General features: G+C 40.0%; 1 protein-coding gene across 1 annotated transcript; it reads left to right on the top strand.

Annotated features, from left to right (window-relative positions):
* Positions 1–20,246: 20,246 nt before the first annotated feature.
* pde1a (phosphodiesterase 1A, calmodulin-dependent) lies at positions 20,247–60,387 on the top strand (the record flags this gene model as incomplete). The annotated part of the gene is made up of 16 exons (XM_079254306.1): positions 20,247–20,764; positions 36,063–36,089; positions 44,639–44,752; positions 44,842–45,024; positions 47,467–47,533; positions 49,078–49,194; positions 50,330–50,470; positions 51,916–52,016; positions 52,200–52,325; positions 52,719–52,820; positions 55,460–55,580; positions 56,838–56,919; positions 57,217–57,337; positions 58,255–58,439; positions 60,092–60,265; positions 60,347–60,387. The coding sequence occupies 16 exons, from the start codon at positions 20,247–20,249 to the stop codon at positions 60,385–60,387; spliced, it is 2,220 nt and encodes a 739-aa protein (XP_079110432.1).
* Between the last annotated feature and the right edge of the window lie 67,658 nt (positions 60,388–128,045).

A 128,045-nucleotide genomic window follows, 5' to 3' on the forward strand; every position in this document is an offset into this window, starting at 1 on the left:
AGGGCTTTATAAATAAAGTTGAGTTCAGATCAAAAGGTGTCCAGCTCTGGTCCTCGAGGGCCAAAATCCTGCAGGTCTTCCGTGCATCTCTGCTCAAACACACCTGATTCAGATTCATGAGTCATTATGCAGAACTTCATGGGTTTGTTGGAGACATTTAGTTTGAGTCTGTGTTGAAGGAGGAATTCAGTAAAAACCTGCAGGACTTTTACAGCCTGTTTTATATGCGTCCCTTCTGCAACACACCTGAATCAAATAACTGAAATCCCTCATCAGCATGTCATCCAGCGCTGCAGAGGCCTGGTAACGAGCCGCTCATTTGATCCAGGTGTGTTGGAAGGGTTGCATTTCAAAGTTACAGAGCATCTTGAGGACTTTGGCAGCTCTAAATTCTAGTTATTGACATGTTTACTGTTTGTGTTCTTTCTTCGCTTTAACTCAAATAACTGCAAGATTGAGTTTTTATTCAGACTTTCTGTTTATTTATACCTCTGACATCTCAACCTTTGTCTTTTATAAACAATCGCACAAAAAGTTTCAGCATGTTTATTATTTTCAAATCTCTGTGATAAATAAAATGCAGTTTTTATTGACATTTGATCACGTCTCACCTTTTTCCAAATGTGGTTTCACCCCCAAACAGTAAAGAAGTGATTTTAATATCTACACAGTCCAGCCCTTATATTGACTCCTGCTGTAGCAGGTTTATATCTCCCAAAACACACAATGCACTGGAGCTATATGAAACTGGAGCATACATACTGCCATTTCTATTGTAATGAAAACAATACAAGAATTTTCAACAGATGACTTGAATACTTTAAAGGAGTGCTATTCTGGTATTTGGAGTTTTCTGAGCTTTCTACAGTGTTACAGTGTTGAATCCTCATCAGACATGTGAACGGCACTGTTTTTTATCACCTAAACGCATGTTTGAGTTTGAGTTCCAGCACTCTCTCCGTTCGGTTTCCATGGCGACGAAAAACGCGTCATTTTAGAGAGTTTTTTCTACTTGGAAATCCTTGTGACGTCCCGGGGGATAAGGTTCGGTTAACAAGGGCATGTACAAATACATCAGGCGGGTGGAAAACGTGGGATAAAGTTATTTCCAACGATGGCTGGTGAGTTTACCAAAGAGAGACGTCCTGCTGCATTCGTTGCTGTGGGTTGCTGTTTTCCACTTCGTTTTCAGGCTCTGATTCAGGTTCCAACATGTAGAGATGTATGCTATGTGTTGACATTGTATTTTAGTTTTTTTTTATTGAGTTCATATTCGCCTAATCCTTCTGTTTATGAGATGTTACAATGACGGCGAAAGCAGGTGCGGTGCGCGCTCCCGATGTAGTGCAGTGGTGGGAGGCGGGGCTTAATGCGGAAGAGTCTCAATCCACTCGTTTTGCCCGCAGGCTGATCTGACAGCCTACGGAGAGGGTCGGTCTGAAGTAAATAAAGCAATTTTTGACAAGAACTCGATCAATCCCAGCCCTTCTGGTCTCAGAAATAAAAATAAATTAGCCTGAAATGCACAGAATAGTTCCACTTTAAGTTATACTGCACTGCTGCCATTTTGTCAACAGTTAACCTGCTCAGATTTTTCCTGGGAATGTTACAGGTATGTTTGTTGTCTGTATTTAGGTAGTATTCTCATCATAATTACTATTATCTACCAGCTTTTACTATGTGTGCAGGTACCATTAAATGGATGAAATTTGATTATCCTTTGTTGCAGGACTTGTAATGCGACTATTGCACATGTAAACTGCAATGACGGTGCTCCAGCAATATATTGCGCAGCTCTAGCACACACACACACACACACACACACACACACACACACACACACACACACACACACACACACACACACACACAGTAACCCTTGTGTTTAAAGGGTAAGAGACCTCCACCCTGCTGAAAGGCAGAGTGGTGGCGAGCCGGAGAGCTGCTCCTGAGCAGCATGTGGATAAAAGCAGGAAGAAAATGTCTCTCCATTGCATAAAAAAACGGACCTCTGTCTGTTCAGAGTGTCCTTCCTCCACCTCGTCTTCGTCCTCGTGTGGTTTGTGCTGACGATGGGCTCCTTCTGCTCGGGTCTGGACAGGAAGGTGGTGATGGTGACGGTGACCCCACGTGAGGACTCTTCGATTCAGCCTGTGACAGGTCAGATAATCCTGTTCTGCCTCCCCTTTTCAACCGTCACACATCTCCCTTATCTGTCAAACTTTCCTTTATCATTTGATTAAAATCTCCCAAAGCCTCTTAATTCTGTTTGTGCGCATGGTTTCCAGCCATCAGATAATTTTAGATGTGGACATCCTGAGTGCAACAACAAATCTGCACTGATGCAAAAGTCTTGCTGTCCTTGTGAGTTCAGGAAATGTTTGAAACTGAAAAAAATGTGATAAGTGTTGTAATTTATTCATTCATTCATTCATTTTCCAAACCGCTTTGTTCAATTATGGGTCGCGGGGGAGCTGGCGTCTATCCCAGCAATCTGTCCAGGTTGTCCCCCTGGACAGGTCGCCAGTCCATCACAGAGCTGCTGTAATTTAAATGTGTAAATTCATAACTGTGGATTATTTGGAGTAACTGTATTACACAATATGAGTGCTTATAAACATAAAAAAGCAGCACTAAACTATGAGAACATGTGCATTTATTATAAACATTTTAAGTTTGACTCCTATAGAAGCCACCCTATAATGCAGATCCTCTGTTTTTCTCTGTTATTGTAATATAAACTTATTAAAAAGTTTTAATGGACAAAACAGGCAAAAAAAATGGCATTAATCCAAATGTTCCGTAGCTTTCGCTGACGTGTTTGGATCTAAAACGAATCAACATGTCGCTCAGCTCTGCTCATCTTGTTCTACTTGTTGCCTGAAAAGCCTTTTGACAAACAAAGACCTGAATATATTACTCAGACACACACATGCACACACTTCAGTCCAGTCGCCCACATGATCATCTTAATTATCTCTTCAGTTTTGTTGGCGTTTGTGAAGAAACAAATGACGTTCGATCATCTGACCAATCAGATGGCAGCTGTTGTCATGAGGTTTTGTTTACAAGTATTTGGACAACATGGACATGCTCTAATGAACATGGAGGGAATATAAAGCAACAGGTCCTGGGTACAGATCTGGAAGAGGTCCTCATTGTTACACATTTATCTCGTCAGTGGTTTATAAAGCTCAGACTTAATTCTGTTTTAAAGAAGCGCCTCTTTCTGGGTGGATAGGTTTGGACTTTCATTTAGGTAGTTTTGGTTAAGGAAGGAGTGTTCACAGTGGTTTTAAATCCAACTTTTCCTCCCTTTCCGTCCAGTGGGTGACCCTTTGCAGCCAATGAAAACTGTAAGCCGACTGCAGATTCCAGTCGGGAACAGGTACAGCATCGGCAGACGTCTCGGTCCCACCAATCACTGTACTGTGAAAAACATCAAGCCCTGGTAAGAGCTTTAGTATTAGTTATGTATTTTCATGATATAATGAATTTTCAGGGAAGACTTGGGGTGGTAAGCTGAGGCTGACGGAAACGATCTGGCAATACAATGTAACCAGCAGATCAGCCTTTTACTTGTTCCAGAGTTCAAGTCCTGTGGTGGTGACCTCTGATATCGACCGTATTGGTTATGTCATGTTTGTAGCAGGTATACACACAGATGTAGCAGGATGTTGAGGTGTAAGCTTGTGTACACAGCAATTATGTCCCAGTCTGAGCCTCTGTTGTATGGTTACATTGTACATACTAGGAAACTGGGGCAGTACGGTGGAATGGTGGTAAGCTGGGGCGCCCAAAGTTGGTCCTCGTGGGCCTATGTCCTGTAAGTTTTCAATGTATCCCTGCTCCGACACACCTGGCTTCCATTAAATGGATCCAACAGCCAATGAAGATCTGGACTATGACTGATAAGTTTGAGCCAGGTGTGTTGGAAAACCTGCAGGATTGTTGGCCTCGAGGACTGGAGCTGGGCACCCCTGGTGGTAAGATACAAGGGTGTTGCATCCAGCCCCAACTTGAGCCTTTCTGTGCAGAGGTTCATGTCCAGATGCCTTAGACAGTCCTGAATCTACCCTGTGATGAAGCATCTACTGTACTTTCCTTGATTGGAGTAGCTTGTATTCAACCAAATGATCTTTAGGCTTAAAAAGTGGTTAAACTAAAATGGCTCATCTGCCAGAAGAATGCAAAACATTGTCAGAGTCTTTTAAAAGTGAAGTTCATACAGTAAATTCCTTCCTGGTGTTGTAGATGAGCTTCTACATTGAGCAGATGAAAACATGGAAAAGTTATTTGTGTGTAAAGGAGTGGAAATAATTGGGATTAAACCCCTTTGTGATAAATCCTGCATTGTTTCTGCTCCTGGAAGAATTAAATTGAGTGTATTTATAGTGTTGTTGCTTGGTGTGAACAAACCACTTGACTGCTTTTCTCTGCTGTGGCCCAGATTCTTCCTCGGAGCTCCGTCTATTTTGTATTTCCAGGACATCCGAGGGAAAGATGCTAAAGCCTTAGCTCAGGTTACAATTAGTTTACCTTGTTTATTGTCTGCTTTTTGCTAAGCAACCATGATCCAGACGAGTTGAACAAGAAAGCAGTTTCAACTGTTTTAGCCATAACATCCAACAAAGAGATCATGCTTTCACTCATTTCCTGTTTGCAAGTCATTATTACTAATATCTTTTCATAAAATCAAGTCTGTTCCATTTATTGTGCCTGCAAAGTGCCCTAAGGTGACATTGTGAAGTGATGCCATGCAAATAAACCTGAATTGCATTGAACTGAATAAAGCTGAATATTGCCCACTGGGAATGAGTGACTGGAAAAAAAAATACCAATAACAGTAATATCAATAATAATACTTCTTGCCCCTTGCAGGAAAATCACAATTGTGAAGTTTGCATTAATATCTTGATTGCTAGGGCAATTTGGAATATCAATAAAACTCAAACATTAATATTTGAAAGAACTGCTTTGAAATAAGAAATAATACAGGTGACTACAGTGAACAAAAATAAGATAAAATATATATTTTTTAAATTTATAAAATTATTCACATTTATTAAGTCATTAAAAATACAAGAAAAAATGTAAAAGTAATATGATAAAAACATGAAATAACGTAAAATAAAACTGCAACTAACCAGTAAAATATAAAAACGAAATCATCACTAATATCATCATCATCATCATTATCCTCATGTTATCTGATAGGTTACTGTGATCATGTGACACAGAAGGAACACAGTGTTGTTGGGTTTCACATGCATTTTAATGACCTAAAAGCTGTTAGAAGTAAAAGAAATGGCTTGTTTGGCTTGTCGACAGAGTGGTATCTCAATCCAATACTGACTGGCAGATATTGAAGTATCGACTACAGGGTATCGATACACCCATCCCTATTGCCCAGCCCTAAAATGAACCATTACCTGTAACTGGATAAAACCGCTGACAACATGCCAGGAAGTCTTAAAATGTTGATGATTTTAATGGTACCATCAGTTAAATTAACTGATTATGAGGGAGGATGTTAAAAGGGCCGGTGACGGATTAAAATCACTGATCTGTGAAGAAATAGTGAAATCCTCCTGCCTTCCCATTACACATGATGATGATTCCCATCAGTTCTGTTAGGTCCTCTGTATTGCAGTTCCCGGAAGCTGGAGCTGAACTTTAAATCCCTAAGTTAGTAGATTTTTCCGATATGAAGCAGCAGTTTCTCATCTGGAAAGGATTCAGTTGGACGATCGCATCAGGAGCTGGCGACATGGGCGAGACTGTTGTTGAGCTGTTGCTGAGGGTTGTGAAAATGTGCGCTCTGACAGGATATTTTTATTGGGGAATTCTTGGTTTTTGTCGGCTATTCCGAAGCCTGGCTAAACGACAAATGGAGGAGCTCCAGAACAGGTTTGTTGTCATGGCTACAGCATCTTGTTGACTTGAAATGCATGACAAAGATTATTCTATTTTCCCATATTTATTCATTATAACTGAAGAATCTTCACTGAAATGTTTTATTAAGCAAAAAGATGGAGCTCCAAAGTGCAAAGAACACCACGGCTTAACTGTGATTTCCTCCTTGTTAAGATTCAGTGTGAAGTTTCTTGGAATTTTACTCCAAGTTTTATATATGTCTTACAGATAAACAATGTCTGGGCTTCTTACTCTGGATGTTTTATAGCAAAATCACAGAAGAATTGGACATAATTGGGTTTGGGGCAAAAGACTGCTAGGATCCTAATTGTTCAAACACACCTTGTTAAACTACAGAATTTAATCCCTTTTGTGATTGGCTATCCATCTTCACTTGTTTCTTTACTAAAACCCTAACTTCCACATATCCTGTCAGGTTTGCTCTCTTTTGTGACTGTTTTTGGTAAAGATATTGTCATGGTTTATGGAGAAGTGGGGACCTAAATGCAGGAGGCAAATGGAATAGGAGAAATAATGATTTATTCCAAACAGAACTAACAAGAACACTGGACAGAGGAATCATGACAACGATGAGAACTGAGGAGTATAAATACACTGAGGGACTAATAAGGAACAGGTGAAGTAAATGAGGAAATAAAATCAGGTGAGCAGATGAACGTGAAGCAAAAACAGGAAAAATAAACAAGGGAGCTAAAACAGGAAAATCTACTAAATAAAACATGAAAAAAGAACCATCACGACAGATGTGCTTAATTTGGATTAATAACTGATCTGTATCTGAAATGATCATCAACGTGAATCCCAGGATGAAGGTTTTCAGCAATCTGCACTCAATGAGCAGGGTTATACACATTTACCCAGACATGGCAATAGTACCCAGATTTCTCACTTGAGTAGAAGTAAAATAATAACTAATAAGTAAAAGTGAAAAGTACAGGCTGCGAAATGTACTTATAAGTGATTTTAAAAGTAAAAAGCATTTCGATTGCGTGATTGACAGCCTGCTAAGCTATTAAAATCCTACATGAAATAGTTTACATATAGTTTATGTTCAAAACCAAGCGGCAACCTCCAGTGGATAAAAGTGAAGCCTATGCAGAAGTGCAAAAACTGCAGTTCCCCCTTTATCCACTAGGGCCTCTAAAACAGCAAATCCCAATAGACTCCCATGTTAAAAAGACCAACTTTACAGCAGAAATAAACATGTTTACACCCTGGTACAAAAAACCATTTTAGGTTTAATATGGTCAAGTTTACCTTCATGTCAACTATAGGGGGAGTGACCAATAACTAGCCTATATAACTTGTAACCAATTACATCTCAAAATTTGTTATAATTAGGGGTGTATCCTTTTGATTGACAGGTACCTGAAATCCTGCTGCAAGAAGGTAGAAAATAGCACAACTGTGGTTGGTTAATAGCGTGATTTAGCTTCAGCATGTTAGCTCCCGTTAGCTCCGAGTTTGCTCAGTTAGCTCTTAGCTACAGGCAAGTTTGATCAACATCATGGAGGCTCCCTCCATCTTTTATATATAGTCTGTGTTCAAAGCCCAAAACTGTTCATGGAAATAGGTGTTGCGGCGCCAAAAAAAAAAAAAAGGACCTAATCCTTTCTGGGAAAATGTAAGGAGTGGAAGGGACCGATATTTAAGTTGAAAATGTAATGGAATAAAAGTAAAAAGTTATAAGAGAAATAAATACTCATAAATACAGAGTACCGGAGAAATCTACTTAAGTACAGTAACGAGGTATTTGTACTTTGTTACTTGCCATCTCTGCTCTTATCTCATAATGGTTTCCATGCTGTGGGCTGATATGGATCACTCTCAGCCTGTTTGTGGTCAACGTCCACTAAAACCTGTGCAGCTTCATCACTTGGATTGCCTTTGGGAAAAGGATCAAACCAGACATAATGAAGCAAATTCAGGTCTCTGAAAGCAGTTTAATGAATAAACCTTGTTTGAATGGTTGTCGCAGCTGGGGCAGTCAAGAAAGAAATCCACCCAGCATGTTATGTGAATATGGGTTTTAACCAGGTGAAGAGTTCCAGTTCAAGAGTTTATCTGATAATGGTCACTTTGACGCTACAAGACTTCCACCAGCTTGACCGATTCCATCAGTGTGATGGGTCCCAGCAACTTCTTCGATTCCAGTTTGGGCACAGATTTCCCATCATGACCACCAGAAACCAGCGCTGCACTCCCAAATAAGCTTGGTATGGATTAACCTAAACAGGTAGTGCTGTTTCTGAAAGAAACTGTTTATCTGTGTGTGGTCCAAAAACAGGGCTGCATAAATAGCCAAACTGGGACATTATTTCATGAAATGGTTCTTGATTTGTGCCTCTTTCAGTCTGCCATAATGGTGCAAATCGTGTAAAAGCGTTCTTAACCTTGACTGTGAACCTTTCTGTGTAAATTTTCTCCGGCTAAATTCCTCTTTCAGTCCAAAAACACATTGGGAATGTTGGGGTAATTGATTATTCCAAAATGACTGAAGGGATCAGAGTATTCAGTATATTAGTATTAAATATTATTTTATTTGGACAAGAATAAAAAGGCGAAAAGCTTGTGGCTTATCTAAAGCCTCCACCAAAATACAATTTTAAGCATGTAGAATACAAAACAATAATATAAGAGACAGTAATGAGAATGGAATGCTGTTATGGCAAACTCTTAATTAAGTGAAATCATAAAAAAGACTTTCCACTGATGAACACTGAAAAACATTTCCAAACCGTAAATCAGATGGAAAATCCACCTCGGAAGAGGATGTAGGTCGTTACACTGCTGCGTATTGTGTATTTGCTTTAAAATAAATATTTTTCCTTCAGTAGACAAAATCTTAGAAATCAAAATGCATTAGAAAAATATTAATTTAATGAACTGTCAGTCTTGAGTTTCTGAATTCAAAGTGGAAATGAAACAGTCAAGCAAACTAACATTTTTTACTCGACTCAGTCATCATCTCATCAATAATAATATTTCAAACATGAAAAATATTAACATATACAAGAAAACCGTAGTTTAGTTTTATCATTTGTAGCAAGAGCGCCGCCATCTTGCAGTACCGTAAACGGTGACGTCACGGGGTTGGTTGGTTTCGCGGCCCTGATGAGAGTCCCATTGTGCGCATCAAATTAAGAGAGACAACAGAGTAAACAACGAAGACTTGTGAACCAAAAGAGAAGAGGAGGCAGAAGGGGGGGCACTACTGCATTGCTTCCGGGTGTAAAAATTGCTTTTCCGGAGTTCGGGCTGAGTGCAAAACAGTTCATTTTCACAAACTTCCGCTAAAAAGAAGAACAGTGCTTCTGCGCTGGTTGGCAGCACTGAAGATGAAGAACCCTCCGATAGTCCCGAGTCTTGTTTGTAATTGTTCAACAAGCTAATCTAAATTGAACAAAAAGGGTATTTTAATCTTTAAACTTTATTGTAATTACAAAAGTACAGTTTTTATTCACTAAAAATGTTTTGACAGCAAGAAACAACTTCACACAAAAGACGAGCTCCTAATGTTATTGTTAGCTAACGCCAATGTTTATCTAGTCATTAGCTTGCAGCGTTAGCCGGGAGCAAAATAAATCTGACGTTTTATTAGCTAATTGCAAATGGAAATATTGTTTGCATCTTTTCCATCATATTACTGTTTCACTGCACCGTTTATTTTATTTGAGATTAAACCACCAGTGATTACTAACATTAGCTAGCTTTTCTAACAGTTACCTGCTGTTAACCGGACGCTCCAGTGTCTCCGCTCGGACATCCTTTAGGGACAGCATGGCCACCTCCAAAATGTCCACCTCCCGGCACAGTAGATCAAACATGCGGACTTCAGTTATGCATGATTTACCGCGCAAAACATGGTCTAAGATAGCCTCTTGGCAGCAGATCGACTCCACTATTGTGGGCATCGCAGAACAGCAGCCACACCTACACAGGTAGTAGTGCCGACCCGCTCCACCCCATAGAGAAGCACCGGCTCCTCATCTTCCTCCTCCCTCCTCATCACTGCTCGACTCACCCGGTGTATCGGCTCGAAAGCGTAGGCAATGGGATTATTATATTCACACAGTCTTTCAGTTTTGTCCTCCATTGCACCACTCTTATTAATCGTGTTACTGTCTTAGATAGAATGGATTCATTCAGCTCGCAGCCAAAGAACCAACCAACCCCGTGACGTCACTGTTACGGTACTGCAAGATGGTGGCGTTCTTGCTACAAAAGACAAAACTAAACTACGGTTTTCTTGTATATGTTAATATTTGTCTTGTTTGAAATATTATTATCAATGACAATATGACTGGGTCTAGTAAATAATGTTAGTTTGCATGACTGTTTCATTTCCACTTTAAGGGGAGGAAAACCCCCTGCCTTGGATGTACCACCGGCAGATCACAGAAGTGGCCGATATAAACAAGTCCTATCAATGGCTGGAGTGAGCTGGACTGAAGGACAGCACAGAGGCACTAATCATGGCAGCACAGGAGCAGGCCCTGAGCACCAGAGCGATTGAGCCCCACATCTACTATCCCAGGCAGGATCCCAGGTGCAGACTATGCAAAGGAGCCCCTGAAACAGTCCAGCACCTCACAGCAGGATGCAAGATACTGGCCGGCAAAGAATACATGGAGCGCCATAACCAAGTAGCCGGCATTGTGTACAGGAACATTGGTGCAGAATATGGACTGGAGACCCCCAAGTCCCAGTGGGAAACTCCCCCCAAAGGTGGTGGAGAATGAGAGGGCTAAGATCCTCTGGGACTTTCAGATCCAGACAGATAAAATGGTGGTGGCCAACCAACCGGACATAGTGATCATGGATAAGCAGCAGAGGAAAGTGATTGATATGTCCATCCCCAATGATGGAAATATCAGGAAAAAGGAGCATGAGAAACCGGAGTCGTACCAAGGCCTCAAGGAAGAACTGGAGAAGGTTGGAGGGTGAAAGCAACAGTGGTACTCATAGTGATCGGAGCACTGGGGGCCGTGTCCCCCACACTGGAGAAGTGGCTCCAACAGATACCTGGTGAAACATCTGACATCTTCATTCAGAAAAGCGCAGTCCTAGAAACAGCTAAGATACAACGTAGGACTCTCAAGCTCCCAGGACTCTGGTAGACGACGCGAGTTTGAGAGATGAACAGCCACCCGCCCTATATACATACATATGTATATGTGTGTGTGTGTGAACAACCAGTCAGAAGTTGGACTCTTTCCCCTTATATTCAATGGAAAAGTGTCTTTAAAATTTCAACTAGTACTGTATGTGTGTATAAACTGGACTCCTTTGATTTTTTATGGTTGTGGTCACTGACCTATCTGCAGCAGGTACATGAACCTCGGCTCAAACCAGATATCTTAGCCTCTGAGCAATCTGTATTGCTGAATTTTAAACTTATATTTCTATTCTATTCTATTCTATTCTATTCTATTCTTTTGCTATTCTATTCTATTCTATTGTCATTCAGCAGACGCTTTTATCCAAAGCAACTTACATCTGTAGCTTCAGTCCAAAAGTTTCATTCATGCCCTTCTAATCCATTTAAAGAGGAAGCAGTTCATAAATTAATTCATTCCTCATCTGCTTCATCTTGACCCAAACGAGTGACAGGGTGCATTCTACACAGTTGTTACCTTCATCTGCGGACGAAACAAACAGCACATTTGCTCTGCATGTTTAAAACTGATCAATGGAAAGGTTAAGCTGTCCTCGCTAAAAACCCCCTGCAGGTTGGATCAGAATTTAATGTTATTGCTGTGAGGTTGCGCTCCAAATAATAATGGCATCATTTCATTTTCAAAATTATAATGTAGTCTTCAGGAATTAGTTTTTAATCCACATTAAAGGGCCTTCTTTTGTTGCACAAACACTCAGGGGTTATTGTTCTTTGCTGCATTAGATTCGGTGCAGTAAATGAGTTGCCGCTTCCACTTTGTTGGAGGTGAAGAATGTACAATAGACACAACAGAAAACTACAATTAAATCATATATATGAATCCATTTTCAGAGACTTTTTGATATGTCCATTTGCATTCTTTATTATTTAAATATTAGTGAAGAACATAAATTGTGTCTATGAGCGATCTTCTTCAGGAGATCCTCTAGAATAGTCCTGCAGAATTAGACTACAAAAAGCACAATTAGCTCTAATAACTGACAATGAATGTTTTTCCCCTGTTGCACATCATGATGGATCAGTGGAAAATCTCGGTTGGATGAAGGATGCATATCCTGAAGAGTTCTATGTGAGAGATATATGATGCTGCAAGGAAACTTGATGCAACCTGGACAGATCATATATTACATCCCGCATATTCTGAATGCTACACATTCCATTCACTTACAAAATGCACACCTGAAACCTTTGGTGGATGATGAAAAGTCCTCCTTAATGGCACTTTCAGCTCTTTATATGATGGATTTTAATACTACAAGTCTTAGCTAAATGAGGAAAGTTTTGGCCATTTCCTTTTTGGAGACTCACAATGACCTATTAACCATGTTTGTCTTTGAGTTTGTGCATCTGTCCCCACTAATGCTTGCTGATGCTACTTCCCCTCCTCCCTATACTCTTCCTTTAGACTTGGGGTTAAAGGTAATTCACAGACAGGGGTTGTTTATCACAGAATGCCTTCAAATGTAAAGCAGCCATCTGAGGGGCAAAATGCTGCACTGGGGCAGGATGAAGATGCAGTGGTTAGCATTGTGGCCTCACAGTATGAGCACTGGTTCCAGACTCTAGGGGAGGCTCAAACGGTGGCCTTTCTGTGTGGAATTTACTTGTTCTCCCTTTGAATTTGTGGGTTCTCTCCGGGTACTCAAGCTTCCTCCCACCGTCTAAAGCAGGGGTAGGGCAACTCTGGTCCTCGAGTGCCACAGTCCTGCAAATGTTGGGAGTTTCTCTGCAGTAACACACCTGGCACACATCAGAACTAATTAGTAGACTTGTGCAGAGCTTGACATCAAACTGTGTACAAGTCTGCTAATTAGCCATTGATTTGAATCAGGTGTGTTGCACCAGGGAAACTCCTAACATTTGCAGGACTGTGGCACTCGATGACTGGAGTTGCTTACACCTTATCTGAAGACATGCATGTTGGGTTGATTGGTTACTCCAAATTGTCCCTAGGGAGAGGAGTGTGAGCGTGAGTGTTTGTTTGTCTCTGTGTGGCCGTGCGGTGGACTGGCGAGCTGTCCAGGGTGTACCCTGCCTTATGCCCAAAGACTGCTGGGATAGGCCCTAGCTTCCCTGTGACTTTTTATTGGACTAAGCGATAAGGACAATGAATGAATGAATGAATGAATGAATGAATGAGTGAGTGAGTGAGTGTGAGTGTGAATGGTTGTGAGTTTCTCTGTGTTGGTCTTGAGATGGACTGGCAACCTATCCAGGGTGTACCCTCCAGCTTCTGTTACCTTGAATTGGACTGGATGGATGGTATGCTGCACCATAACATCTAACACATACACATGTAGCAAGGTTGCTGGCAAACCAGAGTGTGATTGACAGTAAAGTTTCACCAATCCCACCTGTAACAAGTTTTGCTCCTTGTTAGATCCATCTTCTGTAGCATCAGATCATCTCATGCTTACCTTCCACTTTAGTTATTTGGTAGTGAGAACAAATGCAATATCTGCAACTTGTATTTGGCAGTTTTCTTGTTTTTTTTTTTTTGAAAATCTGGACTTTTTAGTTAGTGTGATGGTGTCTTAAACATGAAAACAACTCAAAGAGGCAGCAGTTTTCTTTATCAGATATCAAACATTCAGGTACCTGTAAGAATGAATCTGTAACCCAGGAAACAAAGTGATTGTGATTGGTGTTGGCTATGAATGTTCCAGCCATGGTAAACATCATATCAAATCAAATCAAATTTATTTGTATAGCATCTTTCGTACATGAAGTAAAGTGCTTTAGATATATTAAAACAAGGAATACACATGGAAACACATAAGTTCACACATCTGTTATATGTGATTGTCACCCTTGTGTGTGTCCATTTTCATGGCTCTTATTGCCCACTGAGGGAAGGTCTGTCCATGGTGCTGATACTACATGTGAATAAAGGTTGATTGGCATTGTCTAATTAGAGCCAGAACAGCCATCCTGCAGCAGCTAACAAGCAATAATAAAAAACCGAATAAAGAGCCAGAAATTCACCCTCAAAAGCACAAAAGCATAATCTGTGATAACGTTCCCTGCCGGCAATCCAGAAGCTATTTTTATGTATTCAGTTTTGTAACATGGACTTTTACCACTAAAGCTAACAAACCCCTTTCCGATGTCAAAGCAAAAACCAACAGGAAAAAGAAGCAAGCAGCACCTATCTTTGTTGTACGTTTTGAGCACTGCCCTCATGTGGAAGTGAGAAGATAAACAGTCAATTGCAAATTTGCAAGAGCTTTAGAAGCACTCTGCAGAGGTGTGTCCATTTCAAAGGGCATCTGCAGGTGATCCAGGTACCTTTTATTTTGAAATTGTTGCAGGGTCAATCTCATCACTCCTCGCTCATTTACCAACTTTCTGGTGTAGATGATCAATCTTCCAGGTCATGGTGATCCTAACGGTGTGTTCAGACCAAACGTGTTTTGAGCGTCAAAAACGCTAAAAGCTCGACGCTGGTCACAAACTGTCACTTTTGTGTCCAACGTCCAAAACGCTCTTGATGCTCCTGCCTCGTTTGTCTGGAGCGAGCGGCAAATGCGGCGAAAAATAGAGGGGGAAAGGCGGAGCTTTTCTTCCGGTCAGTTTGAATGATGGCGGTGCAGTAGAGAGAGCGGCATGGCTTTATTTAATAAATAAAGCTAGAGAACGTTGTCGTAGGGCAGTGATAGTTAGTGTTAATGCAACAAGAGCCGCACTCAGCAGAGAGCCGCCACCCCCCCCCCCCCACAAAAAAAAGCATTGCCACGCTACGTATCCTGCTACGTTGCCAAATCAATAACATTCAGCTTTTTAGCAAGGAATGGTTATCCTAAATATTGCACGGAGTAACGACATTCTTATGCAGCAGTATAGTGGTGAAAATACAAAGATGCCTCCAGAATGTCGGTGTTTCTTTTTATATATATATATATATATATATATATATATATATATATATATATATATATATATATATATATATATATATATATATATATATACACACGGAGCTACCGACGGAGCAGCTCTTTTGAGTTCGTTGCAGCTGAAATCAGCCAAAACTGGCAACTCTGACAGGGTCAGTTAGGGCCGTTACGACAGCAAAGTTCTAGCAAGCAGCCTAGAGCTCTTGTTTGTGGAGAGAACTGCACTGTTGAGGATCATCATGACTTGTTTAGATAGCATTTTCAGAAAGCCAGTGGCTGCTTCACGAGCCGCAAGTCAAGAGTCAGAGAGCCGCATGCGATGAGGAACACTGTCGTAGCATGTGTCTCAGCCCTGTGTCTGGGTTCACCAGATAAATCGTAGGCGTACTCCAGGAGCTGCAAGCTGATCACTCTAATTGGTTGACGCCCTATGTCAAGCGGCAAAAGTTCAGATTTTCCATCTCTGGGTTTTGACACGCGTTATGCGCGGCATGAGCGTCAACCTTAAAAAACTTTTAAAATTTTTGGTGTGATGTGCTCAAAATGCTCAAAACGCGACGCGAGAAAGCTCAACACCTCCTTGACGCGCCTCCACATGGACTTTACATGTAAACCTGACACTCTTGACGCTTAAAACGCAATTGGTATGAACACACCGTAAGAGTTTTTTTTAGGAAATGTGGTTGCCAAAGTATGCTAATAAATCTGGAACTCCTCACCTTAGAACCAAAGAAGCTTTTTGGATGAGAGACGATACATTGTCAGGAGACTGAAATAAGTCCAGTTGCCTGAAATTCAAGCTTTTGACATAAGCAGTCATGATTAAACCTGAATGTATCTTTGCAACATCACGTTACAACGGTTCATGTTCATTCATAATTTATGAACTATTATTATTTTCTTTTGTGCAAACACTCACACAGTCCCTCATGAACCGAGTTGGATATTTAGTTTATTGCATCCAACCAACAGTTGAAACAGTATAACAGGATTAAGAGGAGATGTTTTCTCAATTAGTGCTGGGAGCAGAATGTTTCAATGATGTTTTATAATTGAAAAGAAGCTGTCACTTCAGGTAACTGTAGGGTAACCAAAGGAGTTCCTCAGGGATCAACACTGGAGCCACTGCTATTCATTTTATACATTAAAATCCTTCAATATTTCAAACCTCATTTCCATTTTTACGCTGATTACACACTAATGTGTTGCTTTGCACCTAACTAGACTGTAGTTACAGCAACATTTATATACTGTCCAAAAAACATTGTAGTAATTAAAGGTTTTCTTACCATAGAAAAATGAAAATCATGACATCCTGCTGAATCCTGCATCTATAATCAGCCTCCAGGTTTCTAAGTTGATGGTCGCAGCTGAATGCAAACGCTTGGGGATTTTAATTAACAACTCTGTTGTGCCTCATATGTAGCAGCAGCTTGAACTGAGGTGGAAACAGTATTTTTTTTATGTTTTATAGAGAATTTGATTGCTGCTTTAAGGCCCAAAGGGGACTAAATCACTTTTATGTCTCTGCTTTATTGTGGTGATGTAACTTACTGTACATGCTGGCATTTGGACTCTGCTTGGATACAGAGCACCTCAGAGCATTGAGCTTAATCGCAATCCCTAAAGTGCTTGGCCACCCCTGTATATTCGAGTCAGATTGTATGTCTTTTACCCACTGGAGACTTTGTTTTCACCCGATGAGCCATAGTTAGTCAGGCCCCCTCTTACCAACAGACTTACATCACTTACAAAGATACAGGAAGAGATTGTCTTTGTGTTTTGTCTTAATTCTTTAGATATCTTCCTAAAGTCCGAAGTATGAGGTGCTTAGATATGTGTGTGCTGTGCTTGGCTGCACATCACGTAAATCTCAAATCGGCATCTCACTCAACTGTAAATGCACACTAGTCATGCGATTAACGAGTACTGTTCTGGGTCTTACCCGCAATGACTTTTTATTTATCATTTCTCATTGTTTTAGTTTAATTTTTAACAACAGTTGCTCGTAATAGACAATGTGACCACACTGCCACTTATGGAAACATCTAATCCAACCTACTTTATTTCTATAACACATGTTATAAACATAAACAGTTTCGAAAGTGTTGCACAAATACAATAAAACAGTGAAAAAGAAAAGAAAAACAATGTTACAATACTGAAATATGGACGATACTAAAAATAGCAATAAATACAAAATAATAAGCCTCAAATCAATCTACAAAAATAGGTTAAAAAACAATAAATAATTTAATAAAATAAAATAAAAAGACACATAGGACCACACATTTCAAGCAGTGTTAAAAGCCAGAGAATAAAAGTGAGTCCGAAGATGACACTTAATGCACTGTTTTGACACTGGAGGGCTGTCTACCAAATAATAGAATCTTAAAATCAACTCTAAAACAAACAGCAAGCTAGTGCAAAGACAAAGAACAGGGGAGATATGCTCTTGTTTTTTGATTACTGTTAAAAGGCGCGCAGCGGCATTTTGGACTAACTGCAGTGGATAAAGTACGCTGTGATTAATTCCAGAATAAAGTGCGTTGCAGTAGTCCAGACGTGAGGAAATGAAAGCATGCATGACTTGTGCTCAATGCGTGCTCAAATTCAGAGAAAGATTAAATAGATTTAACTTTAGCTAAAAGGTGTAGATAATAAAAAATATTTTTCACAACGACATTAATTTGTCGTTCCATCATCAGATCCGTGTCCATCATCACGCTGAGGTTGGTGGCTATGTCTAGTGTCAGAACTGGTTCTGACACTGGGCCCAAATGTTATTATCTCAATCTTGGTCTCATTAAGGTTTAGAAAATTTTGACCCCACCAGACCCTGACATCTTAAGACATTCCAGCAGGGGTGTCGGGGGGCTGTTGCTGCTCTTCTATAATGGCAAATAAATTTGTGTATCGTCTGCGTAAAAATGATACATGACACCGTGTTTTTGAAGGAGTTGGCCGAGAGGGAGGAGATACAGCGTGAATAAAACGGGGCCAAGAATTGAACCCTGAGGGACTCCACAGAGCAGGGCGACAGTTGACAAGGTGAAGCCTCCTCTGGCCTGACAGAAAAGAATCTATCCGACAGGTTTGACCACAACCAATGTAAGACTGTCACCCTGAGACCCACACAGTGTTCAAAATAATTTAAAAGAATTGTGTGGTCAATTGTGCCAAAAGCAGCAGTCAGGTCTAAAAGTGCTAAAATGGAAGAATTACCAGCATCTGTCATTAAAAACCTTCAAAAATGTAGATTCTGCACAACATGCACAAACATAAGTGGAAAAAAAAGCAAATGAGGAAAGTCAGTGTTTTGGTCTGCCCAGCTTTCGATTACAAAAGAACCCAAACTGTTGCAATGTCTAAGTAGTCTTCAGGAATAGTTCTCCAGATTTCTTAAAGAATTTTCCAAAACTCTTGTTTCTGTCTTCTGTTCTCTGTCCCGATAATCCTGCACTGTTTCAGTAATTTTCCAGGTTCTGGGGAGGATTCATCTCACTATCAGACCTGTTGTCACTGATTTTCACTCCAGTTCTTGAATCATTTGGCATAACTCAGCTTTTGCTTCCTGTTTCCCTTCCTTAAGAATGGTTTATTCATACCAGGGTGGGTGTAGAGACCTTTTCTGATGAAGCTTCAGCCAATGGTTGTGAAGGTCCATATGCGTGTCTCAGGTCCTGCGTCAGGTCTTTGTGTTCATATTAACAATATTACTTTCAGCTTCAGTTCATCTGCTGTGGATAGTTGTAAGCTTGACACTTGTTTTCATCCTACTGGTGCAGGTTTGTATCTCAAAACGTCTTATCTTTGGTGTTTCTCTCAGATGCAAAAAAAAAAAAAGAAAAGACGTGAACAAATAATATGTCTTTGTAGGAGGCTGCAGGTAGAAAAAAAAATGTTGTCTGTTATATTGTAAAACCTTTTTCAGGCTTGAATGTTTTATGGTTCAATAATAAAAGGCCTAATCAGTAAAAACAAACAAACAAAAATCGTCTGAAAATGGTCTGGTACAGGATCAGGACTGGAAATAAGTGAAAAAGAAACTAATATCTGGATAAAAACCTTTCAGAGAGCTTTAGAAAAGTTTGAACGACTTGCAGTGCAAGACCACAACCCTTTTACAGATGATCAAAAATCTGGATATTTGGAAGCAAAGGAAAAGACCGGAGAGGTGTCCCAACACATTTGCACAGTGTTGTACCTGTTTTATTTGCTTCATGCACATTGGTGAGAGGATATTGTTGTTGACATGAGCTGTTGCTTTTCTTGGTTTTCCCTTTTTTTTTTCCAGGTTAAAGAGAAAAAAGTTTTAAATAACCTGCGAAGCTGCATGCTGGACATGATCGTGTGCAGTTCAAGGCTGGGTTTAACGGTTTTACGTTGTTGTAATGACGGCTGCAGCCTCACGGGGGCGCCAGCACTGTGATCTACTGTGTGATTTTTCCACTTGACTGGAGAGGATTTTTGACTCTCATTTTCAGGAACATTACATCATCATTGTTTAAAACCTCTACACATACACATGGACACACACAGGAAGCACATACACATAACTTAGCATCACTCACACACACACACGCACACACAATGCCTCGCTGATGAAGCAGGTTTGGGAGGGGAGGACAAACTGAGGCGGCCCTTTGTTGTTTGCATCTGAAAGGAGCGTAAAGTTATGTTCATTTGAAACTGGGAGGTGGTGAGGAGGAGGAAGAGGCAGGTCTGTCGGCTGCAGGATTCCATCACTCCTGGCAACCGTTATTGAGTTACCACGGAAACGCTGTGCAATGTTCTCTGCTTCTCCTTTGTCCTCCTCCATCACTCTGCTCTCTCTCTCTCTCTCTCTCTCTCTCTCTCGCTTCATCCCATCTTTATTGCTGGTCGACCTCCTCCTTGCGTTGCCACAGCGATGCTCTGAGTCCGCTGCAGCGCAGAGCTGAGCTGGTGAAGGAAGTTGCCAGCTCGTCACCTTGTTTCCTGTCGTTTTTGCTCTTTAACTTTCACATTCTCGTGACCTTTCACCCATCCCGCTCCCTAACAGATTGGAGGCCGTTGATCTGGATTGGCCGAGCTTCTCAGGTGACATCACAGGAAGTTGGATGAAGTTGGAAGAACTCGAGCATTCTCCGTTGCGATTGCCGTTGATGCTTTCCTTCACTCTGCGAGACGTCCGGGCACTTTCGCAGAGACCAAGCTCTGCTCTGTGAACACATCTCCAAACTCTAAACAAGATGAATGAGGAGGCAGAGGAGGCGCAGCTGCCTGAGGAGTTGCTGGAAGCTGAGAAGCAACAGCAGGAGGACACGCTTTGTGAGAAGTTGTTAGAGGAGGAAGAAGATCAGGAGCCACCAGAAGAAAAGCTGGAGGAGGAGATGGAAACAGAGGAGGTGTATGAAGAAGAGACAATGAAGCAAAGTGAGAAACAGAAAGAGCTGGAGGAGGTGCAGGGGAGAGAAGAGCTGCAGCAGCAAGAGGAGGAGGTGCGGGATGAAGAGATGTCAGGCACAGAAGAGCAGGATGCCGAGCAGGATGAGCAGCAGGCAGAGGTGGTGAAGGAGGACGTAAAGGAGCTGCAGCAAGCTGAGGAGGAGGAGGAGGAGGTGGTGCAGGCAGAGGAGATGTTACGGACTGAGAAACAGCAGCAGCAGCTGCAGAAAGCAGATGTGCATCAGACTGAGGAGGCGCAGGACTTTGCAGACACTCTGGAGCAGAACCACAACAACCAGGTCCTGATCCGACTGAGAGGAATGTGAGTAAACACAGTCAGCTGGCTGATGATGTCATGTTGGCGTGACGATTCTTGGCAATATTGATCACTTGCTGGGGGTATTGTGGAGATCCGTGTGCTGCTGAGCAAGTCACTGGGACGGCATCAGTGTGGCCGCTTGGTTGCCGTGGTGATGTTGGAATGAAGTGAGGATGGAGGAAGACGAATGACAGAAAATTAGTGTGGAATAGTGGGCGTGCGACATCCCTGAATATAAAGAGAGAAAGGGAGTGTGTGTGGGTACATCTGTGTGTGTGTGTGTGTGTTTTCCTACTGAGGTCTGCGTGACAGATATTTTCACGAGGGTGGATTCTTAATGCTGCAGCATGTGCAAACACATCTGCCTGACTCCGAGGCTACAGCAGCAGATGTTCGAGAAGGAAAAAAATAAACACACACAAAACACCCCGTCATGTATTTCTTTCCCTGTTTTTTTTTTTATTTTAATTTTGCGCTCCATTGTTGCCATGGTAACGGCAGAGCGTTGCGATGCAGCAAACTCTGCAAAGAAAGGCTGATCAGCAGTGCGACTGAGAGGAGATGATGATGAAGAAGAAGAAGAAGGGGCAGAAACAAGCTAAATGTTTCATTCAATGTCATGTTTCATTCGTCAGCATCTGGACTCTGCGTTGGTGTAAATCCTAAAAATATAAAAAGTCACATTTTTATTGATCTGGGCTTAATTTCATAGTTTTAGACTGCAGTTAGTTAACCCTAAAATGCTTTTACAGTTTAGTTTCTCACAAGTAAATGATTGTTTTAAGGTGTACATACATTTGTGATTGATGCACGTGTGTTTTATTTTCCCATTTTTCCCGTTAAGCATTCCTGAAAACGATCATAATTTATCAAATTTATCAGTTATTTATTTATTTATCAGTTTCTTTCATATCATCTTTCAAGAATCTAGATCAAGAAGGTCGGTTTAGTGCTGAGGATTGATCTGGCGCTGTCCAGAGAAGAGCGCGACACAAGCAGCTAAACATAATGGTCAATTCTTCACAACCCTCTGCACAACGTAGGGAAACAATGCTGTGTGTTCAGTCAGAGGCTTCTTCATGTAACAGCAAAACACAAAGATGCAGGAGGTCATTCCTGCCAAGTTCATTTGTCCTACAGAACGATTATTAGTTTATTACTTATAAAACAAACAGACAAATAAACTGCTACATTATTCACACCTGCAGAAAAAATGATGAAGGATTTTTTTGTCAATTTATTATAGAAGTTTTTGTATAAGTTAATTTACAAAAGGTATTAAAAAAGAATACTGCTAAACTTAGGCTATTATTTCAACGAAGCGATCCTTCACAAAGGTTAATTCGACGTCCATTTTGTTGGCTTTGCTCTGAGCCCTCTCCTGGATGTAAACTCAGCCTGATGTTGACTTTATTCTTATTTCTTTTTCTTTCTTTTCCTCATTTCCACCAGCAGTAATGTACGCTTCGGTTTCTCTGCTGAATAAACCACTCTGCACTTGAAAAGGCCAGAGTGTTGATATCCAGTTGCTAGCATGTGACGCACAAGGCGAAACACACCTGATGGTTCGTACTGGAAGAAAGGGTTGTGAAGTTTGGTTTTCTCAGCCTTTGGGATGTTGCTGGGCAACAATGGCTCAAGGAATGTACGTAATAGATACCAATGTGTCAGAAATGCATATATTTAAAAGTCAGAAAGTGACTTTATGCTTCTGTAAGAGTTGACAGCGATAATGTTTGAACTAGAGCCAAGAAGAAAAAGAGACTTAAAACTGAAACAATTACAACAAGAAACAAAGTTTTTTGTTATTTATAATATAAAAACTGGCATCAGATACCTTTTATTCATTCATTCATTCATCATCCTAATCGCTTGATCCAATTCAGGGTTGCAGGGAAGCTGGAGCCTATCCCAGCAGTCTTTGGGCGAAAGGCAGGGTACACCCTGGACAACTCGCCAGTCCATCGCAGGGCCACACAGAGACAAACAACCAATCACACTCATTCCTATGGGCAATTTGGAGTAACTAATCAACCTAACATGCATGTCTTTGGATGGTGGGAGGAAGCCGGAGAGAACCCACGCAGACATGGGGAGAACTCCACACAGAAAGGCCACTGTCCAAGCCTTGCCTCAGCCAAGGATCAAACCACCAACCTTCTTGGTGTGAGGCCACAGTCCTAACCACTATTCCACCGTGCAGCCCCTATAAGATGCCTTATATTATGAAATCATCCCATTTTATGCTAGAAAAATCAAGTCAGACAGACAAAGTTTCCTTTTCTTTTTTTTTTTTGTTTTGTTGGTTGTTTGGTTGTGACCCTTCACACTCACCTCGTGACCCTGGATGGGACCAGAACCATAGGTTGGGAGCCACTCCTGTAGAGCATCATTACCGCTGAGTGAATTCGGGTGCATCTGCAGCTGAGATCAGGCATGTTTTGCTTTCTTCTAAATTACAAAGAGACAGTATGTATGAATCGGCTCAAGTGTAATGCTCAAAGCTCAGAAGCAAACGCGGCAACGCGAGCCAACATCTGCTCGACGAGGAAAAGGCTTCATGCTTCACTGTTTCTGTCATGTGTCTCCTCTCCGGCTCTGCTCACACATTAAACCGTCACGCAGCTGATCCAACAGCTAAACTTTAATTGTTTCCGATGGGACTTTCTCCATATTTAGAACAGAATTGTCTTTTTTGGCCTTTTGGCAGAAAAATGTGTGTAGACGCGTCATTTCTAACAGTTTCAGCTTCTGGTCCAGACTGAAAACAGTCATTTTCCCTCACTGCACGGAGCTCTCCTGCAAACATCCTCCAGTGAATTTAAATCAGAAAGTGCTGTCTTGTTGGAGTAAACTGATACATTAAAGATGCATGACTGTTTCTGCCAGTCAATCCGTGATTATAAAACATTCAATCAGCCGTGCAGTAGCAGGGGAATACGCATGTCTATGGGCTGCAATTAAATCCCTGTTTCATAATTGCTCAGTTATCAGACAACAAAGCAGAAACATATGTGACAAGAAACAGCTGTGTAGTGAATTTGTCTTCATGAAAACACGGCGATGGTGCCCACGGAGAGCAGAGGGACACTGAACGGGCCAAAACCCTGCAGAATGGCTGCTTTTTAAGTGTTAATGATGCAGCCAAATGGACCTTGAAAAGATGTTTCTTGTCATGCAGTTTTGTTTCTACGAAAAGCAAGAAATGCAAATGCCACAGCAGAATTTCTCATTAATGGTTTTTAAATGAGATCTTCGATGTGTTGCCAGCCTCTCTGGGCGTCCACACACACAAAGGGATGTCTTGTCACCTTCATCTCACATGTAATGAATATAATAATCCAATCTGGTGATTCCAGATCTTAGAAAAATATTTCTATATAAGTAACATTTCAGAGATAAAATCACCAAGTGCTTTACAGTAAAAATCCATAAATATCATTTTAATGTATTATTATCCTTTTATAGCTTCTTCTCTTTTTTTTTGTATGCTTAATGTTTATATTCTCTTCAATTTCTATTTAGTCTTGGTATCTTTTTTATTTTTCCAGTTGTTTTAACTTCCCGACACACTTAATGGGGTTGAGACGGCGCCTCTTGAGACATAATTTTATGTTTGCTGTGTTGCATATATGTTGGTTTCACAGACTTAATTCAGGGGGGTATGATAATTAATTAAGCTTTTTATTCTTTTTTTGCTTTTAATGTAATGCAATTTGTACTACACTTTCATTGTCTGAAAAGTGCTTTATAAATCATCACCAGCCCAACACACACAAAGTAACAAAACATCATGCTCTCAGATTGCTTGTCTGCCAAGAAATGTGACTGGTTGTAATACTGGAAAGAAGTTTGACATTTTAAAGCAGTCCATGATGGACGAGACATCGAGGATGAAAAGTATTTTGCTTGAATTGACTGAAATCTTGCTGTTTGTACAATGAAAAAGACAACCTGGGTTCATCTGATTTTACACACAAGCAAGCAGCCTGGTGAAAATCATCATTTGATCGTGGACATCGAGGCTGATCCAGATAGATTCAGAGCCTACTTTCACCCTCGATGAAATACACCCTGATTAGTTGTAAAGCCATTTAACACCGACAAAGTTTTTAAAACTTTCTTGATTCTTAAGAAGCAATCTGCATCAAACCTTTGAATTAGGATTAAATACATAAAATAATAATAAATGGTTTGAATTGAGGGGAGTCAGTAACTCCAGCTGGAATAGGGTGGATTGTCCTCTCCGGGTCGGGAGTGAGGTCCTGCCTCAAGTGGAGGAGTTTAAATATCTCGGGGTCTTGTTCACGAGTGAGGGAAGGATGGAGCGTGAGATCGACAGACGGATTGCTGCGACGTCTGCAGTAATGCGGGCTCTGCGCCGGTCTGTCGTGGTGAAGAAGGAGCTGAGCCAGAAGGCGAAGCTCTCGATTTACCAGTCGATCTACGTTCCTACCCTCACCTATGGTCATGAGCTGTGGGTCGTGACCAAAAGAAGGAGATCTCGTATACAGGCGGCTGAAATGAGTTTCCTCTGCAGGGTGGCCGGGCTCTCCCTTAGAGATAGGGTGAGGAGCTCGGTCATCCGGGAGGAGATCAGAGTAGAGCCGCTGCTCCTCCGCATCGAGAGGAACCAGTTGAGGTGGCTCGGGCATCTGGTCAGGATGCCTCCTGGACCTCCCTGGTGAGGTGTTCCAGGCACGTCCCTCTGGGAGGAGACCCCGGGGAAGACCCAGGACACGCAGGAGGGATTATATCTCTCGACTGGCCTAGGAACGCCTCGGGATCCCCCCGCAGAGTTGGAAAATGTGGCTGGGGAGAGGGAAGTCTGGGCCCGACCCCGGATAAGAGACGGAAAATTTATGGATGGCCTGGATTGAGGGATAGTTTATCATCGTGTGTTTTTGTGTAAAAATGTAGAAAGTAAACTTCCCAAAATTGGTTGATTTTAGGTATTAAGATTTTTTTTAAGTTAGCCCCAGTAGAACAGTTTATAGATAATCCTGTAGTCAGGAATGTTTACTAATTAGAGCAGTTTGATATTATTAGTTGATATCGGCATTAAAATATCGGAAAGTATCGCGTACAGGACTATGGTTCGGCCAGCTATGTTGTATGGTTTAGAAACAGAAGCACTAAAGAAAAGACGGGAGGCAGAGCTGGAGGTTGCAGAGGCTAAAATGTTGAGTACTGCACACCAGAGACCAGACTGAGATGGTTTGGACATGTACTGAGGAGGGATAGGGAATATGTCGGTAGAACGAAGCTGAGGTTGGAACTGCCAGACAGGAGGAAGACCGAAGACGAGATTTGTGGATGTTGTGAGGGAAGACATGAAGGACAGAGTGCAAGAAGAGGAAGCAGGTTAGATGGAAGCAGGTTTGCTGTGGCGACAGCTAAAGGGAAAAGCCGAAAGAAGATTGAAAAATGTTGGTACTGATTTTGACTTTTTTTATTGACACAACCTTTACGTATCAATCTCTTCAGTCACGTCTCCGCTAACAAAAAATCGCAAAATATAAGAGATATCGTGTAATTTTCTAGATATTTTTGTTTGTTTGGCACAAATTGGTCCAGAAATATCGGTATCAGTTGATATCAGTATTGGAAATGAAGACTTGGAGAAACTCTGTATCTTTATAAAAAAGCTATATCAAACATCCTTATTATTAATGTTGCACCAGCTGGAATCCTTTATTGATTTACAGTTTCAGCAGGGTGGAGGATGTTGTCTGATCAGAGCAGTTATGGACCCTTAAAAATACTATAAATAAATAATTCTATTGAGAAATATATTTCTTAGGCTCTTTAAATATTGAAATAAATAATGCTACACTTTTTGCATTATTCATTCATGTATGAAATGTAGATTTCTGTATTTATTTATTCATTTATTATGTGTTTATATGTCTATGTTTATTTATAATTTTTTTCATTTACACATTTTTTTTCTTCATTTATGTGTGTTTTGTTGCTTTTTAGTGAGAAGGTTCTAACTTATTACAAACCACATGGATGTGTAAAAGCGTGGTGATCGAGCCTAACACCTACATGAAGGTAGGATTGAGTCCGTTTAAAACAGGATTTGGACACAAACACTCAGATTTATTGTGCAGACATGAGAAATAAGCTGCTTTTTAACCCCACGGGACTGTTTTCCATTTTGTCTCTTGCTTACAGGTTCGATTTTATTTCTGTTTTACGTAATTGCAAATTAATGTGTGCAGATCTGGTGCAGATGTAAATGAAGGGGAAAAGTTGACAGCACTGCCAGATATTGCATCTGTGTGCAAATGAAGAGTTTGTTTATGCTCATCCGTCACACATTTCACACAGAAATGTACATTTTAGGTCAGCAGAGTGCAGTGCATGTTGACAAGACTTCCTTTCTGTGAAACACACACACTAATTTATGCCCTTTGGCAGCTCCTGCTCTGCTTAACAGAACTATCTTGCTAAGTAGCATCTTGCTGCAGTAACTAGTTGGCAACACAGTTTAAAAAGGAAAAGAAATAACAGTAGAATTTTGTGTCCTGGTGCAAGAACCTGATGCCCAGACTAACGCTTCCTGCCAAATCCTGTTCTAAACATTGGCTGGTGCATGTGCTCGCTGTCAGTGGTGATTCGATGAGACATGGTGGAGGAGTAAAAATAAAGAAGCAGTTTAACAGAGATGCTCGTCTACAAACCTGACAGGACTGAGCTGTGAGGTCAGGAAGACTCGATGGGAAAAGTACACAGCGCAGGGTTTTCCTTTGCTCTGTGGGAAAACACGCTGCTCCGTAAGGAAGCTGATTTTTCTGGTGTGATTTCGTTGGTGAATGAGCGCATCTTTTTAAAACTCAGCGTTTATCATGCATAAGCACAAACTTTTAATTACAACAGCAACATGCAGAGAACTGAGGTCACTCTGGCCTCACAGCAAGAAGATTGCTGGTTCGACCTGGGGGGAGGTTCAGACAGCGGCCTTTCTGTGTGGAGTTCACTGTGTATGCGTGGGTTCTCTCCGGTACCACGGCTTCCTCCCACCAAACACATGCATGTTGGGTTAATTGGTTACTCTAAATTGTGAGAAGTGAGTGTGGATGGTTGTTTGTGTGACAGACTGGCGACCTGTCCAGGGAGAACCTGCCTCTCACCCAGTTATTGCTGGGATTGGCTCCAGCTTCCAGCGACCCTTAACTGGACTACGCGGTTTAGAAAATGGATGGATGGAATATAAATAGGAGGGTCTGTGGATGTTGTTTAAAACCCAGTAAGCAGAAAACAGATTTATAACACGTGTGAGCCAAGCCGGGTTTTTTTTATTTATTTATTTTTTTATTTCAGGTAAATATTTGAACATTTAAACATGTTTTTAGCGGATCAAACGAACCACAGCTCGGCCCATGTTAAGCTCGGGTTGAAATAAAAACAACCACATTGGTCCTAATTGTGTTTCCCTACCAATGCTGACTTTGTTGACAAATACTTTTGTGTTTTTTTTTGTGTCCCAGTACACAAATATACCAAAATATAACATTGACCGACAGGTCATGATTTATTACAAACCACTTCCTGCATTATTTGAGACTCAACTCAACTCAACTTTATTTATAAAGCCCTTTAAAGGTAAAATATGTAAGATTTTCAATATTTTCAAAATAAATTAAGTAAAGAAAAAAAAAACCCCAATCATAATTAGATAGTTTTTTAAACATGTAGGTTCCAGTCTGTCCATATTTGATGCGTTATTAAATTACAAGTTTAAAAAGACCCTTCTTGAATGTTTTCTGACCAGTAAAAAAAACAAGTACTTTTTTTCTGCCAGTAGGGGGAGTATAAGCCCATTTATTGCAGAGCGGCTCTGACCTACAGCTCACAAGCGATTCCTGCCCTCATTGGAGCTGGCAAGCAGGAGGGGTGAGTTTTGCTCATTACTGCTAACCTGTGGTCGTTTGTGGAGGTAGCAGTTTTGTGGTTTTGCTCACGACCTGGTGTTTGCCACCTGGTGGTGGAAAGAATCGCCTTGAAGTCTTACATACTCTGCCTTTAAAACAACCAGTTGAAACAAAGTGCTGTACACAATCGGCCAAAATAAAAACAGAATTAAACAGTTCAAATGTAAATAAATAACACAATAAAACAAGAGGTCATACAAGGAATACGGAATTAAAACAATAAAACAAACTGAATAAATAGTAAGTAAAAACCAATAATAAAAATAAGGCACACTGACCGGAAACTGTCTTACGTTGGGTTAAAGGCCAAGGAATAAAAATGGGTTTTAAGATGAGTTTTAAAAATGGACAGGGACGTATTCTGGTGGTTGTGGTGATCTCTGTTATCAAGTTTAAGCCTTTTAAAAGTTTGCAACAGGCTTGTTTATGACCTATGACTATATAAATTGGTCTTACAGCAAATCCAGAGAAGAGTTGCTGGTGCCAGTCGGTTTGCTCGACAAGTTTCCGACCTCAAAACTTCTGACTCATTTAGACCCGGTTTACACCACAACGCTGTGACAGTAAAATGCAGAAGCATCCCAAAGGATGGGAACTTAAGCCACTCTGTGTTGAATGAAGCTTTGTAGGAGCCTTTCATCAGATGGAGACTTAAATGGGACTTAAAGAGCAGTTAAGTGTCCTGCAGTTTAAAGAAAATACCAGAGTTTTAACAGCTAGAAATCTAAGAGGAAAATAAACACCAAAGATCTGTTTTCATCGTCATTCATGAAAAAAACAAAAAAACGGCGTGATATTTTGTGATTGTTTGAACCGTTGAGCCCTCGTACTCTTTATGTTTATCTCCATCTCAATTTCTCCCCGATGGATGGATGCAGGTCAACAAGCAGATGTCTGTACTATTTTTTTTTTTTAAAATATTCTTTTATTTGGTTACTCTTCTTAGTTGCCGTGGTAACAGAATTTGGATGCTGCCAAGTCTTTGCGATGGAAAGACACAGAAACAGCTTTTTTTATTTCTTTATTTTGACAAAGTGATTCATTTTGTCCTTTTTAGTTTTTCCATCTGTTGTTTTTTTTTTTCCAACTGAATGGTTTTAAAACAGATTTAAAATCACAGAAAAAATAAAACAGTCGCTACAAAGCTCATCAGATTGTTGTTTGAAGCGTGAAATTGGACAGAAATAATGATAAAATAAAGTTCTCTTTTCGCAGTGAAACAGGACTGAGGTGGTTTTGGGAACTCAGCGCCTGCAGACGGATTAAAGTGCTGCAAGACTGGAGGCAGAGAGTAAAAAGCAGACTGATACGTTCAGAGGGAGCGTAAACAGCTCGGACCTGTCTCATTTTTCCAGCATCTAAAACAACAAATATGTCCGAGTAGCATGCTGTATGTGTGTGTGTATGTGTGTGTGTGTGTGTGTGTGTGTGTGTGTACGCACTGCAGGGATTTCTTTTTTTTATGAAAGTGCTTTATTGTAATGGATGTTTGGTTTTATCTTCAGGTCAAAATGACTGGTTTCCACGTAGGCGGCTTAGATGGAGTAATCATTAGAAAAGCATGAAAAGCACCCTGCAGTGGTGCATCAAAACACAGATGCATGCAGAGAAGAAGGGAATACATTTACCAGACTTTGTGTTTTTATTGGGAAAGGAGAGGAATGTGAAATGAAACAAAGAGAAATGCAGAAACCACACAGGAGGAGGAAAGATTACCGGAGGCGTCAGTCTGGAATAGTCATGACAGAGTGATGAGTCATTTTCCAGAAACTTTCTCTGTCTTCACCTGTCAGGACTGCAGCATGCTTTCTTTTTCTCTTTTCCCCCTTTCTGACCAGGAAAACAATGCAGTGATGTGGCGCTGCTCATTCTGCTGAACCCCCTGCATTTCAATTCAGCTCTGATCTGCCCACGCAGGCAGCGCACAATTACCATCCGACCCTGAAATAACAGGTTCCTGCCGTCACATTTCAAAGCTGAGACGTGTCAGAGCTGTGATTAGCCGCTGCAGTCAAAGTCCAGAGCTGTGACTGGCTAATTTCAGACCAAATGCCGCGTTCAGATGATTGTTGTCGACTTGTTGGGCTCATATCCATAAAGCTAAATTACATCCCAGCAGGAATTTCTCCTCTTGTCCGTTGATGCATGTAGTCATGTTTTTATTTAGTTTTTAGTTTATCATTGCTGCATTTCTACCCATTTTTCCTCCGACCTTATTAAAAACCAGATAATGAAGTGTAACCTTTTACTCTGCTGCAGACGGCACATTTAATGAAGGTGATGAAATGTAGAAATGTATATTAAGCCTCGTTATGACACAAGTTTTTTCCTGCATTTTTTATGCACCCGTAACTCAGAAACCCTTGGGCCTCATTTGGGAGGAGCAGGCTGACATAAAAAGGACTGTCAACAGCCGATAACAGACTTCGGAAAATCTGTTGTGTTTAACAATGTTGTGTTGCTCGGGGACTCAAACAAAAGATGAGCAAAAGAGACTCTTGTCAGTTTTAAATCAAAACACTCAGGAACAAATTTAGACTGTTTTCCTCCCTGTACGGAGGAGTTCGTGCACCAAAGCTATTTAGAACATTTTTATAACTTAACTATTTGTCGGTGTCAAAGGATTTCTGAACAGATATACAGTCATGCGAGTCTGGGAGCCCCCGGCAAGAGCAACTGTAAAGACTTACGGTTACTTATCGTTATAATGGTAAAGAGCAGCTTGGTAGGTTTGGTACTTATTTCTCTTTCCACCGCAGGTCGTATGATCTGAATGTAGGCAGGATAGTTTATTGATGGCAGCTGCAAAACATACTAAGACTGTTGAAACACCTGAAAACACGCAGTGCCATGCATGCAAACACACACAAAATGCATTCAATACGGGAAAAAAAGAGACAAAATGAGATGATAAACAACCTAAAAGTGATTAAATCAGAGCAGCTCGGTGTTATAAATAGACACGGTGTGTTAAAAGTGGCACAAAAAGGCGAATAAATAGTCATTAGAAGACCTGAAAATAAATCCAAAGAAACTGTTATAAAGACTCAAATGGTCACAAAAGGAAAGAAAAACAACTACAGACTTGAAAAAGCTTCAAAGACACAAATAGTGATACAATAATCTCCACAATAAGGAAGAAATTAGTAAAAAAAAAAAACAAAAAAAAAAACAAAAAAAAACCCAACAAGTGAAAGATAAAAAAAAAAAAAAGGATTTTCTTTCTGTAACTTAATCACATTAGGAAAATAAGACTAAATGTAGAATTTGATGCAGAACCACATGCAGGCGTGTTTCCACTGTGGTCCATCGGCTCCATTTCATTGAGTTGGGAACTGAAGATGCAGATTTTTCTGAAGAATTTGGATTCATTCTGGCTGAATCGGATACTTCTGCTGCTCAACAGTAAATTGTTGTTTTCTGAGACTGTGTGCTTTACTGACGCACACACATGCAAGGGTCTGTGTGTATGAAGAGGTTTTGCATTGTCCCGCTGAGATAATGTGTTCCTCTCAAGAAGCCATGATGGTTGCATAGAATCACCAGTCACTTTATTTGTCACGTGTTCAACTGTTTTTCTATTAGAAATACCCAATTAGCCAATCACATGGCAGCAACTCAACACATTTAGTCATGTAGACATGGTCAGGTTGGGGATTATGAGCCTGAGGTATCAGGAAGGATTATAGATTTTCTTTGTACAATTATAGTCAAAGAGAAGAATCACTTTTACAATTATTCTCTTTATATACCTTTGTTTTATTTAGAAAGGCAAAAGGAAGTCAGATCAGCACTGCTTCCATCCAAGATCTGCAGAACATCCTCTCTAAACACACAACATGTCCAGCCTGGAAGCAGATGGTCTCCAGCAGCAGAAGACCACAGCGGGTTCCCTCCTGTCAGTAAGAACAGGAAACTGAGGCTATAATTCACACAGACTCACCAGAACTGGACAATAGAAGATGGAGAAACGTTGCTGGTCTGATGAGTCTCCAGTTCAGCTCCAGAATCAGCTGGTTGGGTTAGAATGAAGTGGAAGCATCATGAGAACATGAATCCATCCTGCCTTGGATGTGTAGCTGAGACTAGTGGTGTAATATTATGGGGGGGGGGTATTTGCCCATTACCCACCACAACCTACCTGAGTGTTGCTGCTGACCATGTCCATCCCTTTCTGAGCACAGTGTAGCATCTTCTGATGGAAACTTCCAGCAGGATGATGCACCATGTCACAAAGCTCACATCATCTCCACCATGATGAGTTCACTGTCCTCCAACGGCCTCCACAGTCAATCCAATGCAGCAGCGATCACCAACCCCAGACCTCTTCAGCCAGCATCCTTCAGGTTTCAGAAGCTTCCCAGAAGTCCAGAGCTGGTGAGACCTGCAACAGAGCAGCTTTGGGATGCGGTGGAACAGGAGATTCTCCTCATGGATGTGCAGCAACTGTGTGATTCTTCATGTCAATACAAAGCAAAACTTCTGAGGAATCTTTCCAACAACTTGTTGGAAAAAAAGCAGGAACAAGCACAGAGGACCTGTAAAAATGGCCAAAGAATGTATCTTTACACCTTCACGCACCAAATAATCTGTTAATTACAGAAGGCTGCTGTTGAGTCTCTAAACTCTTCTGTCGAAATGACTCAACACAAGACAACAGCAAAAGATGAGCCTGATGACTACAAAAGGCACCGAATGACAAGCAACAAACAAAACAATATTTTAATGACCGCAGGACACAAACAATGAATTCGGAGTGACAAGAAAAATATCACGATGCATCGGAAAACAAATGCACAGTGACACAATAATGATGATAAGTCATGTAAATGTCTGCAGAGTGGCACAAACAAGTGCAATTAGAAGCAAGAAGACATTACAGAGGTGCACAGCGGAGATGTGAAATGACACAGTGGCATATGAAAATCCGCGCAAAGCAAACACAGCCTGGTATTTTCTTTCTGTTAATGCTTTTAATTGAGGGGCAGCAGAGAGTTGATCTGTGCTGAAGGCGCTCGCTGTTGATTCACAGCTGACCCCCAGTCATCCTGCAGGTCTGCGATTAAAGTGCTGCAGCTCCTGCAGCCTTTACGCCACGCTGCACCTGAATCTGAAGCCAACAAACCATTTGTCACTACAAATATATTTAGAAACTCATTAATTTGTTCTCCATCTTTATTATAGCACGGCAGCAGCTCTTACCTGCCGGCGATGTTCTCTGTGCATCACAAATCATGATTATATGAAACAGCTTCATACCGTCGTAAAATGAGGGAAAGTCATTTGGACGATACCGCTCCTGTAGATGGAAATGAAAAACTCCCTCTGGCTTCTCTGTTTTTGGGGAATCGGTTTGGATTTGTGAACTTCCAACCATGTCATTGATGTAACTTTATTGAGGTAACATCAGCATCTCCCTTCAGCATGAGGCAGGAATAATAAAGAGAATTAAGATGTAGAGCTTGAGTTCTGTGGCAGCCATTGTGCCTGCAGGAGTGAATGAATGAATTAGAAAAAGGGGAAAAGAAAATAGAGTGCAGCAAATGTGTTCAAGATGGATGGAGTGAAGACTCAGGCCCGGTTCTGCAGGACCAAAAATAGCTGCTTTGTTGGGTCTGTAGATCCTCACCTGTTTACAAGTCCGACTTTTGGTCTCAGTCTTATCTTATTTTGGGCAAAAAAAGCCTTAACTTAGATGCAGACAAACAAACAAACAAACATTGCATCGATCTAATTTTCTCCCTGAATGACTTTCTGGATCTTCATTTATCACCAATAAAGAAAATAATGTAATTTCCGGGTTGTGTGAGTCATGCAGAGTGTAAATGTATCATGCCTGTGTGCATCCATGTTTGGTGGAGTTATGACTCAGAGGGGAAGCAATCAGATGCAAATTACAGCAATCAGCTATTAAAATGTTTAAAGTACCCCAAATCGCCTCCACGAGCCACTGCTGCAACCTCTGAATGTGTTGAAAACTTGCCAACCTTTGATTAATAACAGCCTTTAGCTTGACAACTAGCTACTTTCACACCTCCTCCATACTTTCAGCTCTCATATGGAGGTTCACCTTCCAGGTCTGTAACTGCAGTAGCTGTATTTTCATTATAGTTTAAATAAAAGCAATGTTCCTAAAATTTTGACGAAAGTATAATTTGGATTTGCGGATGTTTCCACTGAATTTAGTGCATAAACCATAATTCTGGTAAAATTCCATCCTGAGAAACACGACTTTCCGCACGATGGAGACAGGAAACATTTTGCATTTTGGAGCAACTATTTCAGTTGCAGCTACTGCTGTCGCTAAATGTCTTCAACAGGAGATAAAAAAAAGTCACCCAGAGGCCATCTTTACTTGAAATGAACTAGTCATGTGACCCCTCATTTCACATCCGATGACGTGTAAATACGGAAAAAGTGTGGGATGTTTTTTTTTTTAAAACTCAGATGTTTCCATTGCCATTTTTTCTTTATTAGAATATTTAAGTTTTGCCCAATTTTACTGGTAATGGAAACACAGCTCGTGTCTCTTTGAATCTTATATTCTATGATACCAGGACGACTTCATGATGACCATCATGCACATGGATTAATCTAATACTTATGCAGTCTTTTATACAGAGGTTTATCTGTATGAATATGTAGTTTGTCTGCATTTCAGGGGTTTTGATTGTCTAATGCAATTGCAATCCAATCCAGTCAAATTAAATTGTTTTATAATCTCATTAAATTTAATGAATAATTCAATAAAAAAGAGAAGAAACATCACAATGTATCGGATCTTCTCTAAGATACGTGCAGGGATTTACATAATCAAATTGTTCAGTTGTACAAACCATTTAATATGAGCCACTATTACATCCTAAGAAAGGACTTCCCCTAAAAGTGGTGGTAAAGACGATTAAATGAGTTTGTACATTAGAGAAGACTTCAAGTTTTCCTTTCAGGAAGCCACTTGAGGAGGTGGAGAGGGTGGTTGGATGGAACAGTAAAATCGAGGGCTTTCAGTCATTTATGCGTTCAGTCCTCTACAATTAGTCTGGGGTTGGTTGTGGATCAGGATTTTATGCAGGGAAGCCCAGATTTTCCTCTCCCTAGCCGCTTTTTACATATCATCCAGGGGCATTTCCAGGCCAGCTGAGATATGTCGTCCCTCCAGCATGTCCTGGATCTTCCCAATGGCCTCGTCCTGGTGGGATCTGACCAGGGAGGCACCCAGGAGGCGTACAAACCAGATGCCTCACCCACCTAATTTGTTTTCGTTGTGAAAAATGATGTATTAAAAAGAGCACATGATGACTTTACCTGATTAGATTATGCTTTAACCAGCTCATTGATTTACTCTTTTTGTTTGTTTACAGGCAGAAATATAAAAGTACATCACAGAGGTAAGACACACACACATTAACACACTTTTTTTTACATTCCAAACCTAGTACATGTCTGAAATCACGAGTATACATTCACTTTGCATGACATCATGTTATCATGTACACTCTCTGGCCAAAACAAATCACCACCCAAAGAAGAAGAAGCAGAAAAAGGTCACACGCTAATATTTTGTCAGATAAATCTGTCATCAGCAAAAAGATGCAAGGAAATTTCATGCTTTCTCAAGACAGAACCTAAGGGAAGAAAATACATAGGAAAAAGGAGCCCTAAGATTGATCCCTGTGGAACACCACAGGACACTGGAGCCATTTATAATGACACGTGTTTCTTCCTATACCAAGTATAAACTAAACCAAGGCAAAATTCAAACAAATACTCCAATTGTTCAATAAATCAGGCAATTCTATAAAAAAAAAACCCTAACCTGTAGCCATTTTTGGTTTGAAAATAATTAAACTTTTTATGCAAAAATTATAAAAAAAAAAACCCCAAAAACTGAGTACATAAAAAGCTCTTATTTCTTCCACAGTGGAGAGATTATAGTTACTGGAGCAACAAAGGGCATAGGTGGTATACAGACATAAATCACAAACAAACAAAAAGGAATAAAGTCAGAAATAAGCTTTGGAATAAAAGAAAGTTCACACAAATGTTATTTGGGATCAACAAAGTATCCATCGACTGATCGTATACAAAATATTTCAATACAATATATACATGACATTCAGCACAACACAGCAGCCAGAGCATCATTCTCCGCTATGATGCTGGACACCTGCGATGGACTGGTGACCTATCCAGTGTGTACCCTGCCTCTCGCCGAAACACTGCTGGGATAGGCTCCGGCTCTCCTGCGACCCCTAATTGGACTAAGGGGTTTGGAAACTAAATGAACGAATGATGCTGGAGAGAAAAAAAACCTTTAATTTAGATTCTTATGCAAAACATTTCTGCTGCTTCCCTGTTTCTTCTCACTGTAAATGAAAATGTTTTGTAGTTTAAGCTGCTTTTTTAGGGCAAAAAGGAAAATGTGCAGACATGCCCGTAGCCTGAAATGAAGCTTTGAACTTTAACATGGCAACAATATCATAGCAACAATAATTACAGCAATGAAAATGAAACGGTACCATTCTGGGCCCAGTGAAGAAGCAGAACAGACATCTACATTGTGGATATGCAACATGGATAATTCAAGAACACACAAGAGGAAACTCTCAGTTTGAAGTTCAACACAAAGCAGACTCTCACTCCTCCTACACACACCTGTTTGTCTCGACTCACTGCATCTCTTTCTCTATATACACTCAGCTTGTCTTGCTTTTTTCTTTTTTTTAAACTGGACGCTTGGGATTGTGGTTGTCATTAACTGTGTCAGTCTGAAAGAATAAACACAGTCCATCCAGCAACTTCTTCCTGTTCTTACTCTGATGTTCATTATAGTCAACACATCCCCCCTTATTGCATGTAATCATATCACAGGAGAGAAAAATATCCTGAGACATGTAGGTGTCAACAATTAAAAAGAATCTGAAAACTCTCACCTCCCATTCACCCACACACTTCCTGAAATACTTACAGCACCACAGGTTGCCATTTACAGTTGGCTGAACCTTCAATAATCTCCTGGTACTGCCCAACAACACAGTGTACCATTTATTCTACCTGAAAAGAACATTTCAACAACTTTTATTGTTTTGCAGCTGCAAACTTGCACAGTAACTAGAGCTGGTACATTTACTAGTTGGGAAATCACCACAAACAAGCGTAGTTGGAAATTCTTGACCATATGGTGTAGTGGTCCCTCAAAGAATGGTATACTGCCAATTTTTTGCCCATGAAAAAGTAGCCCAGAAAACGTTTGGGAAAAAGTGACATGTGAGACATTGGTTTACCCCAAAAATCCATCAGTATATTTGCTCATTGTCACATAATTTCTGCTCTAGGTTTCAGGCAGGAAAGGGTATGAAATTAAACTAGTACTGACACACAGACCAGTGAGAGACAGGCTCATAGACATATATACATATGACTGTATTATGTCTATGTTCAGGTTAATATCTTAGTATGTTCAGGTGCGCCAGTGTAGCATCGGTAACCTTTCATTTGATATTTCTTTGTTTCAGACAAAAACAAAAAAAAAAAAAAAAAAAAGAATTTAATCAACAGGTTAAACAAAAGTAGCAGTTTTTATAGAGTCTGAACCTTAGCTGAGCTGCATGTGTTGGGACATTTGTAATCGTAAAAACAGCATCGGTGGGAGTTTAGAAGTGTGTATACTCAATGCAGACTGAAAAAGAAGTGGTTATACTCCGATTACCTGTGTGTACCCTGGACTACATGCTCGACCCCATGTTTAATGCATCTTGGAGGTCTCCGGAGGTCTATGCATTCAGTCAATTATCGTGATTGTTGGTAGTTAACAGTGATAGCTGCATTAATTCATCAAATAAAATAACCTTTATGTGGTTGAACTTATTTATTTTCCCTGTATATTTGTCTTTATGAGTGAGGGGAGTGTGTATGATGACAGGGTGAAGGAAGTCTTGGATAAGTCACAGAGGGAGTAACAAGGAACAAGTGAAATGAACTGGAAAATCAAAACCAGGTGAGGTAATTAACAGGAAGCAAATTTGGCAACAATACACAGGCGAACTTGGCTACAAAATAAAACAGGAAACCAGGATATAATTGGTGAAGTTGGCATCCCAGCCAACTTTACCACAGCATTCAGCCAGTTCCTCTGTTAGCTCCATGTCTGCATCTGGAACATCCTCTCAGTTCTTCACCCAAACCAAAACAACCAGCAGTGATTTTTCAGCTGAGAGAGCAACGTGCCAAAGATCCTGTAGGATCTCATGTTAATAGCATAGACCGAATATGGAACATGGACGGAGTCTCCGGCGGTGAAAAGTGAAGCCTATGCAGAAGTGCATAAAACTGCAGTTCCCTTTGAATTTACTAGGGGCTGCAAAACAGAGTGAATCCCCATAGACTCCCATGTTAAAAAGACCAACTTCACAGCAGCAATAAACGTGTTTATTGCAGAAATAAACATGTTTACAGCCTGGTTCAAAAATCCATTTTTGGTTTAATAGGTCAGGTTTACCTTCATGGCAACTAAGGGGGGGGGGGATAGATTTTTTTTCTAACTTGCACTTTTAAAAGTACTTTAATCTAGAAGTTTGGCATATGTAGGGGCGTGTCCTTTTGATTGACAGGTACCCAATCTCCTGCTTCAAGTCAGAAGAACGTAGAACAACAACAACAGGCAAAAAACAACAGTTTTTTGCCTGTTAACACTGTAACTTAGCTTTCGCCCGCTTACCTCCGTTAGCTGGTTAGCTCGATGTCAATCATCCACCATGGCGCTCACAGCCCCCCTCTCAGCTCCACCTCTTTGACCATATTTGTATTTTCCGGGCGAGATGACACACATACCCCTGCCAAGATGGCGATGGTAGGAACCGCCCACCGAGCTTCAATTCAGCTCTTCAGAAACCTATGGGTGACGTCACAGAGGCTCCGTCCATATTTTTATATGCAGTCTATGGTTAAAAGTCAGTTATTGTGCAGGGGTTCTGCCTACTTAAAACCTTTATTTCCCTCCCAAAGCCATGTGTGGAAGAGCCAGACAGAGCAAGGTGGTCTGCATCCTTCCTACGCTGCTCTGAGTTCTGCTCAGTGTTGTTTGATCAATAGGCCAGGATCTGACCCCAAAACAGGCCTTGAAAGACTAATCCCTCCCTCTTAACATAAACAGACAGAAATGTAAAAGGGAGAAGCAAGAAGAATATGCTTAGAGCAAAAAATGGAGGTAGAAAATGCAAGATTGGAAATACTGATAACGTAAATGTGACTTTGAATAAAAAGGATAACTAGTTATATGAAAATGTCAGATAAAAAAAAAAACCCAGAAAAAATATTTGTATACAAAAAAAAAATAAAAAATCACCAAATATAAAAATTATACCATTGAAAATGATGTGAAAAAATAAATAAACTTTAATGTTAATGCAAATTTCAATTGAAACTGTTGAAAATAAAAAGAAATATAATTTTTCTGTCACATCTTATACGTTTCTCAATAAAAAAAAATGATATTCAGTAATTTATTAGCAAATTAATTTGTTTTTTTTTTAACCATTGTCATATTTCTCTTTATTTTGGCAGATTCAGTCCTCCATAAATAAGTGCAAATGACGTTTCTATTTACAGTATCATACAGATTATCTCCAGCAACGCCAATACCCTTCTTTCTAAGTCCATCAACATGAACTAGCGTAGCAAACATCTCTTTGCGTCATGCTAATCTTGACGCCAACATGGATACGTAGAATTTAGTCCTGGGTTGATGACTTCATCTAAATTTACCATTCTGTTGTTGAGAACAAAATCCCCACCAGTTTAGTGATGTTCCATCCTGATTCATACATGCTGTCACCAGTGGAAAGAACGGCACTACCCCCCTCCCAACCTGTGTCAGACAGGGGAAATCGTCATATAGTACAAGTGTGTTTTCTGCTCTGACAAACACAGACAGGCCACCACATCAGTGGTGGAAGATCTTCTTCTGGTGTTTGTGCAGATTCCTCTGCACCTCTCATGCATATTTTTCCCATGGTATGACACAAAGGTAATAAACATGATCTTTAGGTTAACCTGTATGTTGACTGTACTGCCCCTGTGGTGGCCGCTGGGTAAACCGCTCCAGATTATTACAACTACTATTACTATCCAGGAAAATGTGTGTCTGTACCATTAATTGGATTTTTCTTTCTCTCTCTGTCACACTGACTCCACTGTAACCATGGTAACTGAAACCGATTACATCCAGTTTACATGAAGGCATTTGATTGCCATGACAACAGAAGAATGCTTCGCTGCGGCAGAGTTTCCCTGTCGCCAATCTCTGCTGTCAACTGCTGAACCCTATTTTCACCCAAGACGTACACACCCAAAACCATCTTCCGTCAGACAATTCATCGATCCAGAGAAGGACTTTTTGTGCCTCTTTACAAAAATGAGTGGTCGAAGTCCTGCACCAAATATATTTTAAAGTGAAACTGTGCATTTTACATATTTTAAGTGAAATCTGGGAAAAACTGTTGAAATTAGTGTTATTCAGCCAAAGGTGGATCCAAATCCCGGATAGAGACAAGAGACTGGAGGAATTATTGCAGGTGTAAAACAGGGAGCCAACAAACAGCTGAAAGCAGTTTAAGCAGAGCAAACAGCTCTGCAGAGAGGAGGGTATGGGAATCAGCACCTGAACTGGCAGGACAATTTAGCCTGGAATGGCTTGGGAACAAAGAAAAAAGGCTGTGATTGGGAACAGGCAGTAAAGAGGATGGCTTATTTCAGCATGCAGACGGTCAGGAAGGCGGGTGAGATTGAATCTGTGGCACGAGAAAAATCCTATTAATCAGCGGTAGATCACAAAGAGCAAAAACATGGGCTCACACTAAATGGCCTGAGAGCATCTGCTGCCGCCACGGCTGGTGAAAGAATGTGACCGACACTGGATGAAAGATAACCCAGCTGGAGCTGATGAGTAAATAGAGCGCTGGTGTGTTAGTTTGGAGCCCCCCCCCCAAAAAAGCAAACAAACATACAACACACACACATGAATATAAAAATACACAGACTGGAAACTATGAGACATGGAAGGAAGGAAAAGAGGAAATAGGCAAGATAAATAAATATTAAAGGTGTCCTATGATAATATTTAGTATTAGACTGCAACTGTCCATCCGTCCATTTTCTGCCACTTATCCGGGGTCGGGTCGCGGGGGCAGCAGCGTAAGCAGGGAAGCCCAGACTTCCCTCTCCCCAGTCACATTTGCCAACTCTGTGGGGGGGTCCCGAGGTGTTCCCAGGCCAGTCGAGAGATGTAATCCCTCCAGTGTGTCCTGGGTCTTCCCCGGGGTCTCCTCCCAGAGGGACGTGCCTGGAACACCTCACCAGGGAGGTCCAGGAGGCATCCTGACCAGATGCCCGAGCCACCTCAACTGGTTCCCCTCGATGCGGAGGAGCAGCGGCTCTACTCTGATCTCCTCCCGGATGACCGAGCTCCTCACCCTATCTCTAAGGGAGAGCCCGGCCACCCTGCAGAGGAAACTCATTTCAGCCGCCTGTATACGAGATCTCGTTCTTTTGGTCACGACCCACAGCTCATGACCATAGGTGAGGGTAGGAACGTAGATCGACTGGTAAATCCGTCTTCACCACGACAGACCGGCGCAGAGTCCGCATTACTGCAGACGTGTTATTTCTGTGTTTTTTTCTTTTAATCAAATATATACTTTACTTTTATTCTGCATGCTGTAGGCTATTTATCCTAACTGTTGGATACAAAATATCTCGACCTTTAAAAATAGGAATGACAGACCAACGTAATCTTGGTAAAGTAAATGTATCTTGCAAGGGGTTCACCTTCAACACAAATCATGAAAACAAATCTTAAAACTGTGTTATGTTCTTAGAATGGTCATGTACGGCTTTCCCCTGATAATATGACTCACATAATATACTTAAAAATGGTATGAAGAGTAAACAATTATAATTATGAAACCATGATATCTATTGGTACAACTATGATCTTTAATTTTGTCACTAACACTAACGTTTGAAACAAAGTTTCATTTTGAGATATATGGCTTTCAAATCTAGACAAGTGTTAACTGCTGGCAAAGAAAACAGACCAATCAATGTCCGTTTGACAGTGAGTTTGTTCCCTGGAGAAGACTCAAGTCGTTGACTGTTGGTGCTGAATGACTGACAGGAGGCAGAGTGTCATCATGTGTCCATGTGGAGGAAGCAGATTTTCATGTTCTGGTTCTGTGGTGTGAACGGGACAGCAGCTGTGTGGGTGCAAAGTATGAGAATCAGTCAGTTGGCAGGTGTCTTACGTCTGCAAAGAGGATTTCTGAAGACTGCTGTTGCTCCTGTGAAGTGTAGAAATAGGTAACAGATGGCAAGACGATTTACTTATATACTTAAACGGATATACTTTTATATATATATATATATATATATATATATATATGTATGTATGTATGTATGTATATGTATGTATGTATATACAGCTGTGTTCATATGTATTCATCCCCTTTCATTAAAAAAAAGGTTGAATTTACAACAGTCACTCAAATAACTGGAGACTTAAAAAAGGAACGACTAAAAATTTGTAAAAATATAATTTAATAATATAAGACACTGTTTTTTTCATTTAATTGAGTTGAAGACAGAAAACCAACCAAACAAACAAATGTGTCCTGGACAAATTAGAGCACTTTTCTGTTGAACAGTGGGACAAAATACCTGTCAACAGGTGCAGAAGTCTGACTGAGAGGAACAGAAAAAACCTGACTGGAGCGGAAACATTAAAGGATTGTTCAACTAAATATTACTTTATGACTGATGGAATATGTAATAAATTATCTTATTTTTTGCTTTTTTTTTTTTCTGTTGAACCAGAATTAGAAAATAATGTAATGATTTTCCTAATTAATTTTTTATTTTTACTTTAGTCAATTTCAGCTTATTTTACAGGCAGCTGTTTTTTCCTTCTTTAATGAAAAGATATGAATAAATATGAGCACAACTGTACATATATATATAGATGAGTGTAGTAAAGTATAAAACAGAGAGGGTCATATTGTCTTTGCTGCTGCTGTGCATCAGGTTCAAAAGTGGAGTCCAAAAGTCTGAGATCTTGAGTATTTCATTTGGATATCCTAAATTTTAGTATAATGACAACAATAAAAGTAAACCCTGTTCTGAAAAGCATCACTATTGCACAAAAACTTAGATTTCCTTTGGTTTTATATTTCTGTTAAGGTAGCGTTGAGCGCAAATGTGGGTTGATTTGATTGCATAGGAGGGCTGTACAACTGATTAGCGTATATTCATTCAGCTGTTGCATGTATGACTGTGTCTCAAGTTTCCAGCAGAAAACTGCTGACCAGATAGCGCTGTGATGGTGGGAAACTTGCTTGTAGAAGTAAATGATCATTTAAAGTACATGCAGCTTTTAAACACAGTGGATCAGACAAATCAAATATTGGCATGCAATGAGAAGTGCAGCCTTATAAGTAGATTAATTATAGATGCATAATGTGCCAAATACAGGAAACAATAATCAATAAAATACCTGTCCACAGAAAGCCGTTTGTGTGTGTTAGAGGATGAGGAGTGTTTTTAAACCACTTCTCAGGTGGGGGAAACAAACACTGGGATCAGCTGAGGAAAAAACAGTATTTTACTGTGGATTATCAGGGGAGACAATAAGTTCAGTTTAGTAACGGTGTAAGTCCCAAACCCAAGTGAGAGATGTAAGGCAATAAGAGCAAACTGTATGTAAGTCAACAGGTGAGAATATGTTCCACCCTGACTGAGAAGAAGCAGTCTCCTGATTTTCCAAGACGTGCAACTCCGAGATCAATTCTCTGATCTGAGGACAGATTTCAGTTCATGTTGGAAGCTGAAACAAAAACAAGCTAGTGTACATTTTGAAATCTGCATGCATGTGTGTTGCTCTGATCAGGCTGAAGGGGGTCCTGGAGCAGATGGACCGTGGCGTTGTGGACCTGCAGGAGCTCCGCAGGAACCTGGAACTCGCCGCTGCCATGTTGGACACAGTTTACACGGATGAGACCAGGTGAGGCCGACAAGGTGGGCCGTTGGATGGACGTACAGCAGATAAAAACCCCGCCGTCTAATCTGTGATTGTACCCTTCTGCTCTGCAGGCGTCTGCTGGACACCGAGGATGAGCTCAGCGACCTACAGGCTGAGTCAGTGCCCAGCGAGGTACGTGATTGGCTGGCTTGCACATTCAGTAGGAAGATGGGCGTGTCCAAGCGTCGTCCTGAGGAGAAGCCAAGATTCAGGAGCATTGTCCATGCAGTGCAAGCTGGGATCTTTGTGGAGAGGTAAATGTTAGTTTTTCTTCATATTAAGGAATTTTTGATGGGAAGATATTCGTTCCTGACTTCACTTATCAACATGCATAAAGCTGCAGACAACATTTAGCGCTGCATCTTCAGACTCATGGATGAAACTAACCTCATCATTTATTTCAAACACCATGGAGTGAGCTTAAATACATCTAATTAGAAAATAAGTCATTTAATGTTGAATCCTAATATATTTCCTTAATGATACTTCAGTCTCATTATGCATAATTTAATATTTCATGTTTTAGGGGGTTAATTAAAATCTGTGAGCATCAAAAAATCCTGCAGGAAAATTTTCAGTCCTGCACAGTTGTATTATATAAACCCCAGAAAGGAATAGTTCAGTTGCATAAAGTACTTTTTAGAACAAACAGCAGGAACAAAAAAAAACAAAACAAAACAAAACAACAACAAATCAATCGCAATGGTTGCATTGTAAAAAGAATGTATTTTAGCCCAAAGCACGGCTGTTTTCTAATCCTAACAGGTAATATTTTCATGTAAACCCGACCAGGAAGCGAGATCAGAGTTGTATCAGCACCTTTACATGCTTTATTCACTGTTAATAAGATATGAAAAATATGAGCATTTTAATTAGAGGCTTGTAACTAAAACACATTTGCTGCATATGTCCCTGCCTTCTTAACAGACACTTCTCATGGACACATTTGACCACAGACAACCACAACCCATCCATAACTGTGCTTATTATTTCATGTAATTTCTATTCTATTCATTATCACCATGTGTCAGTGATTCTTACACACTATACTGGTTTAACTATCAGTACAGGATGATGTATTATTTACTGAGAGATGGTAGGAAGGAAGCCAGTGGACGCAGCATTATGACCTGGTCTATGAGGTTGCAGATAAACAACAAATATTCCTCCTGCATCACCATGATGACTTTACTAAGAGTCCCTCCTACTTATTGGCTGGTGGTCCTTAGAGAAAGGCAAGTTTCTGTCTCCTCACATTTAAACTCTACAAAGCATCTTTTTGTCTAAATATCTGTGCAGCTACTCTCACAGCAAACAAAAAGCTTACAAATCATCTTAATGCAACTATAATTTATTTTCGCCTACATGATTAAATGACCCAGAGAGTCATTTATTTTGGACTCTTCTGTCTCTGTATGAAGGTGGAGACAAACTATCTGTGGCTCAGCAGGAAATCTGTTAACCTGAAGTTTATGTTAGCAGCTATAACAAATGTAGAAACTGCAGCTTTTAATGTCCTGGAAGATAATCGACTCAAGGTTTAAAACCTGGTGGGATCTGTGGAACATAACACCAGTTCACATTCTCTTCACATTGTGCTTTTTACAGATCAGCCTTATACTAACTACTTTATTTAAAAGTACAGATACAAATTAATGATTAAATCAGTACTATATTATTTACTAATCATTCATGAATCTGTCATCACATTTTTGTAAATAATTAGTTTCTCGTTATATATTAATTTGTAAATGATTTAGAGTTAATCTACTAAACACACATTAAGTATTACCATATTATGTTATAATGATCGATTAATGCACTGTAAAGTCTTATTAATAATTAGTTCATCATTAAAATAATCTTTTACAAATAACTTAAAATACATGCATTTAGTGCCTTTTTACAGATCAGCTTACTACTTATAACTACACTTACCTCTACAGACACAAATGAATTATTAAATCATTATATATATTACTTACTAAGCATTCACACATATATTGTCATGTTTTGTAAATAATTAGTTTATCATTATGTAATCATTTGTAAATGAGTTAATCTACTAAACACACATTTAATATTACCATATTATGTTATAATGATTTTTTAATGCTTTGTAAAGTTGCATTAATAATTAGTTTATAATTAAATAATCTCTTACAAATGACTTATTAACAGAAACTTATTATAAAATGTTACCAAAACCTTTAAATGTCTGAATTTATTTGATTATCAGCAGGTCTCTGGAGCACCTGCAGACAGAAGATACATGTAAAAAAATACATTTTCCTCCAAATAAAGATCCGCCTGACTTCACCGCGGATGTGATAAAGAGGTCGAACACAAAAGTAACGACGTTAGCGTGAATGTGCTGATGATGGACAACACATGGGGAAACTTATGAGGTTCCGTATCATTAGAGAGTAAACAAGTCACAGTGAAAGAATCAGTTCATCTGCTGCTGCTTAATGACGCATGAAATCAAAAAATATCTGCTGCGCCGAGGCAGCGCTCGCCCCGTGTGTGTCTGCACATGTGTTTAGGCCGCGGTTGCCTTGACAACAAACAATCCATCCTGGTCACAAACTGTGGAGGAGAGCAACAAGAGGAGTGTATCTACATGCCGCTGCTTGTATCTATAGACGTGTGAGATTGATGTTTGATATTTTTATCCGTGTTTGTGTGTGAGACAGGATGTACAGACGGACTTCCAACATGGCTGGCCTGACATACCCTCCCACAGCTCTCACAGCTCTGAAGGTACAGAAAATAATGCCAAGATGTGGCATGTTACTCTACTAAACATGCATTCTGTTGGAAGCAGGGAAGGGAAAAAGTTCTTGAAATTGTGAGAACCCAGAGATTCCCACATCAAAGAAGAAGAGCAGGAAAGTTGAAATGAAGTCACACTGATATAAAAGGAGGATGCTACACAGTAAAAAAACTGTCAATTAAACTCTTAAAGAGTTAAATTTACCTCAGTTTCAGATAACATATGGTCCCACTCAAAATTAGAGTAAAATGAACTCAATGGCCACTGTTGACTTTTCAGAGCTAATTCTACTCAATTCAGTCTAATTTAACAATGCAATGTGTACAAATATTTAATATTTAAAGTGTAAAATTATTACACTTTACAGGTATTTTTACTCAAATTCTAGTTTAAAAATTACACTCTAAAGTGTAGAATAATTTCCTTTTTTATTTCTCTGCAGTGTTATTTTTTATTGTATATTTTCATGTAATTACAGCTTACGATGCTGTACAGTTAATTGCTGGAATCCAGTATACCATAAATAAACACAAAATGTACAAGAATACAGTAACAACATTTATTATTTGACCAACATTAAATGAAATAACAAATCTTTACAACTTTGGTGCAAAGAATTAAGGACCGTAAGCAGTAATATGTTAGAGAGCGATGAACCAGGCAGAGGTTATGCTTCCACTGGCTTTAATGGCAGATTGACTCAGTGCAACCCAGCTGTCACACCTTGGTATAGGTCAGGTGAGCCGACACAGGTATGTATTCCATGTGGAGCAGGCAACACAGATACGTTGTATGTGTGCTTGAGCTACAGTAAATCGCATAACTGTCATGTTAAATTGAACGCCTTTACTATTCTGGGAAAAATCATAACAATAGGAGAAGGTTTGGGGAAGTGGTAGAAGAAAATTAAGAGGGCAGGTAAAGATAACGGGGAAGGAAGGGGCAAAAGTTAACTGGAGGAGAAATTTAAGGAGGATGAAAACAGAAACAGGTAAAAGGGAGAAAGATCTGGAAAGCAGAATGATAAAAAAGGGGAGGGAAGCAGGAAGTGGAGGAAATTATAAGGGAGTGGAAATTGGGGAAAAAGCAGAAGTATCCATAAAAGATGGGGAAAATGAGAAGCAGGTAAATGGAGGGATGAAAGAAAGGAATAAATGAGGTTAGAAGGGAAAGGGGGATGGAAGGACATAGTAATGTAGATTTAGTGGTGTGCATCATGATATATGTTTTCTCCTCAGGGCTTCCTGCAAACTTAGAAAAAATTCAATTACATCTATAATTACTCTGCTTTATGCTTCCCATGACCTGAAAGTCGTGAATCAAAAGGGATCCAACTTCAAATATAATTGCAAACTAATGATTAATTACAATCATTAGTTTAATTGCTTCTTTACTTCCTCCCTGAGTGATCAAACATAATTAAGATGTTGCCCCCTAGTGGTAGGAGGCGTCATTACAGCAAATGAGTGATGATTTTACCTGCTTGTTGTGCTGGATGTTGTTTTATAACGACATGACGGATGTTTCCCAGGAGGTGGATCAGTGGTCCTTCGATGTTTTTGCCTTTCACGAAGCCACCGGAGACCACGCACTCAAGTTCCTGGTCTACGACCTGCTGACCCGCTATGACCTCATCAACAGGTTCAGGGTACACACAGTTTAATATTGTTAAAAGCTGTGGGTTTTAGCTGGTTAGTAAAGGCCAGAAACAGCTGCTTTAAAGCTCAATAAACATTTTTATTGTGTTTATTTGGGACTTATGAGGAAAATTAATCGAGGAATTTTCATAAACTTACTTCACTCATGGAAAAGTGATCAATTACATTAAAAAATAGTATTATGACTGAGCCTCACAGTTTTACTTAGTCAAAAATTATATTAAATTTACTAAGAACTGTAAGAAAAAGAAGAGCCAGCAGCCATTTAGCAAAACACCACTCCTGGAAATTAATCTCAGTGAAATACTTTAAATAATGCCCACTTTTGCTTAAATATTTGTCATATTTCAGGACTGAACATTGTAAATTTAACTAAAACATGATCACAAATAGTAATCTGAGATGAAATGAAATAGATAAATACACAGAGAAAACAATGCTTAGATAATGCACCTCATGTTTAACTGATAGAGGTTTAATATAGAGGCTCCAAAAGATTTCTCAGTTCTTATTTATTCCTGCTACCTCGGCGTTGCTCACACCTCAGCTGGGAGGAAGTAGGATGTGAGAAGAGGAGTTGAGGAGAGGAACTGAGGATGGAAAACCTAGAAAGAAAGTCTTTCCATCGTCATGGTGGGGAACGAGCAGCTGGAGTTGTGATGCAGTTTCAGATCTCTGCATCATTAAAGTCTTAAATAACATAATTCAGCATTTAAAGAATTTAAACTTGACATTTTAATGATTTAAACACATTTATGAGTTTTTTTTCCCACCACTTTGTTTTGTAATCTTTGTTACTAAGCTGATTGTTTCCATAATTCTTCATCAGCTTTGCAGAAACATGAAATCAGTATCTGGCCATGATGTTTTTCAGGTCTGAGGCAGATGAAGAGTTTGATATGATAGTCTGACAAAATATTTTACTGAATATTCTTCCAGTCATCTTCATTCCTGATGTTTTCCTCGGCAGACCAGAAGCTAAATCTGTCACTTTTGTATTGATGATTGTTTACTTGATGTTTCTTGAGCAGCTGGCATGAAGTTTTTTTTGGTATCATGTCTTTGTCGTCATTTATGTTCCAAGAACATCTGTAGTATCTGTACTAGCCACAGTACTGTGTTCAGATCCCAGTGCAGGCTCTGGTGCAGTTTGTTGAAGCTCTGGAAAGCGGCTACAGCAAACACAAGAACCCCTACCACAACCTGATCCACGCCGCAGACGTCACTCAGACTGCACACTTCCTGATGCTGCACACTGGACTGATGGTAACACGGCAACACAATGCAGCCTGATCCGTCCTCACCCACCTCAGGTTTATTCTGACCCCAACATCCAGAGTCACAGACTCACATTTCCTCTGATAAAAACAAGACATGTCTGATATTATCGACCGATATCAGCATTACAATGCAGTCTTATATTGGTTTTCACTTAAACAACATGCTCATATTATATATAAAACTTTTCAATTACATCTTCTGTAACTCAGAATGACAAAATATAAAAGATGTAATATGTAGTTTTTTTTTTTTTTAGATACTTTTGCTCGTTTGGGGGCTGTAGCTCAGGAGGAAGAGCAGTTGGCTTGTAACTGGGAAGTTGGGAGTTCAATTCCAGGCTTCCCGTGACTATGTGCTGAGGTGTCCTTGGGCAAGACACTGAACCCTAAGTTGCCCCCCCGATGTGTGCCTATTGGGCTATGAGTCACTTTGGATAAAAGCGTCTGCTAAATGACTGTAGAATAGAACAATTTGCTCCTTAAATATCAGTATCAGAAATTAAGCATTGGAATAAATCAGGTATCATTAGAAATATCAAATATCCCTAATAAAACATAAGTTTATATACAGTTGTGCTCATATTTATTCATACCCTTTAATTAAAGAAAGAAAAAACAGCTGCCTGTACACTGCAAAAACTCAGCCTTAAAAAACAAGAAAAAAAAAAATAAAATAAGATAAATTATCTGCCAACAGAACAAGAAAGTTTGGCTTGTCAAGACTTCTCAAAATAAGTAAAAATACTCTTAAAACAAGAGGAATTCTTTGGCATTAAAACTAAGAATTATCTTACCTTTTAAAAAATAAGCATATGTGTACTCAATTTATTTTAATTCTTACTTAGATTTCAGTTTTTGCAGTGTAAAATAAGCTGAATTTGACTAAAGTAATAATAAATAAAAATTTGATGAAAATCATGACATTATTTTCTAATTCTGGTTTAATAGAAATTTTTTTTTTTTTTTAAAAAGCAAACAAATAAGATAATTTATTACATATTCCATTAGTCATAAAGTAATATTTAGTTGAACAATCCTTTAATGTTTCCGCTCCAGTCAGGTGTTTTCTGTTCCTCTCAGTCAGACTTCTGCACCTGTTGACAGGTATTTTGTCCCACTGTTCAACAGAAAAGTCTCTCATTTGTCCAGGACACATTTGTTTGTTTTTTTTTCCTTTCTTTCTTCAACTCAATTAAGTAAAAAAAACAGTGTCTTTTATTACTAAATGATATTTTTGCAAATTTTTATTTATTGTTCCTTTTTTAATTCTCCAGTTATTTGAGTGACTGTTGTAAATTCAGCCTTTTCTTTAATGAAAGGGGATGAAGACATATGAACACAGCTGTATAACCAGATGTTGGTTTCTAGCCTCCACTGGGGAAAGTGTCTTACCGTCTATTCTCACCTGACTGTGTGACCTGTGTGTTGCAGCACTGGCTCAGCGAGCTGGAGATTCTCGCCATGGTTTTTGCAGCAGCGATTCATGACTTTGAGCACACAGGAACCACCAACAACTTCCACATCCACACCAGGTAACACAGACGTGTTGACATCGTTCATCAATAAACAAAGATTAGATGGAGAAGGAGATGAACTCTAAGCGCAGGGAATACACATGCTGAATGTTATTAATAGATTTAAATAGAAGATAATAGTTGTGTTTTTTAAATGACTTTGGCGTGATGGAAAATGATGATTGGACGTCTGTCCGTCAGGTCGGAGGTGGCCATCCTCTACAACGACAGGTCGGTGCTGGAAAACCATCACGTCAGCGCCGCCTACAAACTGATGGCAGAAGAAGACATGAACATCCTGGTCAACCTCAGCAAAGACGACTGGAGGTGTGTTTTCACTCACCATAAGGATCTTTTCTCGCCTGAAAATCAGACTTTTTATTTTCCTTTACTTTCATCATTTCTATAAATAATATTTACGTCTAATCTATTAGTAGAGTGTAAGACTGGCGTGTCCAAGGTTGGTCTTTCAAGGCCCCTATCCTGCATGTTTCCATTGTTTCCCTGCTCCAACACATCTGACATGAATTAAATGTATCTAACAGCTGAAGAAGTCCTGCACAATTCCATCCACAGCCTTTAAAAACCATTGTTTTACACACATTGGAGGTCTTATGTTTGGAAAACATCAGTGATATAAGTGAATGTGTACCGTCAAACATGAGCTGCTTCAAGGTAAAGAACTGCTGACTCATGGTGGTGTGTACTGGTCATTGGCAGGGAGCTGAGGTCTCTGGTGATCGAGATGGTGATGTCCACGGATATGTCCTGTCACTTCCAACAGATCAAGACCATGAGGAACTCCCTGACGCAGACACACGGGTCAGTACCGCCGACTCTGCTGCTCCGTAACTAATGACTTCTGTAAAATCTCTGTTTTCTAATGAGGATAACTTCTTCGTCATGTCGGGAGATAATTTAGTATCTGCTCATAAAGAGAAAATATGGAAACACCTTGTTAAAATATGCAACATATGCAAACATTTCTAAGGTTAAGCAAGTTTATATTTGGGTTAAATCATGAAAACATTCTTCTGTAAAGGCAGGTTTATTTGAATGTGATCAGAAGTTTTATTGTTTCGATGGAAAACGGCTTCTAATGGAGCCACAGAAACTTATCAATTTCCCAATCTGCAAGCCTGTGAAACGCTGCTTTATTTCTAAAGATGAACGTCTCAGCTCAGAGAAAGATGTCTCTCTCTCTGCTTCTGGAATATTTTTCACAGTCTGTTATTGAACGCCTGGTGAAGTGGCACATCGCTCATCCGCAGGTTTTGATTATCCGGAGAAATGTGATGCATGTCTTGGAAAAGACAAATTGATTTTCTTGGACGAAGTCTTTGTTTCTTGGCTAGTAGAAAAGAGAAGCGACTTTCATAAATACAAAGTTTCAGATTTTCAACCAGATTTATGGAGATTTAATACGTAAATGTTTAACTACTGTGGTTTTAGAAGCGACTAAAAGGGTCGAGATGTGGGATGGAAAATGAAGTTTAATGACAACGTCTTCAGCTCTATTAGGACATTGTAGTATTAACAGGCAATGATATTGTAGGACACATTCTGTGTACAATATAATTCAAAACAGTTTACATAAAAAAATTAAAAGCTTGAATGCAGCAGAGGCAATAAAAACATTAGTACAAACAAAACCATATCGACCAAACAGAGCCCAGCATGTCACACAATTCTTACAGTTTCAGACATTTTTTTTTTTTTTTAAACATTTTTTCAAATGTACAAAGAAGACCTGATATTTTATAAATTGGACTTTTCTCACCATTTTTCATGTGTTGGGTCTTAAAGGGTTAAGATATGACAAAAATAGTGTAAAAACCATTATAAAATGATAATAAAATAATGTAAACTAACTGTTATAAGCAAACAGAGAACTATGTAGGTTAAAAAATATGATGCAAATTTCACGTGCACAGGAAAAGAAATGATGATGCGATACGTGATAGTAAGAAAATTACAAAAATATTCTACCAGTCAAGAGTTTGGACACAATTTCCAATCAGATTCATTAGATGTCATATATGGGAACTCGTGTCACATGAAAAGCAGAGGAGCTAAATATTTTGAGGATACAACTTTCAGGATACACTTCATTTCCAGCAAGCTTCCTGCTGTTGCATGAAAAGGATAGCTTTAATTTCTTGGCATTGAGTGCTTGTTTATATTTTAATCAAATGAATTAAATCTGGTTTCTTTGTGGGCAGCTGTACTGTGAGTGTACGCACAACACCTGCTTTATATGCTTCTTTTTATGGTCATTAGAAAAAAATCTTCTGTCCCTGCAGCATGATTAAAGCATCATGCAGAAATCGCAAGGCTTCCTTGAAAGCCACAGTGCAATTCCAGCTCTGTTAAAGAGGTTTAATCCTATTTAAAGGCATCTCTTGTTTCTAGTTCCACCCATTTTCTAAACCCTCTTAATGAAATTGTGTCCCAGCTGAGAGGCAGAGTACAACCCGGATAGCTCGCTGGTCCATCAGAGGTTTTTATGTTTTATCTCTGCCTGTTGCTTATTCGTGCTTGTTCGGGAGCCTGCTGCATTGGCTTTGAAGGTATAAGGTACCCCTATTCTATTCTATTCTATTCTATTCTATTCTATTCTATAGTCATTTAGCCGACAGTTTTATCCAAAGCAACTTACAAATGAGAGAGAAGTGTCAACTTCATGTAATGATGATGTTGACAGCTTCGAGGTTGCACAGCAGTGTGTGTGTGTGTGTGTGTGTGTGTGTGTGTGTGTGTGTGTGTGTGTGTGCAACAGGAGACTCAACACAAAGCATAGTGGCGTTTTCTATGCTGCATCATTCTGGATGCAAAACAAATTACTTGCATTTGTCGCTCAGAACTGACTTATCAGCCCTCAAACTTTCAATTATAGATTAAAAAATATGTGAGCATTCCTCTCTGGCAGACTGAGTGAGGCTGGTTGAGCTCATAGAGACAACCAGATCATCAGTGGGAGTTTGGTGAAATGGACCAACATAAGGTCCTGCAGGCTGCTGGACCAGATTTCCCTGCATGTCCCTGTAGGGGCTTTCACAGGAACGATACCGAGTCCGATAAGAGTCCAGCTTCCCTCCGTGTGTTTGTCAGTCCTGCTGAAGATGCGGAGGTGTGGAAGGGGGGGGCAGTCGTCACACTTCTCAGATCACGCTTGGATGAGATTTCGGGGAAGACGCTGTCATCAGCCTGTCAACATGCTGGTTCTACTTGTTTTTCTTCTGCAGACTGTGCTCTCTGCAGACACTAAAGCACAAAATAAAACAGGCAAAAATATTCACCTACAATAACATAAAGAGGCAGATTTCCTTCTTTATCATAAAGTCTTGGAGTCATTTTGATATCAATATGCAAGATGCTCTCCTTTTTTATTTAAACTAATAAAATGTTACTTTGGATTTATTTTAAAAAGTTTATATTTTGTTGTTTCTGCTTTATTCCAGTATAGACAAAGTGAAAGTTTTGTCGCTAATGCTTCATGCTGCAGACATCAGCCACCCTGCCAAAGCCTGGCCACTACACTACCACTGGACTCACAGCCTGATGGAAGAGTTCTTCAGACAGGTACATCTGAGTTGATATGATACAGTCCTCAACATTCACCGTGACTAAACTCACTGAGAAACATTAAAACAAAAACACTAACGCTAACCTAGATGTTCCATCAGGGAGCTTTCACATTACAATACTTGCAAATAAGGAAATATGTTAAAAATAAAAACAAATTGTCTCAAGATACAAACTGGCTTTCACCGATGCTACACCCACTAATCCATTCAACGAACTTGAGGCATCTTGAATTTTTTTTTTATTTTACCTTTTTAATAATACCCGATAAGATTGTTTGAACTCAGATGAATATCATAGAAGAAACAAAACCTTCCTTTATATCAGAAATGTAAATATTTTACAGAAAACAATCTTGTTTTTTTCCCCCCCAAAATAAATAAATATATAGATAAAGAAAATTTTTGATGATTAGATGTTATTGCTGTCTTTTTTATTAGACTAAAGACAAATGATACTGGATACTGTTTTCAACCCAATTAGCTAATGTTAGCAAAATGTAGCTAGTAGTTAGCCAAGCTAATAAAATTTGCATTGTTGAAACAGGTTTATTTTGTTGTTCTGATGTAATTTTTTCAGTCCAGAAGAATTTCTATTTTTTTTTATCCTGAGCCTTCGAAACTTGCTCAAATGAATGCATATCTCTATCCTAAAGCTCCGCTAGCTTCTAGCAGCTAATGGCTAACGAGCCAAACACTAATAGCTAGTTTGAAGAATATTTACTTTCATTTCTTCTTGTAGCAAATTTGTCTGGATCTTTACTAGAAAAAAGTCGGCTATATTCTACATTTAAGAATAATTGCTAAGCTAACACTTTATAAATATGTTTTAGAAAAAAAAATCACTAGACTTATTGGATGGCCTGTGAAACAAACCAGGACTTGGGACTGCTTATTTGATTGTTTATCCAAATATAGTGATTTTTTCTATTGTATCAGTTCTTAAAATTTTACATTTTTTCAAATTCTTTACCCAATGTTTGTTGCATTCAATCCAGTATTGCATTTTTCTGATAATTTCTGCATAAAATTTCTGAGAAAAAGTTCCCAAATGGCACCAAGTTGCTGAAGCTTCGCTCCTATTTTCAGTATCTTAAGCTACATTCTTTATTTGTGGGTAACCTGCAGTCAAACTCAATAATCAAGTTTCATTCTAAATTTAGTTTAGTTTGCTACATTTGGTTGTATGCAACCATTAATTAAACAAAAAAAGACACAACGTTTATGTTGTCTTGGGAATTGTATGTTTTTCCAGGGAGATAAAGAAGTGGAACTCGGTCTTCCTTTTTCCCCTCTTTGTGACCGTAAAGCTACCATGATTGCCCAGTCACAGATAGGTAAGAACAACCACTGGCCACATAGGAGTTTATACGGAAAGTAAGTGGTGGATTTTAAAATCACACAATTTATTCTTTTATTTTTAAGATTTGCTGTCCATTTTTTTTAAAGCTATCTTCCTGCCTTTACCCACCAAGCTAAAATCAAGGCTTGATAACTGGATTGGCTTAAACTAAATTGCAATATGCTGAGGAGATCAATTAGTCCTTTTAGAAAATTAAGGGCTCTTGTTCAGTTTAAGTTTTCTACTTAAGTTCCGACATTCATGCATTATCTTAAATTTTTCCCATTTGCAGGTTTCATAGACTTCATAGTGGAGCCAACTTTCAGTGTTCTGATTGACACAACGGAAAAGGTGATTGGTCCTCTGATAGATGAGGATAGGAAAGCTCGAGAGACTGGAAACAGAAGGTCCAGGTACTACATATGTTACTACAGCAGCTGCAGCAACCAGTGTGAGGGAAGTACTTGTTGATCTTTAACTGCATCAAATTAAGTGAATTATGAATCTTTAATTATCCCAGGATGAAATTGCAATTTACGAAATTCATTCATTCATTCATTATCCTAACCGCTTAGTCCGATTAAGGGTCGCGGGGAAGCTGGAGCCTATCCCAGCAGTCTTTGGGCGAAAGGCAGGGTACACCCTGGACAGCTCGCCAGTCCATCGCAGGGCCACAATTACAAAATGAATATCACTTAATATCATTAGCTACGTTAGTCATCAACCCAAAAGATCTTTGAAACTTGTGTAGGAATCATTACAATTTTTTAAATTTCTTTAGCATCTTTGTCAGTAGCCGGGGTGTGTTAAAACATAAAATACATAAATCAAATGAAAACAGGTAGAAACAAACAGTCCTCCGAGCCACCATGGTTTTATTTAATTAATAGCACAGCAATCAGAATTAAAGACATAAAATAAAACCATTCTATATAAAAATGATGCATTTTTGACCCCCGTCACATCTTACTTATCCAGACATAGTGTCTGTATCTCTACGTGTTCATGGCACACAGATGTAGTTTGTAACTTTCAGCTACTTTGGACAGTGCTAATTTAACTAAATATGATCAATGGTTGATGAAGTCAAGGAATATTTAAGGTTTCTTGTAGATAACTTCAAATCGTGTTGTAGGTAATGCTAACAATGGTGGCCATGGACCTGATCAATATGTAATCAGTTTGTGGATCTGTATGTGGATCTATTGGATCTCTACATGTGGATCTGATTGGACAAAAAGAGATAAATTCTACAATACTTTAAGACGAGCTTCATGCACATACACATCGAGAGAAAACCGGAGTTATGAAAGTATGTTTACTCTTTCAGCCTTACAGGAAGTGGCTCGGTCACCGTGGAGTCTGTGCAGAGACACAGTTGTGGTCTCCATGGGAACAATGATGATGGACAGATGGACTTTTCCTTAACAGCAATCAACCTGTCGGCTTTGAGGCTCCACCTCTCCAACGTTATCACTAGCAACAAGGACCGATGGAAAGAGTTGTCTGTGCACGGTATGTTCACCTGCACATTCAGTTCGACTCAGCTTTATTTGTGTAGCGCCACTTTACAACAATGTCTTCTTTGGGAACTTTACAGACACATCAATTTAAGCTAATTAAAAACCAGCCTAGATGAGGGAAACCAACAGATTTAATCTTGACTTCCTGAGCTGCATGAGGCGACAGTGAAGCGATGTAAAGGTAGAAAATGCTCAGTTGGATTTTAACCATTGTTCCTAATGGTTTTAATTTATTTTTTACTATAAGTGTTTTTCATGGCAAATACCACTAAAATACAATGTTAAATGTGTTTATTTCTAAACACGAGTACATCCACTGAAAAAAAATCATTAAAGCCTTTACATGGTTTAAAACAAGATGGAAGGAGCCTCCGCGACGTTACCCGTGTGTTTCTGAAGATCTGAACAGAAATTTGGTGGGCGGTTCTGACCATCACCAAGTTGTTAGCGTCACATGTGCACTGGGAAAATACAAAAATGAGTTAAGAGGTGCAGCTGACAGGGGAGCTGTGAGAGTGGAAGTGGATGATTGACACCTATCAAACTTGGACCTACCTGTAGCTAAATGCTAATAGAGCTAACAGGAGCAAACAGGAGCTAACCAGGGAATGGATGTAGATGGGCAAAGTTAAGGTGCGCAGCTGGCTCAAAACCAAGCGGCAACCTCTGGCAGTTAAAAGTGAAGCCTATGCGGAAGTGCATAAAACTGCAGTTCCCCCTTCATCCACTAGGGGCAAGACAACGCGCATGACGCTGCCAACATGGCGACGGTAGGAACCGCCCACCGAGCTTCAATTCAGCTCTTCAGAAACCTATGGGTGACGTCACGGAGGCTCCGTCCATCTATTTATATACAGTCTATGCTCAAAACCATGGCTATGCTACACTTCTTTCCACCAGATATCAGATACCAATCGAACAAAAAGATACACCCCTAAATAAGCAGAAGTTAGCCTTTTTAACATGGGAGTGTAATGTGATTGATGATCACACCAAATAAATGGTTGATAATACCACCATATGTGTGGATAAATACAACTTTTTTGTGTTGATGGAAAAAGGAGGTAGAGAAATGACAGAAAACCACTACTGATCTTTTAGATATTCCCAATTCAACACCTTTCTTGCATCCTGTCTCTTCTCTGAGCTCTTTCCAGCAAGTAAAAGTCAGTCTAACGCTGACTTGCATCTTATATCTTGCTCTGTCACGTTTTTTCTCTCTTCCTCTAATAATGTCTTGTATTTCTTTGGTAAATGACCCATGGTGCAAATTCAAATTTGCCAGTGGGTTGATATCCACTTGTAAGCCTGTGACATAGTATGTAATGCAAGACTTAGCTGTGATGTGATCCACAGTGATTTCGAGTTTCAAGAAAATGATAAAAGTCTGGTTTCTCAGCAGCGCTGCAGGGTAACAGTTACTCCAGGACTTTACATAAAACATGTCACAGGGTCATCAGACAACATTATAGAGTTACTTTAAGGCTTTGCTATTAGGAGCATGAACATTTTTGTATTCGATTTTGTAATGGAGAAGTGCTAAAGCCATGTTTTGGTAAGGTAAATGCAAACTTTTCACTAAAAAACTGACCTGTTGTTGCAACTCCAAACTTGCATTTTTTTATGCATGTCTGTCCTGCACAGAGCTGGCAGATAAGGAGAAAGAAGCAGAGGAGGACGCAGAGGATGCATCGGACATCCAAGCTCAAGCCTCACCCAGCCACAGCGAACACAACCCCGACCAATCCCAGAAATCTGATGGCTCCCCTTCTGCCGAGCCGCACTCTGACATGTCGACAGACCACCTGACCTGCAACGGTACAAACATGATGTTGCATGTTGGCACTTTATGAACTCTTAGCTTAATGAACTTATCTTTTGCTGTGGAAACTGTTCCAGGAGCGGAGGAAGAGGTTGACGAAGTGCCTGAAAACGACTGACAGGGCTCCGCGGCAAATTCCCCGCTGCATCTAACTGTGGCTGATCACCATGGCAACAGGCAGCTCGGCGCAATGACAACGAGAGTTAAGACTCTTCAGTGTAAACACAGCAGATGACTTGGCGACCCCTGAGTGGGCCCTAAAAGGCCTCTAGACTTTATGTTTACAGCCGACTATGGACTCATCACATATAAAGGGACAACTTTCATCAAACGGCAGCTTCTTAGCAGCTTCCTGCCCCACTCCCACTGTGGAAAGTCACCGTTACTGAAATACTGTCACACATGTAAAAATGTCCACATTTAGATGAGATTAAAGGGGGTCGGGTAAGAAAACCAAAGAGTGTGGAATGACAGAAAAGTTCAGACAGGCTTAGTGTTATCTGAACAAATGAAACACGGAGCTGTTAAGAAGCTGCTGTGGAAGTTTGGTGAAAGCCTTCAGGTGCAACCACAGGTGTAGCAGTTATACACTTCTTATAATATGTGATGGAAACTAGGGCTGGTTGCTGCTTTGCTCTTTGATCAAGTTTTAAATAGTCATTTATGTGTTGCTTCTGACCGCGCCCCCAATCTGTGATTAAGCTGTTGTCACTGTACTCTTGTTATGCCCACCGAGTGGACAAAATATACATAAACTCTACGACTGTGGCCTGTTTGAATCATGCAAAAATACATAAAAACAGAGAAGAGTTGTTGTGCAATTATATTAACAGTATGATTTGTTTTGCAAAGTTTAGAAAGAAAGAAGAAGTTTATAAAGTAAAATGAAATCCAGGCTCAGACACATAAATCTGTGTTCGGCATGTTTTAGGCAAAACATAATATAGTATATTTAGATTAAAGATCTCCTATTTATAGTGTAAGTAGCTGCTAGCAGCTAGCATTTATGGCTAACATAAAATGTGAATCTTTTTTTTTTTTGCTAATATTTGATGGTTAAAACCTCTATAAGAGCTCTCAGTTTGCTCTGCACTGTGGATGTTAGCTAGTAATGACCACAGTAACGGGCGTTTTCTGCAATGTAAATCTGTACAGATATTACTTTTCATAGTTTATCTAATTGTTTTTTATGTTTTGATGGAAGGCTCCTGACCTGCCTTGTAATCCCCCATCCTCAGGTTAACAAATCAAATGTTTTCCCAAATTAAGGGTAATCACCTAAGAGGCAAAAGTGTCTCCAGACTGTCTTCACATAATACTACTACTACTACTACTACTACTACTACTACTAATAATAATAATAATAAAATACAAATAAATAAATAAATAAATAAATAATGTCTTATTATTAATAATAATAATAATAATAATAATAATAATAATAATAATCATCATCATCATCATCATCATAATAGTAATACATTTTATTTCTTGGCGCCTTTTTATACCCAAGGTCGCCTTACAATAATAAATAAATAAATAAATAACAAGAATTAAAATATTAAAAGGACATGACAAACAAAGCAGAGAGTAGGCCAGTTTAAACAAATGAGTTTTATGTTGGGATTTGAACAATGGGAGCGAGTTAATGTTCCATTCTGTAGCGTAACAAACATCAGCAGTGTAAAGGTAAACAGCGAGTTGCTACAACCTGTCCATGCACAACTACATTACCCATTAGAGGTCAATGTCATCTTTATTACTTTGTTTGGAATCACAATCATGCATCTTTTAAAAACCTTAAAACTTAGCAAATTGTCCATAATTGGACACAAATATCAGAAAAGTTGCTTTCTGATGAAATCTCAATGTTCAATGTCACTGCAGGGGTCAACAGCTTTTAGTTTAAACTGATTTTCCTTCTTCATGCTCCAGATACTGACTACTGGAAGCAGCCGCATTGAAGGTTGTCCACATCTTTCACAGCTTGTTTGTAATATCTTGTTTAATTATACTTTATTCATCCCTGAGGGAAAATTCAAAGTTCAAGACAGCTCGTCCAAGATTTGACAGACAGACAGTGAACATTTATGACACAGATAAACAGTTCCAAACTGAAATCAGTCCCCGCAGCCAGTTTTACCGGCGCCGCCTTGAAACAGATAAGATCAGAGGTACATTATAGGGCTGCGACGATATGCTTTTGTCTCGATTCGATTCAGATTTTTTTGGGGTGCTAATTCGATTTAAATTGCAATTCTCAAAATTTTTCAATATTGCTGATTTTCAAAGATTAAAAACCCAAAAAAAAAAAAAATGTATACAACTTTTTTTGCTAGTAATTTTTCTTGATTTCAGTTAAAAGAAAGCAACACAGTAGCCAGACCATCATTCTGCTGCTATAATGCCCAAGAAGTAAAAAGATCAATAAAAACAATAAAAATGACAAATTTTATAGCAGATTAATTTCATTTCATTGAAAGAAAAAATATTTTTTAACAAAAAAAAATTGATTTTAAAATTGTGAAACAAAAAATCCAGATTTTCGATTTTTTAAAAATCGATTTTCCCACCCCTAGTACGTTAGGATCATTAGGGTTTAGGGTAGAAGAATCAGGTAGCGAGACCAAAAAAAAAAAACAACAAATAAACAAAAATCTTTCAACCACTTATACCATTTTTAGTGCATTTAAAATGATTTGAAAGGCGGGTAAATCTAAAATTTAAACAGTCTAATGAAACTTTTCCCATTTTTAGTATTAATGAAGCATGTTTAAGGGTACGACATACATGTAAATGGAGTTAAATCCACTAAGTGTTACTACCTCCCAGGAGCCTTTAAGTTATTATATTTTCAGCTTTAACGTGAAGGTTGTAGTGGACCTGATGAAGACGACTTCCTGAGCTCATTAGACTGATTCTGACTGGACTGAACCATTCAGGTCGTAGTACAAGTGCAAATTTCCCTTGGAGTCCTGTAAAGATAAAAGTAAACTGTGCCCACTGTTTCAGCCCAGAGTGCAGCACCTTTTAATGTGATGCACCCACAGTGAAAGACGCGTTTCGTAACTTTCTTATCTTAAAACTCCGTGTTTCAGACTTGCTTGGTTACACCATGACATCTACCATGCATTTCTGGATCTGCTGCTGCTGCCCAGAGCGTAACAAGGCTGGAAAACCGACACGGTACAACTTTTACATCCCAGGCGCTACGCAGCGTTTCGCTTCAAGGTATAAGAAAGAATTGGATGTTTTTAACACGCAATGTCATGGATTCAGCAAAGAAATGCAAGAAAAGAGAAAGAGACAAAACAAGAGTGGTCGTAAGATCGTCTTCTGCTGGCTGGAGAGAGCTAACAGGTCAGGTAGGATGTAAGATAGATGCCGACTTTGCCGTTGATAGCGGGCGCGTGACGTAAAAATGGCAAAATATCTGTAGCGTGTCTTTAAAGACAATTAGAGTCAGATCTGACAACAACCTGCAGCCTCTCACAGCAAAAACTCAGCCTTAAAAAACAAGAAAAATATATACAAAAATTAGGTACATTTTGCTTATAATAAGATAAATTATCTGCCAACAGAACAAGAAAAGTTTGGCTTGTCAAGACTTCCCAAAATAAGTAAAAATACTCTTAAAACAAGAGGAATCATCTGGCATAAAAACCTAGAATTACCTTACCTTTAAAAAAATAAGCATATCTGTACTCAATTTAACACTCTGGGGACTCCGGCATCGTCGGCGATGCCAGGGACTGTGCTGTGTTTAACCGAGCATAGCTGTCGAACCATAAAAGATAGAAACTTACTTCCCCCCCCCCCTCTTAACCGGGAGACTTCGGGCTTTCAGACGGTAGTTACGGCATCACTTTAGCCCATTCATAAGTGATACAGTGTTGTGTCAAAATATATGTTCCAATCAGAGCCTTTGTCTTTGGCGCATGACACGTGTTTGTCCAATCAGAGCCGATGATGCCTCAGGAAACGCCTCCAGACAGTGTCAATCACTCTGCATCGGTGTCATTAGCAGTCGGATAGCTGCCTTCTGTATTTACAAGGCCGATAAACTATGAAAACAACAGCTTTTACGCACGTATACCATGCGTAATTGCTCAAACAAACATTTGCATTACTCAAGTAGTTTATTTCAACATAAACGACACGACGGCGTCGTAACAGATGTATAACTTGGTAACAGATACAGTGTGTGCAGCTGACAGTGATTTCAGAAAGCTGCGGTGCTTCAGTCCCCTTTAGTACCTTTAGAAATAATAAAACTCTTTATTTCAAGCAAAGGAGCCTCATTTACATTGCAGTTTATGATATTTCAATTCAAAATAAAACAAACAAAACAAGGTTTAGGACATGGGGCATTGAAAGGTGGTGTTTATTAGCATTTAAACTAAAAAAAAAAGTCAGGTTTATTTCTCTAAAATACCCTTGGTCCCCAGAGGGTGAAGATTTTTAATCTTACTTAGATTTCAGTTTTTGCAGAGCTGCAATTATTTTATTCAACATTTATAAAGTAATTGCTGTCAAGCTGTGTAAAAAGGGCTTTAGAAATGAGGTTTGAGCGACTCCATCAGGTCCGCAGCAGATTTGGACGTTTTGACAAATCTCAGCACGCTTCATGGGACTTTAATTAAGTTTAGAAAAGAATGACCGTATCAGAGGCCATTTGTAAGTCCTGTCCACCATCACTCTCATCACGTTGTCCAACAGCAGTCGTCAGCTCTTCAACTTTCTGCCATTTCACTGTGATGCACAGAAACTCTCAGTTAAACCAACTTTCTGTCACATCATTGTACAGCAGAAATAAAGCTCCTGTTACCCGATCACCGTTTGAACCCACAGAGAGCACAGCAGCAGTCGTATCAGTGTGGATTTCTCTACATGTCCACTTCACATGATGTTTTTTTTTACAACATGGGTTGTCTTGTTGTACTATTGGACAGTATACCCATAGCATTAGCATCGTTCTATCTACTGTCCCTGTATCAGCTGTGGAGTATACAGGAACTCTCCAGAAGGAGGCGGTGAGTCAGAGGAGGTGCAGTCATCTAAAAATAACCAGAATGTTCCTTTAAACCAACCGGAACTTGGAGTTCAGTTTCTGTTCTCTGTCACGTTACTGTTGCATCTCCTGACTGTGAATAAAGACGTGTCCACTGTAGTATCACCATGGTGATGAAGGCGGCATCAGTTTCTATAGCAAAGGCCGATGAGCTGGAGGCGGCGCCAAACGGCTTGTGGTGAAAACTCTGTAGATCCTCCGAGCACTGTGTTTGTTAATGCAACCTGTGCTGTTGTCATTGTGTGCTCTTTGGCTTTATGTGTGAATGATGGTATGAGTGTGTGTGTGTGTGTGTGCGTTTGTGTGCATTATGTACTGTACAGCTGTTCACTGTGTTATTGTATTAAACATTCTTAACTCCCAGTCCCTTGTTTTCCTAATTTCATTACATCATTGGATGTTTTTTGTAACTTGTTATACTTTTTCACATTTTGTTTACTGGGCATCACACTGTAGAGATGCAACTTTTCTAGAAACCTTTTTAAAATCTCCGCTATCAACTTATTATACGTGGAATTGTGTCATTGGACTTGTGAACATAAAACTTTCCCATATTATTATTGTAAGTACAGATAAAGGCAAAACATTTGTTTATCTGCAAGGTTTTAACTACTTACTACGTGTTTACTGGCTTCTATTCTTGTTCAACTTTTCATGAAAAGTACAATATGTGCAAGGTGAAAGCTGTGCTTGTGCCATGTAATGTTTCTTTTCCATCTTAAAACAGGACATAAACATAATGTCGATTGGCTCCATCTGAGAAGGTGAGAAAGCAGATCCCAGTTGATGCCTTTGGGACCAAACTGGACCTTTTCAGGTTCCTGCGAGGAGTGGAAACACATGGAGTTATAATTCGGCTTCAGCTCAGGAGGAAGAGCAGTTTTCCTTCAACTGGAAAGTTGGGGGATCGATTCCAGGCTTCCCCTGACTAAAATGCCTAAGTGTCCTGGGGCAAGACACTGCCCCCCAATGTGCCTTATGGGGTATGAGTGTGTTGAATGAGTGTGTGTATGAATGTGACACGTAGTGTAAAGCGCTTTGAGTGGTCTGCATGACTAGAAAAGTGCTATAAGTACAAGTCCTTACCAGAACCAGTTTTTGCAGTGCTGGGTTTTTACCGTCTTGCTGAGGCCCGGCCACGATGGCGAACAGCATTTACAGGCTGTTAATCACAATTCACAGATAATCAGGCTACTTTACCACCTTAAACAGGACCATGGAAGTCTCTGTCTTTTATTCCACCAGTTGTTGTCAGTTTCAGGGTGAAACCTTCCAGATGAAAATCCGTCATGTCTGAAAAGAAAAAGTGAGCTGAATGCAGGTGTTATGTTCCCACTGAAGCTGAGCTGATCTGGAGCTGATTAAAACGATCATCTTACTCTGTCTTCAAATGCAGACTGAATGCTGATTAGTGCGTACAGTGTAAATCTTAAAAAAAACAAACAACAAAGCTTAAATTCATCATTATGTTGCATTAATCAATGTACATTCACAATAAAAGCAATAAAATTAAATCAACTTTGATACAACCTTCTCAAATTTCTGATTAGTCATTAAGTTACATTAAATTTCATAACTTGTCCTAATTATATTTACTCACTTTTGCCTCATAAAACATGTAGTTACCAGTATTATTAATAATAAAAAAAATAGCAAATGACACAAAATGCACATCTTGCTATAAGGAAAAACCAATATTTGCTTGACTTTTTTCATAAAAAGTATTTTCTAATATAAAAAGATATTAATTCTGAATATTATAAATAAAAAAAACCTGATAAAAGCGTGACAAATTTTGGAAATGTTGCAGAAAGACTAAGGAAGTGATATAACCTTCCATTTGCTTGCACTGCATCATATATGCCAGTAGGGGGCAGTGACATGTGGTCCCACAGTGTTGTTGCAATGCACACACCCGCCACGTGGTGGCAGCACCGGCTCGTTATATCAGCAAACAGCCACCTGTAAGCAGCAACAACCACACTGACGCGTTTATTGTTTGTCTACTGATTAGTCTGAATAATTTAACTGAATTTAATGACAGTAAATCAGCTCCTGATTAAAAGCAGTCCAAGCAGAAGAATAACAAAGCTATTTGTGGAGAAGCTGAACCCTGAAAAGTCGCATCAGTAAACTCTTCAGCCATCTGGTTTTAACAATATCAGTTTCTGCTGTTTTGTTTTTGGCATAATTTAGCTGCCAGTTCAAGTCCCAGCTCGGAAATAGTGGTGAACCACTGCAACTTGCCCCCCCCCCCATTAAAACCATCTAATCCAGGGGTGTTAAACTCCAGTCCTTAAGGTTTTTATTGCACACCTGATACAAATAAATATATCCAACAGCTTCTTGTCAACCTAATCAATCATTTCAATTAGTTGGAGCATAGACATAAGAAAAACCTACATACTGGTATAATAATAATGATGATGATGATGATTATAATAATAGTTTTGTTATTACTTCCCAAACAGAATGCGTCACCAGATGGACTCATTCCAGATGAGATGTTTTCCACATCTGGAATCTCTATTTTTATTAAGACCTGCAGACAACTGAAGATGCTGTGCATTAGGGGTCATTACTTAATGGAGGTGCATGGTGTCCATCTCTTGCATTGATACTCCCAGTTTTTGCTGAGTCAGTGGAATTATTTCACAGTTTTCCAGTCACTCATGATTCTTTTCAGGTTTGTTTTTGAATAAGAAGGTTTTACTTTCTAAGTTCAAACAATCAGGCTGAAGCAGTAGCCTGTGAAATCCGGCCAAGCTCATTATGATTAAGACAGATTTGTGCGTTTGCCAGTAAACATACCTGTGTCAGCAGCTGAACAAGGCTGCAGCTTTGCCAACTTAATTTAAGCAAGTGGTATGGCCCCAGATTAAAGGCCAGGTCCTTGATGACCGTTTTAAAACCACTGATTTAGTGCGTGTTTGGCATGCTCCCCCATGAAGTGACATTACTGTCTCATGTGGAGATACGTTTAGGCAGAAACAAAGAGAGAACATTTAGAGGAAAGCTGCCACATAAACACACTGGGTGGAGCAGAAGTTCTGCTTTCCATGTGATGGAGGAAGATGAACCTTTATTCTTGGTGTTGCAGTTCAACAAGGTGTTGCAAATTCCTCAGAGATTTTCTCCATGTTGAAGCATCACGCAGTTGCTGCACATCATGGTGGCAATCTCCCAAAGCTGCTCTGCTGGATGTAGATCTGGTGACTGTGGAGGCCGTTGGAGGACAGTGAACTCATCGTCATGGTGGAGATGATGTGAGCTTTGTGACATGGTGCATCATCCTGCTGGAAGTTTCCACCAGAAGATGCTACACTGTGCTCATGTTGGTACCAAGGGGACCAAAGTGTGCAGGATGGATCCATGTTGTCATGATGTTTCCAGCAGATTCTGATCCTACCATGTGAATGTGGAGCTGAACTGGAGACTCATCAGACCAGCAACGTTTCTCCATCTTCTATTGTCCAGTTCTGGTGAGTCTGTCCATTTTCCTCTGACCTCAACTGGACATTTTCTCTTCTTCAGACCTTCTCTGTAACCACTAGAGATGGTTGTGTGTGACAATCCCAGTTCAAAGTCACTAAAATCCTCTTTCTTCCTCATTCAGATGCTCATTCAGGAAGTCGTCTTCATCACGTCTACATGACTACATGTCATGAGTTGCTGCCATGTGATTGGCTGGTTAACTAGTTGCTGGACTTTATTATGTGGATCTGATCAAGTGGTAAGTGAGTATATGAAGAAATACATATAAAACAGTAACATTTATTTGATTCATATCTTACAACATTACAAAACTGGTCTGGTTGGAAAGACTTCCCCAACTTTCAGTGACTGTCACACACCACTCCAAAATCTTGAAAACTGAACTGAGAAGTGAATTTATGGAACAGAAGTTGGTGGTGTTTGACACATTTCCTGCCATTATTTTCCTCCCTGCCACGACACGTAACTTATTAGCTTCTGAAAGGGCTCATGTCATGGTTTTCTTTTTGTTGTGCACAAAGTCAACGTCTGTGCATGAAAAGTAATATTTAGTAACAATTACACTATTCCCAAAAAGTTAGGGATATTCAGCTTTTGGGTGAAATTTCACAACAAGCCTAAAATGCATTCAAACCTGTACAGGTGAACTTAATGTGATCTTCTCTAAGCTTTTAAATGCACATGTCCAACTGTTAAATGTTTCAATAAATTTTGCACAACAGAGGGAATTAAGTTCAATTAGAGCTGGTGTTTAAACAGTTGTCCTCATCATGCTGTTCACATTTTGACATCATGAGACCAAGACGACACCTAACAATGGAACAACAGTCCCTTGCCATTGCGATGCTTCAAACAGGACGTTCTCAGACAGAAGTGGCCACTGAGCTTGGAGTGTCACAGAGTGTCATCAGCAGGTTGCAACAGAGATATGGAGAGACTGGAAGAGTCACAGAAAGGCCTAGAAGTGGACGTCCTTTGGCCACATCCCGTGCTGATGACCGCTACATTGTGAACACTGCCCTGAGAAACCGGATGATGAATGCCACTCAACTCCAGGCACGTTTAAGAGAGGTGAGAGGCACCCAAGTGTCATGTCAGACCATTCGAAACCGTTTCCATCAGCGTGGTCTGCGTGCTAGACGACCTGCACGGGTACCTGACCACACCACCAGGCACAGGCATCATCGTCTTGCATGGGCCAGGGAGCATTTACGCTGGACGAGGAACCAGTGGGCCTCAGTGCTGTTCTCTGATGAAAGTCGATTCACACTGAGCAGAAATGATGGCCGGCAACGATGCTGGAGACGTCAGGGAGAGCGCTATGCATCAGCCACTGTTGTCACCAGGCCAGCTTTTGGTGGTGGCGGTGTTACAGTGTGGGCAGGGGTGTCCACTTGGTACAGAACTGCCCTACACTTTGTGAATGGTACAGTGACAAGCCCATACTACCTGAATAACATCATTAATCCAGTGATTGTGCCCCTACATGAACAGCACAGGCCTAATTTCATCTTCATGGACGACAATGCTCCTGCTCATCGAGGCCGCATCATCAGGGAACGGCTGTTGGAGACTGGTGTACCTCAAATGGAACGGCCTGCACTCTCTCCAGACCTGAATCCCATTGAAAACCTGTGGGATCAGCTGAGCCGTCATGTAGAGGCTCGAGACCCTGGACCCCAGAACCTCAATGACCTGAGGGCTGCCCTTCAAGAAGAGTGGGATGCCATGCCTCAGCAGGCAATAAGTTGCCTTGTGAACAGCATGAGACTTCGTTGTCAAGCTGTAATTGATGCTCAAGGGCACATGACGAGATATTGAGACGTTCACATTTTTTGTTGTGGTGTAACTACCATTGTTGTTACCTTTTGTGTTGAATGAATTTTTTGAGATGAAGAAATCAGTAGTGCATCCTTCTACTTAAATGTCTTACTTTTATGATATTATATCACTGTAGCATGAACATATTGCATTTTCCATCAATTTCACCTGAAAGCCAAATATCCCTAACTTTTTGTGAGTAGTGTAATTGCTGTGAAGCAATTTGACTTTTTAATACAAACAAAGTGCACAAACACTGACCTTTTATTGGAACCATACTGGAAAGAAATCTTTACTGAATTCACTTGGATCCTAATGAATAATGCAGTCCAGAGGAGACTCGAGGGGCCAGCAGCTTGTACGTATTCACACATGCAACATCTAATCCAGTCCCACAGAAATCACCACAAGTCCCATATTTGTTTAAAGTGGAACTTTTATGTACATTTCAGGCTAATTTACTTTTATTTCTGAGACCAGAAGGGCTGGGATTGATGGAGTTATCGTCACAAATGGCTTTATTTACTTCAGACCGACCCTCTCCGTAGGCTGTCAGATCAGCCTGCGGGCAAAACGAGTGGATTGAGACTCTTCCGCATTAAGCCCCGCCTCCCGCCACTGCACTACATCGGGAGCGCGCACCGCACCTGCTTTCGCCGTCATTGTAACATCTCATAAACAGAAGGATTAGGCTCATATGAACTCAATAAGAAAACAAAGTACAATGTCAACACATAGCATACAGCCCTACATGTTGGAACCTGAATCAGAGCCTGAAAACGAAGTGGAAAACAGCAACCCACAGCAAGGAATGCAGCAGGATGTCTCTCTTTGGTAAACTCACCAGCCATCGTTGGAAATAACTTTATCCCACGTTTTCCACCCGCCTGATGTATTTGTACATGCCCTTGTTAACCAGTAGAAGGTAACCAATCACCGAACCTTATCCCCCGGGACGTCACAAGGATTTCCAAGTAGAAAAAACTCTCTAAAACGACGCGTTTTTCGTCGCCATGGAAACCGAACGGAGAGAGTGCTGGAACTCAAACTCAAACATGCGTTTAGGTGATAAAAAACAGTGCCGTTCACATGTCTGATGAGGATTCAACACTGTAACACTGTAGAAAGCTCAGAAAACTCCAGATACCAGAATAGGACCCCTTTAATAATAGCATGTCTGAAAGGAGATAATAGCTACCTGTGGTCAGGTAGCTATTATCTTTGCGTTATAGTTTAATGCGCTGAATGTTTTGTATCAGCCCGGCTGTTTTTTTTCAGCTCCAGTCATAAACTATCTGTTAAATCCTGGAAACGAAGCCAACAGGGTTGAGCTCCATTCGTTAACCTTCTTTATTACCGGGCTGCAGGGAGGAAGGCAGTTCGGACTGGAGTATGAGAAAGTAGTCTGGAAAAAAACAGCTGACTGATGTGTTATAAAGAAGGACTACAGAGAAAAAAAAAGACCTGTGAACTTCAGAAGACTATCAAAAACTCAGAGCAGCCCCCCCGCCGGTCATTTGTCAGGCCTCAAATGTGAATAAAGCGTCTGTCTCTTTGTTGACAGTCATTGTGTCTGTTCTTTATTTGGGCTGACAGCATGACTAATGCCATCAGACTGAGAGGGAGGAAGAGGCTCGCCACGCTGCGGATCATAATAATTGGATTGCAAATACAGTCTTTTAGTTTGCAGCTAAAAGGGAACGTTATTAACTGTGTTTTTCTTATCACTCACACTTAATTCCCTCTGTTGACGAACAAGAGGAGCAGGTGCACGAAAATGACACCCAGCAGAACAAACTTTTACCTGCATTCGTTGGAAAGATTCACCCTGACCAGAAGAATCTGTCTTTTTCTCCTCATGTATTCAACCACATGTGGAAGTTTTAAGAGAAATCTGATTACCTATAAAGATGACTCTGAAAGGACATTTAAGCTCCGTCGCGTACCTAAAGTTGACGTATGTTTCAAATGTTTTCATACTTTGCTGCCTTCATATTTCCATGCACCTTAAAAGTGATCGTTGTTAAGTCAGTTCATCCACTAGTGGGCAGGGTTTAGTAAAGAGTTCACTTCTGCATTTTTACATCGGTTGGTAGCTGTAATTTATCACTATAAAGTCGTTTACAACCTAAAACACCAATCTAAAAACACCAGAAGAAGTATAAAAAAATAAAAACAAAAAGTTTGTTTCTGTTCTCAACTTCTTCTGCAGTGCTTTTTATTTGGAGGTTTCTGCGATAGACGTCATTTATACTTGGACATTGGGGGTCATGGGTCTCCAATGCGCCTCCACAGCATTTATTTGTAAGGTGTAGGTCCAACCACAACAATAACTTCACAAATATTTACTTGATTTTTCTCACAGTTTGGTTAGTTACAAAGGGCAGAGATATTGTTATGATACAAATCACTCTAAAACAGTAAAAAACGACGTGATTTATGCTAAAATATATATATATTTTTTAATAATGCTATTGAACAAATGGTAGCTGACACATTAATAAATGTATAAATGCTCTGGATAAAAGGGTCTGCTAAATAAATGTAGAAAATGAATTTGAGACAAACATTTTTTGTTGTTTTTTGATGCATTTGGATTTATCTATTTTCTGGTCAAATAAATATTCTTGAAGTATGAAATGTAATTCCACACGATCCGCTTTCAATATTTCGCAACTGTATGCTGAACAAGATACGGGAATAGTTGCTGGCTTTCTCTTTAATACTCTTTTTATTTACATTTATTAATTGATCAATACAGAGATACAGTTGTACAAAGTCTGAAAATAAAGTATTGTAACAAAACTGTGCAATTCAGAAGTTACCCAGATTAACCCTCAGGGAACGTAAATCCTGCCAAGGCTTTTAAAAAGTTCTTTGATCCAAACGGTGATCTGGATCACCACCAAACTTAAATCAGTTCTTCCTTTTCACGTTTCCAACAAGTCCTGAAAATTTCATGAAAATCCGTCCATAACTCTTCGAGTTATCTTGAACACAAACAGACAGATAAAACCAGTAAAAACATAACCTTTTTGGCGGAGGTAATTATGCTAACATGTAAAGGCGTCTATGTATATATGATGTCTGGTTTCTGCGGTGTCTTCTTCCTGCTCCTTTTGTTCCTTTTGTCGTTTGCGTGCCAGTTATACCACTCAACACTGCCCCCCCACGATTTCTGGTGGTATTGCTCCGTTTTCTGTGCCAAGTAACGGATAGCTAAGCTCCTTGAAAATGCAGCAAATTACGGGCAGAACCAATGCAGGAGATGGACGAACAGGTCCGTCAGTCTGAGTATCAGTCAACTGCGTTGAGCATCAATGGGTGCTGCCTGAAATGTGATGCATTGTTGTGGCCGTCTTGTGGCCAGTTTGTAAAACGCAAACAACATGTTGCTGTTGAGTTCCAGACGAAGACGCATTTCTTTCATGAATGGGTCACATTTGGGTGATATAACGACACCATTTTACAACAAAATATTCCCTCATCAAATTAATCCTTCATGCATCCTGTTCACTCTTCCTCCCACCCCTCCCATCTCCTCTGGGTAGAGCAGGTTGCTTTTCATCTCAAGTTCGGATTCTCTACCAGAGTCCTGGGAGCTGGAGGATCCTACGCACGTATCTTAGCCGTTCCTAAGATACGTGCCGTTCCTAGGACTGTGCTTTTCTGGACAGAGATGTCTGATGTTTCACCAGGTATCTGTTGGAGCCACTTCTCCAGCATGGGGAACACGGCCCCCAGTGCTCCAATCACTATGGGTACCAGTGTTGCCTTCACCTTCCAGGTCTTTTCCAGGTCTTCCTTGAGGCCTTGGTACTTCTCCAGTTTCTCATGCTCCTTTTTCCTGATATTTCCATCATTGGAGATGGATACATCGATCACTACGGCTTTCCTCTGCTGCTTATCCATGATCGCTATGTCCGGTTGGTTGGCCACCACCATTTTATCTGTCTGGATCTGGAAGTCCTAGAGGATCTTAGCCCACACATTCTCCATCACTTTGGTGACTCCCATTGGGACTTAGAGGTCTCCAGTCCAGATTCTGCACAGATGTTCCTGTACACTATACGGGTGTGGTAGATCTGAGCGCGATGGCCCTGGTACTCAAAGCTTGCACCTGTGCTGCCATGATTGAAACATGCATTAATATCTGACAGTTTTTTGTCATAAATTGTCTATTTAACAGTTTTTCTTCAAACTTTTAATGTTTACTAACCTGTACAGCACTTTGGATACCTTGGGGTTTATGAAAATGCTCTATAAATAAAGTTTTGATTGATTAAATAAAGCAGGATGGGATCAGACAGTGGAAACTTTGCAATTTTCACTTTCAGTCTGGTCATGATTGTGTCAGACTAGGCTTGGCGTTGAGTGGACACAAATCCAGGATAAGGTTCTGTTCAAAAGTTCTTTTAATATTCACAAACAGTGAGTGGGAACACTTCATAAAGAGCAGGGTGAAGAAAGGCTGCTACAAGACTACACAAGGAAGCTGACAACACACAGGGATTAAATACAAGGTGCAACACATGAGGATAACGAGGCAAACACAGGCGAAAGTCATGATGGCAGGAGCAGGGGGATCCTGGGAATTGTAGTCTGGGCCAGTGATCAGTAGGTAGGGGAAGCTGAATGAACCAGTGGAGGGGCAGAAATGACAGATTGATTGATTTTATTTAAGTGTCATACACTTGTGTGGTCAGCCCAGTAGGCTTACATGACACTACCACCATTTAAAGCAAGAAGATGCCCATCATGCAAAATACATCACAAAAGCACTCGAACAAGTTTTGAGTCCTTTGTCTACAGAATAACTTCTGGTTCATGAAGAAGAAGTGATCATGTCGTTCTTTGAGCTTGAAGGACGGTGCTGCATGATGACTAAGCCTCTTATGAGGGTTTTTGGATGGGGGCGGAGCCTACTGCACTTTCCTTCATTAATGAGACGTAACAAAACGTGCTTCACATCGGTATTGTGCCAAAGCTGCTAAGTTATTAGCCAAGCTCTACAGTGTAATCGGTGTACCAGGACAAATGTTTTGCATTGTGGATTTCTACCTGCGATTATCATTTCATTTTTTTTTTTTTCAAACTGCTTGATCCAATTCACAGTCACGGCTGGAGCCTATCCCAGCAAGTAGCAGGCGAGACAAGCCTAAGATTAAACGTACATTTTTTAAAAACAAGTGAGTTTTTCTGTAATTATTTAATTGTAACTGACTCTTTAAAGTCCCATCCCTACTAATGATGGAAATGCAAATGAAGTGAAATAGTTTAACATCAGCATGCTGGACAGTTGAAGGAGTTTTCTGGAAATGGTTTTGTCGTTTGTTTGCTTTTGCAGAGGTTATTCCAAGGACTACTTCATGCAGAAGGAAGCAACTTCCAAAACACAAAGCACAGAACAAACATTCCAACGTGGACACACTGCAGATTCATCCTGTGTAACCTGAAAGCTCTGTGTTTCCAAAAACCACTTTCTATTCTAGTAGCAAGTGGCATGTTCGCAGGTAAGTTTGTGCAGGCGTGTGTGTGTGTGTGTCCGAACATGCAGTGTCTGTTCTGTTAGAAGTAAGAATAAGAGGAAGAATCTCTCCATCTTTAATGTGAACACTTGAACTCTGAGACTCGCTGCTGCTCTCCAGCTTCACCTGTGAGCTGAATTTTAATGCTTCACAGTCTCGTGCTGAGCTCCCAGACATGGCTCATAACTATTCCCCCAGCTTAGAGGAGAATGAAGCTCATCTGTGGGAACAGCACCATGATGGAGATGTGATGGAGTCACTGAAATACTCTATTACCAGACAGATAGAGATTTTCCACTGCAGCCCTGCCAGAGATTAATCTCTGATGGGTAAAGATGACAGCTTACGGTCTTTTCACACTCATCCAACTCATCTGTTTTATAGTCCAGGAATACATTGGATTTTCCCGTTACTTTCCCCTTTCAAATATTTATTAGGTTCCTCATATACTGTTTACCCACATGAGAGAAAGAGTCGTAAGCTGAGCCGACTGAATCTGTAATTTAGTGCCTATCTTGTAAATATGACTCGCCTCTGCGTGCGGTGAGCTGAGCTGTGGAAGTGTAATGGAAATGTGAATCAGCTCCCCTGAGCAATTCTGTAAGTAGATGTTTGTTTTCTTTGGTTAGAGAGAAAAAGCATGAAAAGGAGACTGTATTCACAAAGTCTGCGCTGCGTTCAGATGTGATTTTATTTTTCACTTCTATTTATTTTGAAACTTATTTTTATGCATCTTCTGTGTGTCCATGCCGAGTCTGCAGCGGAATTTATGTTACATATCAGAAAGGTAGCACATCTATCTATCTATCCAGACAATAATAATAATAATAATAATAATACATTTTATTTGTTTGGCGCCATTCTAGACACTCAAGGTCGCCTTTCATTACACATGATAAAAACTGCATTAAAACAAATTAAAACAACAGACATTTAAACAAACATTAAAAGACAATTAAAACATTAAAAAAGCAGTTATGGGTGATTATGTGTTATTGTAAAATATTTTTAAAACTATAAACAGATTCATTATGTGAGATATAAAACTGCTTTAACCTTTTCCAAAATAAACACCTGTCGCTCGTGCAGACATCATAGGGAGTGATATCTACTGACCGACACCTCGTCTTGGCCCGCAATAGAAAATTTCTTGTGCACTAAGAAAACTAAAAGTCATTTTTGGTGTTGTAGAATATTTTGGTTTAATCTGTTTCTGTAGATAGCGAGCAGTTGGATTGATAGTTTGGTTGGCCAATGATTTTTATAATCTATTAAATGCATGCTGTTTAGCGAATTAATTTATCTTAAAACTCTGCAGGATGAGTATCAGTTACCATGCTTAGCTGCAGGTCAAAACAGTGTTAACTTCTCCCTAAACCACGTTTCTCTCCGTCCTTGTGGGTGGATCATAAAGCGAAATGAAAGGTTACATAATGCAACATATTGCAGTGATATACTCCACTCGGCTCCTGTTAATGAGCAGTGAGTGCCCATAGATGCTTTTATTTAATCCCCAGTTTGAGAATCACCGGTTTATTGTATACAAAAACAGTCGAGTCGGCGTTTAGAAGATACCAAAGCTCAAACCTGGAATTTATTTACAGTGATATAAACAGCAATAAATAGAAAAGGGAAAGAAGACTGAAAGGAAAAATACTGTTGTCTATTGTCTGAATTTGTGCTTATGTGTATAAGGTGTTTTTTTTTTGTCTCTCCAGACTGCGCCCTCATGAGGCGCAGTCTGGTAGTACCCGTTTTTATGCCCTCCACCCTAAATCCTAATGTACCTCTGTTCTTATCTGTTGTAAGGCGGTGGATTTCCGGCTGCGAGTCCGAGGCTACTCAGACCTGTGACCGGTGTATAATGTAAAACATTTAATTTTTAAATCTTGGACGAGTTGTTCCTGAACCTAAATTTCCCCTCAGGGATGAATAAAGTTTACCTAAACCTAAACAACCTAAACAGATAAAATAGATAAATAAAACAAATAATACAAAATCAATTAATTAAATATGAAGAAACAAAATAGAGAAAAGGCCAGAAGTGGTTTGACACCAGAAGCTGGATTTTATCCTATTGGAGGGTTTGTTTAGGGCTTTATATCCTACGGTCACCTCTTATCAGGGTAATTCACCATGGTAACCTACACTGAACTGCCAACAGCAGGTCTCCTTGGCCCGGAGTAGCAGTTCCTGTTGTCTTTCTGTCCTCTTCCCCCCACACAGCAGAGGCAGATGGCTGCCTGTCCTTGAGCCGGGTTCTGCCGGAGGTTTCCTTCCTGTTAAAAGGGAGTTTTTTCCTTCCCACTGTCGCCAGTGTGCTTGCTCAGGATGGGAGATTGAGTTGGACCCAACTCAATCTGTTGTTTTCCTTATATAGGCTGTTATGAATTGGCTTTCATTATGTTTTATCTCTGTCTGTAAAGCATCTTGAGATGGTATTGCCATGATTTGACGCTATATAAATAAAGCTGAATTGAACTGAACTTGCTCCGAAGCCGGATATGTTCTGGATGAGAGATCAATGAGTAAAACGGACCACTTCTTTAACAATCAGTCCCTGATACCAATACTTTTTACTTGAAATTTCACAGTCATTTAATCATTTTTCATTTAATTATGGATCATGAATGTGATCAGAAAACACACACACTGTGTAAAGGTTTTTCTTAAATAAACCTTTTTGACTGATCTATAAAGGCAGTGTGATTAAACTGATGACAAGGATAATAAATATGTTGTGTCTATACTGGAAAAAGATGAAAGTCCAGTCAGGTGTAAGAGCCACTGAAAACAGCATGCGCGCACACACACACACACACACACACACACACACACACACACACACACACACACACACACCAGACTGTGCTGTCTGGTAAAGAGTTTTTATAGCCAAATTGATTGTTAACAACTATCAGTACTGAACCTTTACTGAGTCCTCCTTCTAACATGATGAATCTGAGCTGTTTACAGGAAAATGTGCTTCAGAAATGTTCCTCTCTGACAGGATCACACAGGTTCTGGTAATGAGCGGTTGCTTTCAGAAGCAGGGAAACATCTGAAACATGCAGGATTCAGAAACACTGCTTTAGAATCTCATCTCTCTGATCTTCCCAGAATACTTTCACATTCAGCCTCTGAAGCTTGCAGCTTATTGTTCTTCATTAGAAGACTCCTCTATTTTCTGATTTTCCTTCAGTGTCCCCTCCCTCATGCTCCTGCTAGTACTAATATATATTATTAAATTTAATTTAAATTTAATTTAAATTATGCTTCTTATTTTTAATGTGTCATATATATTCTCTCTCTGTCTCTCTCTCTCTACATATACATAAACACACACACACACACACACATTTTTATATATATATATATATATATATATATATATATATATATATATATATATATATATATATATATATATATATATAATATCACATATATATATATATATACATATATATATATATATCCTATCGGAGATGTTAGGATGGGTGGCACCAACGAACAACCTCCAGCGGTTAAAAGTGAAACCAAAAATTGCAGTTCCTCTGTCATCCACTAGGGGCTCCAATCCTCCTGGACTCCCATGTATAAACATGTTCACAGACATTTTAGGTTTAATGTGTCAATGTATACCATCATGACAACTGGGGCGGGATTCATCCTTCCTTTGATCAGCTTCAGGCTGCTGGCGGTGTAATGGTGTGGGGGAAATTTACCACTTTGGCCCCGTTTGTACCTTCATGGCCTGGTTGTTGCTGACAATGTCCATTGCTTGGAGAAGAGACAGGATGCTAAATGGAAACTAAATTCTTCTTCTTTTGGGGTGCAACTTGAGAAAATCTTCCGAAGTTCAGTAGAGTGGCCATAAAATGAGAAACAGTTTGTTTGCAGGTTGCCAGTGGGTTTTTCAAGAGCAATGCACCATGTCACAAAGCTCACATCATCTCCACCATGACGATGAGTTCACTGTCCTCCAACGGCCTCCACAGCCACCAGATCTCAGTCGGCTTTGGGATGAGGTGGAACGGGAGATTCTCATCATGATGTTCAGCAACTGTGTGAAGCTTCATGTTTATATGGAGAAAAATCTCTGAGGGAGGTTTGTAACCCCTTGTTGGATCTAGGACACCAAGATTTAAGGCAGTTCTGAAAGAAAATAGGGTCAAACTGAGTACTAGCTCTGTGGACAGAACAGTAGCTGGTCAGAGGAAATACTTAGGTTGAAATGTTGTATTCTAATGTATTAATACTATTCTTTTTTAAATAACAAACCTTACCTTCACATTACCGATCATGTTGTTTCAGTTTCCTGAGTTTGCTGCTGATTTATAACATGATGGTATATTGTTGACTCATGGTCACAGCGCAGTATCACAGTGTGGTAAATACAAGCAGAACCTCATGTCTCAACTCAAACATAACGCTTTTTCTTGTTGTTTTTTTTAAAGCAAACAAAATCTTTCAAAATCGGCATGGCAATACAGAGATGTGGAGAAACAAGGTCAACTAAAAGTTACACAAAGAATACTACAGCGTAGGAGGTAGTAACACATAAAAATAACTCTAAACATGTTAAAGTATTAGTAATAAGACATCTCCTATACACACAGAAAGACGATGGGTAACCTAAACCCATCACCTTGTCCTACTGCTCAGTCATGCATCTTGGTTGTGTTTATTTTCTCCAGTCGTCTTTACAACTGGAGGATATTATCCCAGTACAACTGGTTAGGGTTAGGGTTATCCCAGTTTACATACAGCAAGAAGCAGAGTACGCCCTGGAAAGGTCACTAGTCCATCACAGGGAGACAAACAGACACTCATGCCTCCTTTGGAGGCTTCAGAACAACCTAGCATGTATGTTTTTGTCACCTCAGGAGGAAGCTGTAGTACCCAGAAAGACTCCAGCCAAAGCTCGAACCAGGAAACTCTTGACTTCCATTCCAGCATGTCGCCCCAAAGCTAAACTTTCCATATGGGCTTCTTTTACAGAACAGGCAACAGACCTTCAGTGTGCAGCTTACTGGTAGCTATCAGTTAACATCCCAAACCCTGCAGGTGTGCAGACATTTCATGCATTATGTCATGATGATAAAACACAGACTAATGCATGCAGTGTGTTTCCTTCTGTATGAGTAACGATGACGCTCATTAAAACAGTGAAAACTGTTTGCATTTAGAGGTTTTTTAGCATATTGCTGTTTAATAATGGTTATTAGTAGTTATTAGAATATTTAGTGGCAGGTCATTGTTTTGTAGAACTGCAGGTGACTTTTTATTTGTATCTCTCTTTGTACATTCATGACTGTAAACAGAGAAGATGTAAAACAGGGTTGTTTAAGTTATTTTTGTTTAAAAAAAGTTCTGCTTTTCATTTTGCTTTCCATTTTTGCATCTTTTCCTCATTTTTTACTTCTTATTGTGAAATGAGAAATAAACCTCTTTGCTTCTACATTTCAGGGATCAATTTATTTAATTAGATTTAAATAGATGACAGTTTGTTTGTTGAAAATCGTGTAGGATGAGCTGTCTTTTTTTTTTTTTTTTTTTTTTTTTAAAGATTTCCAGAGATATATAGCCTTGCAGGTACTTGGCAGCAGAAACATTTGCATGACAAGAAAGCATCATATGGATCAGACATACAGCGGAAATTGTCGTACAAATGAATCACTTTTCATCCTTTTGCAGTTGTAATGCAACACATTTTGTGCTGACATTTGTCTTTTGGCTCACATCATTATGATGTGAAATGACAATGATTTATACACACAGCAGAGTGTAGTTTGTTTCATGGATGTGGGTCGATGACATGAGGACAGAATAGATGGAATAATATTACAGAGCAGATTTGATGATGTCAGGTGTTACACTGGAGACACACCTCGTAAAAACCCAGAGGTACAGTTACATTTCTCATAACAGCATAAAACAGAATATAAAACGCTGATGATGTTGTGGTAAAAAAGCTTTAATATGCATTTCTGTTTATTCTTATATGAAACCATGTTGATTAAAGTTGCTCTATGTTGCAGCCCAGTTTGATCTGTAGCAACTGGAAAGACCTAAACCTAATAATAAATGAATATTGTTGCAGGATTCACCAAAAATAAAGAAATTATTACAATAAAATAAAAAAAAAGTTAAACAACTGATGACATCACATGCAACATCAGCAGAGGTACAAGTTGGTATGCAACTTATTGTCCAACTTTCAACTTGATTCAGCTGACAGGAATGTAAATTTATATCCGTTTGAAAGACACAAAACCATTATAATCCACATTATTCCCTTTTAAAACAATTGTTAAAATGAACCATGAAAAATTATTAAGAAAACCATCCAAATCATCCTGAACATGAACTTTACTAGTGTTGGGTTGGTGGTCAGAGACTGAAGATGTTGGACAAATTCCTCAGATGTTTTACTCCTCATTGACATGAAATATCAGACAGTTGCTGCATATTTGCCAGCTGCACAACCACAATGAGAATCTCCCGTTCCACCTCATCACCATGAGAATCTCCCGTTCCACCTCATCACCATGAGAATCTTCCGTTCCACCTCATCACCATGAGAATCTTCCGTTCCACCTCATCACCATGAGAATCTCCCGTTCCACCTCATCACCATGAGAATCTCCCGTTCCACCTCATCACCATGAGAATCTCCCGTTCCACCTCATCATGATGAGAATCTCCCGTTCCACCTCATCACCATGAGAATCTCCCGTTCCACCTCATCATGATGAGAATCTCCCGTTCCACCTCATCATGATGAGAATCTCCCGTTCCACCTCATCACCATGAGAATCTTCCGTTCCACCTCATCACCATGAGAATCTTCCGTTCCACCTCATCACCATGAGAATCTCCCGTTCCACCTCATCACCATGAGAATCTCCCGTTCCACCTCATCATGATGAGAATCTCCCGTTCCACCTCATCACGATGAGAATCTCCCGTTCCACCTCATCACGATGAGAATCTCCCGTTCCACCTCATCACGATGAGAATCTCCCGTTCCACCTCATCACCATGAGAATCTTCCGTTCCACCTCATCACCATGAGAATCTCCCGTTCCACCTCATCATGATGAGAATCTCCCGTTCCACCACATCATGATGAGAATCTCCCGTTCCACCTCATCACCATGAGAATCTCCCGTTCCACCTCATCACCATGAGAATCTCCCGTTCCACCTCATCACCATGAGAATCTCCCGTTCCACCTCACCACCATGAGAATCTCCCGTTCCACCTCATCATGATGAGAATCTCCCGTTCCACCTCATCACCATGAGAATCTCCCGTTCCACCTCATCATGATGAGAATCTCCCGTTCCACCTCATCACCATGAGAATCTCCCGTTCCACCACATCACCATGAGAATCTCCCGTTCCACCTCATCACCATGAGAATCTTCCGTTCCACCTCATCATGATGAGAATCTCCCGTTCCACCTCATCACCATGACAATCTCCCGTTCCACCTCATCACCATGAGAATCTCCCGTTCCACCTCATCACCACGAGAATCTCCCGTTCCACCTCATCACCATGAGAATCTCCTGTTCCACCACATAGTGATGAGAATCTCCCGTTCCACCACATCATGATGAGAATCTCCCGTTCCACCTCATCATGATGAGAATCTCCCGTTCCACCTCATCACCATGAGAATCTCCCGTTCCACCACATCATGATGAGAATCTCCCGTTCCACCACATCACCATGAGAATCTCCCGTTCCACCACATCACCATGACAATCTCCCGTTCCACCTCATCACCATGAGAATCTCCCGTTCCACCACATCACCATGAGAATCTCCCGTTTCACCTCATCACTATGAGAATCTCCCGTTCCACCTCATCATGATGAGAATCTCCCGTTCCACCTCATCACCATGAGAATCTCCCGTTCCACCACATCATGATGAGAATCTCCCGTTCCGCCACATCACCATTAGAATCTCCCGTTCTACCTCATCACCATGAGAATCTCCCGTTTCACCTCATCACCATGAGAATCTCCCGTTTCACCTCATCACCTTGAGAATCTCCCGTTCCACCTCATCATGATGAGAATCTCCCGTTCCACCTCATCACCATGAGAATCTCCCGTTCCACCTCATCACCATGAGAATCTCCCGTTCCACCTCATCACCATGAGAATCTCCCGTTCCACCTCACCACCATGAGAATCTCCCGTTCCACCTCATCATGATGAGAATCTCCCGTTCCACCTCATCACCATGAGAATCTCCCGTTCCACCACATAGTGATGAGAATTTCCCGTTCCACCTCATCACCATGAGAATCTTCCGTTCCACCTCATCATGATGAGAATCTCCCGTTCCACCTCATCACCATGACAATCTCCCGTTCCACCTCATCACCATGAGAATCTCCCGTTCCACCTCATCACCACGAGAATCTCCCGTTCCACCTCATCACCATGAGAATCTCCTGTTCCACCACATAGTGATGAGAATCTCCCGTTCCACCACATCATGATGAGAATCTCCCGTTCCACCTCATCATGATGAGAATCTCCCGTTCCACCTCATCACCATGAGAATCTCCCGTTCCACCACATCATGATGAGAATCTCCCGTTCCACCACATCACCATGAGAATCTCCCGTTCCACCACATCACCATGAGAATCTCCCGTTCCACCTCATCACCATGAGAATCTCCCGTTCCACCACATCACCATGAGAATCTCCCGTTTCACCTCATCACCATGAGAATCTCCCGTTCCACCACATCATGATGAGAATCTCCCGTTCCGCCACATCACCATTAGAATCTCCCGTTCCACCTCATCACCATGAGAATCTCCCGTTTCACCTCATCACCATGAGAATCTCCCGTTTCACCTCATCACCTTGAGAATCTCCCGTTCCACCTCATCATGATGAGAATCTCCCGTTCCACCTCATCACCATGAGAATCTCCCGTTCCACCTCATCACCATGAGAATCTCCCGTTCCACCACATCATGATGAGAATCTCCCGTTCCACCTCATCATGATGAGAATCTCCCGTTCCACCTCATCACCATGAGAATCTCCCATTCCACCTCATCACCATGAGAATCTCTCGTTCCACCTCATCACCATGAGAATCTCCCCTTCCACCACATAGTGATGAGAATCTCCCGTTCCACCTCATCATGATGAGAATCTCCCGTTCCACCACATAGTGATGAGAATCTCCCGTTCCACCTCATCATGATGAGAATCTCCCGTTCCACCACATAGTGATGAGAATCTCCCGTTCCACCTCATCATGATGAGAATCTCCCGTTCCACCACATAGTGATGAGAATCTCCCGTTCCACCTCATCATGATGAGAATCTCCCGTTCCACCTCATCACCATGAGAATCTCCCGTTCCACCACATAGTGATGAGAATCTCCCGTTCCACCACATCATGATGAGAATCTCCCGTTCCACCACATAGTGATGAGAATCTCCCGTTCCACCACATCATGATGAGACTCTCCCGTTCCACCTCATCATGATGAGAATCTCCCGTTCCACCTCATCATGATGAGAATCTCCCGTTCCACCACATAGTGATGAGAATCTCCCGTTCCACCTCATCATGATGAGACTCTCCCGTTCCACCTCATCATGATGAGAATCTCCCGTTCCACCTCATCATGATGAGACTCTCCCGTTCCACCTCATCATGATGAGAATCTCCCGTTCCACCTCATCATGATGAGAATCTCCCGTTCCACCTCATCATGATGAGAATCTCCCGTTCCACCACATAGTGATGAGAATCTCCCGCTTAGTTAAACAGTGCATTATCCTTAAAAATTGAAACAGCAACTTGTAAGCACACTTTCAATCCCAATTCAGTAAAAATCAGTCTGTATTTTCTTTTTGATTTTCTTTGTAACTTTCTTTCTATTCCTCTTTTCCCTTTTTATTTGTTCAATCAGCCATATCGTGTGTTCAAAATGGCCAGTATGTTGATATCCTTGGGAAGCTGCAGGGCAACAAATGTGGGAATGTACATAATATATGTCATTGTACCATCAAAAAAAGTCAGAAACACATATTTCTAAAGTCAGAAAGTTATTTAGTGCGACTTTAAAGCTGAGATACTCTCCTTCTGTGACTTTTTAATGATATTAGCGAGAATGTTTTCTGCTGTTTTGATGCCAAAGTGCATGAAAATAGAAGCATTTTTCTCCCACAACATATTTAGTGATGGTTTCACTGTGAGATTGTTCTAAATGGAGACAGACTGCGTGCCTTTAAATAAGTAGAGCACTATAAATCATTATTAAATGCCAGTTTGAGGTATTTTGCAGTCTGTGTTATGCACCATTAGAGACAAATATCCGGCACCTCAAGTACTTATACAGCAACAGATCTAATATCTTTACTCCTGAGCTTAAAGGTGAAGACTAAAGCAGATTTGCCTTTGAGTCAGGCTGGTTTTCACCTTCTTTTCCATTCATTATCAGTGTTTTTAAAGCCTTGTCCTTGAGTTCCACCACCGCTGCAGCTGCATGTTTGCTTATAATGTGATGCGTCACACTTCTGTCCTGTAAGCATCTTTATATGAAGACACACGAATCTTCAATGTCAACATCACTTAAAGCAGAACTACAACAAAGCTATGCTGAGACATGGGAATGCATCTGAAAACATGTCATCATAACAGCGCAAGGGTGTAATTTCACGCTAGTAGGCCTCTGGAGTGACGAGCTCTGACAGCAAAGATGAAGTGTTGTGTATGGTGACCTTTAAGAAACACAGTTCAACATGGTGGAATGTCTCATGTCACCTCATTTTCAGCAACATGGTTCCTTGCAGAACAAAGACACAAAGAAGACTGAGTCATGATATGTTATTATGAGAGGAGACAGACACTTGCTGCTCATGGACCTGTCCTTCCAGACTCTGACCAGATCCATGTGGGGAAAGAAAAGCTACATTTCATTGTGTAGAAAATCAGCGACATTGGTGATTCATTTTATTAATTCCCATGCTGAATGGATTCTTCGTCCACATTGGAGTCGTGTCGATATTTCCAGCTGCAGGAGACTTTATTCAGGTTAATAAAACAAAAACTAAATGCATGAATGTAGTGTAGCCCAAGCTAGTCTTATACTCCCAACGATACTGGTGGAAAAGCCAGAAGTGGCACATCGCCGCAGGAGAAATTCACTTCATCTACTCCAAACGTCAGATTTCAGGAGGTCCAGGAGCTGACGGCTGCATAACAGCCAGGTTCAGACGTGGACATTGTTGGTACCCACCGGTCAATGACAGAAAAACTCACAATGGTCGAAGAAACAACTTGAATCTGACAAAAGTAAGAATAAATGAAAATTCTTTGAAATGTAACCAATGAAAGTCAGACATTGCTTTTGACATCATGCCACCAAACAGCACAGTGACGATCTGTAGCTCTATATGTACCTGTGATGCTGATCAGTGGACACACCTTGGACTAACATGTCCCTCTGGTCTTTTCTAAGCGTCCCATCATTTTCGTCCAGGCCTGTTTCATGAGTTTATCTTTTTATATAATTCTGTTGAAGCATGTTGGAAAAACAATGTCTGACTTTCATTGGTTAAATTTCATAGAATTTTTATTTATCATTACTTTTGTCAGATTCAAGTTATTTCTGTGACTATTGTGAGTTTTTCTGTCATTGACTGAAGGTTACCAACAATTTTGTCCACGTCTGTACATCTGATGGGGGAGGTGATCCGTAGGAACAAATAGCAAATAGGAAAGTCGCTTCCAGATCTTTTCCACATACAAGCCGGTAGGACTAACAACTGCACACAAAACTAGAAACTCTAGATTCCTAGATACACTGATAATAAATCCACAGTGTCTCGGCTATATTGTGGTGTTTGTTGCATGTTTTCATGTTCATTTTTTCTCTTGCTGTGATAAAAAATGTTAAAGATTCCTTATTTTTCCTGTTCTGGTTGGTAATATCCAGAATGTTGCCGGGATCCAGGTCTATGTTTGATATCTTGTAAAACCTGTTGGGAACTTATGCTGGATTTCTTTAGTCAAACACTCACTTACTGTGGCGTCATATGCATACGTACTGAAAATTATGGTGACCGACGAGTGCAAACACGCTTCATAAAGGAAAACACTCGGGAAATGCTACGTGTATAGAAGAGCGCTGCAAATCCAAAAACATAATGCAAAAGAAGAAAAACGCGCTACGAATAAAGAAACAAACTGCAAATACGAAAAACGCTGCATTAAGAAAAACTGTTGCAAAAATAAAAACGCTGCATATTTAGTCTCACAACAGAAGTGCTCCGGTGAGTTTCTACCCGAGAGACAATTGCATTACGTTTTTGTAGCACTTTTCTATACATGGAGCGTTTCCTACTTGCATTTCTATTCCTATATGCATGTTTTTCTTTATGAAGCGTGTTTGCACCCGTCGGCCACCATAGAAAATGGACCTTTCTCACAATAATAAATAGTCCTTCAAAAAATCCCTGGATCCAGAAGATGATCCAGATCTCCCAAAATTTAATATGAATATGAATTAGATCTATTAGACCTGTTCTCAGGAAAGAAATCATGAAAATCCATCCAGTAGTTTTTGCATGAAATTGCAAACAATCAGATAAACGCCGGCAAAAACACAAGATGGGACTGGAGGAACGGTGACAATGATCATCCCACAGCTGTAAAATAACAAAACATATTAAAGTAAACCTTCCAAAAATGAATTACTTTAACAAATCAGAATAGAAAACAATCTAAAATGAATTATGCAAATCACCGGCCATGTCGGGAAAAATCCCTCTGATGATCAAAACAAGCTGCTTTCCCAGCTTTCTGTCAACACGAGGCTCACCTCCTCACCAGCCTCAACACCTGGCGCATCCTCACGCTTCCTGCCTTTCCTGCACTCCTCGTCCAATCAGAGAGGCAGCCTCCCACCTCCAGAATGCTTAACTTTGCACACAATGTCACTGTTCTTTTATCTAATCCATTTGATCTGTTTTCTCCTCAGCATTAAGTGCGATGTGCTGAGCTCTGTCCAGACTATCAGCATCAGAGACGAGGAGTATCCTCCACTCTGTGGAATAAATGTTCTTACAGCTCACTACTATTTATTCAGCAATGAATCCCAAATTCAGCACAATTTTTTAAAGCAATCAAGGTAATTTTTTATCTGTAAAACAAGTTTAATCCAGGACAGGAGTAGTTGGTTGCTTGTAAAACTAAATATGAGACAGTTTTCGTTCAGTCTGTTGGCCTGCTGCTGAGCAAACTGAGCAATCAGCAGTCTCAAAGTGATGTATTTACAGTTGCTTTGCACTTCCAGCTCCAGTGATTGCTGTGGGAGCGCTTGTTAAATATTTTATGCTGAGCAAAGCACATTTCCTCTCATGCAGACGCTCCTTCCACTGATGAAAAGTTTATCAGAAGAGTAGTATCTCAATTAAAGTTTTTACACTTCCTCCTGCAATCACAGCCGGAGATTTTCCTCACTTGAGTCGTCGCTTTGATCCACAATATTTACATGCAGACTTGTCTGCTCTGCAGCTGCGGGAGTGGGTTTCTGGTATGCTGCTTTTAGAGTGGATTCTCATCAGGATAGTTCGCTAGACTCGGTCCGATTGGGGACTCGGCTCAGCTGTAGGAGATTGGATTCACGCTGCACTTTGGTCAAACGCTCCAAACCTTTACAATAATATATCCTTTTTCTCACCAAAGGTGGCGCTGCACTAATATTTAGCAAAAGAGGACAAGACCCGGATGAAGAAGAAAACTCTGCTGCGAGTTAAACATGGAGATGAAACTATGGCTGTTTTGGGTTTTTATTGTGTCTTATGCAAGTATACTGCAGAAATACTCTGCAACAATGGACGCAGTATGAACACCAGACAAGGCAGAGGACCCTTAACGCCATCACTATGGATTTACCCACAATGCAATGCTACACCACATGTTGGAATTGACTTTTTTTTGTAGTCCACTTCCTGTATTTGGTCCGCTTGAAACGGGCTGAGACCTGCGTTTGTAGGTGGACCGAGTCTGTTTCTTTTGGAATTTGTTTGACTTGTTCACATTTCCCCAAACGAAGCGACTTTCCGAGCAAACGAACTCTGACTCGGATCAAAAAGGCCGATGTGAATGTGTCCTTAGTGAGTGGAACAGAAGCAGATCAGCCATCAAGGAAACCTTTTCTTGACCAAACTCTGATTTCCATGGACTTTAGCTGTGTTTCTATTCAGTCTACGGAAGTGTGGCTACATATGTTGGCGTTGGCCGTTGCACAGTAAAATGTTACAGTAATGATATTACTTTTTTGGCTGATAAAGTAAATTAACTTCACTTAAAATATCTGTTATGAAATGACATTTCTACCCTGTAGGAAGTTGCTTTCCCGTGCAGCTTGAGATGTTTCTGCCCTGTGTGTGAAGTTCCGGTCTGTTTCAGTGTCGCCTGCATGCGCTGCTTGTGTGTGTGTGTGTGTGTGTGTGTGTGTGTGTGTGTGTCTGTCTGGACACGTTGCCATAGAGATGGATGTGAGTGAGGTAACTGCTCTTGTGTCCACTTCCTAGAATAAAACAAGACAGTTCAGAACTTATTGGAGTTTTTTTTATCCCACTGAAATGCATTTATTTGACTTTATAAATCAGTGGAATTAGTCATATCAGCTGATTGATCAGCTGCTGCGTGAAATCATTCCTCCATCAGAGAGCTGAAAATGCATTTGGCTAAAAGGTATTTCATAACGAATATAGTTTTCTTTAGTGTTCTCAGTAAAATCCTTCAACAGAGACCTGAGCTGGAAGTTAGACCTGAAGGGGGTGCGGTTCCCCCAGGAAAAGGTTAATCTCACCGAGTTGAGCTGCTGGACTTCAGCTACATGAAATTTTGTATCTGCTATCTGCATGTGTCAGAGCGGCATGACTTCTTCAAGAGGTGTGTTTCTATTACACCTAGAATTTAGCAAAAACTAAATATAGCAATAAGAAAACTGGAAACACCGACATTTTGAAAAAAAAAAAGGCTTGAATCTGGCTATAAGATTTTACACTCTCATGAGGTGGTGTAATGGAAGCACTTTTTTCACATTTTCGTGTCCCCTGACGAGACATGGGGGGTCGTGACCAGCTCTTTTCCGGTAAAGATGGCATGGTGTGGAACAAACAACAGCGAACACCAGAGTATAAGAAAAGAAAATGAGGGAGAAAAGCTTTGAAAAGCCGTCGCAAATTCTCCACAGCAAACTCCAAAATAATGCTACATGGCTACCTAGCTTAAGCCGCAATTCTCGTAAAATCTTGTAAGAGGAACGAGATTTTACGAGACTTGAGACAAACGTACTAAACACTGTTCAACAGAAACACCTGCAAATTGCAATAGTTGTTGGTTAAAACTTCTCGGAAACGCAGCTACAGTTTCTTTTGTCCTGTTTGTACATTTTACAGTGATGCATATTTCGTCCAGCAGACAGCAGCGTCTGCACGGTGTTTGCTCCACTTACCTACACGAGACATCAAGAAACGGGGACAGTAAAGTAACAAGTAATGCAGCAACAAGTGAAGTAATCTCATTACAATTTACAGAAGTAATGAGTGACCAATGAGTTTTTTTAGCAATGAGCTGATAGAAACCTGCCAAGAACTGTCTCATTTGGAAGGCTCCTATTAATCCACCCTACAATCCTGCACTTTGTTCGGCTTGTGGATAAAAAGGCTGCTAGCGGCGGATTCTTCGTGGCGTCTTTTCTCCCGGAATTCCTTTCACACAAGATGTCAGGAAATACGCAGCAGTCTGTGTGGAGTTTGCATGTTTTGCCCGTGTTACACCCCTCGGATTTCATTATTAACATGGTATTCTTGGGTTACATGAATTTATTAGCACACATGTGCTGTCGACCATGCCGTGAGAACTGCATAAAAGACAAAAATACACAGTATTACATACTTACATTACAAACTTCTATCAATCATGCTACAGGTTGAGTTTCATTCGCTACATATTAGCCTTTATATTAACAAAGAAAAACAAACACAAGGTGACATACCTTATTGGCCATGTTAAAAAAAAAAAGGGGGGGGATAAATACATTTTTCCTAGTGATGAGTCCCAAGAAATTATTCTCATGATAACATCTTTCCTCTTTTGACGAGATCTCATGCAGACTCTCGTCGCTGCTTGAACAGCTTTACAGAAAAGATCTGGAATTCAACAGCACCGAAACTTTGGTTCCCCTTTAAAAGTTAAACGGCTCATTAAGGCGCTCAGTATAATTATGATCTGAATAATATAACAGAAATGTCTTCTTAACAAATGTATATTGTAATTTATAACTCAAATGATCATATAACTTAAACTCTGCTAATGAAAGCAGCTACACCCTGTGTATGCGCGGGTTCTTTCCGGGTGGTCTGGTTTCCTCCCACCCACATGTCAGGTTAATTCTTACGGTCAGTAGATCACTTACTGCATGTAAGTCGCTTTGGATAGAAGTGTAGAAATGTTAATTAGGTTTTAATAATCATATGAAGTTTATTTCCATTTGCCAGCATGAGCAGACAAGCTGGGACCGCAGTCGCAGTGACTTGTTGCCTACTTAAGTTTAACATTTATTTATTTGTAGAGGAATTACCTCTTGAGATGCACCATCTCGTTTTCAAGGGGGTCCTCTAAATAAAAGTAACAACACAAAACCAGGAGAAGCAGTGTCTACAGAAATAAATAAATAAATAAAAATAAATAGATAAATAACAAAAGAACAAAATGAAAATAAATAACATATGTAATACATTAATTACGTGGATTTCACCAGCTTTATTTATTTTTCCTTGTGGTTTATGACACCTGACATGGAGCGGTCTCAGCCTGAGGTGAGCTTGTCTGCAGGTTTTCGGTTTTGCAGGTGAATAAAAGAAAAAAAACAAACATTTCTGTCTCCATTTTCTTGGAGCTGACCACTCTGAAATGTGCAGACCCTTAACTGGGACACAGCTGGTATGTTGAGCTGCTCATATGGAGAGAGGAAAGAAGTGCTTTAACAGTGTGGATAGCGTCTAAACCTCCCAGAAACTTTTTGCAGGAAGTTCAGGGAAATAAAGTGTTTGTCAGAGGTGAATAGCAGCTCGGAGGCTGGTGTTCCTTCCTTTGTTTCACTACTTCCAGCGTTTCCTTCAGCTGCAGACTGAGCTGAGCTTTTAGTACGTAGTAGTGAGATAAAGTGTTGGTTTATTTGTGTATAATGACAGTTTATCTGCTGTTACAGTATGTCCACTCTTCTTCTACATATTTTCCAGTCAGCAACTTTTTTCTGTTTTGAGTAAAAAAGAAAAATAATTGATATATTTATATTTTTAATCAGCGGTTGCTTGTGACAGATGGTTAGAAGCATGCAGAGGTCTGATACTTTTATTAAACAAAACACAGTACTGTGCGAATGTTTGGAGCTACCCTCATTTCTTCATGTACAAAAATAAACTTTGATTCTGAGCAGGATTATTCATGAAAACAGCCTGAACTCAGTAGTTTTCAGGAATAGTTTTCCTTCAGATGTTTTGTTCAGTCCAGAGGATCTCATGCTGCTTTTACAATGTTAAAGTCCGGGTTCTGGGGAGGATCCGCCCCCCTTCATCAGACTTGTTGCCATTGGTTTTCTAGTTTTGTCATTTGGACATCTCAGCCCTTTCTCCTTGTTTGCTTGAGAATGTCATCCTTACTGCTGAGATATGCAAAGTTTTCAGTGAATGGCTCTTTAGGAATCACCTTGTTGCTACAAAAGGAATACTCTTTTCAGTCAGAATATGTTATCTTTAGCATTTTCTTATAGATGCAACTTCAGAAATGGGAACAACTGATGTGTCTTTGTAAAAGTCTGCTTATAACAAAAAGCAAAAAATATAATTTAAGTTGTTTGTTATGTGTTGACACAGCACTGGTTCACCATTTATATCCTTTTGTAGACTAGAAGGATGTTGACATCGGTGTGAAGAAACAACAAAAACTCGGTTTGGTACAATGACTGGCCTGGATAAGAATGAAGAATCAGCTGAAGAGCCCAAAGACTTAAAGAAACACTTCTTAACTTTGCCAGTTTCTAATGACAACCTAATGACAAACAATTCCGCATCAGTTTTCATCCTGTCTCTTCTCTGAGCTCTCTCCAGTCAGTAAAAGTCAGATGTTGACGGTTGTCTATTTCTTTGATAACTCAGATCCAGTGCACGCTCAAAACAGCCACTGTGTTGATATCCAGTTGCCAGAAAGTGATGTGGTATGTAAAACAAATGTGTCGCAGTGGATTTTATACTTTCCCTCAAATGAGTTGGCTTTTCCAAGCGTGGTCTTTAAGTAATATAAGCCGGCTTTATCAATACTTGTGATGGAAAAACCTTCTTTATTTATATATACATATATATATATATATAAATAATAATAATAATAATAATAATAATAATAATAATAATAATAATATAATTAAAAAGTAATCAGCTATCAGAACTTTTTTTCTGTTTTCACACTGAACTGTGATGTACAAAAATGTAATTTTAGGGTTTTTTTTTTTGCAAATGAAGATTTCATGTGATTTAAATGTATTCCTAAGCGTGTAATTAAGGCTAAAACTTTCACTGAAACTCCTGTTCAGTCTAAATGACAGCAGGAATGGTGGCAAGGTTTTAGAGCTTTGGAAATAAACACTAAATGCTGCCTGAAGCAACACATATCTGTAGTTATCACATGGGCTTTAAATGTGCAAATCTCATTAAGTCTATCAGCAATTCAGAAAGCTTAACATTGCAGTCGGCACCTGACTTTATTTGGCCAGTTCCAGGTCTGTGGTTCTCTTTTGGCAAGGCACTTTATGGCACAATGCAACCACAGAGGATTCAAGGTGCTTTACAGAGAAATTATATATATATATATATTATGTGTATATATATATATATATATATATATATATATATATATATTATGTGTGTATATATATATATATATATATATATATATATATATATATATATATGTATATATATATATATATATATATATGTATATATGTATATATATATATATATATATATATGTATATATGTATATATATATATATATATATATATATATATATATATATATATATATATATATATATATGTAGAGAGAGAGAGAGAGAATATATATGAAACATTAAAAATAAGAAGCATCATTTAAATTGATAAACAAGCGCTCCCTTGAAGCGCATCAGTTCAGTAAATCTCCAAAATTTAAAGTTTAATTTCAGCAAACAGGCCAAGCAAAAGCTTTGTTGTTTTGGTCCTGGACAACTTTGAAACAGGGTTTAGGTCTGTCTTATGTCTCTTCATGTAATCCCAGTCTGACTCAGAGTTGTCAGGTTCTGTAGCTCCAGACTTCCGGCTGCAGGACTGCTCGGTCTTCCTGTGGCTGATCCTGATCCGGATATTTATGGCTCTGTTTGTTTTCCTCATGCAGAATAAATTTAAGAACAATCAGATCCCTCCTCGCTGGCGATGGATCAGAAACTGATCCAGAGTTTCCTCATTTTTTTCCCCATAGCTCAGTAAATGTGATGAAAGTCACAACGTTTCATAAAGAATTTGACTTCCACTGAATATAAATGAAGAGATTTTTATTTCTGCTGTTCTCTTCTGGAGGAGCTGCTCCTCTGAGTTTGCAGGGATGGACACTCGCTTTTTATTTGTGAAACCTAAAACAACGTCTAAGGTGTTATGAGTGATTATGCGGGGAATTTTAGCTGTCAGCTCTGTCGTGTGAAATGTAATGTGGTTTCCCGGGTGTGCTCTGCCGGCCTGTCAGATTGCAGAGGCAGGTGTGAATCCGAGGTCTCAGTGATTGATTTTGCAAATCTACTGTCATCATATGCCTTTCAATCTATCCGATGCTGCTTTTTTTCCACCTTGCATGTGTTTATTTTTAGACTTTTGCAACTCACTGCCAACTCATTACTCAGCGATGCCTGATCAGGAGAGTTTTGCATCGGATTATTGCACATTCAAACTGTTTACCGTCACTTTCCAGCATATGGCTCAGTCCATGGCCAGACTGAGCCATATGTCTCGGTCTCTGCAGAGCTCTGCAATCAGCAGCTAAAGCAAACCAACATTCCAGACTCCTGATTGAGAACAATCTAGAAAATCTGGTTTTTTCTCTCTTCATTACCTCCACAAAGGAGGTTATATGTTTTTTCCTGCTTGTCTGTATATTTAAAGTTAGCATCTGTCTGTTTTGACCTTTACACAAAAACTACTGGATGGAGTTTTATTTTTTTATGTTTATCTGAGAACGGGTCATAGTTTAACTTAGATTCCATAAGATTTTAGGATCCCCATCTGGATCCAGGAATTTTTTTGAATGATTCTTTATCATTGCGAGATTTGGGTATTTTCAATATGTTTTCATATAACTCCTCAATGAATGGTCAGAAAATCCACTCGAAGTTCCCAACAGGTTTTACAAGATATCAAAGATAGATCTGGAAACATTCTGGATACGACAATCCAGAACAGGAAAATTTAAGGGAATTTGGCTTTTTTTTTTTTTTATCACTGCAAGAGAACAAAATGAACATATGAACATGCAACAAACACCACAACAAGACTGTGGATTCATCATCAGTCTATCCAACAGTGTGTCCATATAACATGAATGTAGAACAGGTTGGAAATGACTGAACAGTGGAAATGAGCTGCTTGGTGGAGGTCTGCACTCACACTGTGATTTTCTTGTTGGTACTTCTTTTGAAGATGGGGGGTTATCATGGTCAGATGCTGAAATGTACAACAAAATACATGTTGGAAGAACTCTGTCTGTTTAAAACTGACAACAAGCTGTTGACTTTCTTCAAACTTTAATTTATCTTTTTCTCATCTTCTTGCGATGAGAAATAAAAAAATAAAACTTGATGTTTTCAAGCATTTATTTGTCACAAACAAATGTTAAATTTAGATCATTCTTTTTGTTACATAGCAGAGGCGGAGTTGTGCTTCAGCCAGAAAACGTTTTACATGTGGTTTAAGAAACACTGAAAAATACTTCTGCATAAGTCATTTATGAGCTTCTCAAACTTTGTTTAACAAATATCTGTCTGCTGATATCCTGCTGTTTGTGTTCCATTACTTAAATCTATAAAGGTCATAATCATAATAATTATCGCAGGTTTTCCAGCATCATCACCAGTATTGTTTTTATTTACCAGTGTAAACATGATCCTGGTTATCTGCACGATGAAAGTTGGAGGATGAGTGGAAGTTTCTTTTCACTGGGTGATGTTGGAGGAAATGCGTTGAGGTTTTCTAAAAGTCCTGAGTGAGAATAAAAAAGTTCTTGAAGTGGAAAACGAGCTTATATAATGTTCCTCAAGTATAAAACTGATGTGTGTGTGATTTATCGGAGTATTCCCAGACTTCCATCATTCGTGCTTTAAATCCGCCACATTCCAGAGGGAAATGTTTTGTTCATGGTTACCAGTCGCTGGATGGATCAGGACAGAGCCGGACGCAACCTGCAGACCGACGGTGAAAGGCCCACTACATCCCACACTGGAGCTTTGAAGCTTTCATGAGACTTTTTTTTTTTTTAAACTTTAAAACATTAATATTTAGAAAAAATAAACTTACAGTTAAGCTAATCTTTACCGCAAAATGTTTTACACTTTTAAACCTACAGTTTACCTCTGCATGTTACAGTTTTCTATAGTCAGGAATGAAACAAGCTTTTCTGTAACTTGTGCCTGATTAAATGTGTGTTTTGTTAAGAGTCATGATCTTAAGACAGTGAATTTATATAGGCAAATAGCACGAAACAGTGCAGCTCTCTTTGTTTCAATAATATTAAAAAATATACAAAAATAAAATACAAGTTAAGACATATTTATATACAAATAATTCAAAGTAGGCTTTTCCAAGTTTCCACACCCATCATGAGTTGGTGATCTTCTGATCACCAGATAACTTTCAGAAAAATGCATTTCCATGCATGTCACAGCAGGAGCGTCTCCAGTGGAGACATGTTCTCTGACCACAAACTCTCTGGAAAATTCCACAGTGGCACCTGAGTGGAGGAGATGATGCAATCTGTCCACTTACATTACCTTTCTCTTTCAATGTCTCACTCACTGATCTTTCAGAATTATTGTCACTTTCAATCCTTTTAAAGGGAGCTCCAAAACTAAGAGGCAGACATGAACATGTATCTGTTTATTCATTCATATTTGTTTTTGTTTATTTTTCTAAAGGGCCGTACCAGTTAAAGTTAGCAGAGATGACTTATCTCTGATTTCTGAGCTGTTTGACTCCAACCAATAACCTTGAACCCAATACAGAAAAATATTTTCATTTTAACCTTAATGTGAATTTTGCTCGGTCCTTTCACCATTTTATACACACATACACACACACACACACACACACACACACTCCGGCTTCCTCCCACCATCCAAACACATGCATGATAGGTTAATTGGTCACTCTAAATTGCCCCTAGGAATGAGTGTGAGCATGCGTGGTTGTTCGTCTCTCTGTGTGGCCCTGCGATGGACTGGCGAGCTGTCCAGGGTGTACCCTGCCTGTCGCCCAAAGCCAGCTGGGATAGGCTCCAGCTTCCCCGCGACCCTGAATTGGAATAAGCGGTTTGGAAAATGAATGAATGAATGAAAGTGAACTCCGAGTTGCCTGTAGCTAAGAGCTAACCTGAAGATAACAGGAGCTAACCAGCTAACTGAAAGCGGGCTAAAGCTAAGTCACGATGTTAACCGGCTAAAAACCGCGGTTGTTCTACATTCTTCTTACTTGAAACGGGAGATTGGGTACCTGTCAATCAAAAGGACATGTCCCTAAATATGCCTAATTTTGAGATTAAATTACTTTCAAATGGGTGAGTTTGAAAAAAATTCACTCCCCTCACAGTTGTCATGAAGGTAAACCTGACCTATTTTGAACCAGGCTGTAAACATGTTTATTTCTGCTGTAAACATGTTTATTTCTGCTGTGAAATTGGTCTTTTTAACATGGGTGTCTGTGGGGATTCGCTCTGTTTTGGAGCCCCTAGTGGACAAGGTGGGGACTGCAGTTTTCTTCACTTTTAATCGCCGGAGGCTCTGTCCATCTTTCATACACGGTCTATGATATGAAGCTGGAGGATGAATAGGGAACAGGTGTGAATAATTCGTAATCAGGAGACTGGCTGCGACGGAAGCTGGTTGGAGCGGGTGTGTCCGTGGCAGAGCCCAGTGCAGGTGCAACACAACTGAAATGCAGCAGGTATAGAAAATATAAATATAAATACTCATAAAAAGTTAAATTTGAATACATCAAAGTTTTCTGTATGTTTTAAAATCCTTTATTAATGAACTTTGTTTGACTGTTGGCAGCAGACGCTGACATGTTTAATCCGTGTCTTTGGACATCATTGCCATATAAGGATATACAACTATTAGCAGAAGTGCTATGTAAAGCTAGCGAGTAGTTTTTCAACTCCAAAGTCAGATCTTTCAGCTTTTCTGAAGTTGAGTCCTTTTGGGGCAAGGTGCAGAGAGAGAGAATGGATTAACACTGTGCGGTTAAACAGCCCTGAATGAGGCTAAGTGTGAAACATGAGCAGACTTATCCATCCGGATTTATGATCTCTCCACGCTTAAATCCACATAAAGTAAAATCCTGATGCAGACCTGATATTCAGATGAAAATAACGTCAGGTTTTGTTCAGCAGATCAGTGTCGGTTTAGTCATTTCCTGAAAGCATTTCCACATCAGTTGTTTAAAGGTCACTAAGATGCTACATTGTCAAGTCTTGGTTAAAATGTAGCTAAAACGTCAACCAGATCTGACTTTTCACCATTAGTGTAAACGAGAACATGATGGAGTGCCATTGCAGGAAGGTTTGATTTGTATGCCAGCTTGTTGCAAGGAAAAGGCAAAGTCTGCATTCTGACTATGAAGTGCACGTACACAACAGCAAATTTAAAAACATTTTACAATCAAAGGAAACAAATGCCAACCTCAAGGGGCCAGTTCCAGAAAACTCAGAGTATGTTAGTCTTGAGCTGGGGAAAACTGAATTTTCCGTTCCGGGAGGCGAGGTAAGCCTTACATTGACTCTGTTACCATGGTAATGGGCTTTGTGAAGCGTCAGGTTCACCATACAGAAACTCAGCTCAGAGTAACTTAACCCAGAGTCTCTTTCAGACTTTGAGCTGGGCAAACCTTCTTACTGGAATAGAACCCTCCATTTTCCAACATCTACAGTCCATACTTATAATTACTAAATATTTTCTATAATATAATATCTATCTATCTATCTATCTATCTATCTATCTATCTATACATATATATATATATATATATATATATATATATATATATATATATATATATATATATATATATATATATATACATACATACATATATATATCCTGTTGCAAAACACTCATATTGTGTCCAGGTAGGGCTGAGAATATATTTGCTTTTACTTACACGTATGCATGGTTATCATGTATTACCAAGTAATTTGTGTTCAGTTGAAGCGTTGTTTGTTTACGTCTTGAGAATTTAACGCTAAGCACGTGCAAGCTGTAATATGCAGGTACCCACCAGGCAGTGGAGAGACCAGTTTCACTAAATGTATGGTCACAGGGTCGAAGACGATACGAATAATAGCCTTACAAAGACTACCAAGTATGATATCACGCCTGACTTCTTTTTTTCTCATCCAAATTCTCAAAGAACCAAATGCTATTGTTCACCCGAGAGGAATCTTTCTATAAAAAGTGTAGTTTACAAGCAACAATTACTCTCATTGCGGCATTGGTTGTCTACGATATTGTCTAAGATATTGCATTTTCTGAAATAGTTTTTTTTTTCTGTATAGTTATTGTGGTTTGCAACTCAGGACAAATTCAGACATTGTCAAAATGATGGGTTTTGTTGCAGTTTTTTTTATCCTGTCTCATAAAACAGAAACTTTACTATTAATAAGTCCAAGAAAAGACGTGTTACTGGTGATTAAAATAGGACTTTAGTTTGTTTGTGCATAGTTCATGACTGAGACTAGTTTTTCTGTACTTGTACAATGAAGGTACTTATTATAAAGCTTTTATAAGGTTTAAATGACTGCCTCATCGTGGGTGTTGTGTGTACAGAAAAAGTGAAAACCTCTGTCAGCTTGTCGTTTAAGCTTATTTAAGCCTACTGGACAGAATACATTAAACTTAAATAAACATTACATCTAGCTGCTGGGAGGTGATCTCAAATGAAACATTCATTTTTAAGTAGTTACAGACAGTAATGTCAGAGTGAAACGAGTGACAACGTGACATCAGGCTCGTATGGAAATGTATCCCGGTGAGGCCCCTCCCTGCCCGGGTGACATCAGCCGGAGCTCCGCTGCTTTCCTCCAGGAGCCCTCGCTGACTCTGCTCACACATCCAGCACCGCCACCGGGAGAGCTCGACGAAAAACGGCTCGGCTATTGTCGCTTTCTCTTCCTTCATGGGACAAAACAAGACTTCTCATCTGTCAGGTAGGGCTGCCATCTTCCCCCAGCCCTCTTCTTCCTCAGTGTGCGGGCTTTGTTGGCTTATTTTTCTCCTTTTTTTCCCCTCTGAGGGAGGAGAAAATTCACTCCACCTGGGAGCGACAGTAACTTTTCACACAGCGCGTTTTCTCAGCTTTTGCACAGAAAACGACGACTGTTGTATTTCCACGTTCTTCCACGGTCCCGCGTGCGTTCTGACTTTGACATAAAGGCTTTATTTTGTGTCTCTGCGCGAGCGAGTGGGACCGTTGCGGGCTGGAACTGTAACCCTTCTACCTGCCGTTGGAACTACAGTAACGGTTGTTTTCGCTCGAGAGCGGCAGATGTTTGGTTGTTTCGACGCCCTCAGACTGTTTTCTAAATCCTTCTTAGGCGTAAAACCTGATTGTAAGCAAGCGTAAGCCTCGCAGAGCTGTAATAAATCCCAGATATGGTGCGGTGTCACAAACTGATGGTCTCTGTCTGCTAATGGTCTGTCCGTGGCTCAAGTGGGTCTGTTGGTACTGGGGGGGGGGGGGGCACTAGTTGCCATGACAACAAATGAAACATTAGACTAATTAAAGTGACTATTTGATATAATCAGCATCCTTTTCACCAGCATTATAATCGTGGTTTCAGAAAGATGCTGGCTTTTAACTATCCTTGTAGCTGGATTGCCCCCTCGGTCTCCCAGGGGCCCTGAACGCCCCAGCATTACTCTGCTTTATCTAAACATGATTTAATCTGTCAGATAATATGTCAAGTCCTCCACCCTCCCATCTTAAGGCCTTTTAAAGCTACCTAAGTTTGCTTGTTTTGTTTTTAAATGTGTGTGTGTGTATTTAATCACAAAGCAATTTTTTATGCAAAAATCTCAAAATTTAGAAAGTTTGGGCACTTTCCAGTTAATCCAAAAGGAAAGTGTGTCCAAACATTTTGACTGGTTGTCTGTATTGGTTTCTTTAAGTCAAGAGACATGATTTATTTATTTTTTTCCCCCAAAGGCTGAAAGTTAAATGAAACATCAACAACTTCAACATGTGAGAGATGTCTTTTATTATTTTTTTTTTTATTTTATTTTTTTTAGTGAAGTCATTCTGTGTTCGAAATGAAATATTGCAGACATTATTATAAGTAAATTCAAAGTAAAGTGGAGCCTCAAACAAGTTTTTGAGACAAAAATGTCTCTACAAGCACACATCTTGTTGTAGCTTGCTGCTGCCACCAGGGGGAAGTCTAAAAGGTGATTCAATCCAAGTTTAGGGCTGTGACGATATGGTTTTGTTCCGATACGATTCCGATTTTGTGGGTGCTAATTCAATTTAAATTGCAATTTTCACAATTCTTCGATATTGCTGATTTTCTTACATTGAAAACAACAACAACAACAAAAAAAAAAAGTAAAAAAAACTTTATTTTCCTTGTCATTTTTCTTGATTTCAATTGGGAAAAAAACAACACAGTAGCCAGACCATCATTCTGCTGCTATAATGCCCAAGAAGAAAAGTAAAAGATCAATAAAAACCATAAAAATGACAAGGTTTTGTAATGGATTAGTTTTATTTATTTGAAAAAAATAAAAATAGATTTTTAAACAAAAAAAATCTATTTTAAAATTGTGAAACAAAAAATCCTGATATTCGATTTTTTGATTAGATTTTCCCACCCTTAGTCTATGCTACAGTTGCTTGTGATGACGTATTTGTTTGTTTGCGCTGCCGTGAAACGTCACAGAGAATAAGGAGCTGCTTCATCTCCCTTTCTGGCTCAAGCTAACTTTAAGTCATCATTCGAACATTTTTACCTCCACGTAGCATTTCTCAGGACTACACACAGTTAGCATACATTCATGCAAGTTTGTCTCGGATTTCCACAATTCCTCACCCTCCTCTAAAGTGGTTAAAAAAGGATAAGCACGTATAAAACGGTTAACAAATAAATAGATACTATTGGAATAAAACATTCACTTTTATCAGCTAAGAAAAGCAGGTGGTAGAAGAAGAAAAGTGAGACTGTATCTACAGACTTAATTGCACAAGTAATTAGGTAAAAATGTTAGCATAGCATCGGTAATATCCAGCATTCATCTTGCTTGCTGCAGTTAGTGTATTGGTAAGTAATGATGCAAAGATGATGTCAGTGTCTTGCATGTGCTGCATATAGCAAAAGTTTTTAGGTTATTTGTAAGTACAGATTTACAAGTCAAAGTGATACTTTAAATAAATATATACATTTAAATGATAAATTATCTGTGTAAATTTAAAAAAATGATCAATTTATCATTAAAACAAATACTGCAATGCTTTGATTCAAACTAAAATGAGCAATTTGGACGTTCTATCATGCTCTAAAGACAAATTTAATGATGGTGTTGATAGTTTAAGTTGCTAATAAAGTTGTTCAGTTCAGTTAGATTGATTTACAACAAATGGCAGAAATATTTTATATTGCTCATCAGTTATTTTTAATGGTGCTGTTGGTTTTTGCTGAGATTTCCTACCATGAGTATTTGAATAAATCTGAATTGTGCAGGGATTTAAGCAGCTTTTCCAACTCTGAGCGACTTGTGTCACCACCAGCGAAGCCGACTTGATTTTCAAAATATTTGGATGCTTTTTATTCTCACTGAACACCATCCATCATGTTTTCTAAGAAGCATATTCAGTATTTACTTCATTATAGTTCACAAACCTCTGCAGTGTGTCCCAGTGCATGCAAAGTCCAAGATTATCCTAAAACACTAAAGCTTGTTTGTTATTTTTATTTGTGTGTGTGTGTGTTTCATATTGTCTGCAGATTCCATGAATTCAGCAAATCCAACAATCTTTTAGTCTTTCTGTAAATACTTTATGACACCCTGACATGTTTGTGTGTGTGTGAGCTCGGAGCCCAGACAAACTGTTGGGAACTATTTATAGTTTGGTTTAAGTATTTATTTGGCCCTGTCTTGTGTTTTTTGATTGGAAATACAGAGTTTCCCTCAGGTTTGCGACTTTGAGGCAGTTGGACACCACGCTAGACGTGGCATGTGTGTGAAATTCTGACGGTATGATAACCTTGAGCAAAAATAAAATGGTTTCTCTGTAAACCATGGAATTCTGATTACGCTCTTAACTATTGATTTTTAAATGCCTGGATAAAAACAATTGATTTTGGTTGAACGACACCTTCACCATCCAACCCTCTCAACCATCTTTGCTACTTACACACCACAGGGGTGTGTCCATACACTGTTAATGGACCTACACATAACTCCAGGTATACCTGACTTGGCCACTTTTCCATTTATTGCAGTAATTTGCATTCATTTATAAGAAAAAAGGCAGTTTATTCCTACAGGAATGGTATGTAACATATTCATACAGCGGCTTTTTCATACCATGAAACCTGAAACATAGCAAATATATAGAAAATTCTCAGTCACGTCACATTGTTATACCATGTTGGTTGGCAAACAGCTAGCTGCTGTTATTCATTAACTGTTGTTCATTGTAAAATAAAATTAATTTAAACTTCTATTAGCTCTTGCAAAGATACAGTCGTATCACACTGTTTGCTCATTGTGATGCAAAAAATACAAAGCTAGAAACACATATATATATATATGTAGTTAGTGTACTTTTTAGCATTAGTCTCCCTTTCTTCACAACACTTCAGGACAGCTGAAGTAAACAGCAGAACAGAGAAAGTCGTTAGCAGTTAGTTTCTGAAATAGATTAAGAAACATTTAAAAGATTAACTCTAAATGTTCTTGCCTGCATTAATCAGCATGGATATGCGACTGTGAGCCCAGGCGGGATCAGTTAAATACAGCTCTGTGTGTTTCAGTTTGAGGCTTCCCACGCAGTAAATAAATTTACTTTAGATATATGGAAGTATAGATTAAATAGGAAATGTTATGCAATGTTTGAATTGAACAGCTTGTTGACTGAATAGTTGGGAGAGAGGGATATCATGGTATGGAAAAACGGAATAATGGTGTAAACATGGTCTAAACTAGTTTAGATAATACTGGCTGTGTATCACAGAGTAATAAGATTAACTCTCATGGTAAATGTGAGAAGAGTCAGACAGGAAAACTGAAGGATATCACCAGGATACTGAAGAGATTTCCTGGAATACAGAAATGACACGATGTGTGTTTTCATCTACAAACTAGCAGAATAGTCCCTTGCATCAATCGTTGCTTGCTTCTTTTGACGGCTCCGTCTCCAGGCTGTCCTTCCCCGGCAACGGCACGCTGAACTCACCAGCGACAGTCTCGTGGTGGATTGAAAAGCAAACGTTATTAACGCAGCCGGCGGCTGAGGCCGAGCCGGACTGTAACTGCGGGTTTGGAGGAGTCTGCAGAAAACTGGGCATCTTATCATCCTGACCTCATCGAAGGCCTCATCTTGTGTTTCAGCTGAACTTGAATGGACTTCTTTGTGTGAATGCTTGCATGTGATTCCAGATAAGCACCCCCACAGCCCTCCTCCCCCTTCCTTTTACTTCACCACCTCCTTCCCTCCAGGGGGGTGAACGTGCGGGTCCTGGTGTCGCTGAACCTCTGTTCCAGCTGATTACAGCACGAGTTATGACAGCGAGGGCACGGCTGCTGATGGCATCAGACTGGTCCCCGTCCCACCACCCCCACCCCCACCAGCACAGGGCTACCCTCATCAACTTTATTTACCAGGAAAAGAAGCCAGCCATTATACCCAGAGTGAGTCATCCTGAGTCTTTTCCCACCAGCCTCCCCCCTTCCTTCACACTCAGCCTGTCAGCTGACTGCCGGCTGATGCCTGCGAGTCACCACTACCTGCTACCAGGGAGGAAACACGCTGTTTATCAGCTTGATTTGCATCTATGATGGGCAGTCAGCATCACTTTCCCCATGCGAGTGTCATAACAGCAGCTTTATTTTTAGCACGTTAGCAGCGTGGCTCCAGGGAAGAGTGCGATGATGTACCTGGCACAACTTCAGCTAAATTTGAAGTTCCTGGAGACGAGAAATGCAATCTAAAAGACCGAGTTGATGCATTCCTGGCATTTGATTTACCTCAGCATGTGTCTATAGATTGTCTGTGCTGCTCTCTGCGGATCTCTGCTAATTGCAGGCTCGATTGTGCTCAGCAGTAATGTCCCCCTTAGTTGTCATTGTTGTGTGTCGCATTGCGAATGAAGCAAAAGACACTTTGAATATGGGCATCTAGAGCGTCCATTTTAGGATGCATCTGCAGAAATGGGATCCAAACAGCTTTTTAAACAAGTCCCAGATGTTTTGGTTTTGCTTTCAGAAACTGGACGTTGTATAGCTTCTGTTGTCCGAGTTATTCATTCGACTTCCCGGCAACTGAGGCGTGATAGCAAGAAGGTAGAGATACATTCTTACTCTGACTTCAGGCAGAGATTTGTCAGATTAAGAGTCATTGTAGTTCATCGTTTCATGCATGCAGATTGTATTAAAGATGTGAAGCCAGTGAGAAACTGACTCCCATTAAATCCCTTTAAATATTAAAAGCAATACATATTTCCCCCAAGCAATGATCATTTCTTTGTTCAGTACGTTGGTCTTTTTGAAAATAAGTTCATGATTAAACAGACATTAGTTCTTAAGGTTCATGTTTTAGTCAAATCCGATGTGCAGTGTGACTCCAGCTTCATCCTCCTCTTCATGAAGTCACGTCTGCTTTCAGAAGAAACAAGACTGATGGCGAAGACACAGATGCCACATCCATCTTCACCTGCAGTCTGTAGGTGAGCTTTATGTTTGCAGGGAGCAACTTTAACCAATAATATAAACATGCAGCGTTGCCCCTTTTCAACCGTTCGTTCCAGTCTGTTTGCTTTTTTCTGCTTCCATATGCACAAACTGGGAAGTTTTATGAGTGGAAGTTTGTACAGACAAAACATCAGACAGCGCTGCTTCCAGTTTTAGTCATCGGAGCTTTGAACAGCGTCGACACATACAGTCTGCCGTATCTCACGATTCTGTTTGATTCCGATTCAGAGTGCTTTGATTAGATTATTGAATTACTATCAGGATTTTCAATGCATCTTTTTTCCCTCATAAGGGTTTCTTTCCTCTGTATCAACATTTATGCTAATTCATTCTCCATTCAGCATCTATTATATAAAGTAAACACATTTATCTCTGTTCTTTACGTGGAACCATAAATACATTCATATCAGACGTATTTTTCATATTGTCTTTAAAACTGTCCTTGTAATCGGAAGGAAAAATCTGTTAGCGATAGTTTGAACAACAACCAGCAGCTTTTCTGCTCCTCCAACCTGGGCTGGAACGGAGCGGCTATCACGTGTTTGTTGTATTATTTTCTGTTGGCTTTAAGCAACTACCATCTGGAGGTCTTCTTTCTTATTATGTCCATAAAAACCAAAAGGTTTCCAAACACTAGCCTTCAAACCCAATGAGTAAATCTTATGCTCTGTAACAGTAGCTACAAGGCTAGCTGCTAGCTTCCTGGTATCTCTGTTGATTTCCATTTGCCACCGGGACACTAGGGGGACGGACTTCTGGGTGCCATGAGCGACTTTTAGCTTCCTGCTATACTTGACAGCTCATTTTCTGTCATATAAATATTATGAAGAATTGTTTTTCAACATTTATTAGCAAGTTACAATTTGATGCATGGATTCAGTGGTGAATCGGCTGACTGCTCCTGATATCCCCGCTTATTCCTACCACTCCCAACACACTGCACTGGGATTGGTTACAGTGGACCAAACATTGCCAGGGTGAACACACCTTCATTTAAAAGTAAAAAAGAAGTCAGATCAAGCTAAATGTTTGTGATGAAGAACTCTCATTAGTGGTTCTGCATTATTAATGAGATGTGTACCAAGCGGTTTGCAACTGGTAAAAAACACGACACAAATGGCTTTGTGGGTACAGATTGTGTAACAGAGACACTTAGAGGCAGACATGTGGCAGCCTGTCTGTAATAAACTACAGCTACCAAACAAATGCCCTCTTTCAGGAGTGTTAAAAGCCAACAAAGCACTGAGCACGACAGGCATTTGTCCCTGCAGCATCATTTTCAGAAGGGATAGAGGATGTGAAGGTGGCTGCTGGGAAGCCAGCCACTCTGCAGGGTTCCTACGCAGTACCGTTACAAGCACAGTTGAAACAAGCTGCTTTTAGTTTGACCTGGCAATCCCTGCATCTGTGCAGGAATGCTTGCTGCTGAGATGAAACTGCTTTCCTTTCATATCCTCGTTGTTGTAAGAGGGGACTCTGCTGCTGTGGAAACCAGTGCTTCCAGTCCCAGGGACAAGTTTTGCCTATTTGTTGGTATGTTTTCTGTAGAGTAATGCAGACACGCTTCACATCTCGCTGCCAGCTGGAGTTCAAATGGTGGACTTGTTCATGAGAGCAGGGGGAGTGAAGTGTGTGTCTGTATGTGGGTGGGAGGGTAGATGGGTGTGTGTGTGTGTGTGTGTATGTGTTGTGTAATTGTCTTCGTGTTTGCGACAAGACTGGCAACACTCAAAGCAGCCCAATGAATTTCCTGATAAAGGCTCAGAGTGGCAGTTGAACATGATCTCTAACCTCGTCTTTGTCATCACAGGAATGATAAAGTTTTCCCTTCTTTTCTCCACCTCCTCCACTTGAATAATGCAGGGTTTCATCCGGCGGGGGGGCTCTGCATTCCTCACATTCCTCCCCTCTTATTCCCCACAGCCTGATTTCACCTCGCTGTGTTTACATAGGGAAGTAAAAGGATGAGTGATGGCTGCGGCAGCACCGTCTGAAACCACACAATACATATCTGGCTCAAGAAGAACATTTCAGGTGATGTCTAGAAAATATGTCGAATAATCGAGTTTTTATGCTACAGTTCAGCCCAGACGCTGATTAAAAAGTGGAAATGAAGTAAAAATAAGAGCTAAATGTCCCATCTTGTCTACTTCACAGTTCTGTTTTCACTTCATCTAACAAATGATGAAAAGAAATCAGACAGCAGCAGTTTCATGCTTAAGGAAACAGACTGTTTTACTGCTTTTTGAATGAGTTTGATGAGCAAATAATTCAACATATGTTTACTGCTAATACATCAGCTTTACATGGTAGCTGCAATAAAACCGAAAGAGCAGCTTCTGTCCCTGGCGCTGCTCTCTTAGGTTTGCTCATCCTCTTTTTGTCTTCCTCCTTTAACTACTCTGTACTGTTTAAATAAAGTCGTACACAAGCTGCAGCAGCTGCGTTACGAGCGTTTAATCAGAAAGTAGCTGGGAGAATAGCAAGTTTTCTCTTCCATAAAGGGCTCAGTATTTCCAAAAATGGAAGCTGACTGATTATATTCTGACTTTTTTGGTCAGTCAGGTGTTTTTGGTTGGGATGGGAAGGAATCAGCCTCAACATGTTTGCAGCATGTTATTTACAGTGTTTTACTTTCATTGAGATGGAGTATCATGTAATTAAATACCATTTATAATGGGGATAAAAGGTGAACATGAAAAAAGGTTGGATAAAATGAGCAGATAGACCTAAACACCCCAGAAATAACCTGCTACTCAGGACTGGTCACATGAACAATCAGCTGTTTCTGCTTGAAGAGAAGAAACATCAGTGTGAAATCGCTGGTGCATCCAACGTTGTGACAGGGATTGGCTGTTTTTTCCAGAAATTGTTCAGAAACAGCTAAAGTCTTCCTGAAAATGTCTCTCCATCCAGCCTATAGTCAGCCTGGGTGGGGGAGAAAGACAAACTAATAGAAGTCAAAACCTGCTTAAACATAACATTGGTTTGGAACAGTGCGATGGACCAGCGAGCTGTCCAGGGTGTACCCTGCCTTTCACCCAAAGACTGCTGGGATAGGCTCCAGCTCCCCGCGACCCTGAATTGGATTAAGTGGTTAGGAAAATGAATGAATGAATGAATGGTTTGGAACAGGATTCCTACCATTAAACTCTGGTTTGGCTGCAGATCCTTCAGAGTCTAACCAACACTGCCACAGTTTAAAATATAGCATCAGATCCAATGTCAGGAAAGCATTTGGGCATCATGAGAAGGAAGGGACATCAGATAAAAGAGCATTGGAAAGAAAAGCCATAGCACATCTGGACACTCACCTGGCATGGAGATACCTGGATGCTAATATGGCTAGCATATGCAACAAAACCACAAGATAAAGAGCTGAAGGTGGACTTTTTCCAACAACAACTTAGGCACAAATCAGCTAAGTCAAAGGTGATCACAGGGTCTATGTTCTGATTCATGGTTCAAGAGTTATACACACTGAGCTGAGGAACACAATACAAGCTAGAAATGTTTCAGAAGCAACTAGAATATGAAAACCAGACAGACAGACAGACAGACAGACGGATAGATGGATAGATAGATCGATAGATCGATAGTCAGAAAGTCAGAAAGTCATACAATCAATACAGGAGTAATAAAAGAAGTATAAAGTGATAAAAAATGAAAAATGTTACTAATAAAAAAAAAGAGTCAAGACTTTAGTAGATCCATTGGATTATTTAAATTGACTTAGCTTGTCCTAATCCACCCACAGAGCTGTAGCACATCCCCTGTGAGCAGCTTCTGGTGTTTATGGTCATGATTGTTCAGTACAAAACTGTTTTTCAGCCTGTTTGTCCGTGTTCTGATTGTTCTGCATAGCCGTCCTGATGGTAAAAGTTCAACCAGAGTGTCCGGGGTGAGGTGCGTCCCTGATGATGTGATGACCCTCTTGAGACAGTGGGAACTGTGAAGTTGTTCTAGTGTAGAGAGAGAGGAGCCAACCATCTTCTGGGCTGAGCTTATGACCCTCTGAAGTGCTTTCCTCTGAGCTGCTGTTCTGCTGGTGAACCATACACCGATGCAGGATGCTCTCCAAGCTCCAAGAACTATCTAATACTCATTTTCTCCCTTCTTATAAAGCACCAAAACTACTCTCCCGATGGTCGCTGATGGGCTGGATTGTAAGAAGCCGGTCTGGAAAATGAATTAATAAATAAGCTACTTTGCATTTAGAGAAGTGACTTTGAATGAATGAAAATGCACAATTCAAACATAAATTTAAAACTGAATTGCCCCTGAATTGTAGCTTCTGTATCCACAAATATATGAAACTTAAACTGACATTTTAGCTCTGTGAACATTTTCCCCAGTGATCCTTTTGTCTCCATAATGCTTCAGTTACAACTGCTGTGCAAGAAAAACATGTGGAAATGCAGCGCCAAATGACAGATCGGACCAAATAAACAAGTGTAAAACTCAAGTTTATGAAAAGTTGTTATTTTTAAATTTATCTTGGTGTTTTTGTTCAATAAAATAAAATAGATTATGATGCAATAAAATGAGTCTGTATCAGCATCCGTTTCAGGTGCGGTCGTGACTCTGCAGACGCATCAAAACGTTCGGTGTGACGTGGGCATGTTTGCTCTGCAGCACAACTCCGCTTCGATGCAGGACACGAGATTTGGAGCGTTGCTTCTGAACACTGGAGGCCTCGGCAGTGTTGACTCAGTGTGGGAGTGTTGGTGGTGTTACGTCTCTCACTGCGCTGCTGCCCGAGAACACAGCATCTGGGTTTCTCTCATTAGCTGATGAATTCGCCAGATAATTCGATCTGAGGGCTTGTTTAGCAGCCGACAGTAGTCAGCAGCTGAAGGCTCCCCTCCCTCACTGGAGACAATCTGCCGAGTATTAAGATATGAAACAGCTCTGGGATCAGTTTAACTTCTGTGGCTCCAAAACAAATACAGACGGTTAGTTTATTATTTCTGCTTACAGTGAAGCTGTTTCTCTTCTCTGCTATCTGTTGAGTTTGAAGCCGCTCTCTCCACTGTGAGGAAGCACATGAGAACAATGTGTTGAAGGTGGTGCTTTGAGGGAAATGTAGCAGGCAGGGAGAGTCAGCAGAGATCTAGCAGCCTCTCATCACTAAGGCATTTCCTCCTCAGCCACTTCCTGTTAAGGCGCAGTTGTCCTTTAAAATGGCAGCACTTGCCCGGCATGCACCGAAGGCTAATGCAAAGCCGGTCTTTTGGTCATCAGGAGGCTTTTATTGCTGCAGGAGGAACGTCGGTGTGTGTTTGACCTTGTAGAGTTGATCTGTTTTATACCCTGAGCTTCATTGTTGTCTTCCATTGTAATCTTCTGTTCTGCACAGACATGCACAATGTGTCCTGTTGAAATAAGCAACCGCATGACCTGGACATTATGTTTAAACAGAAATGTAATGAAGTGAAATCGTATCACTGGCACAAAAGACAAGTTATCTGAATGATTAATGCTAGTAAATGAAAGGTTTGCTATTGAAGGCTTTAAATATACAGCTGACAGTGTCCTCTGCTTACGGGGGCTGGTGCTACGCAGCAGAATTAGTGCCTTATTGAGGTAGCTTCAGGTTTTTCAGTTTAGTAAAGTTGTTTCACTTTATAGGACTCATTCATGCTGTCTTTATGATGTAAACGTAAATCAGTACATCTGTTTGAAATGTTGTCAAACGTCACTGCCCACATCCTGCATCTTTCTTGTTGCAATGGTTGTTAGGCAATGTGTTTGTCCACTAGAGGGCAGCGCAGAGTTTGCTTCCAATGTCAGTATTGGATAATACCAAACATGGTGTTGATGGATGGGGCTTTTCGACCAAAGAAGAACTGGTGCTGGTGCTAGAGCCAGTGCTTAGATGGTTCAGCTGCGCTGCTAGCAAAAACCAGTTTTGGTTTTGGCCAAAAGAGTCTGGTCAGTGCTGCGTATTGCTGGCTGGTCACCAAGAACAGAATTCAGGATTTGGAAATGTGGGTTACTTTTAAATCCTTCGTTGCTGCTGTGTCCAGGTCTTTTTTCTGGTCCCCAGAAATCTTTTGTATAATTTGTTAACTACTAATTAGTAACAAATAATTTGTTGACCAGAGGTCGAAGCCCTGTTTGTAGCCAGCTGCAGCCATATCCTGTTGTAGCTGCTCAAACGCAGGTTTTGTCTGATTTGTCCTGTCCAATTTACCTTGGATCTCTGCAGACAACCAAAGAGCAAAGAAAAAACAGTCTCCTCCTCGGAGCCCATTTTGTTAACTGGTATGACAATGTCGGCCCAACTCTCAATGCTCATATTTTGCCCAGGTAACCCCACACCCAGCTGCTGACGCACACAATGTGAAGCAGTTCTTCACTCTGGCCCACCAAAGAGTTGTTGCCAGGATAGAACTGGTTTTGAGGACCAAGAGCCAGTGCTTATGCAGTCGAAAGCCAAAGAACCAGCGCTAACTCTGGCTCTGGCTCTGAACTAGCTCTGGAACGAGCTAGGTTGAAAAGCCCTTGGAGAGGATCATTAGAAGCTACATTCCCAGACAGAGATATAAAAACAGGCGGCACAATAAACAGTGGTGGTCCGTGCTTCCATTAAATACATCCCAAATGTTCCTTTCTCTGATCACAACATTCCCCACATGGTTCCTGGTGGTACTGCTCTGTTTGCTACATCTGGTTGTCTGCAAGCTCTCTGAAAGCAGACAGGAATTCTCACAAGATGAATGCAGAGGACAGACAAAAGACTCCCTCCGTAATATGTGAGCCCGAACTGGGTTTTATCACCATGGCAACTTCTGCTGGAAACTTAATCTGGAAACTGATTACTCACACATTTTCCAGTTAACAATTCAAACTTGAAATTTTATATATTTTAAAAACATTTACCAACATTTTCTCTCCAAAAGTAAGTAAGTCAAACTCACCGAATTCCACCAAACATGTCCGTGTTTATGCATTAATATGCATTCCTCCTTTAATATGCTTTTAAAATAAAAAATGTAGAACTATTAAAACCATTTGATTGTTTCAGAGTCTGAATGACAAAAAAACAGCAAAAAACATTTACACTAATGTACTCTCCAGGACTGAAACTTTCTCACCATGATAATTTTTTATTTATCGACAATCATAAATCATCCGATCTGCTTATAAATATTTTTATGAGGTGACACCGGTATTGATCAAATCATTGATTAATGCATTTACACAGTTGGGACTCTGTTTCTTTGTCGCTTTCCCTCCTGCTTTGGCTGCAGCAGATGTGTTGCTTATTACCCTGCTAGAAAATGTGATTGGGATCGAGACATTTGCCGCTAACTCTGCTGATGTCACATGAAGCTTTGCACACACAGAGTCAGAGGACATGGCTGAGTTTATAACCAGCGTTGGTCTGACACACATAATGCGTTTTACTCTTCAGGAATGCAGTTGCTGAGCAAGAATCCATTAAAATCCCACAAGTTGAATGAATTTAACCGGAGCAACTCTTTTTGCTTCATTGACCAGGATGTTCTAACAATCCACATAACAACGACATAAACCACCACCATTTCCAGGAATTTTTACTCCCTGGATTTTATTTTTCGGGGTAAAACAATTCCTGATAGTCTTCATGATTTGCAAGTTCTGAAAATTTATCCTAACAGCTGATACCACTTTTTGGACGGTCCGACCCGCTTCAGCCATTGCAGAACTTCAGTTTCTTTCATCTCGATTCGGTTTTTAGAACTTATCCTGCATTTGTTTCTGTTTGTGCCCTACATTCACCTCTACCAGCTTATCAGCTTTTCTTCCAGACACTGGGGGGCATAGTGTCTTTACCAGATGGAGTCGCACACCAAAAATATGTAAAAGCAAGGTTTTCACACTTTACAGGTTTGGTTCGGTTATGAATTCTGTTTCCGTCTCTCTTGTCATGTGGTTGATTTGAAGTGCAAATGTTACCATGTGAGTTTTGACACACCAAACAAGCAATCCACCCAGAGAGAGTGTATCCCTTTCAGTTTGACTGAAATACCAATGCAGCATAAACACATCCAAATGTGCACCTTTTATTTAGCCTCAAACTCATCCACTTCCTTTACATATAGGGCTCTACTGGGCTCCAGAGTTAATTAGTTCATGTTTTGTAAAAAAGGTTTCCTAACCTAACATTTAGGGTAGGTTAATTGGTCGCTTTAAATTCTCCTAAGGAGTGAGTGTGAATGTGAATGGTTGCTTATCTGTGCGTCAGTCCTGTGATGAACTGCCGAGCTGCCGAGGGCTTGTTAATTGCTGGGAAAGGTTCCAGCTCCCCTGCAAACTTAAATTAGAATAAGCAGTATAGAAAATGGATGGATGGATAAATGGATGGATGGATGGGTGGATAAATGAATGGATGGATGGATGGATGAATGGATGGATAAATAGATGGATTGATGGATGGATAAATGTATGGGTGGATGGATAAATGTATGGACCGATGGATGGATAAATGGATGGATGGATGAATGGATAGTTAAATGGATGGATGAATGGATAAATGGATGGTTAAATGGATGAATGGATAAATGAATGGATGGATAAATGGATTGATGGATAAATGATGGATGGATGGATAAATGGATGGATTGATGATAGGTATGACCCTTAATCTTTTAAGATTGTGAATGGAAATATAGACACGATGGAAAGGCGGTTTATCTGTTTCACCAGTGGGTGGTTTGCTGAAATGAGACTTGGAAGTGAGAACCAATCAGTAAGAAGGTATTTAAAGTTTACATTGGAGATTGATGTTGAGCTACATGTTGACTGTGGAACATCATCTTGGTAAAACTTGACGACCTTCCTGTAGATCAGTGTTTTTCCCTCTGCAGTTGGATGATCGCCTGGTCTTTTACCAACCTCATGAGAGATAAAGGAGGAGAGAAAGCAGAAAGGACTAAATGCAGGTTTTATAACTGAAACCTGTTGGAACAGATAAGAAGCTTTCGTCTGTCCTCTCAGATGAAGGTGAGCGCCTGCTGTGTCCTGTCAGCTGTTAAAAGGCGCTTTGTGTTTTCCTCGTGAATCTGTAATAAAACCCATTTGCCACCAGCCTTGTCCTGGGGGACATCCACCCCACAGGAAGTGAACTGCTGAATGAAAGGAGTGGCACGGATGACAGCCTCACAGCGCACTTCCTCTGTGGGCACCGTGAAGGAAAGGCTGACCGACTTCTTATTCTTTCTCTACTAAAACCTGGGACGTTCTCCCACGGCTTTTCCGGTTAATTCAAGTGTGGAAATCGGTTTACTGTGCCTGAAGGGGGTCAACTGACTGTTGTTCCAGCTGCCATCAGACAGTGACCTGCTCGTGGCCCAGACAGGAGATGAGAGCATGAGGTGGAGACAAACGTGATTCTAATTTTATATTCACAACTTTAGTTTATGTTGGGAGAACCTCATCAGTCTGATGGCGAGGTTAACTCCGCAGGGCCTCTTTTCTATTCTTCCTCCTCTTGCTGCACAGAATTTAAGAGGCAAAGCCTCAGGCTTTCTAAGCGTAAATCCATATTGACCTGACGTCTCCATGAAGCCTGCTTCCAGTTTTAATAGGTTAACAGGGCCAATGGTGGATCTGTACAGTTTAACAACTCTGCAGATAAAAGCAGCAAACAAAAGATATGGCCAAATTATCTGACAGCAGCCTGCAGCACACTCCTCTGCGCCATAGTTATTGGACGATCAGGCTCCTGTTAAATGTTCCGTGTAAATAATGTAAGGTTTATTACTTTGTTTTTTCCAACTGTGAGGATGTATTTGTTTTGCTTCTGCCTCAAAGAAAGGACAAACTCTTGTTGAAATGGTAAAATGTGTCATTTTACAGTGCAGGTATGATTATGGAAGTATGAGGTTGAATACACACTTTTGAGTCAACAGTATGTTAACTTTAAGGTGTCATTAAAGCATCTCTGACCCCATGTGGCCATGAACACAGGACCCCTAAAGGGTGTTTGGCATTGGGAATGGAGGTTGTGGGATGAGGCCTCCATGGGCTGGCCTTGTTCCAGCATGTCCAAGAGATATCTGATCGAACTGGAATCTGGAGAGTTTGGTGGCTGGGCTGTTTTGTTGTTTTCCCAATTAGGACCGAGCGATAAATTGGATTTTAAACTCAGTTATGATCTGGGTTTTCAACGATCAGAAAAATAAAAGGGTGCGGTTTTTTTCTTTTTTCTTTGCAGTTTACTTTCGGCCAATGTAGCCAACTTTGCGACTTTCCAAACCCCCTTGGCGACTTTTTTTGTTAAAAGCGACTAGCGACAAATCTAGCGACTTTTACTGGAGTTATTGGAGACTTTCTGGTGTTTTGGCAACTGACTTGAAGGCTTAAAGGGTTACTGTCACAAATGAGTAGCAGGAACCTCTCCCCGTCCTAAAGTACTCACAGGCTGCAGGTGCCATGTAGAATAATTGCAGTAGGTTGTGGAAGTTCACTACAACATAGTTTATATTTATTTGTTCAGTTTTCATCAATATTTGTCAAGACAAAGCTTCATGTTATTTGTTTATTTTCTAAAATTTGTGAAATCCTAAAGACATTATTTAAAGGCAGCTGTTTAATGTTAAATACATTCATGTTGTTTAAGATAATGGATAATTGTGTAAAATGATTGAGATCTCAATTTCAGTCAAAATAATCGTGATTATTATTTTACCATAGTCGAACAGCCCTAGTTCCTATAAGCTCTTGTTCCTATAAGCCGGACTATTGGAGGAGACCATGACGGTCAGATCACTGTGAATGTAGGATGATTTCTATGTACTTCCTGCTTAAATGTACTAGAAGTTTTGAAGTTAAAGTTTAAAACCTTTAATGAACATTTGTAAAAATAAATGGCTTACTGTGAAAGTGCATTAAAATATATCATCTTTAGCGCACTTGTGAGCAGTTTCTGCCAGTTCTCCATACTGCCTTACTTTAACAGCAATATCTTTTCCAGAAATACACTTTTAAATTCTTTACAGCTTGAAGATATGGATAAATTTAGTGCTGCAGCTCCAAGTATCACCAAATATCACCATGACATTTAGTTTCATCCCAGTGGCTGAAACTTCTATTGTTTTAATGCAACAATATGAACATATAAGTGTTGGGCGGTGTGACCAAAATTATGTCAGCACTTTTCTAAATTATATCAATTTAACTTTTTTTTTCTTCATGAATGAGTGTGTGTTAACCAGATTCTCCACTGACTGAGAGAAGAACTGTGGTACAGCAGTAATTACTGCAGTAGATCGGCTAAGAATAGCTGCTTCCATTGTCATGAGAATGTAAAGTACGTATCAGAACCAGGTCCAATGGAGGAGGATGATGTTGGTTACCTCAATCCAAGGAGGTTATGTTTTACCCGGCGTTTATCTGTTTGTTTGTTTGACTGTGTTTAAAATAAGTAAAACATTTACGGACGGATTTTCATAACATTTTCAGGAGTTGTTGGAAATATGAAAAGGAAGAACTGATTTCATTTTGGTGGTGCTCTGGATCCAGGAACTTTTTAAAGGCCTCTTTAAAGGTTTGCTCTCTCCAAGTGCTTTTCTAGTTTATTTATTTATTTAGTCAGCACTTCCATCAAACACACACTCAAGTAGCATCTGACTCCTCCAGTTTTTTTATTTTTTCCTGAGGACGTGAAGGGTACAGATCTTATTTTCACACATTCCTAGCACCCCAAAACGAAGGTGTTGCAGCAAACTGCTTGAGCTGCCGGCTGCGGTGACCGCTTCAGCTTAACAGCATTTGCAGTAAGCAGTTGTTTGGCCCACGTCTGACCTTTAAAAACAGAGTATCTGCAAACAACAGAGGCAACATGTTAACTGCATCGTCTACTGCTCATCATCTCCATTAACATAGCTGCTCTGCTGCATGTTTGGTGGTGCACCAGTGAAAAAGGTCCCCCCTCCAAACAGTTTAAAAGGTGGGTCTCACCTTGCAGTGCCCACTGATGCGTCTGTATGGATGTGAACTAATCTGTTGTACAACTCCTAGTTTCAGACTTTTGTGGATCTTTTTAGGGGTGTAAAAGTAACGAGCCCTAGGCCGGCCGAACAGCACTGACGGTTTGGACTGATACGATATCGGACCACCTTGTTTTTCCAACACTGCGATGTCTAGCTGAGGGAATTCCAGTGGGGGAAAAGTCTTCCACCTCAAAGACCGCTCTGTGGTGGAGGTGCTCTGTCAATCTGTATCTTTCCATCTTTCTAGTGCTCACTGAGCTGCTGTCTGTCATTCAAAAATGTCGGCCTATGCATTCAGAACTCTGTCATCCCCCCGATCCCCCCCCAGACATCCTACGGCAAACTGCAGTTTGTCATGAAAAAATAGCAGTAAATGGAGTTAAAACAGGGGTGTGTATTTATACTTTAAGATACAAAAGTTGCTATTAGTCCAGGACCCCACGACAGACAAAATACTACACAGACCAAAACCACACTTCGAGCGGCGGAAGTTTTCACGGTCCAGTTCCAGTTATCTGATTAATCATTTTACTGATTCTGATGTGCAAATGTTGGGTTCTTGTGGTTGATTATTAAATTATACAGCATTTACAACAGAAAAAAAAAATTTAAAAAAGCTATGAATGTGTAAATCCTTTTCTTTTTTAAAAAAAAAGAGGTGAAAATGACTTGCTTCTATATTATTTGACAAATGCTTCGATAAGTTTGTGAAAATAAAACCAATTGTCAGAATTGGCAGAAGCCGGCAGATGAGCTGACCCGCATGAATAAAAAGCTTATTGGAGCATAGAGGCTGCTTTCTAGTCTTATTCTTTGATGTCTTAGTTCCTAGAAATCATCTACATCTGAACTTATGGGGGCATAGCCGAGTGAAACCATAAAATCCAATATGAGGGATTAAAACAGTTTAATAGTTTTTCTGATCATCTCGACCTGTCGTGGTTGTGAGAAAATCCGGCAGTCGAGAAGCTCCTAATGAAAGTTGAGAAGTTGTATTAACAGTTAATGCCAGAAGTTATTAACTAATAGCTGCTGAGTGATTACTCTCTACAGTAACATTATTAGCAAAGTCAGGAGGGAGAGTTTTTGATTTTCCTTCAGCAGAGAAGTTGGCTGAGCCTCATTACGGCCTCTCCAAGCCCCTTCTTACCAGGCAACATGTGGTAATTTGCATTACAGAGGTTTGTTTTTGTGCTTTCTCTGATTAACATGGCAGAAAAACTCCACCCAGCATTGTTCTACCGTGTAGTTAAATGGTACGGAGTATTCAGGCCAAGCTTTGGATATCTGCTTACGCAGACCACCCAGAGTTTACATCTGACCTCTCCTTACCCCTGCACCTCCCCCAACTCCCTTTGACTCCAAAGAGATGAGATTCAGACGCCATGGTGTTGAGTAAGCACGCCAACATTAAGACTGAGCTAACAGTGACACAGCCTTTTTTACATGGGCTGAACACTGAATTTACAAGCATGGTTTAAAGTTGCAGATACATTTTTTTTTTTTATTTGTCATCTTTATCATCATCATCAGCAGCTTCTATTCTGCTGAGTGCAGTTAAAAGCACTTTATGGGTGTCTAAAAGACCAACAACACAGCAGAAGACAGTCTTATGATCATGAAAGAACACTTTCCTTCAGTTGTAAGGCTTTAAGCCTGAGGGCGATATGAAAATCTGGTCCTTATCAGGTACTAAAATAAGGTTAATGCAACCTGACAGGGACAATCACTCTGGACTTATTATGCTACTCCATTATTCATCTCATAAAACTAAACAGTGTTTGAAAAATGATTTATCCTGAAAGCTTCAGTAGGAGTTGGGAGGATACGTAGCAGCTGATGTTACTGATCTTTAGGTGTGGTTTTTCTAACACAGTTGCCAATGTTCTGAGGAGTGTATGTCTGGGCAAGTTCACCCCAAGATCACACCATGTAAAGCTCAAAGACACTGATTGGAAAAAAAAATGGATACGTCTCAGACTCCTGAAGCCTCAAATAGCAAATGAAATGTTAAAGTTTAGATAAAACTTCCATCTTAAAAGACGCTGCAGCTTCACATCTGACTATTGAATCTGACTATAGGTCTCCAGAGGAGTTCATGGTGGTTTTAAAAGCTGCATCTGAACAAACCAGCATGAACTCCTCTGGATACCTGAGTATTCTAGAGTGAAGAGCTGTGTGTATCCTGTAGCATGAGCTGAAATCAGGATGATGACACCAAACACAGCTGGAAAAAGGAAATGTGAAATGAGTTGCAATGTTCCAGCTTAATTCCAGTTCTAAAGATGATGGAAATGCTTCATCAGTGGGACACTAAGAGAGTGGTATGTTTAAGACCGTCCATAAATAAGACTCACCTCGTAGAAATCGGCTCTAGTTCTAAAATCAGCTTCTGCATTTTGGCATTGTTTGTGGTAACTTAATAATGTCGGACTAATATGTCAGATGTTGCCGTTTCTTGAGGTTGCATTTACCTAAATTTAGGTCCTGCTAAAGATCAGCTAATAAATGAACCAATTAATTAAAAATGTCCTGACACATGAAAATAAGTGACATGTAAATAAATTAAGACATTATAGATAAACAAAAGCAATATCAGAAGGATTTAAGAGCATTAAAGCCTCCAAAGGAAAAACCTAAATAATTAAAGATGCTGTGGAAGTGTGTGCACGTTGTCCTCCTCTCAGATCCTCATCAGGCTGTTCTAGCAGCTCAGAGCATAGAGGCTAAAATCTGCAGCAGCACAGCTGTTTGGCCTTTACTGCAGAAAAAGCTCATCCAACAGAAACCCGACTTTAGAGTGGCAGTCATTTAAAACCAATGCAGCCAGTCCAAAAGCTGGTATCAAGTGCAAGTGGTAGTCATCATCTTTAAACTGTGTTTCATTCATTATAACCTGCAGTTGTGGAGTGTGTCATCCTGTACGTTGTAAATATCCGTAATGGTTTTTGTCCATGATCATCATGGTTTTGTATTTTTTACAGGATAAAAAGCAGTTTTGATGACCTACAATAACAGCAGCAATGTTTCCCGTTGCGTTCCAGTCAAGCTTGTCCAAAAGCATTTAGTGCAACAGCAGGACCAGGTCCACGCGGAGAAGGAACCCATTTTTGTTTTCTTTGAGGATGGAATTGTTTTAAGAAACGTGTGCTTCCACATAAAACCTCTGAAAAGCCTTTAGTATACATGGCAGCTCTGTAAGTGGAGCTACGTTGCTTCCATAAGAAAGGAAACATCAACGTAAACTCATGAAGACGATGATGGTTGAAAGAGGAGCTAAAAGAGACGTTTGTTTTGATTTTGGAGTTCTGCAGCACCAACACTGTACTCCTCCATTGTTGTAGCTGCTGGCGGCGTCTGTGTGTGCAGGTTAAGGGTGAGGTAGAGCTATGGCGTATGATACGTGTAAATTGCAAACATAGAAATGAAACAGTGTTGCTTTCAGATTGATTCACTTTGGGACCCGGGCTCCCTTAGTGCCGTTTCCATGGAGACAAAGTGTCAAAGTAATGACAAACTTTAGTGGATAGAAGCAAATTCCTTTTAGTGATAATGTTGGAAATTTTTTATGTGCTGGGATGCTGGCTTAATGACAATAAAGTTTGATTCTATTTTATGTTGCAGAAAAATGGAAAATTAAAAAAAAAGATTTCAGACATTTTGTAATCGTCACATGACGTCAAAACCATAGTACGTATATGAAAGATGGACGAAGCCTCCGCCGGTTAAAAGTGAAGCCTATAAAGCTGCAGTTCCCCCTTCATCCACTAGGGACTGCAAAATAGACCAATTCACCATAGACTCCCATGTTAAAAAGACCAACTTCACAGCAGAAATAAACATGTTTACAGCAGAAATAAACATGTTTACAGCCTGGTTCAAAATAGGTCAGGTTTACCTTCATGACAACTGTGGGGGAAGTGAATTTTTTACTAACTCGCCCGTTTAAAAGTAATTTAATCTCGAAGTTTGGCATATTTAGGGGCGTGTCCTTTTGATTGACAGGTACCAGATCTCCCACTTAGAGTCAGAAGAATGTAGAACGACCGCGGTTTTTAGCCCGTTAACAACGTAACTTAGCTTTAGCCCGCTTACCTCCGTTAGCTGGTTAGCTCCTGTTATATCCGGGTTAGCTCGGTTAGCTCTTAGCTACAGCCAGCTTTGCCCATATTTGTATTTTCCGGGTGAGACGACGCGCATGACTCTGCCAAGATGGTGATGGTAGGAACCGCCCAACGAGCTTCAATTCAGCTCTTCAGAAACCTACGGGTGACGTCACAGAGGCTACGTCCATCTTTTTATAATCAGTCCCACAGTTGCAGCTCTAGCTTCTTCAAATTGACACTTCCTGGTGGGTTTCGGCTGCTGAGCTTCTTGTTTCTACTGAAGATCAGTTTCATTCTTAAATGAAAAAAGAATGTTTGTGTGTAGTAAATGTGACAATGTGTAAATCTGCCTGTTCCAAATCTCACATTATATGTTTGATTTGATGAATTATTTTAAAATGAGTTGAACAACACTGCAAAAACTCAGCTTTAAAAAACAAGAAAAAAAAAATACAAAAAGTAGGTAAATGTTGCTTAAAATAAGATAAATTATCTGCCAACAGAACAAGAAAATTTGGCCTGTCAAGACTTCCCAAAACAAGTAAAAATACTCTTAAAACAAGAGGAATTGTCTGGCATAAAAACTAAGAATTCTCTTACCTTTAAAAAATAAGCATATGTGTGCTCGATTTGATTTTTAATCTTAGATTTCAGTTTTTGCAGTGAAGTCCTGCTGGAGCAGTAGTACTCAATCTGGGACTCCTGGCTGAATAAGTCTGAGAAAACCGTAGTAAACAGTATGGCGTATGATGCATAGGGGTGCAGTATTTATACCCGGCTATACCTGCCTGGAGTTTGCTTGGTCTTCATACGCTTGCATGCACTTTATCAGTGTTCCGGTTCAAAGACAAAAATATTCCACAGATCTGTGACTTTAAACTGACTGTAGGTCTGACTGGTGCCTCTCACCCTGACGTCTTGTCGAGGCTTCAGCTTCTAAAGTAACCATAAATAAACCAAACCACGTATGGAGAAAGAGAAAGCTGTAAAAAAAACTACATTAAACTTTTATAAGAACAACTAAGGTCAAACATTTAAGCTCTGGGTAATTCTCGGCCAACCTGCAAGTGAATACAGATTAAACACAAACGACTGACATCGGGATATGGGGCTGTTTTTGTCGTCTAATAATGCTCCATCACTTTGTTTGCAAGTTTATGGACAGTCATATACAATGAAAATGCTGATGCCGCAGGTCTTATATGCCAGAATAATTATTCAGCTTCAGTTAATGGGCCGTTTACTATGTTAAAAGCATAAGGGGAACATTTTTGCTGAAGTGCTAAATGCCAACAGACAATGGGAAGTTGGGAGACGGCAAGTTCATGTTTTGCAGCTGGAAACAAACACAAAGCAGATCAGCTGTTTATTCCCACCTCAGTGCTCTGTCTGAGGCAGCTTGTGTGTGTGTGTGTGTGTGTGTGTGTGTGTGTGTGTGTGTGTGTGTAAACAGCAGCAGGAACTACACTACAAACAACATGACTGGATTATCACATCGTTCTCCTTTTACATAGAGGAACAAAATGATTAATCAAGTATAAAAAGGAAGAAATACACATAAAAATAGTTCAAGGCTGAGCTAGCTGATTGGGTGAAATCATTCTAAATGTATTGGTATGGTATAGAAAGTCTTCTAAAAGTTAATGATTTGGATCACCAGCTGAGAAGTCCCAGAGAGTTTGGATATAAAAAGAAGTAGCGCCGTGGGGATGCTTCTGGCAGAGTTTGATGCTGCAGAAGTGTGTGTCGTAAACTATCTGCAGCCTCCTCCTCTGTGCAGCATGTCGCCTACAGCACTGACATGGCTATGAATTATGGATTGAAGCGAAAACCCTGGTACCTCTCAAACCGCTGCGTTACACTGACCCACATCTGCTGATTACATTTTTAACCTTGGTGTTTGTGAGCTTTGTGTTTTACATTAGCAGAGGAGGAAAATGATGCAAATGATAGAAGCATTGCAAGATGGAAGAGATTATATGTGTATAAAATGTGGAAATTATTCCCGAAATACTGGACATTTGGTATGTGGAACATCCAAACTGTCCAAAGTCCAGAGCTGCACCGCAAGGTGGACAACATGGAGGACAGCATGGAGTCTTTCCTTGAATCTGAAACTGAATTTTACTTCTATTCTAGCAGATGAAGCTGGAATCTACTTGTGAAAAGCCACCTTGCCATGATATCTTCTTTCCCATATGTTGTAATCACAGCAACCCATGCAGATACACTGATTTTTTAAATGCAATCGGATCGCTTATAAATAAGACTGCACAGTTTGTCTGAAAGATCTGATCTGAGAATCACACCTGTTTTAGCCTGCATAACCCTTTCCATCTGTCTTTTCCTGCATTGGGTGACCTCATGCCATCTAAAGAATGAAAAGTGCTCACCCTGAGTAATGTCAAGACCCATTTATCAAGCCAATCGATTGGGTGCTTATGCAGTGTCTTCATGTTATCACTACTCAGCGTTAGGATCAGTTCTTTGCTAAAGAATGTGATTGAAGTTTGACATGTCGGTTGAACGTATGAAAGTGAAGAGTGAATTTCTGCCTGGAGGTGGGTGGATGCTGGGCGGTGAAGCAGCAGGAAAAGGGAGAGGTGTGCAGTGTTGAGGGTCAGGTGGTGAAAGAGAAATTCTGCCACTTGGAGAGACAGGCGCTTCATTGGGATGGGGATCTTTTGACGCATTACGATTTGATTACAGTTCAGATGGCTGTGATGTGAGTAGAAAAGGGATTATTGATGCATCCTTTTGCCTTCCAAGTGGAAATGTGTAACTTAGTTTTTCTTATTTGTCGTGACAAAAAAAAATAGAAAACTTGTTCAGCTATTGGTTCGTAAAGGAGCTGCATTACATCCTTGCAATCTAGTGTCAGAACTTTTACAGAATTGTTATTCCAAACAAGCCATTTCTCCGGGCCAGAATCAGCTGTTATCGTCCACCTGGGTATGTTTTGGTTGTGTTTACCCCCAGTTCCCTTTGCATTCTAGTCTGCCTTCTGGTTCTGGTTCACTTGAAGTGAACTGAGCGCTACAGAACCAGCGTTTCTTTCTTTGATCCACAGCAGAAATCAGTTGCCCAATCAGACCTCCGAATGAAGTGTCCACCCTTAGAAGCTGAAGTACATCCATACACTGGCTGTAACGCTGATGGTGAAGGTCGAATTTTACACTCGGTCTTTGCACATCGCAGACTTTTGCACTTTCACAAATTTAAGTTCTGCCTTTTCTTTTCCTCAAAATTTTAATTTGTGTGCATAGATTCAGAATCATCTGCATCACCATGAATCTAAATAATACTACCTCCCTCTGATTGTATGTAGGTATACCCCCCGCGTGATCTGGGAGGGGGCATCTCCAGCTTCAGATGTTCTTTTCAGCTGAATAAATATCTCATTTATTTAAACTCCTCATGGTTTCAGTTTATCAGATTGTTGTTTCTTCTTGTCAGATATTTTTCCCAATTGTTAGTTAAAATAAATAGATATTTTATCACTCTGGGCTGATGTTTTGATGGTTTTAAGCTATAATCTTTGATTGCAATAGGTAATCGGAACTGTAGAGCACTTTGTGTTACATGAAATGTGCAATATAAGCAAACTTGCTTTGCCTAATTAGAATAGTTTATGACTATCCATGAGGCAATGCAAGGCCGGAAGGGTGTTTGGTGGTTCACGTTTGGCATCAAAATTGTGGATTAATCCAGCACTGAAAATAGACTTTGCAAAGCTTGCTGGAAAAATACTTTAAAGGGTTAACTGAGCAGCTCTTTTTCCAGTCTGATCACAAACATGTCCATCCCCATCTACACCTTCACACACACACAAATAAAAAAGCTAAAAATAAGGCCCAGGTTAAAAATAAAAATAAATCATTATTCCCATCATGAGCTTGAAAGTAATTAAGGAAGACTGTATAAAGCAGGTTTCCTACATGCATGTGTTTGACATAAAGCAGATTGATTGGGACTAAAAGCTGCAGAAGCGGCAGGAATGTCACATAGTCCTGAGAGATGAACCAAAATTTTGTTTTTGTCTTCTCAGAGAACTTTTTAAACCAACATTAATGACTAAAGCTTCCAGAGTTTAGAGCTTATAGACTTTGATGAACTAAAAGTGTGCAGTTTTATCAGTTGTTTATCAGAACATCAGTTTCAGCTGAGGGCCTGAGTGACAGTTGTGCATCCTGTAACTGAGTTATCAAACATATTGATGCCCTTAATCACATCAGAGAAACTGAGTTTACCCATGTTTTAAAAATTGCAAACTTGTTTATCAGTCAAGCACAAGTTTGTCAGGATAAACTGATATGTAAAAAAAAATCTAAATCCGTAAGAAGACTTCAATTAGTTATTCTGTTTATTTTGACTTTCTCTCTTGTGGTTTAATTCGGCACACAAACATGAACACTTCAGAAAGTACATTAAAGACTTAAATCG

This window comes from Telmatherina bonti, assembly GCF_933228915.1.
Source record: "Telmatherina bonti genome assembly, chromosome: 15".
Lineage (NCBI taxonomy): Eukaryota > Metazoa > Chordata > Actinopteri > Atheriniformes > Telmatherinidae > Telmatherina > Telmatherina bonti.